Here is a 102,568-nt window from a genome sequence, read left to right on the forward strand (position 1 = left end):
GGCCACAGGACTGGAAAAGGTCAGTTTTCATTCCAGTCCCAAAGAAGGCAATGCCAAAGAATGCTCAAACTACCGCACAATTGCACTCATCTCACACACTAGTAAAGTAATTCTCAAAATTCTCCAAATCAGGCTTCAGCAATATGTGAACCGTGAACTTCCTGATGTTCAAGCTGGTTTTAGAAAAGGCAGAGGAACCAGAGATCAAATTGCCAACATCTGCTGGATCATAGAAAAAACAAGAGAGTTCCAGAAAAACATTTATTTCTGCTTTATTCACTATGCCAAAGCCTTTGACTGTGTGGATCACAAGAAACTGTGGAAAATTCTGAAAGAGATGGGAATACCAGACCACCTGACTTGCCTCTTGAGAAATCTGTATGCAGGTCAGGAAGCAACAATTAGAACTGGACATGGAACAACAGACTGGTTCCAAATAGGAAAAGGAGTATGTCAAGGCTGTATATTGTCACCCTGCTCATTTAACTTCTATGCAGAGTACATCATGAAAAATGCTGGGCTGGAAGAAGCACAAACTGGAATCAAGATTGCTGGGAGAAATATCATAACCTCAGATATTTAGATGACATCATCCTTATGGCAGAAAGTGAAGATGAACTAAGAGGCCTCTTGATGAAAGTGAAAGTGGAGAGTGAAAAAGTTGGCTTAAAGCTCAACATTCAGAAAACAAAGATCATGGCATCTGGTCCCATCACTTCATGGGAAATAGATGGGGAAACAGTGGAAACAGGGTCAGACTTTATTTTTTGGGGCTCCATAATCAGTGCAGATGGTGACTGCAGCCATGAAATTAAGAGATGCTTACTCCCTGGAAGGAAAGTTATGACCAACCTAGATAGCATATTCAAAAGCAGAGACATTAGTTTGCCAACAAAGATTCGTCTAGTCAAGGCTACGGTTTTTCCTGTGGTCATGATGTATGGATGTGAAATTTGGACTGTGAAGAAAGCTGAGTGCCAAAGAATTGATGCTTTTGAACTATGATATTGGAGAAGACTCTTGAGAGTTCCTGGACTGCAAGGAGATCCAACCAGTCCATCCTAAAGGAGATCAGTCCTGGGTGTTCTTTGGAAGGACTGATGCTAAAGCTGAAACTCCAGTACTTTGGCCATCTCATGCAAAGAGTTGACTCATTGGAAAAAACTCTGATGCTGGGAGGGATTGGGGGCAGGAGGAGAAGGGGGTGACAGAGGATGAGATAGCTGGATGGCATCACTGACTCGATGGACGTGAGTCTGAGTGAACTCCGGGAGTTGGTGATGGACAGGGAGGCCTGGCATGCTGAGATTCATGGGGCCGCAAAGAGTTGGACACGACTGAGAGACTGAACTGAACTGAACTCCTTGGAAGAAAAGTTGTGACCAACCTAGATACCATATTGAAAAGCAGAGACATTACTTTGCCACACCCAAGGTAAGAGAAACCCAAGTAAGATGGTAGGTGTTGCAAGAAGGCATCAGAGGGCAGACACACTGAAACCATACTCACAGAAAACTAGTCAATATAATCACACTAGGACCACAGCCTTTTCCAGCTCAGTGAAACTAAGCCATGCCCTGTGGGGCCATCCAAGATGGGCGGGTCATGGTGGAGAGGTCTGACAGAATGTGGTCCACTGAGAAGGGAATGGCAAATCACTTCAGTATTCTTGCCTTGAGAACCCCATGAACAGTATGAAAAGGCAAAATGATGGGATACTAGTCAGGAAACATTTAACAGGAGGTTTCCTGTGTGCTGTTTTGGATCTGTCAGGAATTCTCTGTTCCTTATTAATTCCTGAATATTCAGGAATTAAGAGGAGAGGCAAGCCTCTCCCAGGACTGAGGAATCCAGGCATTTCTTTCATTAGTGCTTCTATATGGTGATAAGCACTCTCTTCCTTCTTGTGAACCATACGGTAATAGTGATTGTTTACAACTCTCTCTCTCTTAATATGGATCGCCTATGTTTTGTAAGTCTGGAATTTTAATCTTTATCTTTGCTGAGAATAACTACCTTGTAAGACAGTATATATGCCCACACCATGTTGATTAAAACACCTTTGCTCCATCAGAGCTCTGGTCCCCGTGTCTTTCTTTCTTTCTCGCTCACTCGCTCGCTCCCTCTCTTTTTCAGGCTGATCCCCTGGAGCACAGAGGCTCTCTGAGTTCACTTTCCTGCCCGGGCTTCTAAGACCCTCTTGAGAAGGCGCTCTGCGTTTTCACCCCATCGAGAGGGCGCCTGAGGCCTCCGTGAACAGAGCAAGTCCTGTGTCAGGGGCTTTATTGGCTTTCTGCATAAACCAAGGAATATCAGTCTCTTTCTCTCCTTTACTTTCTTATCATCGACTCCGGACCACCAAGTTCCGGTCCATTAAAGGACCTCAACAGATACTGAAAGAGGAACTCCCCAGGTTGGTAGGTGCCCAATATGCTACTGGAGATCAGTGGAGAAATAACTCCAGAAAGAATGAAGGGATGGAGCCAAAGCAGAAACAATACCCAGTTGTGGATGTGACTGGTGATAGAAACAAGGTTCGATGCTGTAAAGAGCAATATTGCATAGGAACCTGGAATGTTAGGTCCATGAATCAAGGCAAATTGGAAGTGGTCAGACAGGAGATGGCAGGAGTGAACGTCGACATTCTAGGAATCAGCGAACTAAAATGGACTGGAATGGGTGAATTTAACTCAGATGACCATTATATCTACTACTGTGGGCAGGAATCCCTTAGAAGAAATGGAGTAGCCATCATGGTCAACAAGAGTCCAAAATGCAGTACTTGGCTGCAATCTCAAAAAGAAATGATGCTTTTGAACTGTGGTGTTGGAGAAGACTCTTGAGAATCCCTTGGACTGCAGGGAGATCCAACCAGTCCATTCTAAAGGAGATCAGTCTTGGGTGTTCTTTGGAAGGAATGATGCTAAAGCTGAAACTCCAGTACTTTGGCCACCTCATGCGAAGAGGTGACTCATTGGAAAAGACCGTGATGCTGGGAGGGATTGAGGGCAGGAGGAGAAGGGGCGACAGAGGATGAGATGGCTGGATGGCATCACCAACTCGATGGACATGAGTTTGAGTGAACTCCAGGAGTTGGTGATGGACAGGGAGGCCTGGCATGCTGTGATTCATGGGGTCACAAAGAGTTGGACATGACTGAGCGACTGAACTGAGCTGAACTGAACCCAAAACTAGACACAGATAATTGGCCACAAACCTAACAATTGGATTGATTTCTAAAACTAGCATAGGATCAGGCCTATGATAGAAAAGCATTTGATTTATATGAAAAGGTCTAAGAAGTCAAGAAAACATTGTAAATGATCATACGAATCAGTTTCAGCATCTTGGGCAAGTTGTCTACCTCTGATGTCGTCTTTTCATCCTGGTGTAGTGTAGTGTTTTTCTCTGTTTGAGCATCATTTTAAGGTGAGATCAGGTCAGCTGTCTTTTTTATAGGCCAATCTAGTGTAGGGGACTTTGGAAGTGGGAATTAATCTAAGAGTTAATTTTCCTTCAGTTTCATTGTGCATAAGCTAGTTAAGAGTACCTGATTAAAAAGTCCTTTCATCCTGGTTGGAGACAGTCTCTTAAATTGTCTTTTTTCAGTCCTGGCTGCAGGTCATGAGGCATCTGATCTTTATCCAAAGATAGATTGCTGAGACAAGCTTTAGAAACAAACTTGGGTGTTTTTTAAGAATTCAATTAAATTTTACATTAATATCACATAACAGCAAAGATCTATCTAAGAAATGAGTCTTACTACATGCAGACCTCCATTAACAAACTGGGATTTAACATATATTGAAACATCTTTTTCTTCCTAAAATTACCCTCATTTTTATCAAATATAACCAAATTAAGTTTAGCTTGTTTGCAAAATAGGTCTGTTCTCACTAATTTTAGTCTGATGATTTATATAACCATAATTGATCATAGACTTTTTATTTTGCTGAAAAATTTTATAGAGTCGCAGACTGAACTTTTAAAATAAAACAGGGCTGGGAAACTCACACCACAGGCTTATCACAGATTTTGTCTAACAAATCTAGGTGAATTCTTTCTTTTTTAAGGTCTCAAAAACTCCTTGAGATTTTTGTACCTGTTAATGAGATAACCTTCTTAGCTCATTTGATAAACTTACTGGAAACCTAAGAGTTTCAAATTTCTGGAGGAGTCAGATAGAGAGAAAATATAATTGCTTTGTTTATAACATATAATTTTACCAAGTTATTTTCATAATTAGTTTGAGAGGAAGGTTTTCTCTACTCCCAGAAAACACAAGATTCAAACCTGTAATTTTTCAGACAGAAACCATAAAAGTTATAAGATATTTTCTGGTTCATTCAGTCCTTTGTTAACTTTTGTGAAGTCATCAGGTTTTTCATTAGAATACCAGGACATATCAGATGGTTAAGAGCACCATATAATTTCTAGAATATCTGTATTAGTAATATTTACATTATAACATGAGAGGATTTATTACTCATTTGATAATATTTTTCATGTATTTTAACCAACCAAATAAACACAGCTTAATATCTCTCTTTGGGATGTTTCAGGGGCCCTCTGAAGCACCCTAAAGTTAGCTAGAAGTCAAAGGAACTTCAAAAGAATTCGATTTAGGAAACTTTGTCAAAAAAATCAATTAAAAGGGTTTAGAACATTTGGTCAGATTTAGTCAGTGTTGATGGGTGTATCATTTAGCTTGTTGATATGTCAGGATGGGCATATTATATACAGAGGCTCAAGGTCTAGTGCAAGTCGACTCTGCCATCTTGGACCTAACCAGTTTTGGCTTTAACCAGTTTTTCTATGGCTGTGTCATTTCTAACAAAATCCATTTATCTAACTATTTGTAATCCAATTTTAGAAAATCCTGATTATGCATAACTCTTTTTAGTATTTTTTCATACCTTTTTTACTGAAAACATAGTTTTTACTTTCCTTTAGCAACCAAGAACTAACTTTTATATTAGCATTTTATAGATTGGTGAGCATAAATACCAGTGATAATTTTTAAAACCCTGTTTTTTTAGAACATTTTAGGATGGCACCAAACATTATTCATTTATAGTCCCAAGTCTTTTTAGTTTCTCTGTAAAAGGAAATTAGTGTTTAGTAGTAAATGTTTCAAAATCTTATTTTATTTGGAAATGATCTAACTATTCAATAGACTTCTAACACTTAGCACACTTAGCACAACCCTTAGAAATTCAAGTTACGCCAATCTGGAGAGACTATTTTAGACAGATATTCCTAAAGAATAATTATTTTTAATAGAGTTTATATAAAAGCTCATATCTCATTTACATTTTTTAGAAGTTTCTTCACTCGAGGTAATTTCCTTGTTGACAAACTTGTAACAGATATGATACTATTTAACTTATATTAATTTTAGGTACAATAAAAATATTTTACTTAATGTTAATTACTCTAAGACATGGTCTATATTAGATAGGTCAACAAACAAACATTAATATAAGGTATTTAATATTGAATATTTTCTAGTTCACATGAACCTGGAATTTATTGTTTATTTTAGAATTATTTGATTTGTAAGCACTTTTTTTAAGCCAATTAAATAAAGCTCATTTACAAATTAACCTCAAAAATATTACCCAGAGACAAAGACATACCAAGACATATTTAGACAGACACAATGTAAGATCTAGCTTCATTTTCTAAGCTTAGTCATGAATTAGATATTACAATATAAAATTTAGTAGTTTATAAAAAACAGTTGGAGTAAATAAAATTTTTAAAGGCTTTTTTCCATTTTTTTTCATTCTCAGGTGTTAGAGATGGTCTAGATAAGTGTTCTTGAGAGCCCTCGTCTCAAGGTACAGGGAAAGAAAATCAAGTTTAACAAAATGGCGGCAGGTCTAAACCAAATGGTGGCCAGAAAAAGCAAAATGGCCATCAAAAATCAGAACAGAGTTAAAACACACACATACAAACGTGGCAGTCCTCATCAGACACTCTCTTAAATACAAGAATACAGTCTCTCAGAAAACCTCCTATAGAGACACAGAACTTCAGATCCAAGTATTAACAGAGTAAAGGAAAATATTTCAGATCTTCAAAGACTTCAAAGGGAGGAAAGGAAGCCAGGTTGAAAGAAGAAGGGGGAGGAGGAGGGAGAGGGGGGCAAAAGGGGTGGCCTTACAGACGTTTCTTGCCACATGCAGATACCCAGGCATTATGGCACTTTACCCTGGGCCTCCAGAGAAGGGAGGACTGGAACTCGGGCCTACCGGAAATCAGACCAGAACAGAACCAGAATTCGAGTTCTCTGCCAAGGGGAGGTGATCAGTTTCCAATTCTCAGCTCAGGCTGAGGCCCTTTGACCAGATTCCTTCGTCCAGAACCGGGGGACTAGAAAAAAGGGGAAGGATAGGAAGGATTAAGGAGAGGAAAGAGAGATGGAAGGGGAGAGAGGTCAATAAAGTCTCTTGTTCCTTACCGGTCAGGGCACTCTGGCCAGTTGTCTGCGTCAGGAGGAGACCAGGGACAAAAGGGTCTCAGTTGCAGCTGCTGGGTCTGGTCCATTGGCGGGCAAGCTGGCCCCTGAGTACCTCAAGTGGTCAGGATGTCAGTCTCCTCAAGTGGTCAGGATGTCAGTCTCAACAAAAAAGAATCCCACCAGAGTCGCTATTTGTTGCAGGAAGGGGGACCCCTTCCAGGGCCTGAAATTGGGCTCTTGTCTAACACTCGGAAACGAATTGTCCGAGGAGACGCATGTGCTGACAAAGCAAGAGATTTTATTGCGAAAGGGCGTCCAGGCATAAAGCAGTAGGGTAAGGGAATCCAGGAGAACTGCTGTGCTATGTGGCTTGCAGTCTGGGTTTTATGGTGATGGGATTAGTTTCCGGGTTGTCCTTAGCCAATCATTCTGACTCAGAGTCCTTCCTGGTGGTGCACACCTTGTTCAGCCAAGATGGATGCCAGAGAGAAGGATTCTGGGAGGTCGTCAGACAGGTGGTGTCTCCTTTTGACCTTTTCTGAACTCTTCTGGTTGGTGGAGGCTTATTAGTTCCCTTTTCCTTACCAGGACCTCCTGTCGTGAAACAACTCATGCAAATGGTTACTATGGTGCCTGGCCAGAGTGGGCGGTTTCAATCAGTGTGCTTCCCTTAACAGATTGAGGCTTTTCCCTGTCATAGTGAACAGGCTAAGGAGATTATAGAGATTTCAATCCATGAAATTATCCCCAGGTTTGGGCTGCCACGGAGCCTTCAGAGTGACAATGGCTCCGCCTTTAAAGCTGCGGTAACTCAGGGAGTATCTAAAGCGCTAGGAATAGAATATCACTTACACTGTTCCTGGAGACCCCAATCCTCAGGAAAGCTTGAAAAAGCTAATGACATTATCAAAAGACATTTGCACAAATTAACTCAAGAGACACAGGACAATTGGATTAAAGTCCTACCCACAGCTTAAATGAGGACTCAAACTGCCCCCAAAGCGGGAGGGACTGTCCCCCTTTGAACGTATTTATGGATGGCCTTTCTTTTGCACAGACATTATTATAGACCCTGAAGCCTTGGAATTAACTAGTTATGTAACTCAGCTCTCAGCTTTTCAACAGGCATTAACAGAACTCCAGGAGACAACTCCTGACCCAGCCTCTGAGTCAAGCAAGGCTCTATTTGAGCCAGGAACCGAGGTCCTCATAAAAACATTGGGATCTGGGGTCCAATCCCTCGAGCCTCTCTGGGAAAGCCCTCACCAGGTTATTCTTTCTTCTCCCACAGCTGTCAAAGTGCCAGGAATTGATTCGTGGGTACATAACACCTGAGTTAAGAGGTGGCACCCTGACCAGAACTAAGTGACTTCATTTTATGTTTTTAGTTTCTATGCTCTGACTTTGTACTTTTCAGACGGGCCTGATAATCTATGTGAGCCTACTTCTGCTGATGCCAAAAGTCCTGAGTCTGCCATTTGATCTTCAAGACAATGCCTTTCTGTCCTGGGCTCATTCCTATGCTGAATTCCACCATCAGTCTAACTGCTGGGTCTGTGGAGTGCTCCCCTCTTCATCAGTGGAAGGCTTCCGGGGGTGGACATCTCCACTTCAAAAAGAAGACTTTCTCCAAGTCTGAGAATACCTTCAATGACAATCATTCGTGATGACTCTTCTTCATCTGATGACATCTAACAACCCTAAAATGGACTGGTGCAACACTTTGTACTTTAACTATGGACATAACGTGACTTTTAATTTTGATTATACATTGTCTCGGTTTAATGACTATTTTGCTACACATAAGGCAAATGGGTCTAGATCTAATGGTTTTTTACCTGACCTTTATCAAATATGGGATGAGGTTATATGGCTAACTCCTGAAAAAGGACGTCTAATGTCTACTGCCCCTATATGCTGGGAACAAACAGAGCTATTCCGAAAAGTTAGCCAACAATTTAATTACAGTGATTGGAAACAATTGGGATTTTTGCCTCAGGAAATATGCAACGTAATCATTCCCGTGTTTTCCAACCCCAGTTCAGGTCCTCCCTTTGTCTGGCCAGGCACTAATTGGGACTGGATATCTCAGTTACACTGGCTTGCTCCAAATGGGACTTATTGGATATGTGGCTCTTACCTATGGGCATGGCTTCCCCCTGGTTGGATAGGGAGATGCACCCTAGGTCTAGCCTTTACTCACGGCTTTATATTTTCAGAGCTTCCGGAAAAGCCTGTGAATTTATCCCACCTTAAAACTCGGTGGACAAGGTCTGTATTTCACTGATGTGATTATTTGGCTGCAGTGTTTGTCCCCTCTTTGGGAACTACAGATGTTATGCTACGAGTGGATGCTTTGACTGATTTTACTCAACAGGCATTACAAGAATCTCAAAAAGCTATTTCAGCTCTTAATGCTGAACAAGCACAAATTAGAAAGGTGGTTTTACAAAACAGATTGGCTTTAGATATTCTGACAGCTGCACAAGGAGGAACCTGTGCCATTATTCATACCCAGTGCTGAATATATAAACCTGATATGAGCACTAATGTTACTCATTTTACTAAACACATGAACAAGATTTCTGGGGCTATGGATACTCCTGAAGCCTCAATTGCCTCACTTTGGGAGACGTTAACTAGTTTCCCATGGTGGAAAACTATCTTAATTACAATAATTATGGTTGTTTTGTTTTTGCTGTTTGCTCCCTGCATCTGTAACTGTGTAACTGGATTTGTTTCTAGTCACATGAAAGCTTTTAAGTTACAAGTGGTTACTCAAACTCCTGCTACTGCTGCAGACTCTTCCAACTACTACTCGGGGCCCCTAGATCAGAAGGCCTCAGTATGACGGTTAGGAAAATATGTTGCCTCACCAATTTAGGAACAATGCCCCTTGTGAGCTTGGAAGCAGTTATGGAATGAGAACAACGCCCCATTTCGCTAGGCAACATAATTCTCCTAAAAGAAAAGCGGGGAATGAGAGGGTAACAGGAAGGAAGGCCAGGGGTCTCCAAACGGAGGAAATAGGCTGCAAGTGTCGCGCCTGGAAGGCTGTAGTCCATGGGGTCGCTAAGAGTCGGACACGACTGAGCGACTTCACTTTCACTTTTCACTTTCATGCACTGGAGAAGGAAATGGCAACCCACTCCAGTGTTCTTGCCTGGAGAATCCCAGGGACGGTGGGCTGCCGTCTGTGGGGTCACACAGAGTTGGACACGACCATAGTGAGCTGCTGCTAAGTCGCTTCAGTCATGTCCGACTCTGTGCGACCCCATAGACGGCAGCCCACTAGGCTCCCCCGTTCCTGGGATTCTCCAGGCAAGAACACTGGAGTGGGTTGCCATTTCCTTCTCCAGTGCAGGAAAAGTGAAAAGTGAAAGTGAAGTCGCTCAGTCGTGTCTGACCCTCAGCACCCCCATGGACTGCAGCCTTCCAGGCTCCTCTGTCCATGGGATTTTCCAGGCAAGAGTACTGGAGTGGGTTGCCATTGCCTTCTCCATTTAAATTTGTATACAGAAGGGAAAAAAATATCACTAGTTTGTTTCCTCCTGCTGCTTAAGAGAGATAAAAATGTTTGACTGCTGCTGCTGCTGCCGCTAAGTCGCTTCAGTCGTGTCTGACTCTTGTGTGACCCCATAGACGGCAGCCCACCAGGCTCCCCTGTCCCTGGGATTCTCCAGGCAAGAACACTGGAGTGGGTTGCCATTTCCTTCTCCAATGCATGAAAGTGAAAAGTGAAAGTGAAGTCGCTCAGTCGTGTCCGACTCTTCGAGACCCCATGGACTACAGCCTTCCAGGCGCGACACTTGCAGCCTATTTCCTCCGTTTGGAGACCCCTGGCCTTCCTTCCTGTTACCCTCTCAAACCTTGAGTTAACCAATGCATTTTTCTTATGGAAATGTTTCTCTTAAGCTATGCTAATATACTATGCATTTACCCCACTCTATCTTCAGGTCGGTTCCACCTAATGGCACAGAACCTACTTGACAAACCAGTATGTTATACTCAGACACTGTTCCCCGAATCTATGTAAACAAAACTATTTGTATGGTAATGTGCCCTTCTACGAGATTGAAGTCAATCGTTTTATGGCCCAGGATGACTCATCTGGTGCCAAGATTATCCCAAAACACATCTTATGGATGAGGTGCCTAGTGTCATTCTGAGTTTTAAGACATTCCTTTCTTTCATTAACAGACTGCTCGGTTCAGTTCAGTTCAGTCGCTCAGTCATGTCTGACTCTTTGCGACCCCGTGAATTGCAGCAAGGCAGGCCTCCCTGTCCATCACCAACTCCCAGAGTTCACTCAAACTCATGCCCATCAAGTCGGTGATGCCATCCAGCCATCTTATCCTCTGTCGTCCCCTTCTCCTCCTGCCCCCAATCCCTCCCAGCATCAGAATCTTTTCCAATGAGTCAACTCTTCCCATGAGGTGGCCAAAGTATTGGAGTTTCAGCTTTAGCATCATTCCTTCCAAAGAACACCCAGGACTGATTTCCTTTAGAATGGACTGGTTGGATCTCCCTGCAGTCCAAGGGACTCTCAAGAGTCTTCTCCAACACCACAGTTCAAAAGCATCAATTCTTCGGCGCTCAGCTTTCTTCACAGTCCAACTCTCACATCCATACATACCATACCACAGGAAAAACCATAGCCTTGACTAGATGGACCTTTGTTGGCAAAGTAATGTCTCTGCTTTTGAATATGCTATCTAGGCTGGTCATAACTTTCCTTCAAGGAGTAAGTGTCTTTTAATTTCATCACTGCAATCACCATCTGCAGTGGTTTTGGAGCGCAAAAAATAAAGTCTGACCCTGTTTCCACTGTTTCCCCATCTATTTCCCATGAAGTGATGGGACCAGATGCCATGATCTTCGTTTTCTGAATGTTGAGCTTTAAGCCAACTTTTTCACTCTCCTCTTTCACTTTCATCAAGAGGCTTTTTAGTTCCTCTTTACTTTCTGCCATAAGGGTCTTTCCATTCTATTGTTTTCCTCTATTTCTTTGCATTGATCACTGAGGAAGGCTTTCTTAGCTCTCCTTGCTATTATTTGGAACTCTGCATTCAGATGCTGATATCTTTCCTTTTCTCCTTTGCTTTTTGCTTCTCTTCTTTTCACAGCTATTTGTAAGGCCTCCTCAGACAGCCATTTTGCTTTTTTGCATTTCTTTTCCATGGGGATGGTCTTCATCCCTGTCTCCTGTACAATGTCATGAACCTCTGTCCATAGTTCATCAGGCACTCTGTCTATCAGATCTAGTCCCTTAAATCTATTTCTCACTTCCACTGTATAATCATAAGGGATTTGATTTAGGTCATACCTGAATGGTCTAGTGGTTTTCCCTACTTTCTTCAATTTAAGTCTGAGTTTGGCAATAAGGAGTTCATGATCTGAGCCACGGTCATCTCCTGGTCTTGTTTTTGTTGACTGTATAGAGCTTCTCCATCTTTGGCTGCAAAGAATATAATCAATCTGATTTCAGTGTTGACCATCTGGTGATGTCCATGTGTAGAGTCTTCTCTTGTGTTGTTGAAAGATGGTGTTTGCTATGACCCGTGTGTTCTCTTGGCAAAACTCTATTAGCCTTTGCCCTGCTTCATTCTGTACTCCAAGGCCAAATTTGCCAGTTATTCCAGGTGTTTCTTGACTTTGCTCTTTTGCATTCCAGTCCCCTATAAAGAAAAGGACATCTTTTTTGGCTGTTAGTTCTAGAAGGTCTTGTAGGTCTTCATAGAACCATTCAACTTCAGCTTCTTCAGCATTACTGGTTGGGGCATAGACTTGGACTACTGTCCAAGTTTTTGTCCAAAAATACTGTCCAAACTATTGAATGGTTTGCCTTGGAAATGAACAAAGATCATTCTCTCATTGAGATTGCATCCAAGTACTGCATTTCAGACTCTTTTCTTGACTAGATGGCTACTCCATTTCTTCTAAGGGATTCTTGCCCACAGTAATAGATATAATAGTCATCTGAATTAAATTCACCCATTCCAGTCCATTTTAGTTTGCTGAGAGACTGAACTCACAGCATAGCACATATATTACAAAGTGACCACCACCACACATCTAATTACCATCCATCCCCCTACAGTTGACCCCTTTCTTCCCTCACCCCTTGACTCTCCTCCCTTCTGGTAACCACTAATCTAGTCACCTTATCTATGAGTTTGTTTTTGTTTTATTTGTTCTTTTTTTTTTTTAGATTCCACAAATAAGTGAAATCACATGGTATTTTTCTTTCTCTGCATAACTTATGTCACTTAACATAATACCTTCAAGATCTATGCATGTTATTACAAAAGGCAGGATTTCATTTTTTTATATGGCGTAGTAGTGTTTCATTCTCTTTATCCATTCATCCATTGTTGATAGGTTGATTCCATACCTTGAGTATTAGCAATAAAGTTACAATGAACATATGAGTGTATATATCTTTTTTTTTTAAATAAAATTTTATTGGAGGATAGTTACTTTACAATGTTGTGATAGTTTCTACTGTACAGAAAAGTAAATAAACTGTGCATGTTATATATCCCCCTTTTGAACTTCCTTCCCATTTAGGTCACCACAGAGCACTGAGTAGAGTTTCCTATGCTATAAGTAGGTTCTCATTAGTTATATATTTTATACATAGTAGTGTATATATATCAATTAATGCTTTTGTGTTCTTTGGATAAATGTCCAGAAGTGGAATAGCTGGGTCATATAATAATTCTATTCTTAAATTTTTGAGGTATCTCCATACTCTTTTCCATAGTGGCTACACCAATTTACTGTCCCACTAATAGTGTGTAAAGATTCCCTTTTCTTCACATCCTCTTCAGCATTTGCTATTTCTTGTCTTTATGGTCTTAGCCATTCTGATAGCTGTGAGAGCTATCTCATTGTGATTTTGATTTGCATTTCCCTAATAATTAGTGGGGGTGAACATCTTTTCATGTGTCTGTTTGCCATCTGTAGGTCTTCTTTGGAAAAATGTCTATCTAGTGCCTCTGTCCATTTTTAAAAAGGGTTGTTTTGTTGTTGTTGACTTGTATGAATTACATTTTGGCCACACTGCATGGCTTGTTGGATCTTAGCTCCCTGGCCATAAATCAAACCCATGCCCCCTGCAGTGGAAGCAAGGAGTTTTAGCCACTGGATCATGAAGGAAGTCCCTGTATAACTTCTTTATGTAGTTTTGATATTACCTCCCTATTGGACATAAGGTTTGCAGGCATCTCCTACTCAGTAGGTTGTCTTTTCATTTTGATGATGGTTTCCTTTGCTGTACGGAATCTTTAGTTTGATTCTGGCCTTTTCTTTCTGTCTTCTCCCTCTGGGACCCCTAAAATGTGAATGTTATTCTGTGTAATGTTGTCCCAGAAGTCTTCAAAGGTTTTTTTGTTCTGTTTCATATGTTTGTTTTTTGGTCACGCTGTACTGCTTGTGGGATTCAGTTCCCTGACCAGGGATTGAACCTGTGCCCTCAGCAGAGAAAGCATGGAGTCCTAAGCACTGGACTGCCAGGGAGTTCCCTAAAGTATTCTCACTTTATAAGATTCCTTTTTTGTTTTGCTGCTCTGAGTTCCGTTAGCTCACTGATTCTTTCTCCTACCTCATCCAGTTTCTTGTTGAATCCCTCTAGTGTATTTTTCAGTTCAGTTATAATTTCTATTTGGTACTTTCTTATACATCTTATCTCTTTGAAGTTCTCACTGTGTTCATCCATTATTCTCCGAAGTTTGGTGAGCATTTAGATGGCAGGTGCATCAGATACCAGCCAAGTAGAAGTTAAGGAGGAGGAGCTGTTGTGAACCAAGCCACTAGGTGGTCCAAGGAGTCTTCATATCTATACCCATCCTGGGCTGGTGGAGGTGGTATCTTCTTCAGCAAGATGCCTGGTAGGCACAGGGGTATTCCTGAGACCTTTTCATGGAGCTGTGAGAGCCCAGCTGGGCAGGGTCTGCCCACTTCTGTATCTCTATTTTTTCATGGATGATCCTGAGTCACTCTTACCTAGGAGTTCGAGGCCTCTGCTCAATCCACAACATGACTAAGTTTTCCCTTCACAGCCATGAATCATGCACTTAGTACACACCAATGCCCAATAACAGGCCAACAGTTTTTCCTCAAATGGTGTGTACTTTCCAGCTGACTTCAGGAGTTTATATGTCAAAAAACCCATCAGGGACCTATGACGTGGGGCTCTAAACTTCTGCCAGAAGCTCCAGTTTACAAACAGGGAGATTGCTGAAACCTGTGACTCAAATGGCAGATGTGGAAGGATTGCCACAGTAACCCTTTGGAGGGTTTCCAGAGTATTCCATTGATTGGAAGTCTCACTCAAATGTAGTAGTCTTTCTTTTAAAATGATGGATACATGCCATCAAGATCCCACATGGGGAATGTGAACAGGTGAGTAGCTGAGTAGTCCCACCAGTCACTGGGCCTTCTTTCTATTTGTTGGAGGCAGAGAGGACCAAAAGTTTGGCAATTGTCTCCTCTGGAATGAGAAGCCACATCCCTACCCAGGTAATGTCCGGGGATTTCAGCTGAGTACTAGGACTCTCTGACATGTCTGCATTAATAGCCTAGTTGTGTTGTTGCATGTGGGCCAACAAAAGGTCCAGTCCTTGCTGGGTGGTGCCTGGGTCTGAGCCTACCGGGAGGAGGCATTAAAAGCTTCCAGGAGCAGAGCTTTTCCTCAGTAAGGATCCACCTGATGTTGGATAGCCCAGGGAACTTAGGTAGCCTTGTGGAAGGATGCTGAAGGTGCATTGTAGCCCATTTCACATGGAGGGAAACATCCTTATGATCAGGTGAGAAGGATGCTGAAAAAAGCATTTGCAATGTTAACTGTCACATACCAAGTTCCTGTGACTTGGACAATAGTGTCTGTGACAGTCATAGTGTCAAGTATGGCTGGCACAAGGGAAGTGTCACCACGTTGAGCCCTGTCTAATCAATGGTAAGTTTCCAGGTACTGGAAGTTTTGTGCACAGGCAGACAGGACTGCTGAATAGAGTCTCACACAGCACTTTGGCTTCCTGAGGCTCAGCAGTGAGGGCAGACATTTCTTTTGCTTCTCCAAGCTGCCAATACTCTTTGGGGATCCAATAGCACGAAGCACTGGTTGTCAGACAAGTACACGGTCTTCCATGTGTCCCAGTAAGATGACCCTAACTACAGCAGCTCCTAGGTAGAAGGTGAAGGTGATTGTGGCTGCACATAGACAAATCAACACCATAAACCTCCCTTGTTATGGTGGGGGCCATAACAAGAGAGGTTTACAGGGACTTGGAGGGATCCATCCATAGTCAAGTTTGGGCAAAGGTCCTGGGGAGGTGGCCTTAACCCCCAAACAGAGCATATTGTACGTTTGTTGTTCATCTTGGAGCCTGGGGTTGGAAGACTATAGTCACAGATGTATCAGTGTCCCCCACCATTGAACTCCAACCTCAGCATCTGGCTTCCAGTCCCCAGTGGGGACAGAGAGGTCTCAGCCCAACCCCTAGTCTTGTTTACTCTTGAAAGTTGAAAGGTCTGGGTAAAGGTTTCCAAGGTACTGATTCATCTCTAGTTTGTCAGGAGAGGTGAAGAGATTAGCAGGTGCATTAGTCATAGGTCAGTCATCTTTCAGAAACATTAGTCATAGATTGTGTAGACCCAGCAGGATGCTGGTCAAGCCTTGCATGGCCATGAGTTCCTTGGTGGATACCTCATTGATTTCTTCTTCTGAGACCTACTCATTTGAGTAACTGGACTCAGAGATCTCTAGAGGAAAAGCCCTTGCTTGATCATTGATTTCTTCTTCTGAGACCTACTCATTTGAGTAACTGGACTCAGAGATCTCTAGAGGAAAAGCCCTTGCTTGATCATCCAGGAGACCATTCTTGCCTTATGACTTTCTATTGATCTTTCTGTTGTGCTACTTGGCGGTAACCACTTTTTCCATGCCTGGGGATTTGTTAGCTAAAAACCAGACCTAGGGTTTCCCTGGTTGTCCAGTGGTTAAGACTCCACCTTGCAATGAAGGGGACACCAGTTCCATCCTTGGCCTGGGAAGATCACACATGCTGTGGAGCAACTAAGCCCTGGAGGCACAAATACTGAGCTCATGCGCTGCAACTCCTGAAGCCTGGTGCCCTGGAACCTGTACTCCACAATGTGAAGCCACTGCAGGGAGAAGCCAGGACCCCACAACTATACAGCACCCTCTGCTCTCCAAAACTAGAGAAATGAAGACACAGCATAGTTAAAAAAAAAAAAAAGACCCAATTTTGAAAACAAACACACAAAAAACCCTGGACCTCTGGAAATTTACTTGCATTGAATAACCAGCAGGAAGGGTACAAACAAACCTGGAATTCTGAATGTGGTTAACAATCTCATCATCTACTGTTCATATTTCCTCACTGTAGACCCAAGGGACCACCAGGATAGCCTGCTCCTGCCTCGAGTTTGAAGAGAAGTATGGGTCCCAGGCTGGCCCCGCTGTTCCATCAGTGGCCCCAGGTCTCAGGCGAGGGATTCCTTGCTGTCACTGCATTGCTTGAGAATCAAGGGCAGCTTCCCTGCTAGCCTTCCACTTGGCCACTCTCTTCCCAGTTAGAGAGAGCAGGCTTTTCTGTTCTTGTTGTTGTTCTTTATTTTGTTCTTTTTAATCTATACCTTTTGGCAGCTCTGTGCTGTAGGCCTTTCTAGTTCTCAGCCTGGCATGGGAGATAGAAAGAAAACCTAGGGGACAAAACAGGGTGTCCTTCCTCAAATCTCCAGATCCCTCCCCAGTCTGCCTACTTCTTGGCACCCTTGAGAATCCCTTCAGGATATTTAGTTGTGATCTGTAGTCCATCACTCCCAAAGAAAGACAATGCCAAAGAATGCTCAAACTACCACACAATTGCACTCATCTCACATGCTAGTAAAGTAATGCTCAAAATTCTCCAAGCCAGGCTTCAGCAATATGTGAACCGTGAACTTCCTGATGTTCAAGCTGGTTTTAGAAAAGGCAGAGGAACCAGAGATCAAATTGCCAACGTCTGCTGGATCATGGAAAAAGCAAGAGAGTTCCAGAAAAACATCTATTTTTGCTTTATTGACTATGCCAAAGCCTTTGACTGTATGGATCACAGTAAAGTGTGGAAGATTCTTCAATAGATGGGAATACCAGACCACCTGTCCTGCCTCTTGAGAAATTTGTATGCAGGTCAGGAAGAAACAGTTAGAACTGGACATGGAACAACAGACTGGTTCCAAATAGGAAAAGGAGTACGTCAAGTCTGTATATTGTCACCCTGCTTATTTAACTTCTATGCAGAGTAGATCATTAGAAACGCTGGGCTGGAAGAAGCACAAGCTGGAATCAAGATTGCCGGGAGAAATATCAATAACCTCAGATATGCAGATGACACCACCCTTATGGCAGAAAGTGAAGAGGAACTCAAAAGCCTCTTGATGAAAGTGAAAGTGGAGAGTGAAAAAGTTGGCTTAAAGCTCAACATTCAGAAAATGAAGATCATGGCATCCAGTCCCATCACTTCATGGGAAATAGATGGGGAAACAGTGGAAACAGTGTCAGACTTTATTTTTGGGGGCTCCAAAATCACTGAAGATGGTGACTGCAGCCATGAAATTAAAAGACGCTTACTCCTTGGAAGGAAAGTTATGACCAACCGAGATAGCATATTCAAAAGCAGAGACATTACTTTGCCAACAAAGGTCCGTCTGATCAAGGCTATGGTTTTTCCTGTGGTCATGTATGGATGTGAGAATTGGACTGTGAAGAAGGCTGAGCGCAGAAGAATTGATGCTTTTGAACTGTGGTGTTGGAGAAGACTCTTTAGAGTCCCTTGGACTGCAAGGAGATCCAACCAGTCCATTCTGAAGGAGATCAGCCCTGGGATTTCTTTGGAAGGAATGATGCTGAAGCTGAATCTCCAGGACTTTGGCCACCTCATGCGAAGAGTTGACTCATTGGAAAAGACTCTGACGCTGGGAGGGGTTGGGGGCAGGAGGAGAAGGGGACAACAGAGGATGAGATAGCTGGATGGCATCACTGACTCGATGGACGTGAGTCTGGGTGAACTCCAGGAGTTGATGATGGACAGGGAGGCCTGGCGTGCTGCGATTCATGGGGTCGCAAAGAGTTGGACACGACTGAGTGACTGAACTGAACTGATAGTCCATCACTTCCCAGGTGGCTCTAGTTGTAAAGAACCCACCTTACAATGCAGGAGATGTGGGTTCCATCCCTGTGTCAGGAAGATTCTCTGGAGGATGAAATGACAACCCACTCCAGTATTCTTGCCTGGAGAAGCCCCATGGACAGAGGAGCCTGGTGGGCTACAGTCCACAGGGTTGTAAAGAGTTGAATACGACTGAAGCACCTTAATACACACACACATACATATATCTATTTTTTCTTCAAATTATTTTCTCATTTAGGTTATTATAGCATATTGAGCAGAGTTCCCTGTGTTATACAGTAGGTCCTTCTTGCCTGTTGTTGTTATTGTTTAGTCATTAAGTCATGTCTGATTCTTTTGCAACCCCATGGACTGTAGCTTGCAAGACTCTTCTGTCCATGGGATTTCCCAGGCCAGCGTACTGGCATATGTTGCCATTTCCTTCCCCAGGGGGAGCTTCCTGACTCAGGGATTGAAGCCACGTCTCCTGCATTGGCAGGTGGATTCTTTACCACTGAGCCACCAGGGAAGCCCTCTTTGTGGCTTATCTATTTTAAATATAGTAGTCTGTACAGTTCAGTTTAGTTTAGTTGCTCAGTCATGTCTGACTCTGCAACCCATGAACCGCAGTATACCAGGCCTCCCTGTCTGTACGTGTCAATCTCAAATTGCCAGTCTGTCCCTCCCTCCCGCTCTTCCCCCCGGTAACCATAAATTCATTCTCTAAGTCTGTGAGTCTGTTTCTGTTTTGTAAATATGTTCATTTGTATTGTTTTTTTTAGGTTCCACCTGTAATCAATAATATATATTTGTCTTTCCATGCCTGATTTACTTCAACTTAGTATAATAATCTCCAGGTCCATCAATGTTATGGCAAATGGCATTATTTCATTCTTTTTAATGGCTGAGTGATATTTCAACATTTATATGTACCCCCATCTTCTTTATCCATTCATCTGTTGATGGACATTTAGGTTGCTTCCATGTCTTGGCTATTGTAACCAGTGCTGCGATGAACATGGGGTGCATGCATCATTTCAAACCATGGTTTTCATGGTTTTTATCATTTCAAACCATATGCCCAGAATTGGGATTGCTGGATCAAATGGTCGCTCTATTTTCATCTTCTGAGGAACCTCCATACTATTCTCTATAATGGTTTTGCCAACTTACTTTCCCACCAACACTGCAGGAGGGTTCCCTTCACTCCACACCTTCTCTAGCATTTGTTGTTTGTAGACATTTTGATGGTGGTCGCACCTACTGGTGTGAGATGGTACCTCATTGTAGTTTTCATGTGCATTTCTCTAATAATTAGTGATTTTTTAAAAGGATTAAAGGTTTTTTTCCATTTGTTTATTTTTGGTTGCACTGAGTCTTCATCACTGCATGCGGGCTTTCTCTAGTTGCGGCAAGCTGGGATTACTCTCTGGTTGCAGTGTACAGGCTTCTCCTTGTGGCCGCTTCTCGTGTTGCAGGGCATGGACTCTAGGGCGTGCAGACTTCAATAGCTGCTGCATCCAGGCCCAGTAGTTGCTGTGAGGCATGTGGAATCTTCCTGGACCAGGGATCACACCCATATCCCCTGCATTGGCAGGTGGATTCTTAACCACTGGGCTACCAAGGAAATCCCAATTAGTGATGTTGAACATCTTTTCATGTGCCTGTTGCCGTCACTCCCCTTCATTTTAATATAAGAAAAAATTCAAACTGAATCACATCACGAGGGCAAGAACTTTTTCTGTTTCTTTTACTGCTTTATGCCATAACAGTATCTAGCTCAAATTAGAGTCGCTCTCTCTCCCTGTCTCTCTCTCTATATATACATATATGTATATGTGTATATACACACACACACACATATATACACTCTCTATATATTTAAATGAATGAATGTTCTAATTAACCAGAATCCTAGGAGAAAAATAGTTGAGAACTTGTACGAAGGAAAGAACATATTAAATGTACTGGTTAAGTGCTTGAACTGAAAGTATTCTTAGAGATTGTCCAGCCTAACTCCCTTCTTTTGGAATGTAGAAACTGGACTGAGGGCTTAATCACCAGTCTGACCTCACTTCCCAGCTAGTTCTCTTTCCTATCTGCAACATGAGCAATCATGCAGCCAAGACACCAAGGAGGGTATGTCTCATTTGCTGCTGACACCCCCACACTCTCACACTGATTTGCTGAGTTTGCTCTGCCTGTGGAAACTCCAGCTGTTGTGTTCACAGGAGCACTAGCAATGTGTTCCTTATTTGACTTTCGTTATATTTTGGGGGTGTCTCTTGGCAAGAACACATCCCCTGAAGAAGCATTTTATTGTCCTTCTGGTAAGATTTATCTGGAATTTTATTAATAAGAAGGAACTGATTTGTCGCTGGAGTTGTCTAGGCTCGTGGCCCCAGGCATGTCCAGGTGCTACATTCTTCTAATCAAATGTATATAAAATGACAACTTTCTTCTGAAATCAACAAAGAGCCCATTTGGGTCCTTGTAGCTTTCCGGTTGGACATCCTTTTTTCCTGGCTCTGTCCTTTCCTCTCAGCTCTGCTTTGTACCAGAAGTTGCTGGATTTCTTAGAATTTCCTTGGCCCAATCTGTTAATGAACAGCATCTTCAGTTTTTGAGATCCAAACACCCAACTTCCTTAGTCATGGTGATTAATTCTCTCTTTCCCCACTGCTTAGATAATTAACAAGACAAAAAATATATATAATGGGAGATGTAGGGAAATCATGAGGAACCTTACCCCATGGGCTGACCAAATGCAGGGGTAGTTAGGAATTGTCAAGTTGTATGAGGGTCTTTTTTAATACTGTTCATGGGGTTCTCCAGTCAAAATACTGGAGTGTTTTTTTCATTCCCTCCTCAAGTAGACCACATTTTATCAGAACTCTCCACTATTACCTGACCATTTTGGGTGATTCATGAAGGCAGTGATTCATGAAGCTGAAGTTGAAGCGCCAATACTTGCCCACCTGATGTGAACAGCTGACTCATTGGAAAAGACTCTGATGGCTGGAAAAGATTGAAGGCAGAAGGAGAAGAGGGTGGCAGAGGATGGGATAGTTGGATAGCATCACTGATTCAATGGACATGAACTTGAGCAAACCCCAGGAGATAGTGAAGGACAGAGAGGCCTGGCGTGCTGCAGTCCATGGGGTCGCAAAGAGTCAGACACGATTTAGCGACTGAACAACAACAATGAAGGTGGGCTTAAGGAATCCTGGTGTGTACATAGCCGGCTCATGCACTTAATGAAAGTCCAACTGGGTCTGGTGGGGACACAGCTGACTGAACCATCCCGAGTGGATGATCGTGGGTGGCCACATGACTGATTTAGGTTTTTGGGCACTTCATGGGAAATAGATGGAGAAACAATGGAAACAGGGTCAGACTTTATTTTTTTGGGCTCCAAAATCACTGCAGATGGTGACTGCAGCCATGAAATTAAAAGACGCTTACTCCTTGGAAGGAAAGTTATGACCAACCGAGATAGCATATTCAAAAGCAGAGATATTACTTTGCCAACACAGGTCCATCTAGTCAAGGCTATAGTTTTTCCTGTGGTCATGTATGGATGTGAGAGTTGGACTGTGAAGAAGGCTGAGTGCCAAAGAATTGATGCTTTTGAACTGTGGTGTTGGAGAAGACTCTTTAGAGTCCCTTGGACTGCAAGGAGATCCAACCAGTCCATTCTGAAGGAAATTAGCCCTGGGATTTCTTTGGAAAGAATGATGCTTAAGCTGAAACTCCAGGACTTCGGCCACCTCATGCAAAGAGTTGACTCTTTGGAAAAGACTGTGATGCTGGGAGGGATTGGGGGCAGGAGGAGAAGGGAACGACAGAGGATGATATGGCTGGATGGCATCATGGACTCGGTGGACGGGAGTCTGAGTGAACTCCAGGAGTTGGTGATGGACAGGGAGGCCTGGCATGCTGCGATTCATGGTGTCGCAAAGAGTCGGACACAACTGAGCGACTGAACTGAACTGAACTGAACTGAGTACTCAGTCTTAGTAAGTCTTTCAGTTAGTACTCATTTCAAAACAAGATGAAAATTTTCCTTCAGAAAGTGATTTGAAGGACTTTCACTTGTGAGGTGTTGATCCATGATACTGAAGAGGCTGAAATGCAGAGGAGGTGTCATTGTGATGTCTAGTGGTGGCCCTGGCGCATCTATTTATCATCCTAGTCATACTGTTCTACAATACTTACTAGCACATTTTAGAGATTGCTTCAGATCATAACTTCTCCTCCTGTTCTCTGGATTGCCATTTTACTCTTTTAATGGCTTTCTCTTTTGAACTGCTGCTGCTAAGTTGCTTCAGTTATGTCCGACTCTGTGCGGCCCCATAGACGGCAGCCCACCAGGCTCCTCTGTCCCTGGGAATCTCCAGGCAAGAATACTGGAGTGGGTTGCCATTTCCTTCTCCAATGCATGCATGCAGGCTAAGTCGCTTCAGTTGTGTCTGACTCTGTGCAACCCTATGGACAGCAGCCCACCAGGCTCCTCTGTCCACAGGATTCTCTAGGCAAGAATACTGTAGTGGGTTGCCATTTCCTTCTCTTTTGAACAGAAATCCCCAATTCTAACAGTCCAGTAGACCTTTCCCCTGTTTAGGATTAGCAGTTTTTGTGTCCTAGATAAGAGTCCAACCTCATGAAGACATTCTCTTAGGGTTTCTTATTATAGCTTGGTTGCTTTGCTTTTCATATTTAGATTTACGATCCTCTAGATTTGAATTTTCTACAGGTAGGAGAGAAAGATTCATTTGTAAATGGCTATCCAACTGATCTGTCATTGTTCATGTAAAGACCATTCTTTCCTCACTTCACTGCAGTGTCATCTTTATTAACCACATGGTCTTATATGTGTGAGACTTTCTTAAAAAAATAATAGGCTATTTTTTAGACTAGCTTTAGGTTTACAAAAAAACTGAGCAGAAAGTACAGAGTACCCATATGCCTCTCCCCCATCCTTCCTCTCCCCACACATTTTCCTCTATTATTAACATTTTGCATTAGTGTGGTACATTTGTTACAATTGATGAACCAATATTGGTACATTATTGTGTTAACTAAAATCCATAGTTTACACTAGGGTCCACTCTTTGGGTTGTACATATTCTATTGTTTGTTGTTGTTCTTCCTATTGGTTTTGCCAGATGTAAACTGTCATGTATCCTCCATGACATTACATTGTGGTGCAGAAGCCCCTGGGCTCCATCTATTCACTCTCCCTCTCCTAACCTCTGGCAACCACTGTTCTTTTTCCTGTCTCTCTAGTTTTGCCTTTTCCAGGATGTCATATTTTTGGAATCAAACAGTATGTAGTCTTCTCAGACTGGTCTCTTTCATTTAATAATGTACACTTAAGGTTCCTCCATGTAATTTCATGGCTTGATAGTTCATTCCTTTTTATTGCTAAAGAATATTCCATGGAGTGTAACCCACCAGGCTCCTCTGTCCATAGGATTTTATAGGCAAGAATACTGAAATGGGTTGCCATTCTCTTCTCCAGGGGTCTTCCCAACCTAGGGATTGAACCTGCCTTTCTTGTGTCTCTTGCATTGGCAGATTCTTCACCTCTGTGCTACCTGGGAAGCCCAAATATTCCATGATACGGATGCACCACACTTGGTTTATCCATGCACCAAGATGAAGGACAGATTGGTTGCTTCCAAGTTTTGGCAGTTATGAATTATGAATAAAGTTTATATAAATATTCATATGCAGGCTTTTGTGTGTGGACATAAGTTTTTAACTCCTTTGGGCAAATACCTATGAGCTTAATTACTGAATTGTGTGGCAAGAGTATGTTTAGTTTAGGGAGAAATTACCAAACTGTTTTCTAAAGTGTACCACTTTTCATTCCTACCAGCAATGAATAAGAATTCCTGTCACTCCACATTCTCACCAGTATCTGGTGTTGTCAATGTTTTGGATTTTGTTGATTCTAGAAGGCATATAGTAGTATTTCACTGTTGTTTTAATTTGAAATTTGCTAATGACATACAATGTTGGACATCTTTTCATTTGCTAATTTGCCACTGGTGTATCTTTTTTGGTGAGGTGTTTTTTTGCCCACGTTATAATTGGGTTGTTTATTTTATAAGTCTTCATTCTCTTTTGAAGAACAGAGTTCTTCATTTTAATGAAATCCAATTTGTCAATTATTTCTTTCATGGATTACACTTTTGTTGTTCTATCTAAAAATTCATCACCAAGCCCAGGGTTATCCAAGTTTTTTCTATGCTACCTCTTAAAAGTTATAGAAATTTGTGTTTTACATTTATATCTAGATCCATTCTGAGTTAATTTTTGTGAAAAGTGTAAGGTCAAAATCTAGGGTTTTTTCTTTTTTTCATGTGGATGTTATTGTGCCAGTTTTAATTTGATGAAAAACTATCCTTTCTCCATTTGATTGTCTTTTTTTCTCTGTCAATGATCTGTTGTCTATATCTGTGTGGCTCTATTTCTGGCCCCCTTATTCTGTTTCATTAGTCAATTCTTTCACCAGTAACACACTGTCTACTGTAGCCTTATGATAAGTCTGGAAGCTGTGTAATACCAGTCTTCCAACTTTGTTCTTTTTCCGTTTTGTGCTGACTATTCTGGGTCTTTGCTTTTCCATACAAACTTTAATATCAGTTTGTAAATATCCACAAAGTATCTTGCTGGGATTTTGATTAGGATTCTGTTGAATCTATAGATCAGTTTAAGAAGAACTGACATCTTAACAAAACTGAGTCTTCTTATGCATGAACATGGGACATTTCTCCATTTATTTAGACCTTTGATTTCTCTCTTCAGAATTGTATTGTTTTCTCATATAATCTACTGTGTATATACATACATATATATATATATATATATATGTATGTATATTTATTTATTTGGCTGTACCAGGTCTTATTTGAGGCACATGGGATCTTCCATCTTCATTGTGGTGTGTGAACCCTCAGTTTGTGAGATCTTTAGTTGGAGCATGTGAGCTCTCAGTTGCGGCATATGGGATCTAGTTCCCTAATCAGGGATTGAATCCCAGGCCCCTTGCATTGGAACACTGGGATGTTAGCCATTGGACCACCAGGGAAGTTCCTCCCCAGAAAGTATTAACATGTGGTTTATGTTGGGGGATTTAGGACACAGGGTAACAGCTCAACCTCCACAGGGGCTAGAAACTGAGGTCAGCATGCAGGCAACTGGCACAGAACCTCAGTAAAGACCAGACACCAAGGCTTCCATGAGATTTCCTCACTGGCAGTACTTAGTGTGTATCATCACACCTCATTGCTGGGATGGAAAATTGCCCTCCATGACTCGATGGGGAGAGGACAACTGGAAGCTCAGCTTTGCTACCTTCCTGAACTCTGCCCAACTTGTCTCTTTCCTTGGCTTATTTAATATGTATCTTTTCCCTGTAATAACTTTAATCTGTATCTTTCCCCTATAATAACTATGAGTGTGTGTGTGTGTGTGTGTGTGTGTGTGTGTGCCTGCTAAGTCGCTTCAGTGGTGACTCTTTGCCAATAGACAGACTGAAGCCCACCAAACTCCTCTGTCCATGGGAGTCTTCAGGCAAGATTACTGGAGTGGGTTGCCATGCCCTCCTCCAGGGGTTTTTCCCAACCCAGGGATTGAACCTGTGTCTCTTCCATCTCCTGCATTGGCAGGTGAGTTCTTTACCACTAGGGCCACCTGGGAAGCTCCCAATTATGAGTGTAACAGCCTTCAGTTATCAAATCTCAGGGTGTTTGGGCTTGAGCTTGTAGTTGATGTCAGAAGTGACAGTGGCTTGTAGACCGTTCTCTAACTCTGTTGTGTATTTTATTCTCACAGCACCAATTAGCAATTAACTCAGTTCTCCACGAACACTGACCAGGTGTCTTACTGTTTAATTCACTTCTGACACCACCTACCTGGAGATCGCATCAGATTCCACAGGTTAAGTGTTTAGTTCCAAAACTTTGCAATAGGTGTGTTTTCTCTTTTCCCTCCTCACTAGGGCACTGTAGATAAGCATGCCTATGCTTTCTCTGCCACCACCCGGTCTCACTTAAATTTCAGTTCTCCTTCTGCCCCGGTTCTCTCAAGGAACTCCATCTTCTGTTCTTGTAGGCTACGCAGGATGGGGTGGAAAGTGTCAAAAAAAACCCCAAAAAACAAAAAACAGGTGTGGCTCTCTATTGTCAGGTTTCCTGGGATTTGCTTTAGGCAGGTATAGTGATAAATAGGGCTTTCCTGATGGCTCAGATGGTAAAAGCGTCTGCCTGCAATGTGGGAGACCTGGGTTCAATCCCTGGGTTGGGAAGATGCCCTGGAGAAGGAAATGGCAACCCACTCCAGTATTCTTGCCTGCAGAATTCCATGGATGGAAGAGCCTGGTAGGCTACAGTCCATGGGATCGCAAAGAGTTGGACACAACTGAGCAAATTCACTGGTTAGTGATACATACAGACATGAAAATGACCGTCTTGAGGAAGTTTATACTCACAGATCCAGGAGGAGGGGCACATGAAGCAGGACCACAAGGGAGAAACCATTTATTTAATTAGGAGGCAGATGATGTGAAGGGGAAATATGGGCAAGAGATACCATGGTAGTTTCTATGGTAAGGAATCGACCAGGCATGGTAATCAGGCTTATGCTGAGTTAGTCTGCATCATTTCAATGGGCTCTGGGATGTAGGGGGTGCCCCTAGTTGTCTGGCACCTGTCTCTAGACTGATTGGGGCAGGGGTATAGTGGGCCAATGCATCAAGTCTTGATGAAGAAGGCAGCTGGGAGTAGGGACTCTGGATGGGTTGATTTGCATATGAAAGGCTCGCTAGCAAGCACTGTGTTTGTTCTTTCTAGGAATGAGACCCCTGGGAAGGGCAGCCTCTCGGGATGAGCAAGGCCTCAAAACATCAAAGCATCAAAAAATACAAAGTAAAAACTGTGATTAATACACTGTCTTTTATTACTCCCACCAGAATGTGGCTAGCCTTTCCTCTTTAGTATATGGGGATACAGTTGTCCTAACTGTGGAGATTTAGCTGAAATTCTGAGCCACCAGGAAAAGTTCATTCATCACACTTGCACAAAAGAGAATGAGAAATGAGAAGAGACCATGGACCTGGCAATAATTTGCCCCTCCTCTGCTCTGTCATTGGAATGACCCTTGGCTCTGTAGAGGAAGAAAACCTTTTTCTCTCTACCCCATTAAGCTCTTTGCCTGAGACCCTGAAAATTAGACTGACAAAAGACAGATATACAAGAGAAAAACAGTTTATCATGCATGGAAACCACATCAAGTGCGAGAACTCTCAGGATGGGGCACTGAAAGGATGGTTAGAATTTGAGTTTGTATAGGATCTTATCAAGGAACAATAAATATGCACAGAAGTTACAACCCTAAAGGGCTTTAGGTTTCCAAGCGTGATAAAATTTCAGTTCAGTTCAGTCGCTTAGTCATGTCTGACTCTTTGTGACCCCATGGACTGCAGCACGCCAGGCTTCCATGTTCATCACCAACTCCTGGAGCTTGCTCAAACTTATGTCTTTACAGTCGGTGATGCCATCCAACCATCTCATCCTTTGTTGTCCCCTTCTCCTCCTGCCTTCAGTCTTTTCTAGCATCAGAGTCTTCTCCAATGAGTCAGTTCTTTGCATCAGGTGACCAAAGTATTGGAGTTTCAGCTTCAGCATCAGTCCTTCCAATGAATATTCAGGACTGATTTCCTTTTGGCTGGATTGGTTGGATCTTCTCACAGTCCAAGGGACTCTCAAGAGTCTTCTCCAACACCACAGTTCAAAAGCATCAATTCTTCAGCCCTCAGCTTTCTTTATGGTCCAGTTCTCACGTCCATACATGACTACTGGAAAAACCATAGCTTTGACTAGATGGACCTTTGTTGGTAAAGCAATGTCTCTACTTTTTAATATGCTGTCTAGGTTAGTTATAGCTTTTCTTCCAAGGAGCAATCATCTTTTAATTTCATGGTTGCAGTCACCATCGGTAGTGATTTTGGACCCCCCCAAAATAAAGTCTGTCACTGTTTCCATTGTTTCCCCATCTATTTGCCATGAAGTGATGGGACCAGATGCCATGATCTTAATTTTCTGAATGTTGAGTTTTAAGCCAGTGTTTTCACTCTCCTTTTTCACTTTCAACAAGAGGCTCTTTATTTTTTCTTTGCTTTCTGACATAAGGGTAGTGTCATCTGCATATCAGGTTACTGATATTTCTCCTAGGAATCTTGATTCCAGCTTGTGCTTCATCTAGTTTGGTATTTTGCATGATGTACTCTGCATATAAGTTAAATAAGCAAGTGACAATATACAATCTTAACGTACTCCTTTCAGCAGTCTGTTGTTCGATGTCTAGGTTCAGCTGTTGCTTCTTGACCTGTCTACAGAGTTCTCAGGAGGCAGGTCAGGTGGTCTGGTATTCCCATCTCTTGAAGAATTTTCCACAGTTTGCTGTGATCCACCCAGTCAAAGGCTTTAGCGTAGTCAGTGAAGCAGAATTAGATGTTTTTCTGGAACTCTCCTGCTTTTTCCATGATTCAATGGATATTGGCAATTTGATCTCTGGTTCCTCTGTCTTTTCTAAATCCAGCTTGTACATCTGGAAGTTCTTGGTTCACATACTGTCAAAGCCTGGCTTGGAGAATTTTGAGCATTAATTTGCTAGCCTGTGAGATGAGTGCAATTGTGCGGTAGTTTGAACATTGTTTGGCATTGACTTTCTTTGGGATTGGAATGAAAATTGACTTTTTCCAGTCCTGTGGCCACTGCTGAGTTTTCCAAATTTGCTGGCATATTGAGTGCAGCACTTTCACAGCATCATCTTTCAGGATTTGAAATAGCTCAACTGGAATTCCGTCACCTCCACTAGCTTTGTTCATAGTGATTCTTCCTAAGGCCCACTTGACTTGGGACTCCAGGATATCTGGCTCTAGGTGAGTGATCACACCATTGTGGTTATCTGTGTCATTAAGATTTTTTTGTATAGTTCTTCTGTGTATTCTTGCCACGTCTTCTTAATATCTTCTGCTCCTGTTGGGTCCATACCGTTTCTGCCTTTAATTGTACCCATCTTTGCATGAAATGTTCCCTTGGTATCTCTAATTTTCTTGAAGAGATTTCTAGTCTTTCCCATCTCTAATTTGTTCATGCAGGTCCATGTTGGTGCAGACTTTTTGTCTTTTTCATGGTCATAGACTTTCCCAGGAAAGGGATTCATGGCAATCTTCATTTCTCAGAAGTTTCTACTTTAAGTCAGGTAAGGGACACCACAAAAGGCTTCTTTTTGTATCTGCTAATCCTCATTTGCATCCAACTCAAAATAATCCGTAGGACAAAGTGGAATATTTTGAGTTGGCATATTCAGAGCGCTGACAACATGTTGTGTCAGATGAAGAGTGACTCATTCTCTCAGAAACTGAAAGTTTGTATCATAATGTAAATCACCAAAAAGTTAATTATATAACCCAGCTTTGGTGTCTCCTCATAACCCTCTCTTTTTGTTCTGTGAAACCTAATCATTGGGCAATTTATTAATGTTTAATATGAATGAATATAGATTTTATCAACACCTCTAAGGGCTTCTCTGGTGGCTCAGTTGGTAAAGAATACACCTGCAATTCAGGAAACCCTGGTTTGATTCCTGGGTTGGGAAGATCCCCTGGGGAAGGGACAGGCTATCCACTCTTGGACTTCCCTGGTGGCTCAGCTAGTAAAGAATCTGCCTGCAATTCTGGAGACCTGGGTTCAACCCCTCAGTTGGGAAGATACCCTGGAAAAGGGAACAGCTACCCATTCCAATATTATGGCCTGGAGAATTCCATGGACTGTATAGTCCATGGGGTTACAAACAGTCGGACACGACTGAGTGACTTTCACTTCACTTCAAGCTGTTTGTTGGAATGACTGTTATCTGGGCTCTTTGACTTAATCTCCTTTTGAATATTTTTAGAGAGGCAGTAGAAAAAAAAAAAAAGTCTGATTTGGAGAGTTTATAACATGCCTAACCCCTGTGGCAGGAGACCTATTCCTAAAATCTGGCCTTTTTCTCACTAGCTAACTGTCCCTGCCTATTGGGTGTATCAAATAGCCTGGCTCTCAGGGTCAAGCTCAGGTTCAACATGCCATTTTTCTTTTCAAATTCTTCTTCTGAGAAATCCCAGTATGTTTGCAGAAACACTGGGTAAAATGCACTGTGTCCCAGGCAGTGTTAAACTCTAGCTTAGAGGCATTGAGTAATAATAGAGGACAGAGGCAGTTCATAAGTTACTGATATAGAAATAGCTATATGATAAAGTTAGATGAAAAATTATAGAACACACACAAATGTATACACATATACAAATGTGTATACAAAGATACAAATCATTTGTACAAAAATTAAAGTCAGTGCAAATACATGTTTGCTTTTCCTTTTGTATAGAATATCACAAGAAAGGTAACCCTGTGTTAACCCTCCTAATATTTCATTTTGCTTCAGGGTCTGTTGAGAACTGGATTCTGGAGGAATCCAAGTGAGCCTTTGAGGACACTTCTGGAGGAAGAGACAATGTCCTATGCAGGGAAGACACCAAATGCACTCTTTGCCTGCTTGGCTGTCTCACCTGGGCTTATCTGTGTCTGCACACTGGCTGTCCTACTGAGAATGGGTATATTGTAATTACGTTTACAAATAGCTTTGAGGAAAAAAGTCATTGCCAAATTTTTTAAATGAAAGTGTGTAACTGTTACTACCGTGGACATTCTTGAAATCCTTTTTGCACTGAGGGGCGGGGGGAATGAATTTCCCTTGAAGAAAGTGAGGATTGACTTCTTTTAGAAGGGAAAAAATATCTGATGGGAGGAAAAAGTAATCCTCCCATCTTCTGATGTTTTTTAAAAGAAGGAATTACTAGTGTTGCATGCAGATACAGTAGCTGGGTAGTCCTAGCTCAGACACTTCACCTTTCTTAACTTTGCTGTCCTAAATGTCTTCATAACACCTGCTGTGCCTGCCCTAGACTAAAAAATGTGTTTGCCAATGAGATAAATGAGATAAAGTAGGGAGAACTCTTTAAAACTGCCTCATGCTACACTCTACTATATATAAAATAGATAAACAATAAGGCTCTACTGTATAGCACAGGGAAATGTATTCAATATCCTGTGACAAAGCATAATGGAAAAGAATATGAAAGGATATATATATATATATATATACACACACACATATATATGAGTTATATACACCAGAAACTGACACAACACTGTAAACCAATTTTACTTCAATTTAAAAAATACAGTGGCTCTTAGATAGTAAGGATGGTAGCACAACAGTTTGAAAGTACTTAATGCCACTAAACTGTCCAGCTGAATATGGTTGGGATGGTAAATTTTATGTTATGTATATCTTTTCTTAATAAAAAAATTTTAATGGCTCTTGACATTTGTTCTTAGGGTATGAGACACCCTGCAGCTATGAATTTAAAAGATCCTTGCTCCTTGGAAGAAAAGCTATCACAGACCTAGACAGTGTATTAAAAAGTAGAGACATCACATTGCTGACAAAGGTTCATATATTCAAAGCTATGGCTTTTCTAGTAGTCATGTACAGATGTGAGAGTTGGACCATAAAGAAGGCTGCATGCTGAAAAACTGATGCTTTTGAACTGTGGTGCTGGAGAAGACTCTTGAGAGTCCCTTGGACAGCAAAGAGACCAAACCAGTCAATCCTAAAGGAACTCAGTCCTGAATATTCAGTGGAGGGACTAAAACTGAAGCTCCAATACTTTAGCCATCTGATGGGAAGAGCCAACTCATTGGAAAAGACACTGATGCTGGAAAAGATTGAAGGCAGGAGGAGAAGGGGACAAGAAAGGATGAGACGGTTGGAAAGCATCACCGACTCAATGGACAAGAGATTGAGCAGACTCTGGGAGAAGGTGAAGGACAGGGAAGACTGGCATGCTGCAGTCCATGGGGTCACAAAGAGTCGGACATGATTGAGCAAGTGGACAATAACAAGAGATACCAAAAGAATGGTTCCCAAAAAATGGTTCCTGGGGATGGGCATAGGGTGAAGCAGGAACTTGAAGGACTTTCACCTTGATTGCACTCATATCTTCAAGAAAATATTTAAAAAGCTAGGTTGGCGACATGAATATTGGCATCGCAGTCCAATAGTTACTTCAATTTCTTCCTTTCTAGATCAGTGGAATGGGTTCTGGTTTGCAGTAGTTACTTTTGTGGAAGTAGAGGGGGCAAGTACCATGACCCAGTAAATTTTGCAATAGACACTCCAGGGCCAGTTGATATAAGCCCTTCTACCTGCTCATGACTGTCTAGTTATCTCAGTACCAAAACAAAAATCAAAAACTTATTAATAAAACCCCAGCCATTAAAAACTTTTATTAGAGAATTGGCTGAGTCTCTCCCTACATGGCCTGGAAGAGATGAAACAGCTGGATTGGAATGCAACCTTTTTTTCCCCCACCACTCTCTTCAAGACTCTAGGGCCAGAGCCAAGGCCAACTTGAGAAAGGGGCAGGAGTGGCCCTGTCGAATCCACACAGCAGACTACCTGGCCTGCAGCCACCTGGCCTGTGGATCAGTTGTACATAATTCAATAGAGAAGTAACCAACCACAGAACATGCTTGTTCAGGGGATTTTTGTTTCACTGTCAGTATTTGTCCTTGACTAATGTCCTGAGGTTAGTCCAGATTAGTGTACTGCAGTTGGTGGGTAGGAGGGTTAGTCATTCCCAGCTTTCTTATGAAAATTTTCAGATTCAAATCTGTTTTTTGCTGGTTAGTAGCCAGGAGTCTCTGGAGCAGGCTGTCAATGGGAGCTGTGATTCAGGAAAGTGGAAACCTCTTGGCGTTTAAGTCAAACAAGGGTGTCCTCTGCCTGTGCTGGGCAGGGACCAGCTCCCCCGTGTCATGCCGAACTGCAACACATCCAGGCTTTCCAGCTTCCTCAGGAATAGCAACCAAGTACACTGTTCATTTTGATGTAAAAATCACACAGATGCATAGCTCAAGGTGGAGACAAGAAAACTCGTTCAGTTCAGTTCAGCCTCTCAGTCACTCAGTCATGTCCAACTCTTTGTGACCCCATGGACTGCAGCACACCAGGCTTCCCTGTCCATCACCAACTCTTGGAGCTTACTCAAACTCATGTCCATGGAGTCTATGGTGCCATCCAACCATCTCATCCTCTGTTGTCCCCTTCTCCTCCTGCCTTCAATCTTTCCCAGCATCAGGATCTTTTCCAATGAGTCAGTTCTTCATATCAGGTGGCCAGAGTATTGGAGTTTCAGCTTCAGCATCAGTCCTTCCAATGAATATTCATGACTGATTTCCTTTAAGATGGACTGGTTGGATCTCCTCGCAGTCCAAGGGACTCTTAAGAGTCTTCTCCAACACTACAGTTTAAAAGCATCAATTCTTCAGTGCTCAGCTTTCTTTTATAGTCCACCTCTCACATCCATACATGACTACTGGAAAAACTTTAGCTTTGACTAGATGGACCTTTGTTGGCAAAGTAATGTCTCTGGTTTTTAATATGCTGTCTAGGTTGGTCATAGCTTTTCTTCCAAGGAGTAAGTGTCTTTCAATTTCAAGGCTACAGTCACCATCTGCAGTGATTTTGGAGCCCCCCAAAATAAAGTCTCTCATTGTTTCCCCATCTATTTGCCATGAAGTGATGGGACTGGATGCCATTATCTTAGTTTTCTGAATGTTGAGTTTTAAGAATCTGGTTAGAGCAAGTAAATTAATACTGATCCTAGAAGATCACAAAAGGAATTTAACCAACTTGAGGGTTACAATTTACATGTTAATTATTTGTCTTCTTTTATTCATTAAAAAAATATTTTATTTTAGTTTTTCTGACCATGTTCCAAGGTATGTGGGATCTTAGTTCTCTGACCTGGATCAAACCCGTGCCTCCTACATTCGAAGCAGGAAGTCTTATCCATGGGACTGCAAGGGAAGTCCTTATAGGTTTTCCTTTTAAAAACAGATATAAGACTAAGAAAGCGTAGGATCAGTGCCTTACAAATGACAGGTTGAAGCCCTGAACCTCCCCAATCCATCTTCAGGATGGCTCCGTAGATGCCTGCAGTGGCTCATCCATTTCATCCAAGCTAGGGATTGGGAGATGGGTGTAAACGCTCAACTGCGACAATCTTGGGATCATGTGCTGGCCATGCAGTTTGTCAGTTGATTGACACTGAACTTAGTTTCCTCAACTGCACTATATGTCTAGTAATTCGTAGCCATTGTACAGATGTGAGATTATGTAACAGTGGTACTGATTATTTACCGAGAACTCCAGGAGGTCCAGGCATTCCTTTAAGTGCTCAATCTGTTTTATCTCCTGTAATTCTGCTCAGATAGGAACTTCAGAGCTGGGGCCTGAAGACTGGCAATTTAGAAACCTACTCAGTTAACCCTCAGATCAATCAAGTTGAGAACCATGGATGTGTACTAATGTTCAGACACTGATTAACCTCTTGGGGTTTTAGAGAGACACAAAAACCTCATCCTGCCACTCACTAGCTGAAGATACTTGTCTGAGTCTTTTACCTCTCCAAACCTCATTTTTCTTGCTCAAATGAGAGCAAAAATAGCATCCACTTCTGAGAATTACTCAGAAGGTGAAATGAACCAGTTTGGGTGGTTATACATGTGGCACACACAAAATCTTTATAATGTTAGCTGGTGCCTGTAGGCCAACTCCTTTTTCTTAGGTGACCTTCTGACCTCTGCGCCTAGGTCATCATGTTAGTTTAAATTTAGCACTTTCCATCCACATGGTTCATTTCAAATCCTAAGTTTTGGGGGAGGGGATAATGTGTTATGGTGGAAAAATCCTTGTTTTGGATCCAGCTGGACTGAGTTCGAATTTGTATATTCATTTGAGCCTCCATTTCCTCCTCCATGACATGGGGGATCCTCTACATTGTTGGGAGAATGAGAAATGATTGATGTAAAGGTACAACGTACAGGTATTGCATTATTAGTGGTGTAGTTTTAAAATCTACAAGATGTGAAAACAAAAAGGCAGAAAGCTCTTTAAAAAATTCAAACAGGAAACAGAGGCAGAGGGTGGGGAGAAGGTGGAGGATGAAGAAAAGCTGCGGAGGTTCAGACTCCCAGAGGAGAGGTCTTCACATCACTGTCCCCTCCCCCCAACACCCCCTTCCCCACTAGGGGTCAGCACTGGACAAGGATGGTTACCTCTGCTTAGGGCTGGGCAGGACCCCACCCCCATTTGGTGCTGAATTTCCTCACAACTCAGCTAGAGATCTGTTTGGACCCAGGAAGAGCTCTCGCCAGATGATCAGGGAGCTTGTCCACGGCTGCAGTGTTAAGATTCAGGCCACAGAACAGAGGAAGCATTTTTCTCCGCAGACCCCTTTCAAGCGAGAATGACATTTTACTGGTCACAGGCAGTCTCAAGTCTGTCTTTAAAAATTAGAGAGCTGATAAACACTAAATGTAGTGATTAAAAATGCTTTCCAATAAAACATGTCCAGCTTCCTGGTTTTTAGTTTGCATGTTGACAAATTGTCTGTGGTCACCTCTGAATGTAGGGAAATTGGGCACGGTTCCTTTAAATAAGAAACATTTTTCTGTTCAAGTGAGTCACCTCGGTTTTCCAGCTTTCAAAATCAAGTTTATTTTCTAGTTCTTTCTGTTCAGGAATTTTCTTTCTCTCTTCCTGAAGACCAGAGTTTGCCCTTCTACTGGAAGGCAATGGTTTCACAGGTTCTCTTTCTTTTATCTCAAGATTTTTTTAAGCCCTGCTGAATTTGGTAGCAAATTCTGAACATAGAGAGGAGAGAACCAGGAAGTGAGTCTTCCAGGGGCAGGCATAAAAGCCTGGTGGAGGCATCGAAAGTAAAAGTAAACTTCTTCCTGGAGGCGTTTCCAACCCCACTTCTTGTCTCCCCCTCCCGCTTGTCTCATTTCCAGGGATTTTTCTCCAGCTTGGTTGTAAGAACCAGCCTCAGCAATCCGACGTGTGAAGTTAGGCAGTGTGGGGTCTTGTCGTTGGGAGTTTGGTGGCTGGGATGTTGCCAGGACTGTGTGGAGCAGGTGAGTGCCTGGTGCCCAGCTGGCTTCTGGATGCCGCCTTTCTCACTCAAGGACTTCCTTGGGGAAGTTACCTGCCAGGGTGCCAGGTTCTGAGTGGGTTCCTATCTGAACCACAGCCCCTGGCTTTGCTACTTTTTAATCTGAGGACTCTCCAGTTCCTCTGCTGCCCAGGGAAGAGTCCTGCCAGGGTGCCAGGTTCTGAGTGGGCTCCTATCTGAACCACAGCCCCTGGCTTTGCTACTTTTTAATCTGAGGACTCTCCAGTTCCTTTGCTGCCTCGAGTATAGGTACACTGTCTGTCTCCTGCTGGTTTACTTTAGATTTCCCACAAGGCTTTATTTACCTTCTAATGTTTATTTTCTTTATCGCTTGTCCTGGGGCAGAGGGTTGAATTGATCACTCAGTCAGGTCCCGATTCCCTATAAGCCTTTGGTCTTGGGGACCCACGGCCCCTCCCTCCACCTCCGCCCTGCTTTACCCATTTTCTTGAATCTCCCCACTCCCAACCTATCTCCTATCCTCCTCGCTGGCTCCCAAAGTGTGTGTGTTTGCTAGTCGCTCAGTCATGTCCGACTCTTTGCGACCCTAGAAACTGTACCCGCCAGGCTCTTTTGCCTATGGGATTTTCCAGGCAAACATATTGGAATGGGTTGCCACTCCCATCTCCCGGGGATCTTCCCAATCCAGGGATCGAAACTGCGTCTCCTGCATTGGCATGTGGATTCTTTCCCACTGAGCCACCTCCACATCTTATGATATATAGCCTTAATTGCTCTGTATCTTTGTGAAATGTACCATTGTTTTGTGTGTGTACACTACGTCTTAAACTGTGTGACCAGAGCAAGAAAGTAATTTCTCTGTACCTCTGTTTCCTCATCATTAGTGGGATTAACACTCCCTCAACAGGTAGCTGTGAGGATTTATTTGACAATAACAGCTTTAGCCACTTAGTGACTGGTGTTGCTCTGTACCCAGTAAGTGTTAGCAATTATTATTACATGTTATGTATTAGTATTCATATTGTATTTTGCTTGTTCTGTTTTTGACTTTTTATTTTATTTGCAAGTAAGCACTCTGTATTTTAATAGAACTTTAAGTTAAAGTACAGAGTTCTGTTCTTTAAGTGTTTTGCCTGGTCCCACTTTATAACCGCTGCTTATTATTCCATGACGGACAGTTTCTACAACTTATATAAGGACTATAGAAGAACTGGCCCACCAAGAACTTAGCTGGATCCAGCTTGCAAACCTTTGCCATTCTGATAGGTACAAAGTAGGTAGCTCATACCTACTTTGTAGTCCCCAGCTTAGTCATGAGTTTGAGTATCATTTGCACACTTTGGCCATCTGAGTATCTCTGTCAAGGAACTCTATAATCAGATCCACTGTCTTTCGTCAGGGTTTCTTTTCCTTGTTGATTTGCAGGAGACCTTTGTATTCAAGATATTTCTACTCCTGGGGCACAACCTGGGAACATGGACAAGAAAGATGTGGTCCCTGCCTTTGTGAAGATCACAGCCTAGGACAGGAACCACCCATAAAACAGCAGGACAGATATTGGGTGGATATTCAGGAGGTCGCAAGAAAAGAGCAAGGGGGGACTTCCTGGGCTAGGATTTAGCCACTAATAGGTTTTCCTTCTGTGGCTACCTTCTCACTCGGAGTTCTCAGGGCAGAGTCAAAGGAAGTTAAGGGCACAAAAGGAACACAGCACTCTTACCTAGCCCTGTGCAGGTGGAGGGGTATTTTCAGCTATTGCGTTAATCCACTCGGCTGTGAAATTTGCCCTCTGAAAGCTAATACTCCATTTGGGGAAAGAGAACATGTAGTTTCAAAGAAGAGAGGGTTTTTTTTTTTTTTTTTTCTTATTCTTTCTCTGCTTTAATCATCAGAAAACAACTGATGAGAGCCAAAGGCAAGGCTAAAGTGAGTTTTGTTGTCTGTTTTATCTCTAGGTCCCAGTCCATGGTGAGGGCCCTGGGATTTTATTTTTCCTTTGGTGAGTTTGGCTGGGCCTTTTGGGAGGAAACACTATGATTCTATAGTTTTCTAGACCTAGACTGCTGAGGGTGAGATCTGGTGGTCTTGGGGTCATGGAGGTGATCTTGTACGCAAATGTAGATGGGGGAAACCATGGGAGTTTCTGTGGGGGTCAGTAGACCCTCTGAACCATACTGAGGGCCCCATAGTTTCCAGAACTCAAGATCACTCAGGAGTGCTCAGTGAGTATTATTGAAGGAAATCACTGAAGTCTTAATAATGAACCCATAAAAATCTGTACATTTCTGAAAAGGAAAAGAAAGGGTTCTTAGCTATCATTCAGTTCAATTTTTTCCTTTGGAATGTGGTACAGAAGCCCCAAAGAGAAAATGACCTGCCCAAAGTCACATAGCCAGAGGCAGGTCTCAGATGGCCAGGTCCCCACCCAGCACCTACCTCTTATTCCACGGGCTCCTTCTTGGAGATGGAGACGGGGTTGCTGCCTGGAGGCTGGCCTGCCTCACTCAGCCTATGGTGACTCAGGAGTTTTGAAAACAGGAAGTAAGCGAGCTACGCTGTTGGTTCTTCATTTGACTCTAATTCCTGTCTTAGATCTACTGAGAGAAGAGGCCCGTGAAGTGGCTGCTGCTGTGAAGGTTCCAGGATCCGCCTCTGGTAAGATCTGATGGGACTTTGGAGAGGGAAAGCCTTTGATTCTAGAACTCTCTAGGCTACCGAGAATGGGATCTGGCAGCTTCGGGGCCCATAGGGTAATCCTTGTATTTGAGTGTAGATGGAGAAACTTGGAGAGTTAGCCATGCCTCTGAAGGCCATGGTGAGGGTCCAGAGATCCCAGATGTCTGTGTCCCTCCAGCTTCGGTAGATGATGCATTCCTGGGTTTTAGAGGGAGAATACTCCAAGTATATTCATCTTTACAGAGGCCTCACCCTTATGCCAGCCAGACTTATCAAAGAACAGAAACCAAAATTCAAATCTCAACTGACTTTGCTGCTGTAGCTACCCATCTGCCGACCCACAGACCACCAACATAAACACACACACCCCTAAACAGACACACACAGAAACACACACACAGGGCTAAGCACTCAATTATTTATTTATTTCTCTTTCCGGGGTGGGGGTGGGGGTATTAAAAGGGTAAGGAACAGTACCGGGCATAATATAATGGCAGTAGATTGATAATCAGTATTTGTGGAGTTAAGCGTTCATAGGTGGAATTATGAATTTCATTCCAACATTGGTTTGGAAATGTGAGATTAAGCATTTACAGGTGAAGTTATACATTTGTTCAGTTTGGTAGGTTCTGAATTTGGTTGGAATGTGGATACCTTTCCTGGGCTGTGTGATAGTGCTGGCTGGGGCCCTGCAGTGAACAGAGCTTGTGTGGGCCTCCGGCAGGTTCTGGGGGAATCCCAATTTGGAGTGGGAACCCCAATTCAGAGTGATCCTCCTGGACTGGAGGGAATGGCCATCCTATTACCTAGGGCTTTCAGGTCTGAGACTAACTTTCCAGTACTCTTGAACTTTGAATGAGACACAGATTTTTGTCTCAGAAGAGGAATGCAAATTTTGGGTAAAACTTTCTCCAGCTTTGAGATAGTTTTCCATAAGACTGAGAGAGCTAAGATGCTGCTAGTATGTTGTTAGAAGGATTGTTTGTGATTAGATGAGATTTATTTGCAATTTAATTGTGGTGTAACAGGCAGTGCTAATTTGGGACTCTGGGATGAGGTGCTGAGATTTAAACCCAGGCTCCAGCACATACCAGCTTGGTTGTAAGGTTCTGACCTTCTCTCTGCTTTAGTGGATTTGTTAAGAATTTTTGTTTGTTGTTTCTTTTGGGAGTTTCTTTAAGAATTCCAAAGACTGTATAGTCCATGGGTTCACAAAGAGTTGGACATGACTGAGTGACTTTCACTTCACTTCACTTAGTCTTTTAAAATTTTAAGTAATTCATAATCTTTAAAAATATTTTGATTATGTGTCTTTATTAAATTTCTTCACTGGCTTCCAACTGCAATTAGAATGAAATCTAAATCTTTGCAGGGTCTGTCACTGAGCCTCTTGAGATGCTCAAATCTGGGCCTGATACCTCTCACTAGTTTATTTCTGAACTGATTTTTCATGGTAATAAAGTGAAGATGATAATAGCAATTTCTAGAGAGGATTGCAGTAAATGAGACAAGAAAAATATTTTTATGTTTATATGGTTATATGTTATAAACATTTATATATCATAATACAAACATTTGGCTATATAAAAACACTTTGGAGCACACATTATAAAAATAATAGATATAGTTACATATCATATAATACAAGTATATGTATGTGGGCTTATTACTTAGATATTGTATAATTGAAAGTAAAAGAAAACTTCTGAAGGCCTTTCCATTTCCACCCCTCTCCTCTATCTTGCATGCAATATACATCAATATATTCAAATTGATATATTCTACATATGTATATGCATACATTATATATGCATATATGTGAATAAAATTGGGAAAAACCCCACAAATGTGACCCCAAAATTACTTCTAAATTTTTCCAAGTGGTATTTTTCTTTTAAAAGTTCTCTAAGGAACAAGTGTTACTTTTACTATTTTAGGATGAGAAAAATAGAGCAATGAATATTCTTTTTAAAATATTACTCTAATAAAGTTTGTGGCTTATGAGCTCGTGCAATAAACCCAGATCCCATAAAAAAAGAAGTGCCTTTTAGTTCCTCTTCCTATAAAGCCTAATCTAGAGGTGGCCCGTGGTTAATGGTATAAAATCTAGAGCAGGTAATAGTGCTTCCCAGGTACTACGAGCAGAGAGATGGGTGACCTAAACAAAGACAATATTAAACCACAACGTGTTTTGGAAAATCTGGGTCAGGAAAGAAGCCTCGCCAGTACTTTCTCTACTAAGTGAAAGTAGTAGGGATGCGATGTAAAAATCACTTAGAAAGCACTGCCAGGCTATTGCAAAGAAAATGAAATGACCTGGTTATAGAGGATGGGAGCCAATCATGTTATATTCAAACTCATGTCATTCTGGCTTTGGATTGGATTTTTTTTATACATCAGGAAATGCTGTTGAACATGTAACAAAAGCCTTAAAAAGCTTTATATCTTTCATCTCAATAATGCTATTTCTAAGAAATTATTCTAATAAAATAATCAGAGTTGCATTGGAGATTTGCATTGTAAGATCATCCTAAATGTCATCACTGACTCAATGGACATGAGTTTGAGCAAGTTCCAGGAGATGTGAAGGACGGGGAAGCCTGGCATGCTGCAGTCCATGGGGTTGCAAAGAGCCAGACACGACTAAGCAACTGAACAACAACAAAAAATGTCATCAGAGACTGGTTAAATTATTGCCCATTTGTATGATTATATAACTTACAGATTTTCAAATCCATGTTGTAGAAAAAAAAAGACATCGAGTTGTACTTATAATATTATCAGTGGAAAAATACACCTCAGAAATACAGTGTGTTCAGATAGGAGGGAAAATACATAAACAGTACTAAAATATTTGGTAGGAAAGACAGTAAAATTTTATTAGGTAGTTATCTTTTTTTAAATTATTTATTTGTTTATTTTTGGTCGCACTGGGTCTTCACTGCTGCCTTGGGCTTTCTCTAGTTGCGGCGAGTGGGGGCTACTCTCTAGTTGCAGTGCACTGGCTTCTCATTGCTATTGCAGGGCACGGGCTCTAGGTACGCGGGCTAGGAGTTGTGGCGCATGGGCTCAGTTGCTCTGAGGCATGTGGAGTCTTCCTGGACCAGGGATGGAACCTGTGTCCTCTGCACTGGCAGGCAGATTCTTATCTACTGTACCACCAGAGAAGTCCTAGCTTTGTTTTTTAAGTTTTTTTTAAAATTGAAGTATAGTTGATTTTCAATATTGTGTTCATTTCTGCTGCAGAGTCAAGTGACTCAGTCACAAGCACACATGCGCGTGCACACACACACACGTATACATATACATTATTTTTTTCAATATCCTTTTCCATTATGGTTTATCATAGGATACTGAATATAGTTCTCAGTGCTGTATGGCAGGACCTTGTTGTTTATCCATTCCATTTATAGGAGCTTACATCTGTGAACTGCAACCTGCCACTTCATCTCTGCCCCTACGCCCTCTCCCTTGGCAACCACACATCTGTTTCTGTTTCGTAGATAGGTTTCATTTGTCCTATTTTAGATTCCATAGATACGTGGTATCATATCGTATTCATCATTCTCTTTCTGATTTACTTCATTTAGTACGACAATGCCTGATTGCTGCAAATTATATTATTTCGTTATTTTTTATAGCTGAGTGATATTTCATTGTGTATATATATACCAGATCTTCTTTATTTGTTCATCTGTTGATGGACACTTAGGTGGCTTCCATGTGTTGGCTATTGTGAATAGTGCTGCTATGAACATAGGAGTGAATGTATCCTTTTGGATTAGAGGTTTTGTCTGGATATATGCCCAGGAGTGGGATTGCTAGATTATATGGTAATTCTATTTTTAGTTTTCTGAGGAACTGCCATACTATTTTCCATAGTGGCTGTACCAACTTACATTCAGAGAAGGCAATGGCACCCCACTCCAGTACTCTTGCCTGGAAAATCCCATGGACGGAGGAGCCTGGTGGGCTGCAGTCCATGGGGTCTCTAAGAGTCGACTGAGTGACTTCACTTTCACTTTTCACTTTCATGCATTGGAGAAGGAAATGGCAACCCACTCCAGTGTTCTTGCCTGGAGAACCCCAGGGACAGGGAAGCCTGGTGGGCTGCCATCTATGGGGTCGCACAGAGTCAGACATGACTGAAGTGACTTAGCAGCAGTAGCAGCAGCATTGGCCATTTATATTCTCCTTTGGAGAAATGTCTCTCTGGGTCTTCTGCCCATTTTATAGTTGGGTTTTTTTGTTGTTGTTGAACTGTATAAACTGTATATTTTGGAAATTAAGCCCTTGTCAGTTACATCATTGGTAAATATTTTCTCCTATTCTGTAGATTTTTCATTTTGTTTTTTTTTTTTTTTTTTTTTTGAAGGGAAGGATTTTTATTTGTTTTCTTCACTTCTTTGCTTGATACATATAGGTCTCAGTAAATTAGTGTTAAGTAAATGTATTCATTTTACATGTAACAAAGGCTGTGTGCCTGCTCAGTTGGTTTAGTTATGTCCTACTCTTTGTGACCCCATGAACTGTAGCCTGGCCAGGCTCTTCTGCCCATGGGATTCTCCAGGCAAGTATACTGGAGTGGGTTGCCGTTTCCTTCTCCATCATTTTGTTTTTGGTTTCCTTTGCTGTACAAAAGTTTGTAAGCTTCATTAGGTCCCATTTGTTAATTTTTGGTTTTGTTTCTATTGCCTTGGGAGACTGAAAACATTGGTACAATTTATGTCTGGAATGTTTTGATTAGGGCTTTTAACTTTGGATGATAGAATTATAGGTATTTTTATTCTTTTATCTTTCCTGTATTTTCTAAAATGAATACAAAAAGCATTGTTATCAGAGTCAGAAAATCATATCAGAAAATAATTGTTATACTATCAGAAAACAACTGCAAAGGGGGAAATAAGGAGATTCTGCTTTCATTTGATTCTTTGGTTGATTTTATTCTGTAAAATGATATTTTAGCAATGGTTAGAACTGTTAAAAGATCTAAGGACACTGGACTTAATGGTACTAAACAGAACTGGACCCAGTTCAGATCCTTTCCAGATTCATATACTGGAATAAAAATAGGACTTTAAGTAGAGCTTTTAATTTAAGTTCATGTACATTTAGCATAAGTAATACACGCAAATGGTAAAGATTCACACTGTGCAAAGGGTGCAGAATGTAGAGCAAGTCACTTCCGGTCCACACCCGGGCCTCCCCCACCCCCAGACCTCTAGTTCCTCTCCTCTCAGGCAACCAATGTATTTTCTTCAAAGATCTGTGAATACAAAAACTAGGCACTTTATGAGTTTGGTATGTCACTTTCCAGAATTTCTGTATCTTTTTTTTTTTCTGCTTTTATGTCTATAATCACTGAAAATCTAATTGTGTTGTTTGAGTGTTTCTGAAAAGTAGCTATATGATTCTTGGTTATTATATCTTCACTGACATAACACATCTTGAATATCTATGCATTTTAATTTTAGAAGGTGGAGGACATCTTCTTAAGTGCTGCACAACTTTCAGTGTATGACTATACTGTAGTTGACTTGAGTGAAGTAAGTGAAGCTGCTCAGTTGTGTCTGACTTTTTGCAACCCCGTGGACTGTAGCCCACCAGGCTCCTCCGTCCATAGAATTCTCCAGGCAAGAATACTGGAGTGGGTTGCCATTTCCTTCTCCAGGGATCTTCCCGACCCAGGGATCGAACCCAGGTATCCCGCATTGCAGACAGACACTTTAACCTCTGAGCCACCAGTAGTTGACTTAACCACTCCTTTATTGGAGGACTTTTGGGATGTTTCTAGTTATTTAAACTTACATATCATGCTGTCGTGATATGTACAAACCCTGTAGAGCATATGTGCTCCTATAGAGTGTGATTTAAGAAATGAACTCACTAGTCTGTTTCCTGGAATGTCCAGCAGCTTTGTTTGTTGAACTTTGAACTTATGCTTTTAGGTGCTGGCCAAATATTTAAGATATCAAATATTTTTATAATAATTGATTGCTTTTGCAGTGAATGATCTAGGCTCTGCAGTCTTTGTGACTCCAATGTAAAACAAAATGCATCTTCCCAAGAAACTGTCCCTACAGTTCCCTAATCAAGAAAACGCTTTGTCTAAACAGTAATGCCAGCTCTAGACCAAAAGTGTGAAAAAAAGTTTTGCCAAAAAATTTTGCCATGATTCCAATTCTAAAAAAGGAAATAATCAGAGATATGCCCAGGATATATGAAAAAGTCCCTCAATGCAATATTATTTTAACAGTAAAAAACCAGAAAATTGCTTAAAATCAATTTTATTTTCACATGCTGGAATTCAAGAAATATTAAAAATATGCCAAAGAAGAATGTTTATGGTAAGGGTAAATGTTCGTTCTAATTATTGAGTGGGTAAAAAAAAAAACCCAGGTGTACATATTTGTTTTTTATATAAATGTATCTTTATGTGTATGTGATGTACGATAATGACCACTGTGACGATGTTATAATTTATTGTATTTTCAATTTTTACCCTTCCCCCTCAAAAAAACCCCACTGTTCTATAATCAGCATTGGGAGGTTGGAAAAAGAAAAGCTAAAAAGCTTCAAAATCTTTTGGATTACTTTAAAACAAGTTATTTTTCTGTGGGCCACTTTTAAAAAATACTAAAATTTACCTTAATGTTTCTATTTTAACATCTGATGTACAAAATACACAGGTCCTGATTCACTCTATCACCCCTCAAGTGATAGTCAGGATTCATGGCTTCATCCAAGAATTCAGGAGCCTTGTTTCAGGGAGGAAAGAGATCCAAACAGGTGAAGATTATTTGATGTCAAGCAAAATGCCCAGAGGCACAGAGTCTGTGGGAACAAGCAAGTGATGGAGCTGAGGTTAAAGGTTTTCTAGTTCAAGGTTCGCAGACAGTAGCCCTGAGGTAAGGCAGCATTTGAGTAAGCCTTCAAGGAAAAGTTCTTCAACTATGAAGAGGTTGAAAATTGCTGCTTCCAGCTGAAGTTTCCAGTGAGGAAGCAGGAAAATTAGGAGGGTAAGAGAAGTGTTCAGGTTACATGAACAAGTGTTCACGTAAGTGTTCATATAACCACCTGCTGTGGGGCCGGTGGTGTCCAGCCCCACAGCCAAGGTGTTTCCTTTCTTTCAGGTGAACACGCCTTTATTCATTAGTTGTTGGTCGTTACTCTGCAAACATTATAGGTGTTACATACTCAAAGTGGGGCTTCCCTGGTTGCTCTGAAGGTAAAGAACCTATCTGCAGTACAGGAGACTTGGGTTCGATCTCTTGTTTGGGAAGATCCCCTGGAGAAGGGAATGGCTACCCACTCCAGTATTCTTGCCTGGAAATCCCATGGACAGAGGAACCTGGAGGGCTATAGTCCATGGAGTGGCAAAGAGACAGACGTGTCTGAGCGACTATCACTTTCACTTTCATACTCACAACACTGCAGGAGAGGTTATTCTTTTGATCTCACCTTACCGAGGAGAATCTCACCCTGAGAGGCTCTGAAGTGCCCAGGCCTGGGCCAGGCCCACCCTGGGTTCTGTTCTAAGTTCTGTCTGACCCCACAGCCCCACTGCCTAGACACTCAGCTGCTGGTGAGATTCCTGGCTTTGACAGTGACCATGTAGCCTGTCTCGAGTAGTCATGTCCCAGTCTCGTTACTATGCTGTGTCTGACATGAACCCTGCTCCAAGGGCTCCTTGTGCCTAGAATATAGGCCTATCAGAGCAGGAAAGGTGAAGGAGAAATCCATGGTGACTCAAGGGGCTCAAGGGGGAAAACTCCAGATTTGGGGCTACTTGTGTGAAGCTTGTCTGTGGTTTCCTGAAACACTACCCTCTCCTTTTCTTACCTGCTCAAATGTGTGTGTGTTAGTTGCTCAGTTGTATCTGCCTCTAGGAGACCCCATGGACTGTAGCCTGCGAGGCTCCTCTGTCCGTGGAATTCTCCAGGCCAGAATACTGGAGTGGGTAGCTATTCCCTTCTCCAGGGGATCTTCCTGACCCAGGGGTCAAACCCAGGTCTCCTGCATTGCAGGTGGACTCTTTATCATCTGAGCTACCAGGGAAGCCCACTCAAACAAGTAAGTATGTGGAAATAGGGCTTCCCTGGTGTCTCAGTGGTAACAAATCTGCCTGCCAATGCAGGAGACGTGGGTTTGATCACTGGGTCAGAAAGATTCCCTGGAAAAGGAAATGGCAATCCACTTCAGTATTCTTGTCTGGGAAATCCTATGAACAGAGGAGCCTGAAGGGCTACGGTCCATGGGGTCAAAAAAGAGTCAGACATGACTTATCGACTATACAACAGCAATATGTGAAAATATCCCATAATTTGAGTTGAAAGGCTGACCAAGTTCTTCTGGGTTCTGTTTCCAGTCTTGGGTTCTTGACCAGCTGAGAGAGCCAGTCTTGAGGCCCTTGGAGGACAACAGTGTCCTCCCACCACCATTGTTTCTGCCAGATCATATCACTTTTCCCACCTCCAACCCTTCCAATCTGTCCTCCACACTTCATTTTATTTTTTAAGTATAATTTTTCTTTTATACTGGAGTCTAGTTGATTTACAATTTTGTGTTAGTTTCAGATGTACAGCAACATGATTCAGTTACACATATATGTATGTCCCCCACACTTTAAATGTTAATACTAAATTGGATGACATCATTGTCGTGCTTACAACGCTTTCTTAGTTTCCCATTACCTCCAGGACAGAGCCTGACCCCCTTGACCCATGGTCTGCGCCCTTCATAATGGTTCCTGGTCACAGTTCCATCCCTTTGTCTCACCATTCCCTCTTTCAGACTCTTCACGGTTACTTTTTGAGCTCCCCATGCCTGTCTGAACTGACTTGAACATTCTTGCCTCCATCTTTTGCACACATTATTTCCTTTAAGAATTGTCCTTCACCATCTTTTCCCCAAAGGTGACTTCTCTCCAGGAAGCCCTTCTCCCAGGTTGAGTTAAGGCTCTATATTTCTCCTGTGCTCTGGTTACAACTCTCTGACCACTGATTAGTTTGTAAATCTATTTTCCAAAACAATGTTATGTTCCAAAATGATAACGAGTGGGAACCTATTTGTTTGTGGGGTTTTTTTTTTTTCATTTTGTTTTTCTTCTTCCCTGTATCATTAGCATAATGTCTGGCATATAATAGATGTAATAGCATTTGATGATGGAACAAACCAGTAAGTGGTAGTTTTCTTTCTCATCTGAAAATAACATTGTGTTTTAACCTAGGTAACAACTACATTCTCCTAACACTTGAAAAGCATGGCGCTCACCCAATGTCTCTATAATATTGGGGAGCAGCTGGGCAGTGACGACCTGGCTGCCCTCAAGTTCCTAAGCCGGGACCACATCCCATATAGGAAGCAGGAACCCATCAAGGATGCCTTGATGCTATTCCAGAGGCTCCAAGAAAAGAGAATGTTGGAGGAAAACAATCTGTCCTTCTTGAAGGAGCTGCTTTTCCGAGTGAATAGACTGGATCTGCTGCTTAACTACTTGTATACCAGCGAGGAGGAGATGAAGAGGGAGCTTCAGATACCCGGCAGGGCCCAGATCTCTGCCTACAGGTGGGGAGAACCTCCACGGGGTGGACCTGGGAGCTGTGGGTTTGAATGGATACATCTTTATGGGCAGGGCTGACATTGTATGTAGGTTGTCTGTGTGGAGTGACTTTGGAGGCTCTGGTAAGAAGTTTCACCATGGCCAGATTAAGAAATGTAGAGACTTAATGTAGAATTCAGAGAAAAAAAATACTAAAACCAATAAAGTAAAACTTTCTTTACATAGTGAAACATTACCAATAGGTACATGTGCTAATTGCTTCAGTCGTGTCTGACTCTTTGTGACTCCATGGACTGTAGTCCTCCAGGCTCTTCTGTCCATGGGGATTCTCCAGGCAAGAATACTGGAGTGGGTTGTCATTTCCTCCTCCAAGGAATCTTCCCAACGCAAGGATCGAACCTGCGTCTCTTACGTCTCCTGCGTTGGCAGGCGGGTCCTTTACCACTGGCACCACCTGGGAACCCACTGAAATTCAAGTAGCCATGCTTCAACCATTCTAACTCTCCTCTCTGTTACATGCCTGTTATCTCGATGCCTCTGCTTTGCTGGTGTTCACACCGTGCACTTAACTTTGCCTATTATTAAATAAAGCATTATGGCTTCCCACTCGAGAACCTGTCCCATCTACTTGTGGATGACTATGAAATTCTCCACAGGGTTTTAGGCTTTTATTACACACTTTAAGGCTTGTGTTACCAAGTTCTTCAGTGAGGTGTGTGCTGTCAGTCATTCTGGATTGGCCAGACTGGACCCCCACAATAATTGTTTTTTTTTTTTTAATAGTATAAGATAACCATTAAAAAAAATGATTCATTTATTAACTTACTAACGGTTGTGCTGGGTCTTCAGTTCTGCACCTGGGCTTTCTCTAGCTGTGGCGAGTAGGGGTTACTCTTTGTGCAGTGCATTGACTTCTTATGGTGGTAGTTTCTCTTGTTGTGGAACACAGGCTCTAGGCGCGTGGGCTTCAGTTGTTGCAGGACTCCGGCTTGGTTGTTTCACTGCACATGCTTAGTTGCTCCAGAGCAAATGGAATCTTCCCCAACCAGGGATAGAACTCGTGTCCCCTGCATTGGCAGGTGGATTCTTACCCACTGTACCACCAGAGAAGTCTTAAGATAATCACTTGTACTCTATCCCTGGCCATACACTGGAAACACCCACTGTAATAACCAATCATCCTAAAGGTTAAACAGCTTCCACAATCTCACTTCATAAGCCAGTCTGCAACACCCAATGACTGCTTAATCCCCATGACTCCAGATGCTGTCAGAAGAACGGCAGTGGCTTGGGCTGTCTGTCCTGCCAAAGGTTTAACACAGTAGAGAAATTATTTTTCTAATTGTTCTGGAGCCTATGGGCCTGAAATTGAGGCGTTAAGATGACGGGCTCTCTTTTGGAGGCTCTAAGGGAGAACCTAATTCATGCTCCTCTCCTGGCTTCAGGCAGTCGCAGGCAGCCCTTGGTGTCCTGCTTTCAGATGCATCACTCCAATCTTGCCTCTCTCTTTACCTTGTTTTCTCTCCTTTGTGTCTGTGTCTAAAGTTCCCTCTTCTTTTAAAGACACCAGCCATCGGGTTAGGACCATCTTAATCCAGTCTACAGATGGACAAGGTAATGGGGGTATGAGGGGCCCAACATCAAAGGGTGAGGAGCAGGGCAACTGGGTATGTTCGGAGAGGAATGAGGAGATGGTGGTAAGGCATGGCCAGAGATGAAGAGGCAGACTAGGCTCAGTTCACAAAAGCCTGTGTTCCAAGAGGAGGTGTTTGGGCTTCCTATTGAAGGGAGTGGCTGGGAGAACATTGACTAGTTTTAATTGAAGAATTAGGGTTAAACTGATCTGTGTTTTGAAAAGAATAATATCCAAAATCAAGCTTTTTTTTTGTTCTTTCTTTGCAACAAGATCTTGATCTTATAGTGAAGGACAAGGGGAAAACACAATTGACTCAACTGATATTAACTGAAAGTTAAAATTGGGGAACTTTTAAAATTTTTAATTAAATTAAAAATATTTATTTAGTTATTTTGGCTGTGCTGGGTCTTCATTGCTGCATGCAGGCTTTCTCTAGTTGCAGAGAGCAGAGGCTACTCTTCATTATGGTATGCTCAATCTGGGGCTTGTGGGCTTCAGTAGTTGCAACTCTTGGGCCCTACAGCATGGGCTCAGTAATTGTGGCACATGGACTTAGTTACCCTGGAGCATGGGGGATCTTCCTGGACCAGAAACTGAACCTGTGTCCCCTGCATGAGCAAGTGGATTCTTAACCACTAAACCACCAGTGAAGTCCCTGGGGAATTTAAATTCCATTAAGAGTGGGATAGTTGAGCATGAGCCATGAGTCTTCAGTGTCACAACACCAGCCCCTTTCCAAGAACTCAACTCATAAATCATGTCATTAGCTGGTTTTATTTTAAAGGGAGGCCAGAGGATCAAGTCCACGCGATTCCATATATCAGATGGGAAATAACTTAAGAAAGTTAAAGTGTTTCTGTTTCCCCCTATAGGATTCTGCTTTTCCAGATTTCAGAAGATGTGAACAAAGTAGAATTGAAGGACTTTAAGTTTTTTTTGAGCCAGGAGATTGCCAAATGTAAGCTGGATGATGACATGGTAAGACCTGGTGTCTCACCCGAGGTGTAGCCCTGAGGGTGAGTCAGCTGGTGGGGATTACTGAGACTAAAGAGAGCTCTTGTCAGTAAAAGCAACCTGAATTCTCACTTTTTAACCAAGGGAGAAGAATGCCGTCTGAAATGAGTGCTGTAGATATGATGCCTTTGTATAATATAAGGTGCTGCTCACATTAATTATCAGGGACAAGACAGAGTGAGGAACAAAGGGAGAAGGCTGGTTGTGGGAGCCTAGGTCAGTGTGGGGGCCTGTAGAGCCAGGAGAGCCTGGTGGGCCTGAGACCATTTCCCCACTTCTGCAGTCTCTGAAAAACCTGGGACCTGGAACTCTGTGTGTGTGTGTGTGTGTGTGTGTGTGTGTGTGTGTGTATGGTATGGTGTGTCTATACATATATGTGTCTGTACTGTGATGTAATGCTGTATGTGTGTGTGTGTGTGTGTGGTATGGTGTGTCTATACGTATGTGTGTCTGTGGTGTGATGTAATGCTGTATGTGTGTGTTTGTCTGTGTGTGTGTGTTGCAGTGCCCTGGTCACTGCACTGTTGTTAAGGACCCTCAGCCTGGAGGTGAGTGGGTGCCAGAGGCAATGTAGGGTGTGAGGCAGTTCCCAGGGCTGTTGCCATGGGGACTGGGCAGCTGCATCTCAGCCATGTACCTGGGCTGCTTCACTGTCTTCACATAAAAGTGTCCATAGATGGTTGGGCCTAGAGACTGGGTGACATCTGAGGTGACTTCTTCTCTGTGTTATTTCTGTCTTTTGGGGCCAGAAAACATGAATTCCCTCCCTGATAGTTTATTGATTGGCTTTATAAGACCAGGATGTCCTCTTAAGAGGATCAGCTTGGGAAGCTAGGTGGGTGTCTAATTTGGAGAAAGTGGAAATAAAAAAATAATAATCTAAAAGTCAGTAAAACTCCATCCTGTTTTCTAACTTGACTTCTCATCCCTCTAGACTTTGCTTGATATTTTCGTGGAGATGGAGAAGAGGACCATCCTAGGGGAAGAGAACTTGGACACCCTGAAAAGAATCTGTGAGCAGGTCAACAAGAGCTTGCTGAAGAAAATCTATGATTATGAAGAATTAAGAAAAGGTATAAATAACCTGAGAGCTGTGAATCAGCAAAATGTAGTCTTAAATTGACAGATGCTTCTATGTCATAACTGTTTCTAATCAAATATGTGTATGTTTCTTTTAAAATTCAGAGAGAAGAATGAGCCTTGAAAGAGATCCATATGCATTTTCAAATGGTAATACTTGCAGATATGTTTTCAAGGTCTATTTAGTTAATTTACTTCCCAGGTGGCTCTAGTGGTAAATAAGCCGCCTGCCAATGGAGGAGATGCAAGAGATGCGGGTTCAATGTCTGGGTCGGGAAGATCCCATGGAGAAGGAAATGGCAACCCACTCCAGTATTCTTACCTGGAAAATCCCATGGACCGAGGAGCCTGGCAGGCTACAGTCCATGGCCTCTCAGAGTCGGACAATGACTAAACTACAAGCCTCATTGTCTCCTCTCTACAACCTTTACCACATCTGCATCTTAATGGACCTGCTTTCCTAATAGCAGCGATTACTAGTCACCTCTGCACCTTGGAAGATGTAAAAGGAGTTGTCAAAAGGCAGAGACCCTGTAGCCTCAGGCTGGCAAGTTTGAAATAACAGGCAGAATGAGTCAGCAGTAAGATTCTCCCTTATTCTGTGGACTGCAAGTATATTATGTTCAAGGCAGTCAGTGAATTTACATTTTAAAAGGGACCTTATGTTGTCCTGGGTGCCACCTCTTTACTAACCAATATCGTCCCTGTCACATTTCATTCCAGATATGTCACAATCGCTTCCAGAGGAGGGCTACTCTAAGATGCCGGCCATGTCAGACTCTCCAGAACAGGACAGTGAGTTGCAGGTACCAGGAAATTCCCATTCTTTCCCCTTTTGTGCTGCAGATTCTAGTTATTGTGTTCCTGAGCTTTTTTTTTTTTTCCCCCAAATAAACTTATAAGGGACAGAAACATAGTGAAAAGTGTTGAGAACTATAGAAAAATTCCACAAAAGCACAAGTTTAAAATGTGACTTTGGAATTTGGTAAAGGCGATCTCTTTGGTTTCCCGTGTGTTAAATGTCTATTTTAAAACCAAAGATGTTGGAAGAGTTGGAGGACAGAGGAGTAGGGAGCCTCTAACCTGATCCCTTTAGCAGCTGCCTCAGCCTAAATGGGAGGGGGCTTTTGGGGGGAGAGTCAAACAGGACTGGAAGAAGCAAAGTCTTCGTTTAGCTTGGCATTTCAAAACTGTTTCTCCTTTGTAATTAGGCGTAAGCAGCAAATGTTCACGATCTAGTCATCTCTATGTTCTCCTCCCATTGAGCAGGCCCAAGAATTGCCTTTCCTGGTATCATTTCTGTTTCTGTAGCCTTCAACACTTGACCACCTTCTTAGTCATCAGCCCATTCACTCTTCCCAGGGAAGCAGAGGAATTGCTATAAGCCAAAAGTCTATTGAAAAAAACTTGAAATTAAGCTTAGGAGAGACCACTCACTAGTGGACTCCAGAGCAAATTACCAGACCTCTCTTGGTACGGGCATCAAGGATTAGCCAAAGTCACGTGGCACTTTATAATCAGTAAAGCATTTTGCTGACATCATCCCCACCCATCAGCTAATGACACCAAGGGCAAGAGAGATTCAATAACTTGTTCCAGGTTTGAGGGTATTGAGCCAGGAATTTAGCCCCCTAGTCTGGGGCCCTTTCATCTACCTTGAGGAATTGCATGGATTTCCCAATAAATGCTAAATATCTCAGCACTAAAACAGCCCTGGGGAAATCAGGAGGTCACAGGGTCACTGTCAAGTACTAGAACCTGGATAGTGTAACCCATAGCATAACCCGTCTGTCTCCTCCAGTCACTGTGGTCCTCAGAGCCAAGTTAAGCCATCAGCTTTAAAAATCCTGGGACCATGCTGTGTTGTGTGATGGATAGGTCCTCAGCTGTTAGCCCAAAGCATGGATGAGATGATCAGAGAGCCAAGGGAATCACAAGGTCACAAAGGGGCAACCTAAAGACGGTACTACAATAGTCCTTAGTCCAGCAACTCCTGACTGAGCTCTCTCAAATGAATAATAAATCCTAGTCCCTGACACAGATGTTCTGTGCCTTGAGCAGAGATGAGAATAAGTAATACTAATACAATATGACGACAACAGTATTAATATAAGTACAAATGCTCAGGAGACCCAAATATTGGGACACTGACTTTACACACTAAACTGTGGGGAAGAAGTCTGGGGATCCTTTGTCAGGGGAATGAATGGAAACTAGTTGCTTAGGGGAGCAGTGCCAGGTTGGGGTGGGGCCATGGAAAATGCATTCGCATCCCAGTTGGGCTTGGGTGATGCCTAACCAAAGCTGACCCAGAGAGTCAGCTCCTGGGTTGGATTTTTGTTTTCCAGACATCTGACACAGTTTACCGAATGACAAGCAAACCTCGGGGATACTGTTTGATCTTTAACAATTATGATTTTAGCATAGCACGGAAGCAGGTGCCTGAACTTCACGACCTTAAGGATAGGACTGGAACAGACTTTGATGCAGGTACAGTAGAACAGAAAAGAAATATTTCTAATACCTATGTTTTTGTTGAAAAGGGAGAACAAAAGCTGTATCAACAGGGCCACATGTTTCAAAAAGGTGGATCTAACCATATTTCCCTGTGGACACAAAGAACATTCTTATATATTTGCTAGTTTTCTGCTTTTGTTTTTTTTAAATTAATTTTTAAAATCAAATAAATATATTTATAAAGATAAAATATTAAATCTTACTAAAAGGCTACAAGCAACAATAAATTTTGTTTTTATTTATTTTTGGCTACACTAGGTCTTCGTTGCTGCATGCAGGCTTCTCTAGTTGCAGCTACTGGGCTTCTTGCTGTGGTGGGTTCTCCTGTTGTGGCTTGAGGACTCTAGAGTGCAGGCTTAGCAGTTGTGGTTCATGAGCTTAGTTGTCCAGTGGCATGTGGGATTCTAGTTCCTGGACCAGGGGACAAACTTGGGTCCCCTGCATTGGCAGGTGGATTCTTATCCACTGGACCACCAGGGAAGTCCCTAAACTTCATTTTTAATTCAACTAAATGCATAGAGCTTCTGGAGAGTGTATTAGGTGTTGAGTGAAAACATTGCTTTTGTATAAACCATTTACAGAAGTTGGGCTCTGAGTGCAGCAGAAATTGAGTTCTTAACATAAATAGCATTTTCAAATGTTAAACTAGCCAGAAATTCTTTGGCTCAGTCTTTTCTGGCTAAGATTGAGATCTTATAGGTTGAATGAAAAATAATTTGCATCATGTAAATGTAGATATGACGACAACTAAAACCAATAAAAGAAATAATCCAACCCAATCCATAGTGATATTAAGAATTTCAACTTGATAAAAGAATTTTTGAAAATGATGTTTATGAGTCATAACATCAGGTAATGACTTATTTCTTTTAAATAGAGTAGTGCTTAGAAAATTAAGATAGGTTGATTTTATTTTATTTTTTAGATAGGTTGATTTTAATCATCAGGAATCTGTGAATGTTTTCTGTTAACATTTGTTTTTTCAAGCAAGTCTATTCTAAGGTTTTTAAATAGCCATAGAGCTTAAGTTCACTGGCTACATCATTTATCATCATATATCTTGGTTTATTTTAATAAGAAAGGAAGCATATTAAAGAATATTATATTTACATAGTACTGGTAATATATAGATTTCTGCTGCTTCAACTAAATGTTATAAATGTTTAAGAACACCAAGTGCTCATCATCCACAATAGGAACTCAATACAAAAGTCTAAAATTTATAAATAAATAAGTAGAAATGTACCCAAATTCATTACAAAATGGAGGCTTATACCGCCTCCCCCAAATAGTTAAAAGTTGAAAGTGGTTGCCTTCACAGAAGTGGCTGGACAGAATATAACTGGGTAGTAGGAAAGAGTAGAGAAGGGGTAACTTATAAGTCTTTTAGTTCTACTTGACTTTTTAAACATTCATATCTTGTATTTTGATAAACAGCTCTGAGAAGATATAGGATAAAATAAGTATGGATTTTGTATTAAAAATTTGTTTTGCTTTCTTTCTGGTTATGTAAGTAGTACAGTTAGTTTTTAGACTGGTTCGGTAGTAAGCCTTAAAAATAGCTTACCCATCTTGTAGACTAGTTGAGAAAAGACAATAGCAGTCTCCCCTTTCTCATTTGCCTGAGAACTGGGAAATGTTTGCAGCTAGTGGCAGTAAATATTAGAAGCCTGTGGAATCCAGCCACTAACATAGTGGGTCTTGTTCTTAAATTCTGGTTCAAATTCTTATCTGATCAATGTTCTCTCTAGTTCTAGGTTGTGGTCTAGGAGTTACTGCCATATACTATTGACTTTCCTTTCTTTTGTTTTCAATAAGTGTATTTATTTTTGGCTGCATTGGGTCTTCATTTCTGTGTGTGGACTTTCTCTAGTTGCAGTGAGTCGGGGCTACTCTCTGTGTGGTGTGGAGGCGTCTCATCGTGGTGGCTTCTCTTCTTGCAGAGCGTGGGCACTAGAGTATGCAGGCTTCAGTTTGTTGGTATGCCCTGGGCTTAGTTGCTCCAAGGAATGTGGAACCTTCCTGGACCAGGATCTAACCCATACCCTCTGCAGTGGCAGGCAGATTCTTAACCACTGGACCACCAAGGAGGTCCAATATGACTTTTCTTATTTCACTTTTCAGACGCTTTGGATAAGACCTTTCGTGAACTTCATTTTGAGATAGTGCACTACAAAGACCTAACAGCAAAGGGAATCTGTGAGGTTCTAGAATCCTACCAGAAGAAGGACCACAAAAACAAAGACTGCTTCATCTGCTGCATCCTCACCCACGGAAACAAGGGCATCATCTATGGCTCCGATGGGCAAGAAGCCTCCATCTATGAGCTGACCTCTTACTTCACTGGCTTAAAGTGCCCTTCCCTTATTGGCAAACCCAAAATCTTTTTTATTCAGGCTTGCCAAGGGGACAAGTACCAGAAAGGTGTAGCCGTTGAGACCGACTCAGAACAGATGGAAGCCTATTTAGAGGTGGACTCATCACCTCAGAAGAGATATATCCCAGATGAGGCTGACTTTCTGCTGGGGATGGCCACTGTGAAAAACTATGTTTCCTACCGAAACATCTGGAATGGGGCCTGGTATATCCAGTCACTTTGCCAGAATCTGAGAGAAAGATGTCCTAGGTAATTTTTACTTATTCAATCCTACATTCATCTCCAAATATCTAATTGTGGATCACATAGCTGATTCTCAGGTCAGTTGCAGAGTGAAAGAGACAGCAAGTGTTAAGATCTTTAGTTCACAGATGGAAAAACCTGAGATGCTTACAGAGGATTTTCTTTTATTTAGCACTTCAAAGGACAATCAGTATATCATAGAGCTGGAGAGATGGCAAAATCATATAGTACAGCTCTGTTTTTAGGCAGAAACATGACTGAACCCACTCAACAAGTTTGGAATTTCAATGTTTAACATTCTCTTACTGTGTCAAAAGTGAAAGTGTTAGTCTCTCAGTTGTGTCTGACTCTTTATGACCCCATAGATTGTAGCCCACCAGGCTCCTTTGTCCATGCAATTTCCCAGGCAAGAATACTGGTGTGGGTTGCCATTTCCTCCTCCAGGGTATCTCCCCAACTCGGGAGTGAACCCAGGTCTCCTGCATTGCAGGTGGATTTTTTTTTTTTTTTAAACCATCTGAGCCACCAGGGAAGCCTTCTATAATATCTTACCAACCTCAAACCCTCTTGTGGGAGTTAAGAGCCAAAGAGTAGAAACCTTTTATATTCCCAATAATTTGACTTCTTTGAAGCTCACAAAATATGGGGAAGTATCTTTTCCTCATTTATTATCTTATGTTTCCATTAATTAAATGATAGTATGGCTTAGTTCACCTAATGTACATACAACCAGCAAATAAATAGCAAGAACTCCTCTCCAAGTTGCTTCTAGTTTTGTGTCTCATTATGTTTTAAGTGTGTGAAGAGCAAGAATTGTCCATGGCAGAGAAAGGACTGAGAGGGAACCATAACATCCAGGCTACATTTTCATTTTGTAACTTAGTGAATGAACCTGCAAGGTTCCAGGGGGCTAGCTACAGAATTGAATGAACAGGTTGCCCAACTAAACTTATAAGAGGTGCTGGTGAGAAAGGGGTGGAGTTGCTGCAGGAGACATTCTATTTCCACTTGCTTCAAGTTTGATGGGGCCATCAGTGAATCCACAGAAGAAATGCCAATTTGAGGCAGAGAATGTTGAGGGGCCTTGAGGAGATTAGTGGGTAAGTGACATCATACTTGGAGTTGAGTGAAGTACAAATAGATCAGGAGGGAAAGAAACCAAATCCAGTGTTGACACTGAGGTTTCTGATGGTCATAAGATCCCTAATAAACCAAGGGTAAGTTATGAAGCTCTGAGAACTTCTTTACCTAGAAAGCTGGGGTAGGCCTTGGTTTAACACCATATGAATTCAAATGCCCGATGTTTTGAGGGAAATAATTATCACTAACCACAGTAGATGATAGTGATTTCCTCCCATAGATGGTCACAAGGTTCTGTTACATTTTTCAGGGGTGAAGACATTCTGACCATCCTAACCAAGGTGAACTTCGAAGTAAGCAAACTGGATGACAAGCAACGTATGGCCAAACAGATGCCACAACCTACTTTCACACTGCGAAAAAAACTCTTCTTTCCTCTTAATTGATATTGTTTAGTTGTGTAACTAGACAATAGTTATGCAACTGAACAATAGTTAAAATGCTGCTACTTTATTCTCTTTCTTCTTCTTTTTATTTTCAAATAGCTGGGAAAGCATGGGAGTCAGGACAATATAATTTTAATGCAAATTCAAGCCTAAATCTCTGGCTTTGTAGACAGTAACAGTCATAGCTGTGGGCTTGATTTAAATTGTGTTTTTAATTTGATGAAAAGGTTTAAAAATGAACTAAAATGGATACAAAAAGCACAGTAAGTTTAAAAGAAATATCAAAGATCATGGAGGGAGATTTTTGTGATCTGACCTAGCTAAAAAATCCTGACTATTGAGGTTCAGGGTATAAAGTTCCCATATCCAGCCTGATTGCTGCTGGTGTGTATGATAAGCTGTCCTGGAAACATGTGACCCTCCTCTCCTTAGCCATGAGCAGACCCTGATTTTCAGTGTTGAAAACCACCACTCTTTAGACTTCAGTTTCAAAAGCTTAGAGATTATTTTCCTTTTAAAAAAAAAATTATTCATAAATTCAGCATTCAACCTACTTTTAAGAGAAATGATGTTAATATTAACTTGTTTTGTACTTCCAGTAGGTCTTTTCCCAAGCTATCCTTTATACTAATTTGCAAGATTTTTTTAAAATAAAAATTTTTTTAAAATTCATATATTAAAGATTTTTAAAATACCAAATGATTTTGTTTTTTTAAGAATCTTTCCAAACTCCCTTTTCAGCTTTTATATACATGCTTCTGCAGTGCTGAACATGATTTGCTTTTTTGCTAACAATGCAGTATGCCTTTTATACATTTGCTCTTTCTTTATATGTTCAATTCACTTAAATCTTTAGTAATTAATAATTAGTAATGTAATAAATATTTTTAACAGAACAAAATATAATTTTATCATACTATTCCTTGGAGATTGTTTTCATTTTTTTTTGCCAGTGGAACCTAGTCTTACAGGTAGAAAATGTTTGGGTCATAGATATGTTTTCCTTGAGCCTTCCAATATTTGTTCACATAGTTGTATTTCTTAAACATTTCTTGTCTAAAAAAACCCCACTTCTTCTCCATATTTAAAAATTGGAAGCTGTCACATAAAAACCAGAATACTTTCTTTTGATGATCAGAGTATCTGACCACATTTACACCATGCTCCTGTTTGGCAACAATGAAATGCGTTCACCAAATTTCCACAACCCTTACCCCATACCCCCAATCCCCACACCATCCTGCCCAATTCCCTCACTGAGACTGCTGCCAGTTACCATTTATCACTGTGCTTATGTGGTTATTTTTTCTTATGTTAAGCCCACTTCCCTTATTTATATTGCCTGCCTTCTAGACATTTGAATTCTGGGAATAGTTTAGAGACGATGACAGGAATCATCAGAAATTCTTCCCAAATCATAGAGTTGGGAACATATTGAGAAATAGGGGAGTAGAGACACATATAAGAGAGAAAAGGTTTGGGGGATCAATTCAACAAATTATCATTCTTGCTAGTGAAATGTCTGGGGGACAAAAGGCACACCCCAAAATATTGTCAACCTTTAATAGAAAGAAGTTCTTCAGGTAAGTGTCTTTGGTAATGAAATATGTAAAGGTGGAAGAGAAAATAGTACAAAGCCTAGAGACCCTCAGCTCTAGGTATAGAGACAATTACTTTTCAATGAAGAGTCATGAATGTCTATGTAATTGAGTTGAGAATTCAAACATTCTCAGTCACTCAGGAGAAAACAAATTGTGAAAAGTCACAAGTAGAATCAAGGCAAGGCCAAAAGCTAAACTCACCATATGCATTTCTCAAGAAAACCTCACAGGAGTTCTTAAGCCTACCAAAGATGGTTCTAACATCTTTGGTTCCTAACATCTTTGGTCACAGAGACCAACTCTTCTTCTCATCATTCTTGTGTTTCGTTGCCACCATCTTCTAAAGTGTCAGAATTATGCTCATAAACAGTAACAGAGGTAGATCTCCCAAACCGTTCATCATAAATTTCTTCATTTTTGGCAATTATCTTTTGCCTATAAAGAGAAGATTTATAGAGGTAAAGGGTAGAAAGGGATACAAGACATTTGGGAAGCAGAGAAATGTAGTTTTGTTCCTTCACTAGTTGGGAGTGGTCTCTTTCAATATTTGCAGTGATTTTGAATTTAGGGAGACATGAAATTTGGATTACCAAATTCCCATATGAAGAATTTATGACAAAATTAACACAGTGAACAATTTCCCTTTGTTAAGTATTGACCAAAAGTTACTTCAGTGATTTAAGATGTATCTTCAGGTAACAGTATAATTTCTGACCTGAGGTTGATTTTCACAGGAACCAAATGTGGCTGCATCTAAAGGTAAATTATTGACACCTGAGTCCCATGTAAAAAAAAAGACACCAACAGAAGACTCTTTAATGGGCTTCCATGATAGCTCAGTTGGTAAAGAATCCACCGGTAATGTGGGAGACCTGAGTTCAATCACTGGGTTGGGAAGATGCCCTGGAGAAAGGAAAGGCTACCCACTCCAGTATTCTAGCCTGGAGAATTCCATGGACTGTACAGTCCATGGGGTCATAACGAGTCAGACACGACTGAGCGACTTTATTCTTCTTCATTAAATAGAGTAGAGACGCCAGAAGGGGGAGCTCTCATGCCCTGAGATGGTAGCAGAGCCCCAAAGGAAGAAAGACTCCTCTTGTTTCCTAGGAAGAACTCAGGCAAAGAAAAGTCATGGACTCTGTTTACTATGCTGCTGCTGCTGCTGCTGCTGCTAAGTCGCTTCAGTCATGTCTGACTCTGTGCGACCCCACAGACGGCAGCCCACCAGGCTCCCCCGTCCCCAGGATTCTCCAGGCAAGAACACTGGAGTGGAGTGCCATTGCCTTCTCCATGTGTTTGCTATAGCCCTCCCCTATTACTTTTTCCCCTCTATAAAAGCATTCTTCTTCCCTTGCTATGTGGGACCTTGCACATGGCTTGCCATATTTCCGTTCAGTTCACTTCAGTTGCTCATTCATATCTGACTCTTTGTGATCCATGGACTGCAGCACTCCAGGCTTCCCTGTCCATCACCAACTCCCAGAGCTTACTCAAACTCATGTCCATCGAGTCCGTGATGCCATCCAACCATCTCATCCTCTGTCATCCCCTCCTCCTCCCACCTTCAATCTTTCCCAGCATCGGGGTCTTTTCCAATGAGTCAGTTCTTCACATCAGGTGGCCAAAGTATTGGACTTTCAGTGTCAGCATCAGTCCTTCCAATGAATATTCAGGACTGATTTCCTTTAGGATTGACTGACTGGTTGGATCTCCTTGCAGTCCAAGGGCATTTCAAGAGTCTTCTCCAACACCACAGTTCAAAAGCATCAACTCTTCAGCTCTCATCTTTCTCTATAGTCCACCTCTCACATCCATACATGACTACTGGAAAAAACATAGCTTTGACTAGACGGACCTTTGTTGGCAAAGTAATGTCTCTGCTTTTTTTTTTTTTTTTCCAGTTCCTCACAACTGATTTTATTAGCCAACATATACCAAAGATGGGCGGCAAAAGATGTGTCATTTTTGCAGTTTTCTTTCACCACTGGAGCCCTGTGCTGTTGTCGACCATAGTTTTCTAGTCTTTTGATTAAGCCTTGCCTGTCGTGTGCTGCTGTAACATCAAAGTAACTGCTTTGCACCCTGTCACCTCCTCTGGCAGGCAGCCATCCTGGTCTTGGAGCGTGGGGTCAGCCCCAGACTGGAGCAGCAGCTCCACAATGCCCAAAAACTTACAGGCAGCAGCATAATGTAGAGCTGTTTGACCTTCATTGTCCTGACAGCTAATATCAGCTCTATATTGTAGCAAGACTGACTAGTTCCTTATGTCCTCGATCATAAGACCAGTGGAGTAGAGTTCTGCCCTCTTCATTTTTCATATTCACATCCATGTTTTTTGTTTTGATGACTTTGGTTATATGGTCAATGTTGTTTTCCCTGCAGTAATCAAATATGTCTTTATCTTCTTCCCTGATGATTTCTTCGTGATACAGAGAACTAACAACTGGCCCACCAAAACCCGTATTTGCTTATTTTCCTTTCTTCTCTGGTGACTGAGGATTCCAACTTGGATCTAATTTTTTAACTACAGCAATATATTCCTGCATTGCTTGGCTGGAACACCAAGCGCTTTCCATGCTTCCCATTTTTGCTTTCCTTCAAAGTCAAAGAAGCTTGGTTTAGGTGTATTGCAATTTCCAACTTGTACCTGCTTGTACCTGGCATACAGATACAAGAGCTGCTCCCTGCTAGCCACTTGCACCAGGCCTTGGAGCTGTGCTGCAGCCTTCTCAAACAGCTCTGCCAGGCTCCTGGATGCCTCGATCTCTGGGCTCTGGAGGGATTCCACATCCCTGGAGTCATCCCCCGAGTTCAGCTCTCCACCACTGTCGCCCGTAGTGGCCCCCGAGGGCAGGAATGACAAGGCCATGAGTCCGCCTGTCTTCTTCGGACCGACCGGGTGTGACACCAGCGTGGGAGCCTGGCCCACCAGTCCCGAGCTCAAGTTGCACCCAAGCTCACCTAACCCTTGCTTAACTCAGCCTCGCTCCCTCTATCCCCCTGGTCTCCCTGGGTGTGCAGGGAGGGTCCCACCACCCTCTGCTGCTCTCCCCCACTGCCCGGTCTCTTTTGGCTTCCCCAGGCTAAAAGGGAGCTCGGGGTAGCCCAGATCGCTCTCGCGGCACGGGGGTCTGTGAGCCACACAACCAGGGGGCCTGGAACAAGGCTTGTCTCTGCTTTTTAATATGCTGTCTAGGAGAAGGCAATGGCACCCCACTCCAGTACTCTTGCCTGGAAAATCCCATGGATGGAGGAGCCTGGTAGGCTGCAGTCCATGGGGTTGCTAAGAGTCGGACACGACTGAGTGACTTCACTTTCACTTTTCACTTTCATGCATTGGAGAAGGAAATGGCAACCCACTCCACTGTTCTTGCCTGGAGAATCCCAGGGACGGGGGAGCCTGGTAGGCTACCGTCTATGGGGTCGCACAGAGTCGGACACCTGTGAAGCAACTTAGCAGCAGTAGCAGCAGATTGGACATAGCTTTTCTTCCAAGGAACAAGCGTCTTGTAATTTCATGGCTGCTGTCGCCAACCACAGTGATTTTGGAGCCCCCCAAAATAAAGTCTCTCACTGTTTCCATTGTTTCCCCATCTATTTGCAATGAAGTGATGGGACCAGATGCCATGATCTTAGTTTTCTGAATGTTGAGTTGTAAGCCAGCTTTTTCACTCTCCTCTTTCACTTTCATCAAGAGGTTCTTTAGTTCTTCACTTTCTGCCATAAGGCTGGTGTCGTCTGCATATCTGAGGCAGGTCAGATGGTCTGGTATTCCCACCTCTTGAAGAATTTTCCACAGTTTGTTGCGATCCACATAGTCAAAGGCTTTGGCATAGTCAATAAAGCAGAAGTAGAGGTTTTTCTAGGCTCTTGCTTTTTCAGTGATTCAGTGGATATTGGCAATTTGATCTCTGGTTCCTCTGTCTTTTCTAAATCCAGCCTGAACATCTGGAAGTTCACAGTTGTTGAACAGTACATGTTGTCATGGACTGTTGAAGCCTGGCTTGGAGAATTTTGAGCATTACTTTGCTAGCATGTGAGATGAGTGCAATTGTGTGGTAGTTTGAACATTGCTTGGCATTTCCTTTCTTTGGGACTGGAATGAAAACTGACCTTTTCCAGTCCTATTGCCACTGCTGAGTTTTCCAAATTAGCTGTCATATTGAGTGCAGCGCCTTTACAGCATCAACTTTTAGGATTTGAAATAGCTCAACTGGAATCCCATTATCTCCACTAGCTTTGTTCATAGTGATGCTTCCTAAGGCCCACTTGACTTCGCATTCAAGAATGTCTGGCTCTAGGTGAGTGATCACACCATCGTGGTTATCTGGGTCATGAAGATCTTTTTTGTATAGTCCTTCTATGTATTCTTGCCACCTCTTCTTAATATCTTCTGCTTCTGTTAGGTCCATACCATTTCTGTCCTTTATTGTGCCCATCTTTGTTTGAAATGTTCCCTTGGTGTCTCTAATTTTAAAGAAATCTCTAGTCTTTCCCATTCTATTGTTTTCCTCTGTTTCTTTGCATTGATCACTGATGAAGGCTTCTTATCTCTCCTTGCTATTCTTTGGAACTCTGCATTCAGATGTTTATATCTTTCCCTTTCTCCTTTGCCTTTCACTTCTCTTCTTTTCTCAACTATTTGTAAGGTCTCCTCAGACAAACATTTTGCCTTTTTGCATTTCTTTTTCTTGGGGATGGTCTTGATTACTGCCTCCTGTACAATATCATAAATCTCTGTCCATAGTTCTTCAGGCACTCTGTCTATCAGATCCAATCCCTAGAATCTATTTCTCATATCTACTGTATAATCATAAGGAATTTGATTTAGCTCATACCTGAATGGTCTAGTGGTTTTCCCTATTTTATTCAATTTAAGTCTGAATTAGGCAATAAGGAATTTATGATCTGAGCCACAGTCAGCTCCTGGTCTTGTTTTTGCTGACTATATAGGGCTTCTCCATCTTTGGCTACAAAGAATATAATCAGTCTGATCTTGGTATTGACCATCTGGTGATATCCATGTGTAGACCATGTTTGTAGACCCCAAATTGAAATTCTTTGGTGATTCCAAATAAACCCATCATTGCTGGAGAATAACTGGCAGTCTATTTGTTTTATGTCAACATTTGGTGGCCTATACAAGGACCAAAGATGATCCTCAATGGCTCTGGGACTGGTGAGCAGACAGGTGTGGTGCTCACAATTGAGCCCACTGAGTTCACTGTTTTTCTCAATGACCCTGGAGTTTGAAGGTATATCTTTCTCCTGGATCTGAACCCATGCCCTCTTTGCACTTGAAGCTCTCTGACTTTATTCAGAATCTACTTTAAGGTTTTGTGTTTCTGGTTAAGGCCTTGTTCTGTTTGTGAGTGCTCATTTGGCACTTTGGTCTGATTTTGTGATTATACTCCTTCAACTAAAGCTAGCTGAGAAGCTGTCAGCCCATTCCTTTGGGAACAGGAGCTGCTTCATTGAAGCTGAAGCTGTTGGCCCCTTCCTTTGGAACATGGGCTGTTTCCTGGAAACTGGCTGAAAACCCTCTGGACTGGCTACTTTGGGATCAAGCTGTTTCATTAGAACTGGCTGGTATTAGCTGGTAGGCTGTTTAAGCTGAAAGCTGTTTGAATTGAGCTGTTTGAGCTGTCAGTTATTTGAAAATTATTCTTTTATTCCAGAGAGAAACCTCTGAGAAAGGGGACCCCTGTTACCTAGATATTTTGAAATCCCAATCCCAGGGATTCCAACCAGTTTTATGTTTAGAAACTGTGGTCCTCAAAACAAAACAAAAAACTGTGGTCGTTCCTCATGTGCATTTCTAGCTAAATGGACTAGTCCAAATCAAAGGCAAGTTAGGATCTCAACGGCCATTATGGGGAGCTTTTGAAAACTCCAAACTTAATTTTCTTAAAACCAAATTAGACCACAATAGTTCAAAAATTTCCAGAACTGAGTGGAATGCTTATTTTGAACCTGATGAATGTCATGACTCTAAAATTGTCTCTCTGCAGAAATAAGATTTTTAAGGTTAACTGAGGCAAATAATTAAAGAAAGATAAAATGGCTGCTGAAGCTTCTGGCTTGTCTTCTTTGGCCTCTTTGTCTCAGGCTCCATCTCTGTTTCCATCTTGAGTCTCTTCTTTGGCTCTTCGTGACCAGACTGCCTCTGGCACCATCTCCCTCCTTCCCTCCTATGCTGCTTACACTACTTTTATATCCTTTGTTTCCCTACAGTAATTCCTTTACTGAACTTTCCCTTCTTTCTGAAATTCTCCCCACTCCCTCTTCCTCTGAACTTGTCAGAACCTGTCCTTTTAAAATTAAGCAGTCTGAGAATCCAAATCCTTAATTTCTCATACTCCTTGGACTAAAGCTGAACTGTGAGCCATAAAGATTCAGAGTAACCAAAGAGCTTCACAGATTTGCTTAGGAGTTTACTATAGTCATTCAAACTTACTGACCTTGTTTTTCTAACTTATATAGTTCATATATGTGCTTGTTGGTGAAGACCAGTCACAGTATTGGATGAAACCTGCTAATTAAGAAAATCCTAACAGATCTCAAAAATTACAACCAGGAGACCTACTAACTTATATGGCTTGAGCAACTGCTAGATGACTTCATCCCATGATTCCTAGGGCTTTTCCAAAGCCTGTTGATTAGAAGAAAATTCAGGCTTGCACATAAAAATGTAACAAACCTGTTCATGACAAATTACAATTGACTTCAGATTGTTTTTAAAGAAAATTCTTGTCTTCCTAAAGAGTTTGATTCTACCCAGGAAGCTTTTAACTCTACTTATTAATGGGCTGAACTGAAATCTTCCCCTGCTAAAAGGACCCAACAGAATGGTAAATTTACATCCACTCCAGATTTAGTTCATCTGGCAAATCAGCTCTCTGACACTCATGGATGAGTCACCCATAAAGAAGACCACCAAAATTCTTATCTTCAATTTCACAAATTAAATTTCCTAAGCCAGACCAGAATCCTCCTAGTTTCTCCTGTTATTGCAAAGAGCCAGGACATTGGAAAAGAGATTTACAGAGTCTAGCACTTCAGGTTGCTTCAGCTCTCTTAACCAGCCTTTCCAACATCCTTTCAATTCTCAGTGATAGGGCTCCAAGGAACTCCAGGGCTCTTCCCAATCCTCCCTCCCAACTGCTTTGAAGAAACTTTTCTCCAAGTTGGGAATGAATCTCTTTCAGTCCTAAAAGACATCAGAGCCACATTCTCAGTGCTCAGCCCCACTACAATAAAGCAGCCCTCGCCTCAGAGTTCTAAAACACTTCAAAGAGTGGGGATCTCTAATGAGCCACAAGAGGGTCCTGTCTCTGCACTTACTTCCTTTTGTTTAGGTCCTTTGAGACACACATCCCTTTCTCCTTAGTTCTCCCATCTCTACCCATTTATTAAGCTGAGACTTCTTAGGTAAGTTTCTTGCTGGAATTTCTTTCTCCCTATATAAAATAATTCTAGAATTTGACTACAATCATCAAAACAACCAACTAGGTGAATTAAAAGGCCCTGTGACATCTTTTATTTGCTCCATCTGTCATGGACCTAAAACTTATTCTGGAAACATTGATCATCTGTCCCTCCTGAATCAACTACTATCTTCCTTATGGGCAAACTCTCCAACTGATACTGGAAAAATTCACAGTGCACTTGCCATCAAGATATTCAAATAGATCCCTCAGAACCTCTTTCTGCTAAGCTAAGTCACTTCAGTCGTGTCCGACTCTGTGCGACCCCATAGACGGCAGCCCACCAGGCTTCCCCGTCCCTGGGATTCTCCAGGCAAGAACACTGGAGTGTGTTGCCATTTCCCTCTCCAATGCATGAAAGTGAAAAGTGAAAGTGAAGTCGCTCAGTTGTGTCCGACTCCAGCGACCCCATGGACTGCAGCCTACCAGGCTCCTCTGTCCATGGGATTCTCCAGGCAAAGGTACTGGAGTGGAGTGCCATTGCCTTCTCTAGAAAGAGGTTCTGCTAGAACCTCTTTCTAGCATTTATTAATACCCCATAAGTAAAGAAGGCCTTCAAGGCATAAAGCCCTTAATAGAAAATCACAAGGCTCAAGGCCACGGATTTAAAAATAATTCTCAGTCATAAAACTGAATAAACCCAGAGAGTCTCAGATAAACCTCATGTATTATTTTGCATTAAAAACTAACATAGGAAAGGGAGAGGAGTCTCCCAACATCACTTTAAAAGTGTTGACCTCAGAAGGTAACTTCTGTGGCCAGCGAATATCCCCCTCCTGACAGTGCCTGTGCCTTGACTTCATGAGGGAATACCTAGGTTCATTTCCCCCCATTCCTCACCCATCACCACACAACATGTGGAATCACAGTCCCCTGATCAGGGATTGATCCCAGGCCCCCTGCAGTGGAAGCACAGAGTCATAACCACTGGGCTGCCAGGGAATTCCTGTTATCACTTTCTGAAGATAATTCAGCCACGTCTTTCTGAGCAGCATCATTCATACCTTAGATGAATGTTTTCTTCTGTCAGATTGTGTATGGTGTACTTAAACTTGTCTTCAGCTTCAGTAAGCTTGATCTGGAGTGTTTTCTCCAGAGTTGCTACCACAGCTTTCTGAAAGACAGGTACATTTTAATAGCCATCTTTCCTAAATTAGAGTCACCCAGGGCAGAGCTACATGGCAGGGGGTTCCTCCCTCCAGCTCCCATCCCCACTCCAGCCAAGATTCACCTCTCTCTGGAGTTCCATCTGGGTTTGGTAGAGGGTTGTGTTAAGTGATTCTAGGATAAGAGCTTGAGCATACAACTCTTCCTCTATGACCTGGGTAAGAAGAAATTATTTCAGGACATTGCACTGATGTCTACGCATTTATCCCCTCGTTCAGGACATTTGGATTAGAATGTGAAAGCATCAACTTTAGCCACTCCTTCTCCTGCTCTGTTACTATGCCCTGTTCATTCTACCCCTCTATGTCTCACTAGTCTATACCCCTCTCAACAGCCTCACTGGTACAGCCCTCACCAGAGCTCACATGGGTTGTCAAAACAGCTATCAATTATCCATTCATTAAACAAGGGTTTATTAAATATCTAGTATGAATTCCAACTACATGACTGTCTAGAAAATGCAAAACCATAGAGACAGTAAAAAGACCAGTGGTTGCCAGGAGTTAGGAAGGGAAGCAAGGAATGAATAGGAGGATGGAGGATTTTTAGGGCAGAGACACCATTCTGTATGATGCTGCAGTGGAGGCTGTGTGGCATGATGCATGTGACAAAACCTATGGGATGCAAACAGGCATGCCAACCCTGTATGCCAGCTGCTGTACTGTACTGCATGCTTCTGAAGGTACTGTGCTGTAAGATTAAACATGTTTTCTTTATTTTTTGTGTTTGCTTGTTTTTTATGCACATATTATTTGTATGAAAGGTATTACAAACCTATTAGAATACAGTCCTATATAGTCGATTGTGTTAGTTGGGTACTTAAGTTAACTTTGTTGGACTTTTGAATATACTCTCAGAATGGAACTTATTCATATGTAGGGACTTACTGTACAACACAAAGAAGGAATGCTAAGGTAAATTGGATTTTAGTTAATAATGATGTATTGATATGGATTCATCAAGGAGCTTCCCAGTAGCTCAGTTGTAAAGAATCTGCCTGCCAATGCAGGAGATGTGGGTTCTATCCCTGGGTCAGGAAGAGCCCCTAGAAAAGGAATGACAACACACTCCAGTATTCTTGCCTTGGAAATCCCATGGAAATGGAAGCCTGGTGGGCTACTGTCCACGGGGTCCCCAAAGAGTCAGACGTGACTGAGAATGCATGCACCATCACTTTTACTGCAATGGCATTGGGCAAAGCACTGTACCAGGTCATTTGGCATTCTTTCATTGAAGTATTTATTTAAAAATGAACAAAATTAATTTATTTATTCTTTTAAAAATTTGCAGTTTACTGGATGTCTGTGATATGGTAGGCACCATTCTAGGAACTGAGGATTAGTGGCAAGGAAAGCAGCAGACAAAAATCCCTCCCTTCACTGAGCTTATCAGATTGAATGATTATAAGTCAGTGTAGAAACATAAAGTGTTAGGCAGGTTGTTGAGCCTTTAAGTAGAGCAGGCTCTGAGAAGTTGGCATTTGGAGAAAGACTGGGAGGAGGTAGGGAAGTGAGCTGTGTGGATATCTGGTAAAGAGCTTTCTAAGAAGGGAAAAGACGGAGTGCAAAGACCCTGAAGTGGGAGAAATCTGGCCTGTTAAGAAACAGTATGCAGTCCAGTGTCACTGGAGCTACATGATGGCGAGAAGGAACAGAGGGAGACGAGGCAAGGGGAAAGAGCCACCAGCAGGCAGAACAGTCCCTAGCCCAAAACAGGACTGGGGAAATTCATGTTTCCACCATGCATGTATGTTAGTCGCTTCAGTCGTGTCCAACTCTTTGCAACCCCATACACTGTAGCCTGCCACGCTCCAGCCAGAATATAAAAACCCTGTTAATACACAGAGATTACTCAGCAGTGGGAGAAAACTAGCCCTAGATCAAGACTGCTATAATTTTGCTTAAGAAAGCTTAAAAACCAAGGCTTGAAAAATCAAACTGTTTCCAAGTAACTTCTTTTTTTCAAAAAAAAGGTTTTGTGTGTGTGTGTGTGTGTGTTTTTTTTTTTTTAGTTTTTATTGTTTATTCAGCTGTGCTGGGTCTTTGTTGCTGCAAGGCGGCTTTCTCTAGTTGCAGTGAGTGGCGGCTCCTCTCTAGCTGCTGTGCGTGGACTTCCCATTGCGGTGGCTTCTCTTGTTTTGGAGCACGGGTTCTGGGGCTCATAGGCTTTAGTAGTTGTGACATGTGGGCTCAGTAGTTGTTGGCTCCTGAGCTCTAGGGCACAAGCTCAGTAGTTGTGGTACATGGGCTTAGTTGTCCCTTGGCATGTGAGATCTTCCTGGGTAAGGGATTGAACTCCTGTCCTCTGCATTGGCAGACAGATTCTTTACCACTGAGCCACCAGGGAAGCCCATTTCCAAGTAACTTTACTGAATCCCAGAACAAAGGTTAATGATATTTAAAGAAGTACAAAAGTATTCAGCACCTAGTAAGGTAAAGGTCACAAAGGCTGGCATCCAATAAAAAAACCACCAGACATGCAAATAAGCAAGAAAATATGACCATGCATCAGGAGCAAAATAAATTAATTGAAATGGACCCAGAAATGACACAGTGATAGAATTAGTAGTCAAGCTCATTAAAGCCATTCTTACAACACACTGAGTCTACATCATACCAAAGTCCACCCGTTTACCTTGTAGGACATTATGACTGCTTGCCCAACAAAGCTGATGTCTTGCCTGGGCTCTACGATGTCATGCCATGCTTTCAGAATGGCTAATCTTTTCCCAAACAGGTCCATTCTGAATCCAAATTAAATTCACAGTGGAAGAAGAACCACAAGGCAGTTTGGGGGTTTGAACAATTTCCCTTCTGATACCTCCTTTATGGAAGCGCTATAATCTGTTCCAGAAAAAAAGTTCTAGAGAGGCTGTAAGGGTGAGGTAAATACACTCAGAGTTTTAAGGAAAGACTTGAACTCACAGTTCCCAAGAGGCAGTATTGTAGTTTTCAGGGTCTCTAAATGGAAGAATCTGGCATTTTACTGTTTAAGGCCCATTTGTTGTTAGAGCCTTAAGAGAAGTGCAAGGCATTTAACACTGAAGATCTCACAGTATATTGTTCATGTATTTGTTCAGATCTGGCTCTAAAAAGACAGCAATGGCTTTCTTTTTTCAGAGAGTTCTAAAATCCTTTTTGACAGTGAATCCAGCAAACTCAGCTTTGTGTGTATGTGTGCTAAGTTGCTTCAGTCGTGTCTGACTCTTCATGACCCCAAGGACTGTAGCCGGCCAGGCTCTTCGGTCCATGGGATTTTCCAGGCAAGAATACTGGAGTGCGTTGTCATTTCCTCCTCCAGGGGATCTTCCTGACCCAGAGATTGAACCCGTGACTCCTGCGGCTCCTGAAGTGCAGGCAGATTCTTTACTGCTGAGCCACTGGGGAAGCCCTAACTCAGCTTTAGCTCTTTTGTTTTTCAATGGTTTGAGGAAAATTATCATAGATTCCATTTTATTGAGAATGTATCATTTTAGCAATGTATTTGTTAGAGGCTAATTCCACAGGAAAAATGAAAAAGCTTACCTCTTTTGTCTTTCTAAGCTCCTCTAATTGCAAGGTATCCCTTTCATGTTGTTTTAAGAGCTCCTAAAAAGAATTTTATTTAGAAAAGGTCAGCAACTGGGGTTCTGGCACTTCTTTCAGAAAATTAAGAAAGCCAGAATATGATTCAGGAATGCAATATTCACAAAAGTTCAGATGTTGCTTTAATAAAGCACACATTACAAAGTAGTGACATGACATGTTGAAGTTAAATGATGAAAATCTTACTCCTTCTCAACCTTAGTGTATCAAGAAGTATTAAAAGCAATCATATTTTCATTAAAGAGTTTTCTTTTGTTAGGGTACAGATTTAATGCTGTTAAATATCCAATTCTCCACAGACCGAGCTTTACATTCATTGCAATCCCACTTAAAATACCACTAGGCTTTCTTGACAAGATAATTATAAAATTTATATAGAAATTCAAAGGCTGAAGAAGAACCAAAATAACCTTGAAAAGCAAGAGCAAAGTTGGAAGATTTTTTTTTCTCCCTGATTTCAAGCTACAGAAATTAAGACATTGTTTTGTTGGCCTAAATATAGACAGATAGTTGAATGGAACAGAATGGAGAGAGTTTGCCCCCTACTCCCTCAAATACAACAAAGACATCAAGGTAACTTAATGGAGAAAGGGAGATTTTTTTCACCAAATCATTCTGAAACAATGAATATAAATATGGAAAAAATGACCTAAGACCTTTAATATAAAAAAACATTATTCAAAATGGATCACAGAATCATAAATGCTAAACTTATGAAACTTTTTAAAAACTAGAATATCTTCATGTTCTTGGAATAGGCAACAGTTTCAGAGGTGACAAAAAGCTATTACCATACAAGGAAAAAGTCGATAACCAACTTTTCATCGAAAGTAAAACTTTTGCATGTGGAGAGACAATGTGAGCAAAATGAAAAGGCAAACCACAGAATTCACAGCATGTATATCTGAGAAAGAACTGTATTCATAGTATAAAAAGTACTCCTACGTACCAATTATAAAAAGGTAAATAACACAATTTCTTTTTAACTGGCAAAAAACTTGAACCGAACTTCACAAAAGAAGACATATAAATGGTCCAATAACCATATGAAAATTTGCCTGACATAATTAGTCATCAGGGAAACTAAAATAATAATGAAATAGCACGTTATACCTATTGCTGTGCTGTGTTGTGCTCAGAAGCTTCTGTCGTGTCCAACTCTTTGTAATCTGATGGACTGTAGCCAGCCAGGCTCCTCTGGCCATGGGATTCTCCAGGCAAGAATACTGGAGTGGGTTTCCATGCCCTCTTCCAGGGTCATACGCATTGAAATAGCCAAAAGTAAAAGATCAGCAATACTCAGAAATTCGCTGGCAGTCCAGTAGTTAGGACTCCACACTTACTGAGGGCCTGAGGGCCTGGGTTCAATCCTTGGTCAGGGAACAAAGATCCATGGTGCAACCAAAAAACAAAATTAAAAAAAAAAAAGCTTCTTAAGGAAAAGATTAGTAATATTAATTGTTGTTGATGATATAGAACAACTGGAATTCTCATATAGTTGAGGTGCAAGAGAAAAATGTCACAACTTCTGTGGAAAATATCTTAGAACTTTGTTATAAATCCCTACATTAGAGTCCAGTAATAACACATCTAGGTATATATTCATGAGAAAGGAGAGAGTAAGTCTACAAAAATAGTTACACATGGTATTTATAGAAGCTTTGTTTGTAAAAATCAAAAAATAGAACCAATCAAAATCTCCAAAAACAGAAAAATGGTGAACACATTGTGTTATATTCCTACAAATAAATACTACTGTGCAATAAAAGGAAAAAACTACTGATACGAACAATGGATAAATTTCACAGAAATAATTGAGGGGAAAGAAGCTATGCAACAAAGCGCATACACTGTATGATTCCATTTATATGAAGTTTAAAAACAGGTGGAACTAATCCATAGTTGTTTCGCCTGTTCACTTGCTCCTTGGAAGAAAAGCTATGACCAACCTAGACAGCATATTAAAAAGCAGAGACGTTACTTTGCTGACAAAGGCCCATCTAGTGAAAGTTGTGGTTTTTCAAGTAGTCATGTGTGGATGTGAGAGTTGGACCATAAAGAAAGCTGAATGCTGAAGAATTGATGCTTTTGAACTGTGGTGTTGAAGAAGACTCTTGAGAGTCCATTGGACTGCAAGGAGCCAAACCAGTCAATCATAAAGGAAATCAGTCCTAAATATTCATTGGAAGGACTGATGCTGAAGCTGAAACTCCAACACTTTGGCCACCTGATGCAAAGAACTGACTCCTTAGAAAAGACCCTGATGCTGGGGAAGATTGGAGGTGGGAGGAGAAGGGGATGGCAGAGGATGAGATGGTTGGATGACATCACCACCTCGATGGTCATGGGTTTAAGAAAGCTCCAGGAGTTGGTGATGGACAGGGAAGTATGGCGTACTGTAGTTCATGGGGTTGCAAAGAGCTGGACATGACTGAGCAATTGAACTAGACTGAACTAAATCTATAGTTATATGAATAAAAAGAGTGGTTGTCTTGGGGCAGGTTTTGAGGTAGATAGGGGTTAGCTGCGAAGGGGCACAGGCATGCTTTCTGGGTTGATGAAATGTTCTAGGTCTTGATTTGGATGTTGGTTACATGGGGCTTTCCTGGTGGCTCAGATGGTAAAGAATCTGCCTGCAATACAGGAGACCTGGATTCCATCCCTGGGTCGGGAAGATCCCCTGGAGAAGGGAGTGGTTACCCCCTCCAGTAGTCTTGCCTGGAGAATTCCATGGTCAGAAGAGCTTGGTGGGCTACATTCCATGGGGTCGCAAAGAGCTGAACACGCCTGAGCAACTAACACTTGACTTCACTACATGGATGAACATGTTTGTCAAAACTCACCAAACATGAGTTGTACGTGTCCAGACTTGCTCAGTTTAGTTTGCAACACTGCCATTTCTCTTCAGTTACAGTCAAGGATGAGAAGATCATTCAGAAACTGAGATTTTGGCAAATAGGGAACTGTGGGCTTTGTATATGGTTTAGCATTCTATTATTTCCTATAAATTACAATTTTCATTCCAATAATCCTGTGGTAAGACTGTCTAGATAAAGAACCACATAATGACAGTCTGCTTGCAGAAGTTTCCAGGGAAGCTGGAAAAGTAGGACCATACCCCACCCAAAAACAAAGAGTTTACCTCATTACAGAGGCACCCCTGGGAACTGGACATCCCACCCAGACTGCACATTCAACCACTGATGTATTTGCACTGAGTTACCTCCTTCTCCTGATTGAAGTTCTCAAAGATAGCTGTGTAGGACTCGTTTATTTTCTTCCTTTCTTCTTCTGATTCTAACTCAAACTTTCTGGTTATCTTATGTTCTGTGGAGATGAGGAAATGATATATATGGGTAAATGTGGGAAAAATAAACACACAAAGAAAACCAGAATATCTGAAGATAGTAGAAATTCCAGACTGGGTCTTTGTGTGATCCAGGTCCTTTCAGCCTGGTGTTTAACCTCTGACGCTCACCTGGAGATGCCTGAGAATGAGGTGGATATGGCGATGGTTCTCCATCACATCAGCCGCATGCACTTCTAGTGCATGCATGTGTGCTAAGTTGCTTCAGTTTTTTCTGACTCTTTGTGACTGTATGGACTGTAGTCCTCCAAGTTCCTCTGTCCATGGGATTCTCCAGGCAAGAATAGAATACTGGAGTGGGTTGCCATGCCCTCTTCTAGGGGATCTTCCCCACCCAGGGATCAAACCTGTGTCTTATGTCTCCTCCATCAGCAGGTGGGTTCTTTACCCTTAGAGCCACCTGGGAAGCCCCTTATTTCTAATACCTCTGGTTCTTTTTGTGTAGTTTATTTTGGATCTGTTATTTATTATTTTAAACGTTGCCTCTGCTGAATTAATCACTATGTTTTCTTGGATACGCGAATCCTAAAATACAGTTCTTGGGTAACATGACTTTTCCAGCAATAAAATGTATTCTGTACTTAGCCCTGAGGCAGAGCTAGGCTTAATCATTTTGAGGGGCTGGAAGAGCTGCCAATAGAACTGTAATACTAAACAGGATGATGGACAGGTGAAGGTCTCACACAAATCTCTTCTTCAGCATCGTGGTGCTGGGGTTGGGTAGGGAGGCAAACCATGGGATCACAAGATAAGTCTGGACTAAAGTACACTGTGAGCAGCTAATGTCTGGTCTTCCAAAACCAGCTGTAGCATCTTAGCACAGACTTTGACAACATGGCATAGTTGTAGTATGAGTAGCTGGGAGTCTGGGCAATGACCTGGGCTGCTGCTGCTGCTGCTGCTGCATCTTATCAGTCGTGTCCAACTCTGTGTGACCCCATAGATGGCAGCCCACTGGGCTCACCCATCCCTGGGATTCTCCAGGCAAGAACACTGGAGTGGGTTGCCATTTGCTTCTCCAATGCACGAAAGGGTAAAGGGAAAGTGAAGTCGCTCAGTTGTGTCCTACTCTTAGTGACCCCATGGACTTCAGCTTACCAGACTCCTCCCTCCATGGGATTTTCCAAGCAAGAGTACTGGAGTGGGGTGCCATTGCCTTCTCCAACGACCTGGTCTACACCAAGATTCCAGGAAAGCCTCAAGCAGGAGCAGCCCCCATGCCCCATTTCCCAGCCTTGACTCCAGGGTCTTCAAGCTATCTCCTGGTTATCCAGGGAGGGAAGGGACTTGAGGATGAGCTTTCCCAGGGAGTATTTGCATTTAATGAGCGGTTCACTAGTCAGCTAAATCAGATCTGAATTGAGTTGGGCTAGGATGTGGAATAAGTTTATAGAGGCCCCACTTCTGCCTCAACTAGTCCTCTAGGTCAGGAAGCAGAAACTTCAGAGATTTCCCTCTCCTTTTTCCATTTATGAAAAAGCTCAGTGCAGGTAGGAGAGTCTCCTATAGGGCACTTTGTGTGATCCAGGCTCTGTACTAAGTGTTGGAAATGTTAAGAATACACAGCAATATATGAATATATCAAATCAACATGCTGTACACTTAATCTCAAAAAAATACCTCAATTGAAAAATACATCAAACATGGCTTCCTTTGGAGGGGACATGGCAGTATAAAGACTCTGCATGTAATGGATCATGTTGCCCCTCTCCCAAAAAGTGAGTATTTGGAACTAATTCAGGAGCCTTTTTTTTTTTTTTTTCCTGGAACTTCAGACAAGTCTGCAATCCTACAGATGTCCCCAAGCTCAGTCCAGCCCATGATTGCCAAACTTGCAACCAGAGAGTTCTGGATGGTACAGTTTAGTCCCTTGGGTGGTTAAACACTCTAAAAGACTCCATCCTGTTGCACTTGAAGTCTCCAGACACTTTCCATTCAGGAGTCCAGCCCTGCAGCACATCATCTTTCAAGACTCCAAGGCCACCTTTCTCGAGTCGAGATCAACATTAATGCCAGTTTCTTGGGGCATCTGTCATCAAAAAGTCCAAAGTTTCTGAACTCACTTTGCTGTAACAGTATCCTTTCCCGTTCCAACTTCTCATCCTTCTCCCACTCTGCCTTCTTCTTTGACCACTTGTCCTCCATTTCATCATAAATGCTGTCCTATTGGGGGGACAAAGGTACCATGAAGAAAAGCATCCTGAAAGGCTGCACCCCAGCCTGAGGCCCAGTACTGAGCTCTCTGCAGCTTCCCTTACCGCAGCCCCTGGCTGTGGGCCTCCATACATTAACTGGTGGGCTTTGATTCCAGCCCTGGGACCCAAGACCCTAAAGATCAAAGCAGACTCTGTGTGGTGTTTGCCCTATTGGAACGGGGCTTCCTTTGAAGACAGGCAGTTGAGCACACTGCATGTGTTCATGCCAGCTCCCTCTGAATCATGAATTACTCATCAATAGCACAGTAGGAAACAAGGGAAATATCAAGATGCTAATTTTTTAAATCAACTGTCCTTGTTTGCCTGGGACTGAGCTGTTTCCTGGGACTCCAGACTATCAAGGCTGAACATTGGGAAGTCCCTGGCCACCCAGGACCCATAGTAGGGGCTTGCTGCCCCAGCCCTCCCTCGTCCACTTCCCGTTTCCTACTCTCTCATCCCCCTAGAATGAAACTGTGCCCTAATTCTGGCTTCCTGGGCTCCCATCAAACTAGCTGACAAATGGATGGGCTGTGTTGTGGGGTGCCCCCTGCTCCACTTGCTGAAGTTAGTGCAGAGTGATACAGCCTTTTTGGATGGCAATTTGGTCAAATGCGTCGAAGACCTTTCAAATGTTTCTTCCTTTTGACCCAGTGTTCTGCTAAAATTAAAGATATTACAAAGTACAGATCTTAAAAAGTGGTTTTCTTTAGAGTGGTGATAGTTCTTTTGGCTGTTGGTGTTGTTGATTTTTGAATTTCTTAAAAAAAACACAACAAGCAGGTATTACTTTGTTCATGACAAACATATTCATCAATGGACTCTTTTAGGGTCCAGAGGCCAAACTGTCCTGCAAGGATGCCATAAAAGTCCGTAGGTTCACTTTTCTCCCTGGGTGCAGTGAGGGCCACTTAGGTTCAAGGAGACTGGGGATTTCAGGAAATTATTTTCCGGGCAAGCACTCTAAATTCATCTCAACATCATCAGCCAAGAAGGAGCCTTGCTTCTCTCTCATAATCCACCAAGGAGCTCTGAATCTCACCTGATATATATGAAACATATTCTTCAAATATTTATATTCTTTTCCCATCTCCTCTGAGAACAAAAGGAAAACAACAGAGTCGAGTCATCATTATTCCTCTGAAATACATGATTTCAAATTCATGTGAGAGCCCTCCTGCACACAATCCACACCTTGAACTCATCCCATCAGTGGTGAAACCATGGTGCTGCCTCAGCAGGCATACTGGAAGCTTATCAGAAATCAGATGCCTGGACCCCACCCTGAACCCACTGAGTCAAGGTCTCAGAGGCAAGGCTCAGTATCTGTTGATAATATGATGTCAGGTGATTCTGAGGCACCCCCAAATCTGAGAACTAATCCCTGGGGGCAAACCTACAACTGAAGGTAAAAGAGAAGCAAAACCTTCTGTCATTTTAAAATAACTTTCCTAGTGTATCCTGGTTTTGAAAACAATTATCTTTTATTTAAGACAAAAATCTTTTCTTTAGAAAATTGGAAAACTGGCAAGGTATTAATACTAATATCATTTTTTTTAATTGGAGGCTAATTACTTTACAATATTGTATTGGTTTTGCCATACATCAACATGAATCTGCCACGGGTGTTCACGTGTTCCCAATCCTCAACCCCCCTCCCACCTCCCTCCCCGTACCATCCCTTTGGGTCATCCCAGTGCACCAGCCCTGAGCATCCTGTATCCTGCATCGAACCTGGACTGGTGATTCGTTTCTTTTATGACTAATATCATCTTTTAAAAATATAACATAAAAAGGGAAAAATTTCTCCTTCTCCCTGTAGAGATTACTCTATAAACTCAGAATTCTGAATGATGCACACTTTGCCCTTCCCAAGGGCAGCATAAACAGTGGGATAAGTGGCCCGCACAACCCTTATAGGTTATAAAGTCATACAAATCACAGTGTGCCTGTTAGCATTTGATGAAGCACCATTATTTTACCAGTGAGGAAACTTGCTGAATTGGAACAGTATTATATTTGTAGAACTTTTAAATATATTTTAAAAAGTGCTTTCATATTCTTACCACTGTGATAAAGGCAGGTATTATTGTCCTCAATTCCTAGGTGGGGATACTGAGACTCAATGAGGTGAAGGGACTTGTTCAAACCCCAAAACTTGGCTGTAGATCCTTCTAACTTCTTGGGGTAGAGAGGTTGTTTGTTGATATGGTTTGCCTTTTTTCAGTTTCATTCTCAATCACTCCCTCTTCCTGGGCTTTAGAAGCAAACTTCAAAAGTCTACCCAGAGTGCAGCCATGGCCACGGGAATTCCTTTGCCCTGGATCTGCATGGTCAGCCTCTGCCCCCTTACCAGGGTCATCTCCCAAAACCTTACCTAGTTTGTCCTGGGCAGCCAACTTTTCTGCCTTCAAGGCTGCTTTGTAGTTTTTCTCCAACTCCCTGAGTTGTGCTGCGTGAGCTTCCTCGAGCTCCCTGTGGGGCCCCAGGAGAAGGCCACAGTCACCTGCGGAAGGTTCACCTGATCTCAGCTCCCCTCCTCATGCAGGCAGCTGGTGGGCAGGCAGTGGGGCCCTCACTTCCTGACACATTCTTCTGGCGTCCATCCAGAAACGATTGAGGAGACCTCTGTTTTCACCATCCACTATTTTGAATGGAGTCATCGGGGGCCATAGACTACCCCCAACAACAGGGTCTTTGCTTACAGCAAAGAAACTGTGAGCTGATTAACACCCAGGATAATTTTAGAGCCTAAGTTCTTGCCAGGCTCCATTCCAGGAGGCAGATGTTGGCAGTGTTCAAGAAAGGCATTAAAACACAGGGCTGTAGGAGCTGTCAAGCCAAGAAAAGACCTGGAGGAACCTTAAATGCATACTGGTAAGTACAAGAAGTCAGTCTGAAAAGCCTACAGGCTGTATGATTCCAACTATATGAGATTCTGGAAAAGTCACATCTATAGAAGTGGTCAAAAGATCAGTGGTTTCCAGAGATTAGTGGGGAGACAGCAATGAACAGGCAGAGCCCAGAGGATTTTTAGGGCAGTGAGATTATTCTGTATGATATTGTAATGGTGGATACATGACATTAAACATTTATCAAAACCCATAGAATCTGCAGTATCAAGAGTGACTTCCCTGATGATCCAATGGTTGGGAACCTGCCTCCAAAGCAGGGGACACGGGTTCAATCCTTGGTCAGGGAACTAAGATCCCCCATGTTTTGGGGAAATCAAGGCCGAGTACCACAACTAGAGAGGGTCTTTCACTGCAACTAGAGAAAGCCTGCATGCAGCAATGAAAACCCAGCACAGCCAAAAGAAAAAAAAAAAAAGGAGTGAACCCTAACAGAAACTACGACTTTGGGAGCAGGCTCATTGATTGTAACAAATACCCCTTGGTGGTGGGGCAGGACGTCAATGATGACGAAGGCTGTGCAGGTGTGGGGCCAGGGGGTATGTGGAAATTCTCTGTCCTTTATGTTTTACTGTGAATCTAAAAAATAGTCTATTAATAAGTAAGTTAAGTCATTAATTTTAAAAAATTAAAAGCAAGTTTGCAACACTTATGAGGACTTCTCTCCAGCAGGACTAAGAAAGGGACTTTGTGGGTCTTCGCTTTCACACAGACAACACGTTTCCTTTTTCTTCCCCTTGGTTTGTCTCTGCAGCTCTGGCTCCTGCCCTCCCATACTTTCTTCCCATTTTGTCCAGCCTTGAGCTAGCAGCCAAGACGGTTAGAGGAGAGGGGAGGAAGAAGAGGGGGGCAGGGAGAGACTGGGCTGAGAACAATAGTAGTTTACCACGGAAATCTCATAGAGAACTGCAAATTGTTTCTTCTTAGCAATCAACTGAAAGGGAGATTATAACTGAAATAACTGGATGATAAAGTACAAAGTCAGGAATAACCTCTGTGCTGTTTCAGTGGCCTCAGATCGAATCATCCTGCTCTCCAAAGACATGTCTCTTATCTCCCACCCCCACTTGCCACCCCACTGTCTGAAATCCCAGTGAACTGAAATCTCGCAAGGATGCAGGAACCTTAGGACCTGCAGTATACAGGAACTTGTGCCAGAGAGCATACCTTGTCTTGCTTTCAAAGTTCTTCTGCATCTCGGCACAGCGGAGATCCATTTCATTAGAGAGCTGGAAATGAGGCCAGGCCAGTATTAACAAGACAGGAATGAGGACCCCCCTCCCACTTCAACTTGCAACTTCTGAGAAGCCTTCTCATTCATGGGGTACCCCCCCCCCCCACTCCCTTGATCTCTCCCACATAGTTACTGAAGGAATGAAACAATTCTTGCCTCTATGTCAGTTGGTTGCATGGAAACCATTCCTTTAGCTGTTTTTTTTTTTCTCTTTGACTGGATGTAATCTCTATAAGACTCTTGAGAGTCCCTTGGACTGCAAGGAGATCCAACCAGTCCATTCTGAAGGAAATCAGCCCTAGGATTTCTTTGGAAGGAATGATGCTGAAGCTGAAACTCCAGTACTTTGGCCACCTCATGCAAAGAGTTGACTCATTAGAAAACACTCTGATGCTGGGAGGGATTGGGGGCAGGAGGAGAAGGGGACGACAGAGAATGAGATGGCTGGATGGCATCACTGACTCGATGGACGTGAGTCTGAGTGAACTCCGGGAGTAGGTGATGGACAGGGAGGCCTGGCGTGCTGCGATTCATGGGGTCGCAAAGAGTCGGACAGGACTGAGCGACTGAACTGAACTGAACTGAACCGAATCTCTATAAGGTCATGGCCTTTGGATCTGGGGATATGTAACTCAATCGAGCAATCATTTATTGTGCAAAAGGCTTGACCTGGAAACATCAAACAGGCCTAAGACTCAGGCCCTGTCTTCGATGAACTTAAAGACCATGTTAATAAGTCCTTGGCAGAATGACTGTGTTTCCAGAGGCAAGGAGTGCTCAGTTGTAGGTGACCCTCTGTTCTAACACATTGGGTCCTCTGGCTGGTGTCTCAGGAGGAATGGACACTGCCAGCTGGGATAAGGGTTGGGGGGCCAGGACTTCTCCCCTCTGTGCAGTCACACAACAATGTGGGGTGACAGGAGGAATGTGAGAATTACAATGTGAAGTCTCTCCATCGAAATAATCTCTAAATATGTCTTCAGTAGGGCCAGTGTTTTGAAAGCTTGTGTTTTGCCCAATAAACCACCAAGGTTGAGTTGAGTGATCTCACGCAAATTATTTAACTTCCTGAGTCTCAATTTCCTCTCTGTAGAAGGTGACCACAAAAACAAAACCACAAAAAGGTTTTCAGAGAAATACAGAGATGAATCACCAGAAGGGAAGGTCTCAGCCTGAGTCCTAGGCTGGGTCTCTATAGGATTCAGACACACCTGGGGTTGCCTGCTGGGAAGTCACCCTTCACACGTGGGTTCCAGTAACAGCAAGCATGGCGCAGGCTGGGGGTGGGGGGAGGAATGAGCGGATGGGAAAGAGATGTAAGTGTCGCTCTGGTTTATCACTCCAGCTCAGGACACCAGGCACCCCTGCTTGGGGTGGGGAAGAAGAGTCCTTGGTAAAGCAGATGGTAAAATCTAAAGGGAGTGTCACCACAATCCCCAGGAGACACAAAGAGTGCAAAGTGAAATCAACTGATTCAGGAGAGTGGGCTTCAGCAGTTTCAACAGCAACAGGAAGTGGGACTGGAGGCTTCTGGGTAGTTTTTGAGCAAAACTAAAGTATTGGTCATGCTGGTGCCATTAGCAAGAGTTTCAGCAAGGTCTGAAATTAATCTCACCATATGGCATAGTGGGCTCTGGTGGAAACTGTTGGTGCCCCCTAGTGGAGCAACCCACTCCAGTACTCTTGGCTGGAAAATCCCATGGATGGAGGAGCATGGTAGGCTACAGTCCATGGGGTCGTAAAGACTTGGACACCACTGAGCAACTTCACTTTCTTTCTTTCCTAGTGGAAAAGATAGTGGCATTGAGCATGCCAGAGATGCCCGGGGAGCTCCTGGAAATTGACTTAGGCCTGAAGATCAAACCAGTTAGTCTCGAAAGGAAATCAACCCTGAATATTTATTGTAAGGACTGACGCTGAAGCTGAAGCTCCAATAACTTGGTCACCTGATGCAAACAGCCAACTCATTGAAAAAGGCCCTGATGCTGGGAAAGATTGAGAGCAGGATGAGAAGGGGACGACAGAGGATGAGATGGTTGGGTGGCATCATCAACTCAATGGACATGAGTTTGAGCAAGTTCCGGAAGATAGTGATAGACAGGGAAACCTGATATGCTGCAGATAAATGGGATTGCAAAGAGTCGGACATGACTGAGCAACTGAACAACAATTAGAGGAAGGACTTGAGTTCTTGGCAGTTATGGATGAGGATGGAGTCAGAGAAATACGACGGGGTGACCACAGTCTTATCTGAAGAGCTGTTGCTTGGGCAACCTGGCTCCCATGAGCCAGGGACTTGGCCCCTTGCCTGGAACATAGCAGGTGATCTGAAGCTATTGGTCTTTCCCTTTCCCATAGCTCACTCAAGGACCACTCACCAATTTTTGGGCAGAACGATGGTCTCTGTTCATTTGCTCTATGATCACTGTCAGCTCTGAGATCTGTTCTTTGAGGTCAGCAATGATATCAGTCCTGCGGAACAAGTAACCCATCACCCACAGAGCTTCCAGGCTGTGCCGGCCAGGGCTCTCCCTGAGCATGGCTTGCTGGCCTGGTGAGAGCCAGGCTGTGTTCTGGACACTTCCTCCATCATCATGGGGTAGGGATGCAGGGGCAGAGGGTGGGCTGGGAGAAGGAAATTTGGCAGTAGGGTTGTTGAGCTCAAACACAGCCCTTTTGGGTAGACTGGCCAGAAGCGAGTAGGGGTAATTTGGTGACTCACTAGATTAGAAGAGAAAGAGCCGGATGTCAGAAATCTATTAGGGTTTGACCTTGACTCAGTAAAGATAGTTGAAATGGAGGAGGGAGAAGATCAGAGGATTAGGAAATGAGTTGAGGAGAATAGAATTGATGCTGACAGTGACTCACAGACAAGGAATGTACTGGAAACAGGACAAAGAAGGGATTTAAGATTGTGGCTTTCAGAATAGATTATGGATTTTTGTGTTTCTGGAAGAAAGTGAAAATGTTAGTCACTCAGTTTTGTCCAACTCTTTGTGACCCCATGGATTGTAGCCCACCAGGCTCCTCTGTCCACAGAATTCTCCAGGCAAGGATACTGGAGTGGGTTGCCATACCCTTCTCCAGGGGATCTTCCTGACTCAGGGATTGAACCCAGGTTTCCTGCATTGCTGGCAGACTCTTTACTGACTAAGGGAAGACCTGAATGGTCTTCACAGACAAGCAATGGGCTGAAAACAGGACAAAGAAGGGATTTTAGAGTGTGGCTTTCAGAATAGATTATGGATGTTTGTGTTTCTTGGGCCTCCATGAAATCTGTAAGATTATTCAGCTCTCTTTGATTGAGCTGGGGTAAACAGGGTGGCAGGCAGTGCAGCAGAGATGAGGTCCTTAATTCAACAGGTCGAGAAAAGAAGAGAGGATGTAGGAGGAGATGGGGAAAGAGGAGATATGAGTTAGAGATTCAGGAAGTAGAATGAAAAGGATGTGGGGACTGACTTTACATGGTCCTGGAGGATGGGGAGTGGGTGAGCCTTGAATGACAGAGGGGGTGGCATAGGCTCAACTGGAATGGAATCAGGCCAGAGTCTTACACACCACATCTCTCAGAGGCATTAGTGAGTGTTATCTTTGGACATAAGGAAAAAGATGCAGACTCGGGCCTCCCAGAAGTCCTGACTTTACTCTCAGTTCTCATTCTTCAAATTCAGACCATTGTATGAGTATTTCATCTACTCATTACCTTCAGGAACAACTACTCTCCTTTAGGATGAGTGACACCAACCCAGTCATTTTCCAGATCAGCTGCCTGACTTGTCTGTCCATCCTCCTGACTCCAGTGGGCTCTGAGCAGAGAGGTGGGTGCAGAGAGACGCCAGCACAGGGCTGAGCGAAGGGAGACTGTGGACTCGGCGTCAAGTGAGGGTTTGTCCTTGGGACAGGAGGGGAGAAGTCTGGGGAGCTGGAGGGAGTTCAAGGGCATTACCTGGAAATTTTGACTTTGCCCACGTCCTCCGATTCTGAATGTTTTTTCCTATCAAACATCTCATCTCCCAAGGTGACAGAAATCTGCTCCCTGTTCCGAATGAGGCAGTAGCCAGGTGACACGTTTATCACTTCCTGGGCATCAAGGTGGAATGTGAGGTCATATTGCAGACTTGTAGTGTTGGGATTGCTCCAGTATTCCTCTAGGGCCTTACTCACATCTTAGACCCATGAGGTGGGGTGTTCCCCTGTAGCCTCCCCCAGTTCCCTCTCTGCTGAAACCAAATTGCATGACTCAGCTGGTCCCTGGGTGTCCCCATAGGCTTCTCAAATCCAACATGTGCAAAACCCAAACGCTGACCCCTGCTCCCCCCTCTGCATTCTCCTTCCAGATGCCAGGAGGCAGCTGGGCGTTGTGGATGCTGCTCAGGTTTTGGAATTAGGTGGGCCTGAGTTTAAATCCTTACTCTGCCACTAGCCACAGTTATTCAGCATCTCTGAGCTTCAGTTTGCTTATCAGAGAATGAAGATAATAACTCTTCATCAAAGGGCTTTTTTGATGAATAAACAAAATAACACATGAGAAAATACCTAGCACAATTGCAAGCAAAACAAAACAAAACCCTCAAAAATCTAGTCAGTTCCACCAAATCATTCATCTACCAACCAGCGTGGACCAGGATAAGATGTACGGTCTTTTTTTAAAAAGACTTATTGATGTGGTCATTTTTTTTTTAATAAAAAAAAGTATTTATTGAATGTGTGTTACAATATTGCTTCTGTTTTATGTTTTGGTTTTTTGGCCCCAAGGCATGTGGGATCTTAGCTCTCTGACCAGGGATTGAACCGCACCCCCTGCATTGCAAGGCGAATTCTCAAGCACTGGACTACAGGCTAGTCCCAGATGTACTGTCCTGAGTTGTGCAGGACACCCTGTAGCATCTGTTATCTGCTAACTCTACCTCAACCTCATCCTGTCTTCACCACACGCCTGCCCCTCATGGTCCAAGGCCACTGGCATCTTGCTCCTTGGCTCTGGTGATCTCTTCTCAGTTGGCCTCTCTGCCTTTAGTCTGGCTCCCCTGAAGTTCATCATCCTCTCCACCTAGAGGGCTATTGTATTTTGGTTTATTTTTTTTCCTGACCATTAAGAGACTGTGTGATCTTCATATAAGACAGGTGGAGCAGGGGAAGAGAGGCAAGGAAAATAGATATAAGCAGAGAGTGTAAAAAGGGCCAATAATACCCCACGGGAGGGCATTTTCTAAAAATGTAAACCTGACCTGTGTCAGACCCCTAAAGGCTCCCGGACACCAAGAGAACTAGGTCTAAACCCCCAGGCAGGTGTCATGTCCTTCTGGGTTTGGTCCCGTCTCTTTCTCCAGCACCTCCTGTCCCTGCTTCTTTCCTTTCATCCTCCCATCCTGGCTCCTCTCAGGTGCCCTAGTGGTCTGTCCCCTTGTCTTTGTGGGTTCCCAAGTGCAGCAGAGGGTTTCCTGCATCTGGGCTTAAGCTGTTCCCTGGCCTGGACTGATTGCCACCATCTGGTTTCTGTGGGAGACTCGCCTCACCCTACACCCTACAAGGCAGCAGAAAGTGGTAATTAAATTCCTTCTCTGGGATCCAGCTGAGCTGAGTTCGAGTCCTGGTTCCACCCCTCTCCAGCGACACATTAAATGTGATCTTGATAGAGGCTCCTCAGGGGATCATTGCACAGATTCAAGGAAGTGAGTGTGTGTAAAAGATCTATGTCTTCACATAGCAGGTCATGTTAGCCCCACTGCCCTCTTCCCAGTTTTACTCACATTAGGTAATTTATTGCTCTCCTCTTGTTTTCCTAAATGGACTTTCATTCTGTAAGAGAAGGGCATGCTCAGAAAGCAGTTGGGTAAAAAGGAAGGTTGGTACACAGATTGCGATGAAATGATGGGTAGTAAAAAAAGTAGGAAATCAATCCATCACTAGCCTAATAGTAGAACCATTCCGAAAACAAGGGCCTAGAAACTTGATATGAAGATCCAAGCACTCTCCTATGAGCCGGTGCCTAAACTTCAATGCACATGCTTTTTAGTGACATCCTTGCTGTGTCTGCACAACTGCCTTTCTTCCTGTTTGCACTGGGAATTGGTGTTCTGGGAACCTGAAAGTGCCCAGGGTTAAATAAATTCCGGGTAAGCAAAGTGTTACTGTTCTGAGACCTGGTGTTAACCCTGATTATAATTAATATTTTTTTCCAGATACAGAAACATGAGCAGAGGGTCAGGTACTCAAGTGTCGTAAGAGTATTTACAGGGGAGCTTACCAGGGATGTTGGAAGAGCCGTATAAGAGTAACTAACTTCTGCTATGGTGGCAGCAACGCAAATTGGATTGTGTCACTCTTCTCAGAATCCTCAGCTGGATTCCTATGTGTTATGCACTAAATTGTGTCCCTCCCATAATCCACCACATTGAAATCCTAGCACCTGCCATCCCAGAATGTGACTGTATTTGGATTTACGAACTTTAAAGAAGTGACTGAGTTAAAATGAGGCCATTAAGGTGGGTGCTAATACCATTTTCCTGGTGTTCTTGCAATAGAGATTAGGACACACAGAGAGAACCCTGGATGTGCACGCACAAAGGAGAGACCCGGTGAGGGGGCGGCAGGCAGGCAGCCATCTGCAAGCCAGGGAGAGAGTCCTCACCAGAGATCAACCCTGCCAGCATCTTGATCCTGGACTTCCAGCTTCCAGAACTATGGGACAATAAATTTCCGCTGCTTAAGCCACTTAGTCTGTGGTTTTCACTGTGGTAGCCCCAGCAGTGAATACACCATCCCTTTTGGAGTGAAAATCAAAGTCCTTATAGTGGCCAGCACACTTCCCTGTGAGTTTCCTACTGTTATTGTAACAAATTACTATGAATTTAGTGGCTTAGAACAACACCTTGTTATGTTTAGTTCTCAAGTCAAAGTCTGAAACGGGTCTTCCTGGGCTAAAATCGAGGTCCGGTTGTCTTCCTCCTGGAGGCTCTGGGGGAGAATCTATTTCCTTGCCTTTTCCAGATCCTAGAAGCTGCCCCTACTCCTAGTAGCCTCGTCCTCTGTCTTCAAAGCCAACAAGGTCATCACTCCAACCTGTGCTTCTGTTGTTACGTCTCCTTCTCTGACACACTGACTTCCTCTTTCACAGGAAAGGAACTTTCCTTTTATATTAAGTCCACCTTTACATTACATCCTGGATAATCCAGCATGATCTATCAGCTGCTGAGCAACCTAATTCCATCCACCACCTTCATTTCCCCTCAGCAATTAACAGAACAAAGTGATGGTTTCCAGGGATTAGGACATGGACTTCTTCGGGGAGGTAGGGGGGCGATTGTTACTCTACTGACTGCATTCAGCATCTCTGCAACTTCTTTGAGCTCATTTCCCTACACTCTCTCCTCCCTTCCTCCACTAGCCCCACGTGGGACACTTTGCTTTCCAGGAAAACATCAGATGTGCCAAGCAAATTCCCACCCAGGGCCTCTATATTCATTGTTCCCTTTGCCAGGAGTGCTTGATTCCAATGGTCAGTGCAGTTCCTGCTGACCTCTTACCCAGGGATTGCCCTGATCTCTCTGTGCAAAATTACAACCCCACCCTCACCATCCCCTCCTCCCTATGCCTGCACTGTTTTTTCACATAGTGCTTGCAGTCTTTGGAAGGATTTACATGTTCATAGTCATCTCCCCAGCCCTCCCCACTAGAATGCAAGTCTAGGAGAGCAGAGACTTTGGCCGTGTTCATTGCTGTCCCCCTGCACCTGACTCAAAGTCTAGCAAATAGTGAGTGAGTGAGTGAGTGAAGTCGCTCAGTCGTGTCCGACTCTTTGCGACCCCGTGGACTGTAGCCTGCCAGGCTCCTCTGTCCATGGGATTCTCCAGGCAAGAATACTGGAGTGGGTTGCCATTTCCTTCTCCAAGCAAATAGTAGGTGCTCAGTAAATGGTTTCCAAATAAATAAGTAAATAGAACACAAAGTTTCATGCAAAGGCCTAAACCTAAATTACACTAGATAAGCTTATAAATGTGAATGAAAATTTTAATTGGTGAATAAAAACAGAGCTGCAATCTACAGAAATCCTTAGACATAGTAAAGTAATCAAGAAAAGGATGAGTGCACGCCATAAATCCGTGGGAGGCTTTTGGTCAAGGACGTGCATTCAACGCTTTTAGGGCAGGGAGGGGCTCTCTGGGGCACCCTGCTAAGAATTCCTTGGAAGTGACTTTGAAAGCAGTGAGGGCAAAGGGCCACAGAATCCACCTGTAGGAGCTGAGGTTTGGAGGAAATCCCAGTGCGTTCCGCCATTTCTCTTGCACACTTGGGAGCAGTTACCTCAAGTCAGGAAACGTTGTAAAGGCCTAGAAGTGGGATTATTTTATTCACATACCTCAAACCATTCTTGTCCCTTGGACGTGAAAATACTTACTTTGGGGAGACAACAGGTTTTGTTATCAGTTGGGCATAATTTTGTTTTTTTCCAGCTGGAGGAAGAGGAGAGAGCCTGACAGTGAAAAAGGAAATCATGAGAAAGAGAAAATTGGAAATTCAGGAACTTGCTTTGGCACTCTCAGGTAAGGGAGACCCCCACAGTAACCCCAAATTGGAAGACACGGTCTGCCAATGGGAATCTTTATAATCAGGATGGTCTGGGGAACCTCAGGCCAATGACCCTGGCACTTGTTCACTGACCAGGGGTTCCTGGGCTGAAGTCCTCTAGTTCTAGAAGCTCTTTGACCTGTATTGGGGTGGGGGGGGGGCCTGCCATGGCCCTTTCCCTCCTGTGCTTACTCTGCAGATTCCTCATTGAAACCACACTCCGCCCCAGTTGCCCTGTCCAGAGTGCTGTGCAGCCAACAGGTGAGTAAAGCCGGGCTTTCTGGCCGCTTTGGGATTTTGCTGCCAAGCTGACTGTTTTGGAAATCTTGTGAGAGAAAGATGGCTGCCCCACTCCATGGAACCCAAGCCCTCAGGCCACACTCCATCCTGGATAATCCTTACTTGGGCTTCACTGAGGAGGTCTTGCTTGGTGGCTGAGGGGTCTTGATTAGCTTTCGTGGCCCCAAGTTCCAGGGATCCCAGCAGGTGCAGTAGACGAGGGGGTTGGGGTACATGGCAGGTCAGGGGCTGTCTTGGCTGCTTGGTCAGGAGGCCCCCACTGAAGTGGGAAAACAGCAGCAGAGTTACACTGTTGAGAGTCAGAGCAGCAACGCTTAGAGATGAATTGGGAAGAACCCAGGGAAAGCCCAAAGCACAGATGACAGATTCTGGAAGCTGTCAGTGTGATACAGGGTCTCAAACACAGAACAACACCTCACCTCTGGCCACCCAGGAGATTGACTTGAAAGCTGTTTAACGTCTGATGTTGTTGTTGTTTAGTCGCTCAGTCATGTCCGACTCTTTGCAACCCCATGGACTGCAGCCTACCAGGCTCCTCTGTCCACAGGATTTCCCAGACAACAATACTGGAGTGGGTTGTCATTTTCTTCTCCAGGGGATCTTCCTCACCCAGGATCAAACCTGCAACTCCTGCATTGGCAGACGGGTTCTTTACCACTGAGCCACCTGGGAAGGAGTTGCTGAGTGCTTACTATGAGCCAGATCCACAATAAGTGATCAGTTATTGTTATGCCAACTTTACAGATGAGGATAGTGAGGCTCAGAAAGGTAACAGAGGTAGCAAGGTGGAAACAAACACAAGTCTATCTGACTCCTGAGCACTTTCTCTTCCATCAGGTCACACTAAATGCCTGTAACAGGTAGGTCATGCGTAGCCCTTCCTAGAAAAGCAGCTCTGTTACTCAAATTACAGTGCAAGGGAACCTTTCAGGTTCTCTTTCCTGGTCACCGGCCTGAATTGCACAGGCAAAACCCTTCCTTCTTGGCTTCATAAAAACAAAAAACTCTGTGAGAAAGGTTTGCATGAAAAACTATCAGATAAACATGAAGGCTTGATCATACTTGTTTATCTTCTTTCTTTTCCAGAATTCCACTAAAATGAGACTACAGATGAAGAGATATTTAATTCCATGAGAACAGAGAGAAGGAGAGAGGAGATTATACTGCACAATGATGTCCATACGGGCTCGGCACTGTGACTCCCTCACTTAGTACACCGTAGGAAACTACAGCTTATGAGCCTGCAAAGGACGTACAAACCAGCGGAAGCCAGTTTCCAGGAGAAAGCCCCCCAAGATGCACGGTTGGAACTGGTAGATTATCTGATGCTTCGGATGGGTATTCGACATCTGTTGGAGCACATTATAGGTCGAACAGTGTTCCTTCCCCTTCCTCCCCTGCCCCACGTTCTAAGTAAATATGTTACCTTACACGCCCAAAGGGGCTTTGTAGCTGTGATTAAGGATTCACCTCAACCATAGTTTTTTTCCTTCTAGTTTTTATTTTTTATTAAAGTATATTTCACATACAATATATTCAGTTCAGTTCAGCTCAGTTGCTCAGTCGTGTCTGACTCTTTGTGACCCCATGGACCGCAGCACGTCCAAGTCCAAATTTAAGTGAGTCCAAGTCTTCTCCAACACCACAGTTCAAAAGCGTAGATTCTTTAGCGCTCAGCTTTCTTTATAGTCCAACGCTCACATCTATATATGACTACTAGAAAAACCATAGCTTTGTCTAGATGGACCTTTGTTGGCAAAGATATGTCTCTGTTTTTTAACATGCTGTCTAGATTGGTCATAGCTTTTCTTCCAAGGAGCAAGCATCTTTTAATTTCATGGCTGCAGTCACCATCTGCAGAGATTTTGGAGTCCAAAAAAATAGTCTCTCACTGTTCCCACTGTCTATTTGCCATGAAGTGATGGGACCAGATGCCATGATCTTTGTTTTCTGAATGTTGAGTTTTAAGTCAACTTTTTCACTCTTCTCTTTCACTTTCATCAAGAGGCTCTTTAGTTCTTCCTCAATTTCTGCCATAAGGGTGGTGTCATCTGCATATCTGAGGTTATTGATATTTCTCCTGGCAATCTTGATTCCAGCTTGTGCTTCATCCAGCCCAGCATTACTCACGATGTACTCTGCATATGAGTTAAATAAACAGGGTGACAATATACAGCTTTGACGTACTCCTTTTCCTATTTGGAACCAGTCTGTTGTTCCATGTCCAGTTCTAACTGTTGCCTTCTGACCTACATACAGAATTCTCAAGAGCCAGGTCAGGTGGTCTGGCATTCCTATCTCTTTCAGAATTTTCCACAATTTGCTGATATCCACACAGTCAAAGGCTTTGGCGTAGTCAATAAAGCAGAAATAGATGTTTTTCTGTAACACTCTTGCTTTTTCCATGATCCAACAGATGTTGGCAATTTGATCTCTGGTTCCTGTCTTTTCTAAATCCAGCTTGAACATCTCGAAGTACACAGTTCACATACTGTTGAAGCCTGGCTTTGGAGAATTTTGAGCATTACTTTAGTAGTGTGTGAGATGAGTGCAATTGTGCAGTAGTTTGAGCATTCTTTGGCATTGCCTTTCTTTGGGATTGGAATGAAAACTAACACTTTCCAGTTCTTTGGCCACTGCCAAGTTTTCCAAATTTGCTGGCATATTGAGTGTGGCACTTTCACAGCATCATCTTTTAGGATTTGAAATAGCTCAACTGGAATTCCATCACCTCCACTAGCTTTGTTTGTAGTGATGCTTCCTAAGGCCCACTTGACTACTCATTCCAGGACGTCTGGCTCTAGGTGAGTGATCATCCCATCGTGATTATCTGGGTCGTGAAGATCTTTTTTGTATTGTCCTTCTGTGCATTCTTGCTTCCTCTTCTTAATATCTTTTGCTTCTGTTAGGTCCATACCATTTCTGTGTTTATTGTGCCCGTCTTTGCATGAAATGTTCCTTTGGTATCTCTCATTTTCTTGAAGAGATCTCTAGTCTTTCCCATTCTATTGTTTTCCTCTATTTCTTTGCATTGATCACTGAGGAAGGCTTTCTTATCTCTCCTTGCTATTCTTTGGAACTCTGTATTCAGATGTTTATATCTTTCCTTTTCTCCTTTGCATTTAGCTTCTCTTCTTTTCTCAGCTATTTGTAAGGCCTCCTGAGACAACTGTTTTGCTTTTTTGCATTTCTTTTTCTTGGGGATGGTCTTGATTACTGCCTCCTGTACAAAATCATGAACCTCCATCCATAGTTCTTCAGGCACTCTGTCTGTCAAATCTAATCCCTTGAATCTATTTCTCAGTTCCACTGTATAATTGTAAGGGATTTGATTTAGGTCATACCTGCATGGTCTAGTAGTTTTCCCCTACTTTCCTCAATTTAATTCTGAATTTGGCAATAAGGAATTCATTATCTGAGCCACAGTCAGCTCCTGGTCTTGTTTTTGCTGACTATATAGAGCTTCTCCATCTTTGGCTGCAAAGAATATAATCAATCTGATTTTGGTATTGACCATCTGGTGATGTGCATATGTAGAGTCTTCTCTTGTGTTGTTGGATGAGGGTGTTTGCTATGACCAGTGCATTCTTTTGGCAAAACTCTGTTAGCCTTTGTCCTGCTTCATTCTGTACTCCAAGGCCAAATTTGCCTGTTATTCCAAGTATTTCTTGACTTTCTACTTTTGCATTCCTGTCCCTTATAATGATGAGGACATCTTTTTTGTGTGTGTTAGTTCTAGAAGTTCTTGTAGGTCTTCATAGAACTGTTCAGCTTCTTCAGCATTACTGGTTGGGGCATAGACATGGATTAATGTGATATTGAATGGTTTGCCTTGGAAATGAACAGAGATCATTCTGTCATTATTGAGATTACTTCCAAGTACTGCATTTTGGACTCTTTTGTTGACTGTGATGGCTACTCCATTTCTTCTAAGGGATACAATATATTACTTTCCAGTATACAACACAGTGATTTGACATTTATATACATTATAAGCTAATAAAAATCTAGTAACCATTTGTCACATGCAAAGTTATTACAATGTTATTGAGAATATTCCCTATGCTATACATTATATCTCTATGATAGTTATTTTTTTTTTATTCTTCCAATTTTATTTTATTTTTAAACTTTACATAATTGTATTAGTTTTGCCAAATATCAAAATGAATCCGCCACAGGTATACATGTGTTCCCCATCCCGAACCCTCCTCCCTCCTCCCTCCCCATACCATCCCTCTGGGCCGTCCCAGTGCACCAGCCCCAAGCATCCAGCATCATGCATCGAACCTGGACTGGCAACTCGTTTCCTACATGATATTTTACATGTTTCATTGCCATTCTCCCAAATCTTCCCACCCTCTCCCTCTCCCACAGAGTCCATAAGACTGTTCTATACATATGATAGTTATTTTATAACTGGAAATTTGTACCTCTTGATCCTCTTCACGTATTTTGCCCAAGTTTTTACCCTTCTCTGGCAACCACTTTGTTCTCTGTATCTATGAATCTGTTTCTGTTTTGTCTTGTTTGTTCATTTGCTTTTTTTTTTTTTAATTTTAAAAAGTCATTATTAAGGTTTTTGTTGAAAATAACTCACATTCAAAAGGAAAGGCCAATATGGTGTGTTATCAGAATACAGTAAATCAGAGTTGATTGGCTGGTTAAAAAGTTGAAAGGAAACTGAGTTTTAAGAGAGTGTAAATAACTAAAATATTTTAAAATGTTATATTAAAATTAGAAATTTTATACTAAAGATATACTAGAATATACTGGAATGTTTGCAAAAATGAAAAAGGGTGCTTTGTTTTTTAGATTCCACATATAAGGGAAATCATACTGCTTTTCTCTGACTTATTTCACTTGGCGTAACAGTCTCTAGGTCCATTCATAGTATTGCAAATGGCAAGATTTCATTCTTTTTTGTGACTCAGTAATATTCCATTATATCCCTCTTCACAACATTCTTTACTAAAATTTCCCTTGGGTTTTGGAATCAGTTGGGTCTGATTTTGCACAGGAAATCTGCTTATCATCTGTGGGACCCCAATAAATGTACTTTCACTTGTATGAGTGAAAGCTTCCTCATCTGCAAAATGGGGAAAAAATTCATGCCTCCTCACTGGGCTCTCAGACACGTGAAATGAGACCATGTCAGGAAAGTTCTCAGCACACTGCCTTGCATACATTAGGGTTTCAAAAACTGGAAACTGAGTTTAGGAACATTATGAAAAAGGTATTCTGTTTACAGAAGCTTTTATTTCTAAATTTGTGGGAGAATAGTCTTTTTAAAAAAATATGTGTTAAATTAAATTATGTTCATTGTAAAGAAAATAACACAGAAAAGCCTAACTAAGTAAAAATAACCCAAAATACTAGCATCTAGAGATGACCACTGAAAATATTTTGGTGAGTGCCCTCTAGAATTCTCTCTAGCCTAGAGAAACAGATGCATAATTTTCCATAAATGAAAGCAAATTCTACTTACATCCTAGATATGCCTTTTTAAACACATAGTCGGTAACTATATACATATACAGTCATAGAATTATTTTTAAACTTAAGTTTAATGTGGAGAAATTTTTAAAATGTACAGAAGTAGACAAAAGAGTACAGTGAGCTCACACGTATTGTCACCTAGCTACAATAACTAGCAATTTATGGCTAGTCTCTTCCATCTTAGTTCACCTTTTTAAAAATTGGAGAATAACAGCTTTACAACATTGTGCTGGTTTCTGCTGTACAATGTGAATCACCCTCCCTCTTGAGACTCCCTCCCCTCCCCCAGCGCCCCCCCCCCCCCAGGTCATCACAGAGCACTGAACTGAGTTAACCCACTTTTCTAACACTAGATTATTTTAGAGCAAATTTAAAGCAAATCTATACTTTTAATTATTTAAAACAAACCTTTTAAACAAGGCTGAGGACTTCCTTGGTGGTCCAATGGTTAAGAATCTGCCTGCCAAAGCAGGGGACACAGGTTTCATCCCTGGTCCAGGAAGATTCCACGTGCTGCAGGGCAACTGAGCCCACGTGCCACAACTACTGAGCCCTCACACCCTGGGACCCACGCTGCACAGCAGGAGAGCAGCCCCCGCTCACTGCAGCTCGAGAAAGCCCACGTCAGCAACAAAGACTCAAGCGAACCAAAAACAAACAAACAAACAAAAGCCTGAAATTTGTTTCTATATTATCATGACTTTGTAAATTTCTCTTTTATGAATGTACCCATTTATATTTTTAGCTAGTTTTGTATTAATAAACATTTGCTTGTTTCCTTTTTTCCCGATGATGAGCAATGACTTGGTGCATATTCTTTTGCTCTTAAAAAGTAAAGGCCTCCAAATACCCATGGGAATGATACTCCAAATTATTAACAACCAGTAAGACAAGGCTATGGAACAAGCAGAATAGTTGAGGGTTATGGGGTGGAACAGGGTGATAGAGGACCCCACTCCCATCCCCACACCAGGTAGTAACCACTCACTGAATCCTGAGGAAGTCTGGGGGTGCCAGGAGAATTGTGGAGGTAACCAAGGAGGCAGGCATGACATTTGAGGGGCTTGAACAATGTATATGCACAGCCAGTATGGCAGTATTTTTATATTTCAATAACTGTGCATACAAGCTAAATGTCAGCCCTCTGCCTTCATATTCCCCCAAGAGGGAATCACTGTTAACAGCTTTTTGGGTATCTTTCCAGAAATATTCTATAATATTTAAAAAGTTTTTACATAAACAAGAACACACTTTACACACTACACCATGCCTTGCCTTTTTTGGTGTATGTATATCTGGACTTTCCAGGCGGCTCAGTGGTAAAGAATCTGTCTGCCAGGCAGGAAACTCAAGTTTGATCCCCGGGTTAGGAAGATCTCCTGGAGAAGGAAATGGCAACCCACTCTAGTATTCTTGCCTGGGAAATCCCATGGACAGACGAGCTTGGCAAGCTACAAATCCAAGGGGTCACAAAACAGTTGGACATGACTTGGCAACTAAACAACAGGATATCTAATAGATATTTCCATATCAACATGGATAGATCTAATGCATACACAGTGGCTAGATGTGCATTTTATGGCTCTAAGACTATAGGGGTGTGTGTGTGTGTGTTTTAGAATCTTGCTCCTCATTCTTTTCCTTTCCTATATCTCTTTCTGATGATTTTACCCAAGACTTAGTGGACTGAATGTGCCAGTTGGTGACCCTGTAGTCACCAGTGAGCAGCTGAGCCTCCAGAAAGGTCACTGGTTAGCATTAACAATCAGAAGAAAAAAAATTTTATGAAACATCTTTTCAAAGAGCTTACCTTGGACTTCCCAAAGATTTGTTTTCCCCATGTAGTTTCTTTTCAATTCAAGAGGCTTAAAGTCACCATAAGGTTCGATAAACTCTTTTCATCAATGCAAAATCAGAATTAATTTTAGGTCAAATCTGGAGAGTTCCAGGATGCGAGACTGTAGTGGTCATTCCAAGTGATTGAAATGCCAGAGCAGAAAATCCACAGTTTTCCAGGGAATCCAGTCAAAATCTTTCACAAAGGCTGACCTGGCATGAGCATGAATTTCCCTTCTGAAGACAACCCAGTTCGAGTCTTTTAGTAATGTAAGTCAATGTAAGTCAATGTAAGCAATGTAAGTCAAACTAGAGGAGAGAGTCACCCCTTCACTGAGACTCTCTTGTGAGAGTTAGAGTTGTGAGATTTTTCCTTAGTAGATGGTGGGGGAAGGTTTGTTTCTTTTATTGCTATGGAAACAGAACGGCAGCATCTCATTGGCTCAGGCCCTCAGCTCTTAAGAGAGAAGGCTGGAGAAGCAGCCATTAAAAAATTCTCCAAGACGTGAGACAAGATATGATTAAGGCATACTACCAGAGGAAACAGAATTAAGTAGCACTCCTAGGCTTAGTAGGCTGTGGCAGGATCTGTGATGGGTTTTAGATTCTTATCATTTGCTCACAGAAACCTAAAACTCTAAAGCAGGCACTTTCTTCCTTGAATTTCAGGCTTTGAAATCTGTTAAAGTGCCAGTCCTCCGGGGCAGGAGACCTTTTCAGTTACCAAGAAGCTCAGATTTTTTCCCGGAAAGAAAACTGCTTTTACTCATTACACAAAAAAAGAAGCTTGTTTATCAAAGACCAGTAGCTTTTATTTTTATTCTACTGCACCTCACTGTATTTTACACATTTTATTTAAAAAATTGCATGAAATAATACCCTTATTACATACTATTTTATCTTTCTTTTTAAAATAATTTAAAATTTTTACTTATGTTTAAAAATTATTTTTAAAATTTATTTTATGTTGGAGCAGAATTGATTAAGAATGTTGTGTTAGTTTCAGGTGTACAGCAAAGTAATTTAGTTATACATATACATATGTCTATTCTTTTTCAAATTCTTTTCCTATTTATGTTACTACAGAATATTGAGCAGAGCTCCCTGCGTTATACAGTAGGTCCTTATTGATTGTCTATTTTAAATGCAGTAGTGTGTACATGTTAAGACCAAACTCCCAATCTATTCCTTCTTTTAACTATTTTTAACAATTTTTCTAGTTAAAATGAAAGCTGATTATAAATCCACCTTATTGATTTCATGATTTGCTGATGAGTCATATGCCAAAGTTTTTAAAACATTGCTATAAGTTCATCCATTCATTCTACTCCATCAGTTCAGTTCAGTTCAGTCACTCAGTAGTGTCCGACTCTTTGCAACCCCATGGACTACAGCATGCCAGGCTTCCCTGTCCATCACCAACTCCTGGAGCTCGCTTAAATTCATGTCTATCGAGTCGGTGATGCCATCCAACCATCCCGTCCTCTGTCGTCCCCTTCTTCTCCTGCCTTCAATCTTTCCCAGCATCAGGGCCTTTTCCAATGAGTCAGTTCTTTGCATCAGGTAGCCAAAGTTTCAGCTTCAACATCAGTCCTTCCAATGAATATTCAGGACTGATTACCTTTAGGATGGACTGGTTGGATCTCCTTGCTGTCCAAGGGACTCTCAAGAGTCTTCTCCAACACCACAGTTCAAAAGCATCAATTCTTCGGCACTCAGCTTTCTTTATAGTCCAAACTCACATCCATACATGACTACTGGAAAAACTATAGCTTTGACTAGAAGGAACTTTGTCAGCAAAGTAATCTTTCTGCCCTATAATATACTGTCTAGGTTGGTCATAGCTTTTCTTTCAAGGAGCAAGCGTCTTTTAATTTCACACATGCAGTCACCATCTGCAGAGATTTTGAAGCACCAGAAAATAAAGTCTTTCACTGTTTCCATTGTTTCACCATCTATTTGCCATGCAGTGATGGGACCAGATGCCATGATCTTAGTTTTCTGAATGTTGAGCTTTAAGCCTGGTTTTTCACTCACTTCTTTCACTTTCATCAAGAGGTTCTTTAGTTTTTCTTCACTTTCTGCCATAAGGGTGGTGTCATCTGCATATCTGAGGTTATTGATATTTCTCCCAACAATCTTGATTCCAGCTTGCGCTTCACCCAGCCTAGCGTTTCTCATGATGTACTCTGCATAGAAGTTAAATATGCAGGGTGACAACATACAGCCTTGACGTACTGCTTTCCACATTTGGAACCAGTCTGTTGTTCCACGTCCAGTTCTAACTGTTGCTTCTTGACCTGCATACAGATTTCTCAAGAGGCAGGTCAGGTGATCTGGTATTCCCATCTCTTGAAGAATTTTCAGTTTGTTGTGATCCACATAGTCAAAAGCTTTGGTGTAGTCAATAAAGCAGAAGTAGATACTTTACTGGAACTCTCTTGCTTATGTGATGATCCAGCGGATGTTGGCAATTTGATCTCTGGTTCCTCTGCTTTTTCTAAAAACCAGCTTGAACATCTGGAAGTTCATGGTTCACATATTGTTGAAGCCTGGCTTGGAGAATTTTGAGCATTACTTTGCTAGCCTGTGAGATGAGTGCAATTATGCAGTAGTTTAAACATACCTTGGCATTGCCTTTTCTTTGGGATTGGAATGAAAACTGACCTTTTCCAGTCCTGTGGCCACAGATGAATTTTTCAAATTTGCTAGCATATTGAGTGCAGCACTTTCACAGCATAATCTTTTAGTATTTGAAATAGCTCAACTGGAATTCCATCACCTCCACTAGCTTTGTTTGTAGTGATGCTTCCTAAGGCTCACTTGACTTTGCATTCCAGGATGTCTGGCTGTAGATAAGTGATCACACTATCGTGGTTATCTGGGTCATGAAGATCTTTTTTGTACAGTTCTTCTGTGTATTCTTGTCACCTATTTTTAATATCTTCTGCTTCTGTTAGGCCAATATCATTCTGTCCTTTATTGTGCTCATCTTTGTATGAAATGTTTCCTTGGTATCTCTCATTTTCTTGAAGAGATCTCTAGTTTTCCCCATTCTATTGTTTTCCTCTATTTCTTTGCATTGATCACTGAGGAAGGATTGCTTATCTCTCCTTGCTATTCTTTGGAACTTTGCATTCAAATGGGTATATCTTTCCTTTTCTCCTTTGCATTTAACTTCTCTTCTTTTCTCAGCTAGGCAATGGCACCCTACTCTAGTACTCTTGCCTGGAGAATCACAGGGTGGAGGAGCCTGGTAGCCTGCAGTCCATGGGGTTGCTAAGAGTCAGACAGGACTGAGCGACTTCACTGTCACTTTTCACTTTCATGCATTGAAGAAGGAAATGGCAACCCACTCCAGTGTTCTTGCCTGGAGAATCCCAGGGACAGGGGAGCCTGGTGGGCTGCCGTCTATGGGGTCGCACAGAGTCAGACATAACTGAAG

The 102,568-nt window shown here is 42.4% G+C and overlaps 2 protein-coding genes and 1 pseudogene across 4 annotated transcripts; 1 reads left to right on the plus strand and 2 right to left on the minus strand.

Annotated features, from left to right (window-relative positions):
- The first annotated feature begins 36,332 nt into the window (after positions 1-36,332).
- CASP8 (caspase 8) lies at positions 36,333-60,289 on the plus strand. Of its 3 annotated transcripts, XM_027564287.1 has the most exons (12): positions 36,333-36,495; positions 36,618-36,740; positions 38,695-38,738; positions 39,332-39,394; positions 48,645-48,982; positions 51,486-51,591; positions 52,562-52,700; positions 52,813-52,857; positions 53,431-53,513; positions 55,056-55,197; positions 57,349-57,850; positions 59,235-60,273. In XM_027564287.1, exons 5-12 carry the CDS (start codon positions 48,678-48,680, stop codon positions 59,368-59,370), a joined length of 1,458 nt encoding a protein of 485 aa, XP_027420088.1. In that variant the 5' UTR covers positions 36,333-36,495; positions 36,618-36,740; positions 38,695-38,738; positions 39,332-39,394; positions 48,645-48,677; the 3' UTR covers positions 59,371-60,273. The 3 variants fall into 3 exon arrangements, with proteins under 3 accessions (XP_027420088.1, XP_027420104.1, XP_027420098.1); XM_027564297.1 differs by lacking the exons at positions 36,333-36,495; positions 38,695-38,738 and having other exon boundaries at positions 36,533-36,740; XM_027564303.1 differs by lacking the exons at positions 36,333-36,495; positions 38,695-38,738; positions 39,332-39,394 and having other exon boundaries at positions 36,532-36,740; positions 59,235-60,289.
- Positions 60,036-99,521, minus strand: ALS2CR12 (amyotrophic lateral sclerosis 2 chromosome region 12). The gene is made up of 15 exons (XM_027564317.1): positions 99,098-99,521; positions 91,891-92,077; positions 91,319-91,393; positions 88,671-88,719; positions 86,867-87,000; positions 85,299-85,392; positions 82,854-82,915; positions 81,152-81,249; positions 79,817-79,869; positions 78,643-78,742; positions 76,436-76,539; positions 73,153-73,215; positions 69,693-69,782; positions 69,466-69,575; positions 60,036-61,406 (listed from the first exon to the last, which is right to left on the minus strand). The coding sequence occupies exons 2-15, from the start codon at positions 92,001-92,003 to the stop codon at positions 61,283-61,285; spliced, it is 1,269 nt and encodes a 422-aa protein (XP_027420118.1). The 5' UTR covers positions 92,004-92,077; positions 99,098-99,521; the 3' UTR covers positions 60,036-61,282.
- LOC113906338 lies at positions 62,868-64,129 on the minus strand (annotated as a pseudogene).
- Positions 99,522-102,568: the final 3,047 nt, after the last annotated feature.

This window comes from Bos indicus x Bos taurus, chromosome 2 (assembly GCF_003369695.1).
Source record: "Bos indicus x Bos taurus breed Angus x Brahman F1 hybrid chromosome 2, Bos_hybrid_MaternalHap_v2.0, whole genome shotgun sequence".
Lineage (NCBI taxonomy): Eukaryota > Metazoa > Chordata > Mammalia > Artiodactyla > Bovidae > Bos > Bos indicus x Bos taurus.

Bases quoted from the DNA above. Each gene is read 5' to 3' on its own strand.
- CASP8 (XM_027564287.1), top strand. From the start codon at position 48,678: ATGGCGCTCACCCAATGTCTCTATAATATTGGGGAGCAGCTGGGCAGT. The intron at 52,701-52,812 runs GTATAAATAACC...TTTAAAATTCAG, and splicing joins TTATGAAGAATTAAGAAAAG to AGAGAAGAATGAGCCTTGAA. The intron at 55,198-57,348 runs GTACAGTAGAAC...TTCACTTTTCAG, and splicing joins TGGAACAGACTTTGATGCAG to ACGCTTTGGATAAGACCTTT.
- ALS2CR12 (XM_027564317.1), bottom strand. From the start codon at position 92,003: ATGTACCCCAACCCCCTCGTCTACTGCACCTGCTGGGATCCCTGGAAC. The intron at 81,250-82,853 runs GTATGCTCTCTG...GGGGCCCCACAG, and splicing joins AACTTTGAAAGCAAGACAAG to GGAGCTCGAGGAAGCTCACG. The intron at 69,783-73,152 runs GTAAGCTTTTTC...CTTCTTACCCAG, and splicing joins AGCTTAGAAAGACAAAAGAG to GTCATAGAGGAAGAGTTGTA.